A 144,179-nucleotide genomic window follows, 5' to 3' on the forward strand; every position below is an offset into this window, starting at 1 on the left:
CTCGATTACAGGAAGGATGATTTGTTTGTAGACAACAAGCTTATTTTTCAGGGACAGGGTTGACTTCCTGTTGATAAGTGGATACAACGATCTAATCAAGATGTTGAACTTGGTTTTCGTTTTGTCAACGTGCTCCCTGAAAAGAAGCTTGCTGTCTAGTGTTAGCCCGAGGTACACGACCTCTTTGGACCATTCCACCACTGTGCCGTTCAGGCAGATCTTGTTATTCTCCGACGGAACAAGTCTAGGAGATTTAGAGAGTGGAAAGATAATGACCTGGGTCTTTGCCGCGTTGATACGGATCTTCCAGCTGTTGAAATATTCAGACAGGACGTCCAGGTCTCTCTGAAGTTTGGCAGTCAGAGCTCCGATGACCCTACCCTTGTAGACGATGGATGTGTCATCTGCGAACAGAGACAACGATCCACCATCAGGGAGAGCCGGCATATCGGAGGTGAACAGGTTGAATAGGATGGGGCCAAGAATGCTTCCTTGTGGAACCCCGGCACGGATGTTGAAAGCATCCGATGAGATGCCATTCAGAGATACTCGGAACGGAACGATAGATAGTTGTTTATGATCTTCACTAGGAAGATTGGAAGACCGTACTGCTGCAATTTGAACACCAGGCCATCATGCCAGACATTGTCGAATGCTTTTTCAACGTCCAACAACGCCATGGCAGATGTTTTCGAAACAGACTTGTTCCATCTGAGAATGTTTGTTACTCGAGTCAGCTGGTGGACGGTCGAACGACCTTTCCGAAAACCAAACTGTTCCTCGAGTAACAAGTTGTTTTCATCGGCAGATGTTAGAAGCCGGTGGTACAGTGCTCTTTCGAACAGTTTTGATAACCCTGAGAGAAGGCTGATTGGTCGATACCTTGAAGGAGAGGACGGATCCTTCCCAGGTTTCCGGATGGGTATGACTTTAGCTGACTTCCAACACGAGAGGAAGTAGCCAAGTCTGAGGCACTGATTAAAAATCAAAGTGCCAGATGGTTGTAGAATCTGGAGCTCAAGTGTTTGAGTTCCAGATTCAGGATGTTGTCGAAACCTGGGGCCTTCATGTTTTTAGATGATTTGATATAGGCCAACAGTTACCTTGATTATGCGTGGAGTGCGTTATTTTGTACGTACGAGCTAGAAGAGCGTTATCAGTGATTGCGGTGGTTCAAGGAAAATTAAATAAAGCATTTCTGAAAACATGACGCTGCAAAGTCTCTAGGCCAATCGGGTGAGATCTTTCCATTTTATCTATTTATATTTTATTTTTTGTCACTGATTTATCAAATGCTCTATATTGACGAATAGAGTTGCCAAATCATTCACCCTCCCACTAACACAACTCTTTCCTTCCTGTGACACCTATGAAGGTAGTATGGGTTCCCTGCACCTTCTTAAGTAGATGTTGGATTAGCTTTCCCTCCCTTCCCCTGCGATTGTAAGGATGTGGCCAGGTGTATAATGCGATGCTTGTATTGTAGATTTTATTTTCGTGTGGGGAAAATCACTAATCCCAAGTGATATTTTCTGCGTCAACACTCGATATTTTCTGCAAAACGTATTAGTTGACCATTATATAGCCACCCACGATTTGTACAATCGCATATGCTATGCTATGCTATGCTATGCTATGCTATTTGATATAGGCCAACAGTTCGTCAGCCGTAATCTCGGATTCCTCTGGAAAAATGTTAGGAATCTGTAGAAGATTGGTTGCCTTTTCAGCAACCTCAGATTAATGAGGGCTGATGATGTTTTGTCCGAGATTATGGGAGCTGACGAAATGGTGACCTTTCGCGGCAGCCTTCTCTTCAGGAGTTATCAGATGAACCACTGGGTCGCCGGGACGATCCAGTGGGGTCAGTGGGGGAATGGGCCTAGGCTTGTTTTTAAGAATTTTTGTAAGTTTCCAGAAGGGCTTAGCACAATCTGGGAGTGAGCGGATCTTACTAGCAAAATCGTTATTTCTTAGATCCACCAACCTGGCCTGAATGATCTTTGTTAATCGATTACAATTGGTCTTCAAGTTAGGCAGGCCAATACGCTGGTACTGCCTACGAATGGTGTTACGGAGTCTAATGAGATCTTTGGTAGGGCTGTCAAGGTTCAGAGTGTTACTCACCTGTCTGGATACTGGCACGTGTTGTTCCCTGGCCCGGGAAATCGCCTCCTCGATGGTTTGTAGACACCGGTCAACATCTTCCAACGTCCCCGGTTGGACATCGTAGTCGATGATTGTGTCGACGCAGTGTTGATATTGCGCCCAGTTGACTCGATGGTAGTTGCGCCGGGAAGCTTCGAATCGGTTTACCGAGGATCCAACTTCGGCCACCACCGGGTAGTGGTCCGAGCTCAGCTCCTGGAATGCCACAGGTTGCGAGACGTTGTGTCCCATGTTGCTTACGAAGATGTCGATGGTCTCATGGACCCCAGACCGACTCAACCGGGTGGGAGAGTCCGGGGCCAAGATGGTATAGTCGCCCTCTTGCAGGTCTTCATTGAGGATGATGCCGTTTCTATTGCTCCGACCGTTGCCCCAAGCTTGGTGTTTTGCGTTCAGATCGCCAGCGATAATGAAGTTCCCGCTCCTCCGGGTGAGTTTGATGATGTCTTTCCGGAGGGCCACTGACGACCCGTCCCTGATGCTGGTTTGCTTGGGGCAGTAGACCGCGATGATGGTGATTGGGCCAAGTGATGTGCTCACCTCCACTCCGATGGCTTCAATTGTTTTCAGCTGGAAGTTTGGTAGCAGCCGCCAACTGATGTTCCGTCTTGCAGCGATGGCCACTCCTCCACCTCCAGAGCAGGTGCGATCAAGTCTGACGAGCCGGAAGTCGGGAAGGAATACGTTCAGTTTGGGCTTCAGATGCGTCTCGGTGATGATAGCAATGTCGACCTCCTTGGTGTTGAGGAAATCGAGTAGCTCTCTATGCTTGTTCGTCAGTGAGCAAGCGTTCCAATTTGCAATTTTTATAGCTTCACGGTCCATACTTGGTGACGAGTGACAAGGCAGCATGAAGCTGTTCAGATCGAGTCTTGCAGGTACGCATGATGATGATGACCTCGGCCACGAGCGTCACAAGTTCCTCCGAGGTGAACGGAGAATCGTCGACAGATTCACCTGAGACAGCACCAGCGTATGATAAACCAGGGGTGGTGGATGAACCTGGAATTGGCTGGGCCGCAGCAACAGCGAGACGATGCTGAACTGTCCGACTGTTGGTAACCATTTGGATACTCGCAGGATTGGCTTGTTGGTTGTTGAGCGGAAGCGGGGCTAGGTTCGGAACATGTCGACGGGGCTGGAGAGCTGGGTACTGGACTTCCGTTAGTACAGGAGGCGAACGATGATTACGAAGGCGACCGACGGATATTAATGAACTCCACTCGCTTGGGACATCCGCGATTGGAGGCTTGGTGGTTTCCACCGCAGTTGACACACGTTGGCTCGATGTCATCGACTTGCTCACAGGACGCAGTTGAGTGAGTTCCAGCACACTTGCCGCAGTTTGTCTTCATGTGGCAGTTTTTGGTGCCATGGCCATATGAGAGGCAGTTCATACACTGCGTTACATCACGATGTTGGGGTTTGTAATGCTCCCAACTGATGATGACCTGAAACAGGTCCCGGATTTTGGATCTCAGAGCCGCAAGGCTGGTGGATCCCTTCGTGAAATGCACCAGGAACAACTGATCACGGAAGCTGGTGTTTTGGTTGGGACGCCGGTTCATCTGGAACACGGCCTCAGGTTGAAGCCCAAGCCGCTCCAGCTCGGACTTCACCGCAGCAGCCTCGAACGACGGTAATCCACGCAAAACCACCTTCAGTGGCTTGCTCGATGGCAGATCATGCGTGAAGAAGTCCACGTTGTTGTTCTTCAGGAAACTTCCTATTTGTCTCTACTCCTCCAGGCTGGAGCACATGATTTTGGTACCGATGCTGCAAAGCTTGAAACGAGGCAGCAGCTTGTGTTTTACCAGTTCGGCACCCAGCTTGGCAACATCCTGTTGTATACCTGCACATTTCACGAGATACGAAACGTCAATTGACGAAACTATGATTATAAACCTTAAACTGGCAGCACGGCCAGCTGCATAAAAACACATTGAATACATAGAGCTGAGCTCAGTTTACTCTGGAAGTACAAAAAAAACGGTGACCTTTTATTTCGGTTCCGCAGTCCGCCTAACTTGCCCTTCACTTCGTTTGGACGTACATAAAACATCCTTCACCGGCGTGAAAAGCGGGGGAATCCGCTCTCGTCTTGCAATGGGAACGGCGTCACCATCACCATTTTCTTCCGGGAGTACTGCATACTGGTTGGCTTGCAGTACTTGTTTTCCGGCGTCATCCTGCGACGCGCAGGGCTTTCGAATAGCACCTTCTTTGAAGGTCCCGCTGCTGGCTCATTGGCAGGTTTACGCACCATTTGTTTCGTGTTCGCAAGTTCAACTAAACTTGCCAGAACGCGAGAAGGTGGCGACACTTCCACGGCGCAACGCGACAGCACAAAACGAAACAAAATCGAATCTAGAACTCGAGCGAAAATACGGACTGAACAGCTCGACAGTCGAGCAAAGAATGCCGCTTTCTCCTCTATTTTAAAACATACTTTTGTAATGTTCAACCAGTCATAAACGATGCAAGAACAAAAATGCAACAACTTGCAAGAAGAATTTAGCCTTCGAGTAGGTATAAAAGAGGTATTCATGGGCAAAATAAGCATCATCATTAACAAAAGATCTCTCTGCTTGATCGTCAAGCAGTTCAGTTCGGTGTTAGCTCGGTCTCTCGAGTTGTTTGAAAAGTTCGTGGCGATAGTGTTCGCGCTCTCTCTTTCGCGGTTTGTCGTGCGTGTGTGTGTGCCCCGAAATGGGGAAGCATCGGTCGCGAACCCGGCGAAGGTCCAGAACCCCGGTGAAGGAAGCTCCGGTGTGCCTACCTCGAACAGGTTTGCTGTTCTCCCCATGGATGGGAATATCCAGCCAGCTGTGTTGGAAAAACGCAGCAAGAAGAGGAAGAAGAATCGAGGCCAGTCCGATGTCACTGCGACGAACGCCAGCGACATCGGTGATTTCGGCGACGCCATCGGCAACGAAAATTCTGCCGGCCCGAGTGCGGCAAAAGTGAAGCTACCTCCATTGGTAGTGAAAAATGCCCATCTTAATGAGCTCATCGCAGATCTAACGACGCTGGGCGTTAAAGCCGAATACAAGTTGGGCAGCGTCGGCACCAAGATGGTGCTCCGTACCAAAGCGGAGTATGACTTGGTCGTCACCCAAGGTGGAATTCTTCACCCACGACATTCCCGGTGAGAAGCCATTCGTCATCCAAGGTGGAATTCTTCACCCACGACATTCCCGGTGAGAAGCCATTCAAGGTCGTCATTAGGGGCCTACCAAAATTCGACCCGAAGTTTATCGAAGCTGAAATCAGAGACCGGTACAAGCTGGCCCCAAGTGCCGTCTATCGGATGACAAGGAAGGACGAAAATGTGAAGGCGTATCCGGATTGCCTTTTCCTGGTACATTTCCAGAAGGGGACGGTGACGCTCAATGCGCTGAAAGCCATCCGCTCCATCAATTCCATCATCGTCCGCTGGGAGCCATACCGTGGTGGCCATCGTGATGTGACTCAGTGCCAACGGTGTCTGAACTTCGGTCACGGCACCCGCAACTGCAACATTAAACCACGCTGTGGCAATTGCGCTCAAGACTTCTAACGCATCCAAAAACAGGCGGCAACTAACAACCAACCAGGACGCAAGAAGGACAAAGTCCCGGCATTTCGGACGGAGGATTTCCCGCCTCTTCGTGCTCCTCAGCAAAGGCAAGTGAATTCGCGGGTGCATTCCGCTCAAGCAACTTCTGGTGATTCTGCTGGCCAAAGCTCTCCATCCCCTCTGGATTCTGGAGACAACCACCAGCGCAAAACAACAACCACGATCTGTTTTCAGCGGATGAATTGATGGAAATTTTCGTCAACATGACCGGTGCTCTACGTAAGTGCCGCAATAAGCTCGAACAGATCCAAGTGCTCGGTAAGTTCATCATCCAGTATGGTGTCTAAATCGCTAACCATCGCTACCTGAACGCTTGATCTGTAAGAGCAAAACAGATTGAGCTTGCCGACTTCCTCCGCAAGCATAGCATCGACGTGGTTCTTCTAACCGAGACCCACCTGTAGTAGATAGAGTTAGTGTTGAATAAATAATGAGTAGAATCAAGTGAGCGTGAAGCGTGATAGTTCATATGTAAACAGAATCTCATTGGTTAGAGAATTTTGATAGGTTAGCAGGTATAAATATGAAGTACCTAAGCACCACCACCTTAATGGACGCGATTAAGGCGAACGGCCTCAAGCCGGTCGAAGTCCACAAGATGACCCGCAGCAAGGCCATCAAGTATCGTGACCAGCTCTACCTGGTCCATCTGGAGAAGAACTCCACAACCGTGAAGGATCTCCAGACGACACGCACACTGTTCCACATCGTAGTGAAGTGGGAGCGGTATAAGCCGACCCACCGTGGCGTCACTCAGTGCTCGAACTGCCTATTGTTCGGGCACGGCACCAGGAATTGCCGCATGGCCAGCCGCTGCATCAAATGCGGCAAAAACCACAAGATCGACAACTGCAACAGCATCGAGGAAGCCACTCCCACATGCGCCAACTGCGGTGCCGCCCACAAGGCCACGAGTAAGGCCTGTCCGAAGCGGGCCGAATACGCCGAGATCCGGAAGAAGGCCTCGTCCAACAGCCAGCCCGGTCGCAAGAAGGTTCCAGAAAACAACGCGCAGAACTTTCCTCCGTTATCACCGGTCCAATCACGGCCAATTCCAGTGTTGCCGCCGCTCCCGCTCAACCAACAGTTGGCTGCTGCCCAGTTGGCTGCCGCTGCAGTACCCGGTCAAGCCTCCGGGCCATCGACGGATCCCCCTGCTCCGGGATTGGCCGGTACAACCGGTGAAGCTACAGATGATTCTCCGCTGTCAACGGATGAGATCGTCACACTGTTGGCCCAGGCCATCATCATCAAGCGCACCTGCGCAACAAGAACACAACAGCTCCAAGCTATCATCTCCTTCGTCGCTAATTATGGACCGTGAACCCATAAAGATCGCCAACTGGAACGCTCGCTCCGTAGGGGCGAAAAACATTGAGCTTGCAGACTTCCTCCGCAAGCACGACATCGCCGTGGGCCTTCTCACCGAGACCCACCTCAAGACCGGTGACAGCTTCTGGCTGCCCGACCACAGCATTGTCCGGTTTGATCGCACCAGCTCCAGGGGGGGCGGTGTCGCGGTCATCATCAAGAAAGGCATCAAGTACTGCACCCTACCCCACTACCGCACTTCCATCATCGAGGCCGTCGGCGTTGAGGTGGAAACATCGACCGGAAACGTCCGGTTCATCGTTGTCTACTGCCCCCGGCAATGTACCGTTAGCAATGGTACAGCACAGCAGTTCAAGAACGACCTTGCCATCATAACCCACACCAATGCCCGCTTTGTAATCGGAGGGGACCTGAACGCCCGGCACGAGGCCTGGCGAAACTACCAGCAGAACCAGAACGGCCGCCTGCTATTCGACCATTCCCAGCATGGTCTCTATTCCGTCTGGTTTCCGGACGAACCAACCTTCACATCACCGACGGGCAACCCATCGACGCTGGACCTGTTCTTGGCAAACACCAGATTAGCCAAGCCGGTTGCCGTCAACGACCTGAGTTCGGACCACCAACCGGTGCTGACCGAGCTGGGCTACAACGTGGCCCCTGCACCGTGCCAGCGGAAGGACTACCATCGAGTCAACTGGGTCCAGTTTCGACGCGTGGTCGACCGCCACATCGACGACAACCCACCGCTCGACACAGTGGATGACATCGACCGGGCCCTGGAGGGTCTCCATCAAGCCATATCCGTGGCTGACGAAGAGTGCGTTCGACGAGTTCCTGTGAGGGGTAAGTTTCAAGCAATTGATTCCCACACCAAACTCTTGATTCGGCTCAGAAATGTTCGTAGACGCCAGTTTCAGCGGACTGGGGATCTGCAGCGTAAATACGAAATGGTCGATCTGAATCGGCAGATCGCTTCCAGAATGGTCTCAATCCGGAACGAGAGTTTCGGGCGGCTCGTTCAGAACCTGGACGACCGTTCCAGACCATTCTGGAAGGTTGCCAAGGTGCTGAAGTCTCACCCCAAGCCCATTCCACCACTTAGAGTCAATGACGAACGGCTTATCACCAACGAAGAGAAGGCCAATGCAATTGGGGAGCACATTGCCCAGTCGCATTTGCTTGGCTCTACAATCCCAAGTCCACTCGAAAACCAGGTTGTGCAGTGCGTCCAGACGTTAGATGCCTCCCCTTGTGCCGTCCCTCCAGAAGAACGGATTACAGAGGAACAAATTTGCTCAGCGCTGAAACACAGTACGAACATGAAGGCTCCCGGGTTTGACGGAATATTCAACCTAGAGTTGAAAAATCTCAGCGCGAGGGTGCACTCGCTGCTGGCTGCCATCCTCAACAGATGCTTGGAGCTGCACTACTTTCCAAGCACCTGGAAGGTGGCAAAAATCATCCCGATCCGCAAACCTGGGAAAGACCCTTCACTACCGTCAAGCTACAGACCGATTAGCCTGCTCTCAGCGCTGAGCAAGCTGTTCGAAAAATTGATCCTCAGCCGACTAAACAAGTTTGTGGAGGAACATGACATTCTTCTTCCGGAACAGTTCGGGTTCCGTAAGGGGCATTCCACCAATCATCAGCTAGTGCGGGTGATGAATAACATCCGGAGTAACAAAGCTGTATCCAAGTCCACAGCCATGGCCTTGTTAGACGTCGAAAAGGCGTTTGACAATGTCTGGCACGACGGACTTATATACAAGCTTTGTAACTCCAACTTTCCACCATACCTTGTGAAAATCACCCGTAACTATCTCCAGCAAAGGTCGTTCAGGGTGTCGTTGAATAGTTCCCTTTCGGGACAATTTCCGATCCCAGCAGGTGTTCCGCAAGGGAGTCTGCTGGGACCACTGCTTTACAGCATCTACACGTCGGACATCCCTCCCCTAGGAGACGGTTGCGTGTTCTTTCTGTTTGCAGATGACACCGCGATAGCCGTCAAGGGTAGGATGCCTCGTGAAATTACGAACAAGCTCCAACGATGCCTTGACACCTTTACTGATTATGCCACCACGTGGAAAATCAAAATCAACGCCTCGAAAACCCAAGCGATCATGTTCCTTCACAGACAATCATTAAAACTTAAACCGTCTCCCTCCTGTACCGTAATAATGGATGGTACAAGGGTCGAGTGGTCCACTGATGTTACTTATCTCGGGATGTTGTTCGATGAGAAGCTCCTGTTCCGCTCGCACATAGAGAAAACCCTAGTTAAGTGCTCCGCCTTGGTTAGGTGTTTGTATCCGCTCATTTGCCGCAGATCCCGCCTCTCAAGGCAAAACAAACTGGCTGTTTACAAACAGATCATAGCCCCCGCGATCTTCTATGCCGCCCCGGTGTGGGAATTGTGCGCTCAGACCCACAGGAACAAAATCCAGGCTGCACAGAATAGAGTGTTGAGGATGATCCTAGATCGTCCATTCGACACAAGAATAGCAGACCTCCATCAAGAGGCAGAAATTCCCAAAGTAGATTCCAAAATTGATGATATGACAACTAAATTTATTCAAAAATGCAATCTTTCTGAACATGCTTTAATAAGCAATTTGTACATAGTAGGTTAAGTGTATATAGTAGAGTAGGTTAGTTTTAAGCTGTAAATAGTAGTATTAAGTAGTTTCTCTTCAAATTCTAAAAACAAAACAAACCAATCCCACCAAGGTGGTCGACCGTGTACTAAGTCTAGGACTAATTCTGTAAAACAAATTTTGAATTTTGCCCATACCTAAAGATGAAGAAAGCAATTAAATCACTTAGTAAAAATTTATATGGTAATCGTCCAAGTTAAACTAAAATAAAGATCATTTAAACTAAACTCGTTAAAGTCATTCTTGTAACGAATTTTGGAGGTGACGGACCACCAGCAGCAGCAGAAACAGCAGCAACAGAAACCTCAGCAGCAGAAACAGCAGCAGCAGAAACAGCAGCAGCAGAAACAGCAGCAGAAACAGCAGCAGCAGCAGCAATAGAAGCAGTCGCACCCGTGGGAGCTGCATCGCTAATTCGTGTAGCCGTGGCCGAGGCTGGAAACCTCGGTCAGGTCACGACACCACCTAAAGTCCGGTGACAGCTTCTGGTTGCCTGACCACAACATTATCCGGCTTGATCGCACCACCTCCAGGGGGGGGGTGGTGTAGCGGTCATCGTCAGAAAGGGAATCAAGTTTTGCACTATGCCCCACATCCGCACTTCTATCATTGAGGCCATTAGTGTGGAGGTGGAATCACCAACTGGAAACGTCCGGTTCATCGCTGTTTACTGCCCACGCCAGTGTACCGCAAGCAACGGATTAGGAATCCAATTCAAAAAGGACCTGACCGCCATCACCCGTACTAACTCCCGATTCATCGTTGGGGGCGACCTGAACGCCCGCCATGAAGCTTGGAGGAACTACCAGAGGAACCGGAACGGATGTCTATTGTTCGACCACGCATAACATGGTCTGTACACTGTGCAAATTCCGGACGAACCAACTTTCATCTCTCCGGCGGGAAATCCCTCCACGCTGGACTTTTTCCTGTCAAACATCGGACTATCCAAGCCGGAGGCGCACAACGATCTCAGCTCCGACCGGTTCCTGCTAGAAGCTGCCTGCGTAAAGACTACCACCATGTCAACTGGGTGCAGTACGGACGAATGGTGGACAGCAACATCAATGAAAATCCACTGCTCAACACCGTAGATGACATCGACCGGACGTTGGAAGGACTCCAACAGGCCATATCCATGGCTGACGAGGCATACGTTCGACAAGTTCCTGTGAGGGGTAAGTTTGTTGCTATTGATTCCCACACCCAATTACTGATTCGGTTAAGAAATGTTCGTAGACGCCAGTTTCAGAGGACTGGAGATCTGGGCAAAAAACGTGAAATTGGCCGATCTGAATAGGCAGATTGCTTCCAGAATGGACTCACTCCGAAATGAAAGTTTCGGGCGTGTTGTCCAAAATCTGGACGACCGCTCCAGACCATTCTGGAAGGTAGCCAAGGTCCTGAAAACTCATCCCAAACCCGTTCCACCTCTCAGAGTCGAAAATGATGACGATCGGCTTTTAATTACCCCACAGGAGAAAGCAAATGCGATCGGCAAGCATGTCGCTTCATCGCATTTGCTTGGCTCGAATATCCAAAGTCCGCTCGAAGATCAGGTTGCGCAATGCGTTCAAAACCTAGATGCCTCCCCTTGTGTCGTGCCTCCGGCGGATATGATTACAGTACAACAGATTTGCTCAGCGCTGAAATGCACCAAGAACATGAAGACCCCCGGGTTTGACGGTATATTCAACTTGATCTTGAAGAGACTCAGCATGAAGAGGGAGTCTCTCCTAACCTCTATCTTCAACAGATGTTTGGAACTGCACTACTTTCCAAGCATCTGGAAAGTAGCAAAAATCATACCAATCCGTAAACCCGGTAAGGATCCAACATTGTCTTCAAGCCACAGACCAATCAGTCTCCTTTCAGCGCTGAGCAAATTCTTCGAGAAACTCATTCTCAATCGTTTGCTCAAGTTTGTCGACGAAAATAACATTTTCCTTCCGGAACAATTTGGATTCAGAAAGGGGCATTCCACCAATCACCAGTTAGTACGGGTGATGAATAACATCCGAAGTAACAAACCTGTATCCAAGTCCACAGCCATGGCCTTGTTAGACGTTGAAAAGGCGTTTGACAATGTCTGGCACAATGGGCTTGTATTCAAGCTTTGTAACTTCAACTTTCCATTACATCTGGTTAAAATCACCCGTAACTACCTCCAGCAAAGGTCGTTTAAGGTATCGTTGAATGGTTGTCTTTCCGACACGTTTTCCATAACAGCAGGAGTCCCGCAAGGCAGTCTGCTGGGCCCCTTGCTTTACAGCATGTACACTTCCGACATTCCTCCCCTTGGAGACGGTTGCGTGTTTTTCCTGTTCGCAGATGATACCGCAATAGCCGTCAAAGGAAGGATGCCTCGCGAAATAACGAACAAACTTCAACGATGCCTTAACGCCTTTGCTGATTATACCACCACGTGGAAAATCAAAATCAATGCCTCCAAAACACAAGCGATCATGTTCCTCCATCGGCAATCGCCCAAAATGAAACCGGCTCCATCTTGTACTGTAATCATGGATGGCACAAGGGTTGAGTGGTCCGCCGAAGTAACCTATCTCGGGATGTTGTTCGATGAAAAGCTCCTCTTCCGTTCGCATGTAGAGAAAACTGTAGTCAAGTGTTCTGCCTTGGTTAGGTGTCTGTATCCGCTGATTTGCCGCAGATCCCGCCTCTCAAAGGGGAACAAACTGGCCGTCTACAATCAAATCATAGCACCTGCGATCCTCTACGCAGCTCCGGTGTGGGAATCATGTGCACAGACTCACAGGAACAAAATCCAGGTCGCTCAGAATAGAGTGCTGAGGATGGTTCTTGATCGCCCTTTCGACACTAGAATAACAAATTTACACGAAGAGGCAGGCATTGCCAAAATAGATTCCAAAATTAACGAAATTAGCACTAAATTTACACAAAAATGTATTTTATCAGAACATGCTTTGATAAGCAATTTGTATATAGTAGATTAGGTGTATATAGTAGTTGTAGTTGTAAATAGTAGTTATAAGTAGTCTCCTTTTTCAAATTTAAAGCAAACCAATCCCACCAAGGTGGTCATTCTTAAAACAGGCCTGATAGGACTAGGAACTGTAATTAATTATAATTGAAATATCAGAAGAACTAAAGTTGAAAAGACGCATCTGTCACTTGATATGTAATACATGTAAACCATACAAATACAAGAAATAAAGATCATTTAAAGTTTAACACTAGCAGTTCAGTTTTCTGCGGCGAGAATTCGATCCCTAGGTTTCTAGCCCAAAACGACAAAGTTATCTAAGGAACTATGCAATGGTCCTTACAAGTCTACGGCATGTGGACCTCTTACGGAAACTACACCGTCATCTGTAAGTTGTCTTAGCGTGCATTGTTCTGCCAAACAGTTGTCGATATATATTTGACATAAAAGTTATAAAGAAGAGGGCTGAGGCATGAGCCTTGGGACAGGCCCATGTAAGCCTTCACGTCGTTACAATATGTGACTGGTTTCATCAAGACTCTTGGAGAAGACCCCTTACTGGTCTGCTCAAATTCGAATGGAAGATGTAATGTAACAGAAAAGAAAAAGTTAACTCCTTGAGCTTCTGGTTCATATCTTTTATCATCTGGGGAAGATAAGAGGGGACTGTGACATCCTGATGAGGATGTTTACTCATTACTGGAGCAGTTGTGACGATCGTGTACGAGAGGAGACAAAAAGAGAATAAATGGTGGGTGTTGTTCCACTAAAGTTTCTAATAATCAATTGTGCCTATAAATTCCTCGGAGGGGTTCGTAAAACACTTTGCCATTTATATACAGAATTGCTGCGACCTGAGCCCCGACAGGGAGAACACAAAATATGATGAATATATAAAAGTTCATTAAATGGTTTATTGCAGTATTCGCATAAAACTTAAGCTATAGAATCGCTATTCTCGGTATCCACCAGTCTTATCATCTATCTATTGATGCTAATCGTACTCCAACTGAAAACTGAACGGCAACACTCAAGGGGACATTCAATAATTACGTCAGCATTTAGGGAGGGAGGGGGAGTGCTAGAAATTTACTACCTGTATGGACAACTCAAAAATGTAGAACATATAAATATCGAAATAAGATCATATCAAGCGGAGGAGGGGTATTTCGTATTATATTACTTCGCCTTGCAATGGGAGAGAGGTGTTGAAAATCCCAAAAACTGGATACGTAATTATTCGATGTTCCTACTTATTCAAGGATACCGATCATGCTTCATCTTGATCCCGGAAGGCCCAGTCGATGGAGCAAGAGTGAACACCTCGTAGTCCGCAATCGAGAAATTATATTCCCCGAACAGATTTCCAACCACGGCATTCGGGCCGTCGTATGAGTGGGGAAAGTTCGAATACGATTCCAGGTTCACGTTGCAATTGTTCGAAATGAGCAAATCGGCTCCCGCTCCGAAAATGGGACCACAGCTGCAATAAAAAATTAGCGGTGAATTTGATATACCTAATAGAAGTAAAAGTCTCCAAATGAACTTACTCTGGATGGTAGCATATCGCGTACGGTTTCTTGATGATGTCGAACTTCATTGGTGGCTCGTTGCTGTAGTTCAAGGCAAACAGGAATGCCTTCTCCGAGTGGATGTAGCCGCCTTTGCGGTTGGTTTTAGCGAATGCAACGTCTGTGAAGCCTCCACTGATGGCACCTTGAGTTCCCTACAAAACACCAAATTCAAATCGTTAGAATCTTAGCTTTGTTCAATATCAAGATTCAAAACCCACCAACGCGATTATGAACAACGGTGCAATTCCATCGCAATGTCGGTGGAACGCTGCAGCTGAGAAACCGTTCGTTGAGGCACGATAGACCATGCGCCACGTTTGCTTCGGCACTCCGTAGAAGCCGTTCAGCGTTCCTTGCATGTGAATTTTGTCATTCTTCAGAATCGTCGATCCATGGTACAGGTTGAGCATCAAACGAGGTTGTAGACGCTTGTCGTTTTCCGATAGTGGTCCAGCCGGAACTGGCACCGCTGACGCGGGTAGTTTGTTGGAATGCAATGCAGCACGCCGGTAGCGTTCCAGGGAAAGTTCTATCGGAACGGCTCCAGTGGGTTCAACTTCCTCGGCAAACACCTGACTGTCGATGAGGAACAAACGAACGTGCGAAATGACCGGAGCTAGCTGTTGACATACACGTTGGCGTTCCTCCTCCGTCCAGTGCGCGGTTGGCTGTGTCACTCCGGCTTGATTTTTGGCCCACGATAGCACACACCGCCAGACGTCCTCTTCTTCCAGGCCGAGCTAAAATGTTAAAATTTGAAGATAAGGAAGGTTTGGTAACAAATTCATTCAAAAAAATACTAACATTATCGTAGGATATGACCTGGATGAGACCCTCCTTCGTTAGATTCAGGAATGCGTTTGTCTTGACACATTCCGACGCATTCTCGGCAATGTAGGTGATGCATTTCTCCAAAAATGAAGCCGCAAATTTCGCACCTGTAAGAACGACAGTTAGATGAGCCACTGCTTAAAATATTTGTCGGTTTCCGCTTAAAAATAGCACTGAAACACTTGGTCAACATCCGTTTAGTTCTCTTTTATTCATATTTTACAGCAGTGGCTCACAGCTTACACTAAGAGTTCATCATTTATCGTACTCTGAAAAATGGACTTTTCCAAAGAAAAAAATCCAATTAATGTTGATTGAAATATGAAATTAAATTAATCTTAAGAATCAAGTGTTGGGAGTTTTCGCGCATCTCGCCTCCTCTCAGTTCGTCTGCACATTCTGGATCAGTGTGATGTTGTCCCCCTTCAGCATGATTCGGCCCAGCTGGCGCCGGTTCTGCTTCTTGATGTTGTACTCTTCAGCCTCGTCCAGCACCAGGTTCATGTACTCGTCGAATCCGACTGGAATGGCAGGAAATCCATCGATAATCATTTCTTTACCCAATAATATTATTTACTCCAGCAGCATAAACTCAACTATTGAGGTTATGCGCCAAATGCCGCAAACAGCCAGCTACTTACCGATGTGACCTTCTATCCGGAGATGAGTGTTCTCGTAGAGCCACACCTGAACGCGGGATCGATTCTGGAGGTAGCGGAAAATAAGGTTGATGGGTTGAACCATCACCTTTTGCACTTTCGAGCCTTTGAACGACATTTTCGAGTCAGATTTTTAACACCTTTCGCAAAGTAAATCTTTTACAGCAAACGTTCCCCGAACGAAAGACGCGAAGAATGAAAACAAGCCGATCTTGTTACGTTTCGTTTGACAAGAGGTGTGCGGCCATAGTATTTTTCGCTTATTATGGCAAAAGAGATTATAGATTATGGGAACTTCTTCCACTCATAAATAATACAACACATTATTAAATTAATCTTGAAATTCGACAGTGAGCATGCATAAGGGCCTATACGTGATGATCGATTCTCTTCGTCGTGGAAAATAGAAGAACTATGAGAGTGATGATGGTTTCAAAATTTTACACGGTGAGGTATACGAGTGCAATCTTAAAATGCTTTTATTTTGAAAATGGAGAATTTTATTTAAATCTGGTTAATGCATTTTAAGATTGCACTCATATACCTCCCCGTGGAAAATTTTGAAACCATCATCACTCTCATAGTTCTTCTATTCTCCATGAGTGCCAACTTTGATTTGGCAATAAAGAGATTTTCACGACCAGTTCTATTGGTACGATATCGATATCGATTCATAAATCAGCTGAATTAACCACCAGGCTTGCTTCCACTCACTTGCTATAAAAACATGATTTTCTGAACTTTGAAATCATTAGATGTTATAATCATATTTTGTACTTGTTAGATACAAGAAGAGGTTGAAAGGCAAGTGTTTGACACATGAAAGCTGTCAAATTCGCTTTCATATAGTCACAATTAGCGATTTTACGACTCGCGAGCGCTCACTCTGAGTGAACGCTCACGAATCATAAAATCGCTTATTGTAACACTCTGGTAGCGAAATTGACAGGTTGAATATAGCGAATTTGTTTATACCCAGATTGGAACCAGTTCTAACCCGAACTTTTTGTCAGTGCAAACCTCGACCCGTGCCAGGTTATAAAAACAAACGATCAAACTGGCGTTTGTCAGAAAACAAGCAGACCCTATCTTGATTCAGGTTGGAACTGGATAATAAACAAATTCGCTATTAATATGTGTACACATTAAATCCATGTGTGATTACACATACTATTCATTTGACACAAAAATTTCATGTGTACTTCTGGGTGGATTATGCTCGGGATTATGTTTATGTGAGGGCACATGAAAATCATGTGCAATTGCACATGGAAATTCATCAATAAAAATATGTGATTTTTTTTAGTGTACCAAGACTATATGCCCGATTGGCGTTGACGGCGACTCCGTAGCTCTTTACTCCTATGAGAAAATTCATAAGCAAACGTCAGACTGTGCGTGAAACATGGCGGACTTTGTACTATCATTTCACTCCACTGAAAATTCCCATAAGAAACTGTCTATATGTGCTGAAAGAGCAATTTTTTCGACGGTGCTGTCAACGCCAATACTGATTCTCATTCAGATGAAAATCAGAGCAAATGGAAGCAAATCAGAGTAACTCTGAAAAACTCTGTGTAAAAGAGGCACTCAAATGAAAGCTGACTTATTATTATTATTATTATTATTATTATTATTTATTCAATACTAATCTGTAACATAAGACATTCGTCTTTTTATAATTGTTACATATGTTTTTCCACGTAGAATTGGCGTCACGATTACTAATTCAAATTAATATTAATCCATACTGATTTTGTTAAATTATTGACTCATTCATTAATTGACCAAACATTTTTGTTTAGTTAAAGTACTCAATACATCTCCTCCTAAATGCTAAGAATGATTTTTCTAATGTTAAATCGTTGGGAAGTAAATTCCATTGAATCACGCCTCTAACGAAAAAGGATTTTCCATACCTTGATGTGTTGAAGCGCGGCCGTTTGTACTTCCTCGAACGATTGCTTCTGAAAGACTCCAATTTATTGAACAAATAGCCGGGTTGTTTTGTGGCAGCAAGACTGAACAGAAACAAGCAGCTTCTCATGTGACCGAATTTATCAAAGGGACAACCAATGAGTTGATGTTGTAGGTGTGAAACACTTGAGAATCTATTTAAGTTAAAAACATAGCGTACGCAAGAATTAAGTGCAACTCGTAGTCTAGACAGAGCGAAAGACGAAACTTCGAACAAAAGAAAATCGCATGCAATGAAGTGAGGAAAAAGCAAGCTTTTAAACAATTTAATCTTGGTGTCCACACTAAGGAATGAGCAGGCTAGGTTTAGTGTTTTCAAACCAGCAAATATTTTGCCACACTGTTTTAAGATAAATTTGTCAAGTGAGAAATTTTCTTGAATTGTCAGTCCAAGGCTAGTAGCATGCTCTTTAAATTCAATATTTTGGTTGTTAAATACCAAAGTGGGTTTCAAAACATAATTTCCTCTACTGTTACTGATAAAAATAGCATGTGTTTTCTTAATATTAATAGACAACATGTTGTTAGAAGACCATTCGTGAACTCTGGCTAGATCTGCATTGATTTTTTCCGAGATATCAGAAGCAGAGGTTCCTGAACAATCAAAGTACAATTGGACATCATCGGCAAAAAGATGAATTTTGCAATACTTTAGTACATCGGGCAAGTCATTTATGTATAAGGAAAACAAAATTGGGCCAAGAATAGAACCCTGAGGTACTCCCGAAGAAATAGGAATGAAGGCTGAAAGTATTCCATTATTGCAAACGGCTTGCATTCGACCCTTCAAATAAGACTGAATTAAAGTTGTCGCATGATTAGAGAAATTGAAATTTTGACGAAGTTTTCTGCACATTATTTTATGGGAAATAGTATCAAATGCTTTTGAATAATCCAGGAGTATCAAAACTACCGGCTTGTTATTATCCAAGACAATACCAATATCGTCAAAAACTTTTAACATCGCAGTTTTCGCATTGTGTTTTGGACGATATCCTGATTGATGGGTATTGAGAAGATTATTGTGATCGACGTATTGACAAATTTGCAGCTTCAACAAACGTTCAAAAACTTTGGATAAAGCGCTTAGAATACTAATCGGACGTAGGTTGTCTATGGCATCACAGGAAGATTTCTTTTTTATGGGAATAATTTTTGACTTTTTCCATCCATCGGGAAATCGGCTGGATAAGATGATGGAATTAAATATGTGAGTAATTGGTTTTATAACTAAAGGGCAAATAGTTTTCAAAAATTTCAATGGAAGCAAATCTAGTCCAACTGCGTTTGATTTTACATGATACATTGCATTAATTACATCGACCTCACTGACGATATCAAAGTAGAATTCATTCTCAGGAATGTGTTCTTCATTTTGACTTTGGAAATTATATTCATTCGAATTACTAGAACAGCTAAAGTTCTTGGCGAAACTTACATTAATTTCATCGGAATTTAATCAGTTGATCGGACAAGAGTTGGTTTTACCAACACTCATTGATTTTAATCTTTTCCATAATTCTTGGGCGGGTAATTTGGGATCTAGATGCACTGTAAAATAGTTTTTTTTTCGCATTATGAATGAGCTGGTTGACTTTATTGCGTAGTCGTTTGAATAAATTGTGATCATCAATGAACTTTGAATTTTTCCACGCTTTGTACGCCAAGTCACGATCAACCATAGCTTTACTTATTGAACTGTTAAACCAGGAGTTTTCTTTTTTATCTGAATTGAGAACACGAGTAGGAACGAAATCATCGTACAGATTTGTCATAGCAGTGTTGAAAAACTCTAAAAGAGTGTGTGAATCGGCAGTTTGATAGAAACTCAACCACTTCCCCCTCGTACGAAAAAATACAAAACACACCTTTTCAAGTCGGCTAGATGAATTGAAAATACTCAAGTTGACAGCCCCTCGTACGATATATGAGAGCGTGTTAGTGAATATCCGAGGGAAATACACAACAAATCGCTGTCAATCCATTTTGACAGATCTAATTTCATACATTTTTTAAGTTAGCCAGAGGAAAATTATGAACAACTTTACACAGCAATCTACGCGCTAGTATGCGGGCGTTAAACGTCACTAATCTATATAGAGAGGTGCCGTCAAATAAAAAAAAAACAAGAATTTGTTTTTATGTTGTTACAATGCATAAAGCAAAATATGTTTGGCAACAAACGTTAAAATTACCTAACACAATAATTCAGGGGAACCATGTCAAAAGGATCTAACTCGAAACGTAAACAATTACTTGGATCGTTGGGTTCTTACGAATGACAACACACCCACACAAACTAACTAATGTCGTTTTGATTTTTGCGGTGTAGCTACACCGGTGCTACACCGCTGAACTCCGAAAGAGTGTAGCTATCGGTTGCACCTTTGTTTACAAACGAATGATGATGAGCTGTCAATGACTCACGCTTACTGCTGCTTACACTACACCGCTGTAGTGTAGCAAAAACGAAAACGACATAAATCATCTGACAGAGAAATGTTTGTTCTATGAGCTGGTTTTGTCAGATTCCGTGGGTGTGTGGTCATTCAAGAGAAATCGACGTTCAAATTCATTGTTAACGTTTCGACACAGACAAACAGACGTAACTCTTCATTGTGTATCTTCGTTCATGCATTTAACGGTTGATTTGAATATTATCAGTTCCGCGAACTACTCGCCGCAGCGCTGGCATCGGATCACTTTGACGTTTCTATATATTCTATAGAACTTTTATGCAATATTGTTTACGAGTTAGCGAGCAAGCTTGTTTTCCGCGAGAAGCCAGAGAGATGTCGTTACTGAGGTTATATGTTTTGAGATACTATGTTTTCAAGAACAAGTTTTTCTAAGAGTTACGTCTGTTTGTCTGTGGTTTCGAGTTATACTTTTCTGACATGTTTCCCCTGAATTGATCAGATAATTATTCCAGTGTACCCATATTCTGAGTTTGTGCGGTTTACTTCCAATCTGGCTAAAGTAAACCTATATCTAGACTAACATTTGAAAAGGGCGTAATTTCAAAATGACCATATCGAGAAAATCGCTTCTGAATTTTGTTGACCTAAAACTTAATCATATTTCACGACTTTCCATTTTCTGGTTGATTTTATAAGCTTGACATATAGTTAATAGTGTAATCTATCATCGTGCATCACTAAAAACTCAAAAAAAGGTTTCTTTGTCGTGAAATTGAGAAGAAAACATCATACGCCCTGATAATTTCATACATGTTGTTACCCCCCAGATCTTCCACCCTTTGAACTGCCAACACTGGTGATACGCCGTGGAAGTACACCCTCGGGATTTTTTGTTTGTTGTTCCGCCTTGGTTCTTCGTTCGCATATTTTGTGAGAGTGGAATTACGCCCGGAGATTTTTTGGTCTTCTTTTTGTTCGTTGTTTACACGTGAACTATCAATCGGATGCATTTCAAATGAATCGGGCGTGACTAGATACTACAGAATCAAAACATTTGGCATATTAAAACGATATAATTCGTAGTTCTGGTGCAAGGCGTAACAACCAGATTCATCATAGAGTTGAAAGTTGGAAATACGTCATGTAAGAAGAAACGTTTTTGATGATTTGAAGTGATATTTTCTTCTACTTTTTCGTGTTTATCGAGTAGTTTGTGAGCTATTCTCTCTATATGTGGCAAAATATGGTTTGTTTTCATTTTGGCTCTTCCGCCCCTTTCAAATGTTAGTCTAGATATTTGAGTTATTTGTTCTTAGCACGGACGCATTTAGTATAGTAATAAGTAAAAGTCACTCACATTCTGAGTTTGATTCATTTTCAGTGTATGTGGACTTCTTGTATTTTTTTTATAGCATGAGTATACCTACTCTCCGCCAGGTGGCTACACAGAAATTCAAAACAACCCAAAATTAAGTTCTTTTCACTCATCTCCCATGTTCCGTACGATAAGCCAAATTTGGGTAAACCGGCTCAAAGTAGTTTGCATTTAAGGACGGCAAAAAAAATTACCCATCGCTAAGTTATTTTTAATTTTTTCTACCCAAAATTAAGTTCAATTAACTCAAATTTGCGTATATCGCATATTACTCAATTTTGGCTTCTCGTACGGAACTAGACGGTTGAGTCGAATCTTTCGTTCTATTTTTGACAACAATAACGAGAGGAAATGAAACGGGCAGAGGTCAAATAACTCAAATTTGAGTTTAAAAAACCCAAGCGGTGGGTAGTTTTGTTTTTCTGTGATACATGCTCAAGTTATTTCAAAACATTCAAATTTGGGTAGAACCCACCCAAATCGGTTACACTAAAGTCGTGTAGGGCCCATTCAAATATTACGCAACGCAAGAGGGATGGATGTAGACTGGAAATGTGTTAACCACCATGTATTAGGTATAGGAAAAGTGCGAGACAAGAGGGTGGGGGGTATTCAAACATCCACTGTTTTGCGTTACATCATATTTGACGGGTTTGAGTGTTCACTCGGCTGTCGACAGAAGCTGACCACTCTCAATGTGTGTCACGCGATCGTCTGTTTACTCGGCAGCAACCATTGTGTGGTCCTCCTCATTGTTCTTCATCAGCAGTCAGGGATGGAAAATCATTTACATTCATTTCGTGCATTCAATTACATTCGTTTGCCTCTAAATTTTGTCATCAACAGAATTCCGTAAAATAGTGTTTGATGCTTTTGTAGGCTTTGATATTAGCTACATCTTTTGTAAACAATTCAAATCTGTATCTCTTATGCATGATGAAGTTGTATTCACTGAAAAACAATAACATGTTCTGCCAGCTATATTTCGTCATGCATTAGAGATTCAGATTTTAGTTATTAACAAAAGTTGTTGTTAATATTAAAAGCTACAAATGCTTAATAAATCATCTTACGGTATTCTGTTGATCAAAAAAGTAAGAGGCAAATGAATGTAAATGAATGGACTAAATGAATGTAAATGATTTTCCATCCCTGTCAGCAGTTCTTTCAGTCGATGCATCGTCGACTGTGGAAAGCAACCGTTTCGTGATGACCACGTTTTGCGTCCATTGCTGCAATGGAAGCGCTCTGACCCTCGTTGGCGAATCTGCCATACAATGAAACCCCTGGAACCGGCTCCCGTTCTGGTGGAGGAGGCTTATTGGATAGCGGAAGATAAAATGTTTATTGTTTTGTACCTTTTGACTATAGTTTTAGATGTATTTTATAGTAAACAAGAATCCTCGGCTCTGTAAAGTTAATTCGGTTGAGCCTTATTGAATAAATTAATAAACAACGATATTCAAACCTTCAAAATCCACTGTTTTGCATGATTGGCAAATCAAAGTTGGCACTCGTGGAGAATAGAAGAACTATGAGAGTGATGATGGTCTCAAAATTTTACACGGTGAGGTATACGCCTAAACGATCGATTCAAACTCTGGTGATGCATAGAAAAACGTCAAAAAGAGTGTTGTGAGCAGAAATTTCTACCGTGAGACAGGAAACGGAACACTTTTTTACTTTTCCTGATAAATTGATTTATCAGAGTTGCTCCAAAACTTGATCTACAGTTGAAAAATTTAATTCTGTGACGTTTTTGCAAAGATCCTGCTGGTGTTCAGGAATATTTTTGTTGAGAAAAATGGAAAATTAGAAAAGTGCCTTAGTGGTTATGATCTTTCGGATTTCTTGTGTGTGAATGGTTAAGGTACGAATCAATTCAGATCTGTGGAAAATCGTACAATAAGACAATTACCGATGGAAATTGGCAAGATATTGAATTAAAATTGCTTTAATTTGCGTTGTGAAAAATAGTTATTCTGATGTAAACAAACGGTTTGGTTAAAGTTTTTTCTCGAACTCGCGTGGCGCACTCTACGTTGGTGGCAGTGATGGAATTCTCACCAAAATATCATTTTCGCTTGCGATACGTTTTCTCTTGGGAACTTTCCCTCACTAGTTTCACACTCCAATATTTCCTGAGCGAACTTTCTGGGATGAGAGAATGAGATATCGCGAACTTTTTTAACTCGAATCACCAACGTGAGGATACGAAAAATATCAGATCATTTTTTCTCTCTATCTCTTTACACCACATTCGTTCTTGAAAATTGCACTGCACATTTCACAAGGGAAAGATTATAGACAGAAAGCTATCCCGAGTAAATCAATACAATCTCTAAAGACTGATAAGTCTGGTACCTGGCTGTCTACTGGCGCCTGTTGTTTAAAGTAGCCGTTATCAGGATGATGTGAACAGTTTTGTGCAACTGATTGATTGGTGCATTGGTTTCTGGCAAAAAAAATGAATGAATCAGCACAAGTGTCACCGCGACATTAACGAGGAACGGGGAGGGTAGTGTAAGATTTTGTGACTAGCAATTTTTATATTAAAACCGTTCCTCAGGATAGGGGGTTGCGGAAGGAGGAGGGCCTAATGTATCCTCATTTTCACGAAATACAGTTAATGCATGGTTCCTCTCATCACTAGTGTTCGTAATATCGTTCCTGTAAGCTCTTATGCAATAACTATATGCAGGGGGATGGTTGGGAATATAGGTGGTGGTGAACTTTTTCACTGTGCTATTACCAGTGCTGTAAATTCTCAAAATCATTTGAACATTTTTGATGAAAATTAGAAAAGTAGCTATTCGCTATCAAAGGGGACCTCCTCCGAATGGGTGATATCAGTTGCTTAGTCATTTGACGAAGGCATGGATCATTCTCATTTGAGAAACGCTATATATCATTCGATTGAGTGTAACCTACACACAAACGGAGCTCTGGTCGACATTCCGGCGAAAAAGCTAAGCCAACCCGACACCAACCTGACTTCTATCAAACCCCAACCCGATGTTGACCCGACATTGACCCGACATAAACCCAAAATTGACCCGACATTAACACGACATTGGGTCGACATCGACCTTAAATTAGCCTTACATTGATCCGACATCGGGTCGACTTGTCTGTTCGGGACCATTTTCCTGGATTTCTTCCATACTCCACTGTCGTATATCAAATGATACTGAGTGACTCAATTGACAGTGACAATGAGCTTCGAATGAGAAAGGGGCTCTTCAAATTATGGTCATGTGAGAATTCGTTTACACAATTCTGTGAATGGTTGTAGTGGTTCATCTTCAATCGAATGATATGAAAATTTACAGCACTGGTTACAAGTATCTATTATTAGCTGGTTGCGTTGAGAACTAAAACTATAAATAAATCCGGAAAACTTTGAGATTAGGGCGTAATTTCTTTTGTAAACACACACTTAATTCGCCGATTTCTCGTGAATTAAAGTTCAATCTAAAAAACTAACAACACAGACAGGTAGAGGAATGATTCATTTGGTATAGTATAGTTCGCTAGATTGTGCTTTGATTCGTGAGAAATCGCTGAATGACGTGTTTGTTTACAAAAGCAATTACGCCCAAATCTCAAAGTTCTCTGGAAATGGTATTTAATGTGAAGGATGCGAAAAATATCGGAGAACGAGAAAAAAACAAACAGACACTCTCGCGTGATCATCGCCCACCTTTACTCGCTGGAAAAAAAGAACAAAGCTGAGGGGATATTTGGTTGGTTCGAATCACGAGTACGTGTGAAATGATGTGAGATGGAGAGACGAAAGATCTTTCGCGATACGAAATGAAAATTTCTCTCGCTCTACGCTTTCATGAACTTTTTATCATCTCTCGTTCACGAACTTTTTGTGAGAAGTTCCTTTGGGATTTATCTCTGCAATGAGCTGTGATAGAACTTTTTTTGAAAATGATTTTTCCAACACTGGTTGGTGGTGCATTAAAAAGGCCTATACGAGTGCAATCTTAAAATGCTTTTATTTAAAAGAACAGGAAAAGTTTAGAATTGGGTTCTTTAATTTTGAAAAATTTATCGGTTTTTATATATCATCTGAAAGAGCTTCGTTTTCTGAGCACAGCGATATTTTTTTTCGAACCCACACACTTTCATCAACCGGTCCGCACTCGTGTTTATTTCAGTTACCATGGGGACGTAATTTGTGATAAGCCCCGGTCCCTTTCAAATTGTATCATTATTTATGTACGACCTTAAATTTGAAATGACGTTTGACATTCATCTAGTGATGGCCGATTTTCATTCGAATAATCGATTAATCGATTAACGAACAGAAAATTAAAATATTTGTAATCGGTTATATCATGCTGATATAAGCATTAACCTCAGCAGAGGATAATCACCCATCGTTTCAAACATATGCTGCACTCTCATTGGTGGAAAAATGACAGCACAGCGAACAAAAAATAATCGATTAGACGTTAATCGAATAATTTAAAAAAAAAATGGGACATCTCTGATTTTGGTGTGACTGTTTTTGATAAAAAAGAGCGCAAAATTTCATCTCTACCGAGGGGGCAGGAAAACCACAAAATTACCTTGCATACGGGGGGTATTCATTGGATGAAAGGGACCGTGAAGGAGGACACTAAAATGCAAAGTTTTTCTTCCGACTGTTTCATCTTAGTATTCATCTTTGCTTTCATCTCGATTTTTAAATCAAGATTTAAAGCAAAATAATACGTCTTTTTAATGCACCACCAACGTAGAGTGCGCCACGCAAGTTCGAGAAGAAACGTCAACCAAGCCGTTTGTTTACATCAGAATAAGTATTTCCCACAACGCAAATAACAGTATTTTTCATTCAAAATCTTGCCAATTTCCATCGGTAATTGTCTTATTGTACAATTTTCCACAAATCTGAACTGATTTGCATCTTAACTATTCACACACAAGAAATCCTGAAGATCATAACCACTAAGGCACTTTTCAAATTTTCCATTTTTCTCAACAAAAATATTGCTGAACACCAGCAGGATCTTTGCAAAAACGTTACAGAATTAAATTCTTCAGCTGTAGATTAAGTTTTGCAGCATCTCAGATGAATCAATTTATTAGGAAAAGTAAAAAAGTGTTCCGCTTCCTATGTCTCAAGGCAAAAATTTATGCTCTCCTATTCGCCACCAGAGGTTGAATCGATCATTTAGTTTCTATTAAAAAGGCCTATAACTTCACTGTTTGACACTAAACTGACAAACCGAAAGCTCGCTCCCATACAAAGTAACACCAAGGGGCGCTAATAGGGTGATTTTTTGCAAATGTAATTGTACATATTTAAAATAGTTCCAGTGTACCAAAATTGATGAAATTTTGGGTTTAGGATCCATTTTTAATGCAGATTACGAGTATACATTTACCTCAATACCCTTGAAGAACTCAACTGTGAACTTGAAGAAATATTCAAGATTCAAAGTGAAATATTCGCGAAATGGACTTGGAATTTTTAATATATCAGAATTTAAGACAGAAGTTTGGTCAATATACCCCGTTAATTTGACCGACACTTAATACATATTAAGGTGATTCCCTGTAGCGTCCTTTTTCGTGTTACACTTCGCAATTTTACATGTAAAAATAAGGTTTCTGTGAATGTACGTAGCTGAAACTACTACTTGTAGTTTGCTGCGGTGAAGCAAGGAATGTCTGAAATTTTCAGATGTATACACCTCGTAGATCTTGAAATAGCGAGGTGTGATGGAAAACGAACTCTACGAGGAATCACCTTGCTTCACCGCAGCAAACTACAAGTAGTAGTTTCAGCTACGTACATACACAGAGACCTTATTATTTTTACATGTGAAATTGCGAAGTGTAACACGAAAAAGGACTCTACAGGGTTTGTTTTGATTCTGCGTTTCATTTCACAATGCTCCATTTTGCTTTAGTTCATTCCATGAGCAAAACGACGTTTGAGCCATTTTTAGTTTGAACGGTATGCAGATTAGCGGGGTTCAAATTAAAAAGTGTTCAGATTAATAACGGTCAGATTACCGGGGGTTCCAGTATTCAAAAATATTTTTGGTGGGCTGCTCTCCACTAAATTTTTTATAGACAAATAATACATTTCCTGACAACAAATGTTGTCCACGCAGGGGAAGAAGGGGGTCTAAATCCTCTCAAAACCTGTCCACGTGGTGTATGGACAGTATAGGATCAGGGGTTCTGACCCTAACATCTCTGAGATTACATCAAGACATGAAAACAAGATAAACGGAAAACGAATCACTTACCAGACGCTTTCTCCTGAATTTCCATTACCGCTGCGAGGAACGTGCACGCATTAGCTACCGACATGGTGGTTTTCACGTGTTCCTCGCAGGCAATCTTGAGTTCATCAACGCCCAGGTCCTGGGCCAAGGTCATCATTTCGAACACCTTCGAATCGTGTAGCATGATCTAAATGGAACAAAAACAAAGTTGTTCGCACCTCGTAAAAGTAGTCCAGTTCCAGTTTCGACTCACCTTTGCCGTATAAACGTACAGAATAAACTGACGGAAGATGTCCGGTTCGATGTGTGGCAGCCGAATCGGTGTAGGCGTTCCGGAGGCGGTTGGCAAAACCGAACATCCCGGTATTCGGCAGATCTCTCCGCGCTTCTGTGTTTGGAAGGATTTGCATCTGAAAAAAAGCAAACGTAGAAGATAATTTTATTATTAGCTTGTAGGACACCCTTTCCAAATATATTTTTATTACACTGATATAATTGATACTAATTCCGAGAGAACCAACTGTGTTGACATTCTTTAGGGGACACATGGTAAGCACATAAAAAAGCCTAATCGGCTGGAAAATAACCCAGACAAAGCAGTGAATGGACAGCACCACCCACTGCTCTCTTCTGGGAATTTGTGTGCCAGAAGTTTTCGTTCTTCCATGATAATGATCCCTACATTTCCATGAAGTTCTTAGAACTTCTCTAATGCATATATTATGTCATGCTCTAAGGGGGGAGGGGGGTCTAAGATTTTGTGACAAGCAATGCATTAGGTATAGGAAAAACGTCACGATAGGGGGGAGAGAATAATGTTTTGCTCGATTCAGCGTGACATAATTAATGCATGGGCCCTAAGCTTTACTCAACCTCTATTACAAGGAAATCTGGCGAACTTAGTTAGCTACTTATGGCTGTTGGGACGGTTGTGACAAGCTCTTATAGACCTTTTTGACGTTTAATCGTCTTTCTCTATCTAGCACACATGTATAAATTAACGGTTTGTTTTTCCACTAATCTGTTTCCCTCTTGCTCGCACTTGTTCGATTTAAATGGTGCAGTAGTGTGCGCCGATTAAACGTCAAAAAGCTCTATTGCATTTCCAGTTACGCTTCTATACAGCTGTTATTCTGCTGTTTAGTTGTGTGCATACTTGAAAGGTGCTTATCCAACCTTTTACCGATTTTCCAATAATCAATACACAGTTTTATCTTGAAGCCGGGTTAAATATTGTTTTCGTTTTTTGATGGAGGAATATATAGATTTTATTTAGCTGCGAATCAAATTACTCGAAATTAGTTATAAGCACACCACCTTATTATTGCTTTGCACCGGAACCTGGACTCGAATTCAAGGTGTCCGTATTGGCAAACATTTACACTACCAACTTCGCTAAGCCAACACTTTGAACTGATGTAAACAAATCTAAATGACCTTCTACAACAAGATCGCTGAGTAGAGACTTTATAGTAGTGCACATGAAACACTTTTCTCGACTAGTTAGTTCAGATTTGTAAAGGAGCGGAGTAAATGCTGTAAAACTTCAGAAGTCTAAAAATAAACCTAGGTGACTTTAAAAATACTTCCAGTTTATTAGCTGAGTACAGGTTTTTTAATTGTTGAAAAAACACTTTTGATGTTTATATTTATTCAGCAAGAGGTTGGATGTATAGAAACCATCAAATGAGTAATATACAGTGTCTTCCCGTTTTTGGCAACACATGATTTTTGTCTTCTTCACATACAACACTTAATTTCATTTCTGATATCACTAGACCCCTCTTTGGGGATCCTATCTACTTGAAATGTCATGAATCAATTCCCAGAAAGTGCTAGCCCAAAATTGAAGAAAGAATTAGTTGATGAGGTTGTGTTGCCAAAAACGGGAAGGCACTTTATTAGCTTTGTGTTACAACTGCAAGTTTAAAGTTTATTAATATTTGCATAGAAGCGAAGGCAATATATCAAGAAGACTGGCAACTCTTCCATTTTCTCAAACGACCGGCATGAGACAGGCACAATCGCGTCATCTGCCGGTTAAAGGTAAATGCTCCGACGATTTGGATAGCAAAGGATCCATCCTCAGAAGAAAGGTTTGTGCATTTGCTCATTTTTCTATGCGTTTCTTCCACCTTCGCTCGAGCGCAGCGCTATTGTATCTGTCGCTCGGGTTCAGGCAAAGTTGCCAGTCTTTTCGATATGTTGTCTTCGATAGAAGTGACATTATTGTTTATTGGTTGCTGTTATTCAGTACGACTGACAAATTGAATAATGGTTGTGAAAAAGTTGAATAAACGATCTCCAAAAGTTATTTGCTAGCTTCTGCTTGTATCTGCATCTGCAGCTTTTTTCAGCTACTTTACAGCACAATGCTGGAAAAGATGGCTTATAAAGCTGAAAATATTAGTTGCGATCTCTGAAGTTCTCTGGACTGCCCTGAAGATTTCAGAACTTTGTTGAAGTTTTCAAAAATTCTCTGAGATTCTATTTAGTTAATTTAACTTTACTGAGGTTCTCTAATCATCTCTGATGCTCTCGAAGCTACATGAAAGTTCACGCAATTCTCATGAAGCTCTTCCTTGAAAACTTCTGGACACCTGTAAGATTCCCAAAATATGTTTGTTGTTTTCTTAATTTCTCGAGAGTTCTCTGGATTTCGTTGAAATGCTCAGACCCCTTGAAGATTCTCGAAATTTTCTTGGAATTCATGAAGCTGTCCTGAAGTAATTGGGACTGCCCTTAAGACCGTTGTGCTTTACTGAAGATTTCTAGACCTAGCTTGTCTGAGGTTTTTGGAGTTTCTATAAAGTATCCATTGTTTTCGAGGAGCTCTTTGTTTTCGAGCAGCGCTCTGAAAGTTCTCTTGACTTTCCTTAAGTTCTTTGGACTTCTAAAAAGTTTCTGCAGCTTTCTTGAAGCTGATGGAACTGCCTTGACATTCTGGAAACTTTATTGAAATGGCCAACATTTTATTGAAGTTCTCTGATCTTACTTTATTCTCCCGCAGTCTGTTCATGAAACTTCTCCGTAGTCCTTGGTATTTCCTTTTTTTTTATAAAGGGAGCAGATAAGTTTGCTGGTCGAAAGATCATATATGATTACCTTTGTATGGGTCACCTCACATTGCTCAATCCCAGGCAATGAGAATGCAGACCCTCTCGTACAGGTGGGCGAGATTTATGGTAGAAGAATTTCACATGAGTATTTTTTCCCATTAATGCGTCATAGTTCTCTTCTAACTTGGCAAAACGGTTGGACAAGCAATTCTCTTGGGCGGTGGTTACATTCCATTACTCCAAATGCTTCTCCGAGAGAGTGGTTCAAAGGTCTGGACGTAAGTCACGGATTCATTCGCGTGATGTCAAGACTTATATCCAACCACTACTCGCTAGACGCACATCTCTACAGAATAAACCTCGTTGACAGTAATAAATGTAGGTGCAGAACAGGGTATGATGACATCAATCACGCAGTTTGGCATTACCCGGGTAATTACGCCTCCAGAGCACGATACCCTAGTGGCCCGAGGTAGACAACCCTTCCGTGAAGTAAGAGATGTATTGGGAATTCGTGATCTTCCCTACATGCAGGTGATCTACGAATTCCTTTGTTTGTCTGATGTGACCCTCCCCTCCTTTCCAAACAATTTCCAGACATTGTGTCCCAGTCTTATTATCCTCCTGTTTCTGTGCTACTTGTGCCCAGCCAGGATTTGGTCAACCATCGGAGAGTAGTATCAGAAGGAGGCTTCAGAAACCAGTTTCCTACCTAGCTCCTCCCAATCGAAGAACTACTGCTGTTTAAACTGTAAATTCAAACATTACTGATTTATGGCTCCGCAAAGTATCACAAACAACTGAGCCTAGTATATAAACGAATTAGGGTTGGAACAATTTTTGTCCTTAAGTTTAAAGTAAAAATTTTCATTGGTAAAATGTTTGCATTTTTTTAAAGATAATAAAATGTTTGCAAAGTTTGAAAATAATGATTTTCTGTGATAAAAAAAATGTCTACATTTAGGCGCAACTACATTCAAAAACTACAAGAAACAGCCCTATGGGGTTGTATGCAATGGAGACGTAGGACTACGTGGTCTTATATAATAAATGTTATCTGTTAACTGAAGCAGGAGCTTGTGTTTTGTATAGGAAATGGAATTTAAGCGGGGCTCTCTCTATGATTGCCCTGAAATGAACCTTTTGATATGAATTTTAGTTGCGACATGTTCAGAAATTAAACTCTTTTGGAAAGTCTTGGTGACCCTGAAAAGGACCGATGGTAGCCTTTAGAAGATGATGATGACGTGTAGGCAGCTGGATCTGCAAATTCAAACCGGACAATCCCATATTCTTCGGTTCAATGATTGGGCACTCGCAAGCGGCTCGGCCCGTCTGCTGCTGGACGGGATTACGCGCTCGAATAATTGAAAATTCGATAAATATTTAATCGAATAGCTGGAAAAATCTTAACGATTAATCGTTAATCGAATAATTGGCCTTTTAGGCATCCCTAGAAAAAAGTGTAATTTCATGTTTTTGATGGTCCTTCGAAAATGTCGAAGAGCAGGATTGCAACCAGCAAGTGTAACCCAAGAACCAAAAGCGGTGCGATGCTAATTTTCATTGGCATAACGACGACTGAATTAAGGGGCTTAGAAACAGATGGGTGAACATAAATTAGCTTCATAGATTTCCTCTTTTGATGACCTTGGCTACACTAACCTATTTCGCACAATTTCTGCTATGCACTTATATAATCCAGAACAACAAACGTATCAATTAATTTGTTTGCCGTCGAGTTATTAACGAAACAGAAAGTCGATGAAGAGAATCGATCAAAATCACTTGCACCCCTGCTTCCAAGTTTGGTTACAAGATTACAACTCTGGAGAGCATTTTGTGTGGTCGTTGGGGGCGTGTGGTTCTAAATATGGCTATAAGTGTGCAAAATTTTACGCAATTGCATCCTCCCTATTCGTACACGCCCGAAAATCGGAGGCGAATGCCACTTCTCTGATGACAGTGTTAGAGAAGCAGCAAATGCTTGACATTTACCACTTTTTCGATAGTTTCGTGTCGAAAAATAACAATCGGAGCCGCTATCGATGCGTAGAAATATTTCTGATCGATTGGTACAAGGATGGTGGGGCATAATGAGCATCCCGCACTTCAGCCCCAAACCTCTTATTGTTCGAAACAAATTAATTTGTAGTAGGTTCAATATCACCATTTTAATGATTAATGACCAATTATTTTGTTTGTTTAAGAAATCCAAAGAGCTCACTACCCAACAAACTGATTAAGAGCTGAAGAAGCCAATTTTTAGTAGAAGAAGCATATTTGTGCATGAATAAGCTCCTATTCAGCTTTCAATGTTTGTTGAGTATGCCCCTCCTTCCCCTATCTATATTTTTCAATTTGAGATTTCAAAAATATCCAAAAACTAAACTTAAGTAATGATGCGGAACGATAGCATCATCATAGCCTATTGATTTTAATGCCATAAGTTTGTCAATTTTCTTTAATATATGACCTAATTTCCATATTTAAGTTTTATGTGATCAATTTGCTCCCGAATTACAGTATTTAATTTAGATTTGTGATTATTCTCTTTGTTTCAATGCTAAGAAAAATACAGATCAGTAAAAATAAACATCCATGAATAATGTCTTGATGTCTACATTGAGCTTCAATGTAGACGTCAAAGCTTCAAAATGAATTTTCTTAATATCATTATTTTCGATGTTCAGCAAACGGCCATTCATCAGCTATAGATGTCTTCAATGACTTTAATTAGCAGTTATTCAAAACAAATATGCTGAAAGATCTTTTACCTCAACTTAATAATTGGTGCCCAATAAGCTAAGATATATTGGCAGACCAACGTTTAACATTTAATCAAAAGTAACTAAACTTTATGATTCAACGTATAGTCCGGAACGCCCAAAAATTGGTCAACTTAAAATTGGTGTATTTCTGAAACCTGAATTGCTGCATTTGGAAGTTGAGTGTATATACAATGGTTGCTATGATGAGTTTTCACCGTTTACTCTCCAGTTTTCAAAATGACGTCCAAGCAAGAAGAGCAGCGTGTCAAAATTTTGCTCGCGCATCTAGAGGATCCGACGTGCTCACACGCCAAGTTGGCAAAATTGCTGGATGTGGCCAAATCGACCGTGACAAACGTTTTAAAAGTGTTCGGGGGCGTCTGTTGACCGCCAGGAAGCCTGGAAGCGGCGGCAATCGTAATCCGGACGTGGCAGCGACGACGAAGAAGGTGGCGGTGAAATATAAGTGGAATCCTAAACTTCTCATCCGGGACGTCGCTGGCAAGCTCAATGTCTCCCATACTACTGTGCAGCGAGCCAAGAAACGAGCCGGGTTGTCGACGTTTAAGAAGGTGAAGGTGGCGAACCGAGATTACAAACAAAACACGTCGGCAAAGCAGCGGTATACGAATCTGCTGTATACGAATCTGCTCACAAAGTTCGACTGTGTCGTCATGGACGACGGAACTTATGTGATGGCAGATTTCAAGCAGCTTCCGGGACAGGAGTTTTATGCCGCATCAGGAAAAGAGAAGGAAGCTGAAAATCCATCAAACTATCGAAGTTCCCGAAAAAATATCTCGTCTGGCAGGCCATATGCGCGTGTGGTCTTAAAAGCGGCATTTTCATTACTACGGGAACCATCAATCAAGAGATCTACGTCCAGGAGTGTCTGGAAAACGGGCTGCTACCATTCCTAAAGCAACATAATAGACCTGTGCTGTTCTGGCCGGACTTGGCGAGCTGCCACTATGGAAAAAAGGCAATCGAGTGGTACGATGCGAACAACGTTGTTGTGGAACCCAAAGACCACAACCCTCCCAACAGCCTAGAACTCCACCCTATCGAACGGTTTTGGGCCTTGGTCAAACGGAATCTAAAAAAAAAACTAATAAATCCATGGAAAACGAGCAGAAGTTTAAATCTAACTGGCGTTCGGTGGCGAATTACGTCGATGAGACCACTGTGCAAAATTTAAGCGGTTAAGCGGAAGGCACGGCAGTTCGTATTTGGCAAACCAAATGAATAAACGAACATTTTTTCCTTTAAATGTATACATCGAACTACCAAAAGAAAAAAAAAAGATTTTTGTGAAATGAATTTTGACTAAAAGAAACGATTTTTTTTTGTTGGACAATTTTCGCGCGTTCCAGTCTTTAAAATTAAAATTATTGCTTTAACAAGAATATAACGATAAATCAAAATATACAACAAATATTAGCTCAGCCTGCATGGCCAATCATTCAATTTCCTAGCAATATTCCATGGATTTTTTTTTTTAAATTTTCAATCTTTGCTAAAAATCTTAATCAAACAACCAGTGGCGCAGCCAGGATTTCTGCCTGGAGTGGGGTAAAAAAGACGTAATTAAAATAAAAAGCTAATTTTTAATTTTGCAACAAACATCCTGGAAATCAATTTCCACTAATTTCACCAAATTCTTTGAAAGCTATTTTGGTTTAAAGAGGAAACTTTTAAAAAACATGGTTAATATACATTCTTTTATTAATATAAGATTCTCGGGAAATTAACTCTGTAAAAAACTATCAATAAATTAAAAGAAATTTCAAATGGATGCTAATGGAAACTTTTTGGAGAGGTTGGAAAGAACTTCCAGAGCAGTCAGAAAAAATCCGAAGAAAGTTTGAATAAACGTTTAGAAAAAGTTTCAAGAAACTTCAAAACGAATATTTCTCGGTCATGTCAGCAGGACCTCTGGGGGAACTCGGAAGGAGCTTGGCTTTAGAATTAGCCAACGTTATTTATTTATTTATTTGTCGTCAATCAGTGTAGACCGTTTTACAATAGTGCTTTTGCCTTACATGCTATTTTAAAACATACGTTTTATTTGAAATTGTCAGCAAATGTAGACTGCATATACAAATATCTAAAAAATAAAAATTGTTTTAAACTTAACGAGATGAAATCCTAGCAGTTAGTGTTCTCCTTACTGTATCTTTAGACATCGTTAGATCTATATGCTCACAATAATTATTATACACTCTCATCATTCTATTAATTGGTCCATTTTTACCATAATTCGTTCTGTGAGGTGACAGTTGAAATACATTTCGAGTTCTTAACATGCGTGATGGTACGTAAAAATTTAATCTTGCTAATATTTTTTCTGAATTTACGCGTTGTGAGATAATATCATTGACAAAGGAAATCATGGAAATTTCTCTTCGTTTCTTAAGTGTTTCAATGTTTATCAACATGCAACGGGACTCATAAGAAGGAAGGGGAAAAGAGGTCCAGCCTAGTTTCCTAAGAGCAAATAACAAAAACTGTTTTTGAACTGATTCCATACGATTTATATAAGTTTCATGGTATGGAGCCCAAACCACACTGCAGTATTCGAGAATTGATCTCACGTAAGCTATATAAAGTGTTTTGATGGTATATGGGTCTTTAAAATGATAACTAAATCTTTTTATGAATCCCAACATATTATTTGCTTTGTGAATTGTGGTATTCACATGATCTACAAATGTCAACATCGAGTCAAGAATTACTCCTAAGTCCCTAATTTTATCGCACCTTACAACCAGCTGGTTTCCTAGAGTACATGTTAAATCTAGAGTAGTGTTTTTTCTGGAATATGATATAATATTGCATTTTTTAACATTAATATCCAGCAGACTTTTAACGCACCAGTTGTAGAAAACATCAATTTCATTTTTAAAATGTAGCAAATCAGAATTGTCAAAGATTTCCATGTACAGTTTCATATCGTCAGCATATATGAGCACATTTAAACGATTTAACACAAACTTCACGTCATCCACAAATAAAATAAATAATAAAGGACCTAAATGAGATCCCTGTGGAACTCCCGAGGTAACATTAACTGGCGAAGATATTTTTCCTTTAAAGCGGACCATCTGTGTTCTTTCTGTCAAGTATGATCCAATCCATTTTAAAAGTGTACTTGTCATACCTAAACGTTTTAATTTAAAAAGAAGTAAGGGAATGTCTACTCTGTCAAAGGCCTTACTAAAGTCAGTGTATAAGGTTTCAACGGTATTACCTCTATCCATTGCTTCAATAGAAAAGTTTACAAATTCCAACAGATTAGTAGACGTTGACCGACCTTTAAAAAAACCATGTTGATTATTTGAAATGCGATGCTTAACCTGGTTAAATATTTTCTGGTTAACAATTGCTTCAAACATTTTAGGAATGCATGACATAATTGCAATACCTCTATAGTTTTTAATATCTGACCGTTTGCCAGATTTAAATATTGGAACTAAAAATGATTTCTTCCAAATTTTTGGAAAATCACCTGTTTTGAGAGATAAATTGTAAAGCCAAAACAATGGTTTAACAAAACTTGTTGCTATTTTTTTCAATAAAAATGGAGGTATTTCATCAGGACCAGGTCCTTTGCCAGCATCGAGACTTTCAAAAGTCATAAAAATTTCTTTAACAGTGATATTTAAAGAAAGCGTTAGTCTAAAGAAACTTCCAAATCAAGTCTAGGAAAAAGCGGAATTAACTTCCAGGAGAAGATGCAGTACTCTTCCGGTGGAAGTCGTAAAATCATCCTAATAAAACTGGAATAACCTTACGTGGAAGAAAGTTGAGTAAAACATTCAAAGAACCTCTAAAACCCTCTCCCCGCACTGCGCCAGTGAAACCGTCAATTAATTGTATTTTGTTCGAATCAAAGTCGGAGTCGGAGTTAATTATTTTGGGGAGAGGAGTTGGAGTCAGAGTCGCAGTCGATTGATTTAGATCCGACTCCACAGCTCTGGAAAATTCTAAAAACCTCGCGTCACTTTTCAAATAGACCAATATCCGCCATTTTGAGAAAATCGAAGTTGAAATTCGACAGATTATTATTTAAACTGTTTAGAAACAATACATGTTGCAAAACAATTTTTACTGTAGTCTGTGAATAATAACGTTGAAAATTCAGTAGAAACGGTAACATCCCAATTTTACTTTGAAATTCATGCTACCATATAGAAAAAAAACCACATAGGACGTTTTGACTAGTCAAGTTGTACATCGGGTATGTTACATTCAGGGTGGCCAGATTATTTTTTTTCATTATCGGTAGGTCGTCTTAAGAAGGCTTCCCGAAACTTAAAACCTTTGTGAGCGGGGAAGGATGAATACAAATCACGCTCAATTTTTGACTTTCGAACCGAGCCATCAGTCCTTCAACTTCACACATTGGATAGTCTAATCTAGAGTCGGTGTATAATGAGTCACGCCAAGAGTAAAGCCAAGTCTACCTATTGAACTGTCAAACCGGCTACCTATCGTGCTATAACTTCGAAAAATATTCCGATTTTTGTACATCATCTGATAGAGCTTCGTTTTTCGTACTTATTTAAAATAGTTTCAGTGTACCAAAAAAGTGTACCCCTAAACAACCCAATTGAGGCATTTTTCAAGATTACTTAAAATCTGTGATTCTCGGTAGGAAAAGTGTAAAATCGGTAGTTTTGAACCTTTCGTCTGTGAATCGGTAGGCATCCCAAATATCGGTAGGACTACTGATAAATCGGTAGGTATGGCCACCCGGGTTACATTGGATGATTTTTCTCAATGACATAATCAATGATTAAAACATTGGACGTTTTGTTCTACATGATACTAGATTCCCTTTCACAGATTTCAGAATATTTACAATACCTAACCTTAGATTGGTTTTCCTTGCCCCGCCTTTAGAAAATGAGCACCAATCATGTTAGGCAGTCCAAATGTCCGAAGTAACAAACACGTACCCATCATTTCAAACTATGCATTGGACATTTTTTTACCGATGAATATCTTAAATAAATGAAAGTAAATTAGGACCCTATGAAAAGTTACGCGAGAAATATTCTTCTTTTATTCACTTATGTCAAGCACTCACCTCGCCATCAAAATAATCCGATGAGCGTAAATACGTTCCTCACTGGTGCCCAGTATGAACACCACATCCGCCGTATCCTGATCCTCGGAGAGTTTCTGCAGATCGTCCAGCAGTTGTGGCAGTCCGGCAAGTACCTTGTCACAGATCACAGACTGTGCACGGCTTCCCATCGTCTCAGAGTCACTGTGGTAGCTGATTTCGTATTTCATTCAACCGGGCTTTCTTGTCGATGGGTCTCAAAACAAAAGTTATCCTTAGTCGGCAGTAGGGCAACAATGGCTTCCCCTTAGGTCATTCACTAGATCGCTACTCGATCGATTTGTAAACAAAACAAGTAAACAGCCGGGCACGTTCTGGTACGCTGGGAAAACGGTCACGTTTTTTATGTTTTGATCAGCGTCTCTCTTACGCAACACGCAGACAGCTAAGCAAGACCGAGAGCATAAACAAAACACGTGAGGTAGAACAAACACCACCAGTAAAAGAGCGATCAACGATCCTGAGCTTATGTTGGTACTGCCACCAACAGGTAACCGAACTCTTTTTCTCTTCACTCACACCAACCGGGGCATAAGCTAACAAAAATAATGATCCTCAAATCATGGAAACCGAAAATTGTGATCGCATAAAGTCACTTGAAACCTTAAATCTTGCACAATTTGAGACACGAGTGTATGATTGCGGCGATATGGGTAACCGAAGGATGGATTGCATGCCAATTACAATTGATATCGAAATTGAATTCCTTTGCTGTGAGCTGGAAAAGCGACGAACCTGGACCACTTCTAAACTAGCTGACTGACTGACTGGCTGAGTGGAATCCAAACCGGCAGCAGCACAATCTTATACCTACTTCGTGTTCTCTTTGGGATTCCAGACGATCATACGCATCGAAGGTATGCTAAGAGATTTCGCTTGTAGCCGTTCGGTTTGGTGAGGCTCTTTTCTGTTTTATGTTTTGATCTGCGATGGTTTAATGCGGTCCGGTGCCGAGATTCTCGTGGCGTTGAGGGATCGAATTGTACCGGATTGTAGAAAAGCAAGTTGCATACTCTATTAAGATCCGTTTATTTCGAATGATCGCGAAGCGGTATGCGTGGATGGATCGGTTCATAGATATGAACAGATTGAAAACTCGAGTGTAATGAAGATCAAGGAATTTTGGAGTTTAAACAGACTATTGGCCTTCTAGTCTACGGTTGAAAATCTCTGCAATAATGATAAACCAACCAACCAAGTTCTATGTTCAGACTAGGGAGTTATAGAATTTTAAATGCAATTTTGATAGTATTTTACTTAATGATAATTAATATAACATGCAGCAAAGACTCTATTGCGAATAAGGAATAAATATCAGAAAAGATTACAAAAGTTTCGCTATTTTGACCAGTGTCAAAAAATCATTCTCAAATTCATTCATGGGCTGTTTACACTTATGCTATTTTACTAGCGCAACCAGCTCAACCAACTAGCACGAATTAAGTTGTTCCTGCAATCTCATCTACCGGCTGTGCTATATACATTTAAATTATACATAGAATCAAAAGAAATTGAGTCGAAATCATCTCATTTTAAAAAACCAGACAAATTTGTCTATATTTTAACTACTTTGAACATTCGCATTAAACTCTTCAATGGATTTATTTGGAATGTTTTCATGATTTTTTATTTCCCTTTACAGAGTTCTTTTCAGAATTCCTCTAAAAAAGATTTGAAAATCTCTCTGGGATCCCCTTGAAGTTTTGTTCATAACATTATATGCAGAACAATCCTGACAAAAATCATTGAATTAATCCTTAGATTTACTATGATTGTTTAATGATTATTCCAAGAATCCACTAAAGCTTCCTTTCATAATTCTATTTAAAACTCGCATGAATTTTCCATTGAATTTCCATACAATTCTTCTTCTCAGAATTATCTATATTCATCTCGAAATGCCAAAGGAATTAGTCTGGGAATTCCCTTAAAAATCTTCTCATAATTCCCTTAGAACTCCCTTCAGAATTCACTTGAACATATTTTTAGAGTTACCTTGGAAATTGCCCTAGAATTATTTTGGAACTATCCTCAGAATTCAATACCCACGGAATCCCTACCCGAGGAAATCCTTCTTGGATATCGATTTGGAAAATTCCTCTTCGATCCTTTAGATTCTTATAGTAATCTGCTAGGAAGTCGATTTGGATAAAAATTTACTGCCGCCATGGCGTCAAGCGCAAAAGAAACGGGAAAACTCTTGATCCCCCTTCTGATGAAATTAATTTGAGTAATCAATTTGATTTGCTCACGAATGATGAGAATGATCCATCATCCAAGAAAAATTCTAGTAAACTTTCCCGGCTTAATGCTAAGAAGAAAAAGATTCCCCCTATAGTGATAACCACTTCCGATTTCCAAGCTCTTCGCTTGAAACTTTTGAATTTCGTGAAAGTTAAGATTTCACTACAAATTGGACGTCGGGGTGAATGCCGTGTATTGGCTGAAACCTTGGACGGATTTAAATGTCTTCTCAAGTATCTTACTGAGAAGAAGCATATTTTTTTTACTTACGACACCAAAACTGAACGTGTGTTCGAGGTTGTCATGAAAGGACTGCCCAGTGGGGAATCCCTGGATCAGATCAGAGATGAACTGGCAAAATTACTTGGAGTTGTGCCACTCCAAGTAATCAAAATGAAAATGAAATCCCGTCCTGGCGATTCGCGCAACGGGATTTCTAATGATTTTTATTTAGTTCACTTCAAGTCTAGTGAACTAAACAACCTTGAGGCCTTGGAAAAAGCAAGCATTATGCTCCATGTCCGAGTGAAGTGGGAACACTTCAGGAAGACTGGAGGAAAATTCCAAAACCTCACCCAGTTTCGTAAGTGCCAGGGATGGGGTCATGGAACTAAAAATTGCTACATGCCAGCTAAATGCATGTATTGTGGACACATTGATGGTGGAGAACAAAGAAGCACGCAACGTCAACATTGTTTCTCGCAACCAGAATAATCCTGCCTCAAAAAAGAACCAAAAAGTGCCGAAAACGCCATGTTGGAAGTGTGGCGACCAGCACTATGTTCGTGAGTGTCCGTTCGCTTCGCACACCTGTTCCAGCTGCAAGCAACAAGGACACAAGGAAGGTTATTGCAACAGCAACAAGAATGCGCCGTCGAAACCGTTCAAACAGGTCAAATCCAAAGAGAACGTGAAGACAAAAAGCATCTACACGGTTTGCAACATCGGAAGCAAGCGGAAGTTCATCCCGGTCGAGCTCAATGGTGTAACAGTCAAACTTCAACACGACTCGGCGTCCGACATCACCATAATCTCAGAAGAAACATGGATCAGCATCGGACAGCCATCCACTCAACCGACGGAAGAATCTGCAGTTACAGCTTCTGGTGGCAGTCTCAACCTACTCGCTGAGTTCCAGACCAAGATCACCATCAAGAATGTTACCAAGACTGGTCGCATTTTCATCTCAAGCAGCGCTGAACTCAACGTTCTAGGAATCGAGACTATGGATCTGTTCGATTTGTGGTCTGTGCCGATAAGCAGCTTGGTCAACGTCGTACACCAACGTTCTGATCAGTTCACCAATCAACTCAAGCAACAGTTTCCGGAAGTTTTTCGAAGCACGCTGGGTAGATGCACAAAAGCGCAAGTGAAGTTGTACCTCAAGCCTGACGCACGTCCTGCATATTGCCCGAAACGACCAGTAGCGTACGCTGCACTCGCCAAGGTGGACGCAGAACTTGAGAGGCTCCAGCAAAACGGTATAATTTCTCCAGTTCAATTCTCGGACTGGGCAGCACCAACAGTCGTCGTACGCAAGTCGGACAATGTATCAGTCCATGTATGTGGCGATTATTCGACGGGGCTGAACAACGCGCTAGAATGTGACCATCATCCACTGCCTCATCCTGACGACCTCTTTGCGGAACTACATAGCTGGAGCACGTTACTTCTCTCATCTCGATTTGTCTGACGCTTACCTACAGGTCGAGGTCGAGGAGGAATCGCAAAAGCTACTCACGGTCAACACGCATCGTGGACTGTTCCAGTATAACCGACTACCTCCCGGAGTCAAGTCGGCACCCGGCGCTTTCCAGCGCATCATCGACAGCATGGTGGCCGGCATCCCGGGAGTCAACCCGTATTTGGACGACATCCTCATCGCTGGTCGCACCAAGCAGGAACACGATCGCAGTCTCTACGCTGTTCTCGAGCAGATCCGTGAGTATGGCTTTCACCTACGCCTCGAAAAATGTCGTTTCGCACTCTCCCAGATCAAGTTTCTCGGACACATCGTGGATAAGGACGGTATTCGGCCTGACCCTTCAAAAACAGAAGCCATTTCCAAGATGCAGTCACCGAAGGATGTCCAGCTACTCCGTTCCTACCTCGGTGCTGTCAACTACTATGGTAGATTCGTTAAGCAGATGAAGCAACTCAGGGCTCCTCTGGACAGCCTCCTCAAGAAAGATGCACGCTGGAACTGGACCAAGGACTACCAGAAGTCTTTCGAGCAGCTCAAGGCCATTCTACTTTCCGACCTGCTGCTTACACACTACAGCCCGTCCAAGGAAATCGTTGTTGCAGCAGATGCATCGAAGTACGGCCTTGGCGCTGTCATCATGCATCGATTCCCGACCGGTGAAGTGAAGGCAATTGCGCACGCCTCGCACTCACTGACCCCAGCAGAGATGAACTACGGACAAGTGGAGAAGGATGCATTGACCCTGATATTCGCTGTCACCCGTTTCCACAAAATGCTGTATGGACGACACTTCCTCCTGCAAACCGATCATCAACCGCTACTCAAGGTTTTCGGCTCAAAGAAAGGTATTTCTGTTTACACAGCAAACCGTTTGCAGCGCTGGGCCTTGACACTTCTGCTGTACGATTTCGACATCCAACACGTTTCATCGACGAATTTTGGTTATGCAGATTTTCTATCCCGGCTAATGTCATCGCAGCATAGACCAGATGAGGATTACGTCATAGCCGCCGTGTGCGTCGAATCTGAAGCAAAAGCAATTCTCGACGACACCATCAGCAACCTTCCAGTCACGCACCAGATGATTGTAGCTGAGACGCGAAAGGATCCAGTTCTTCAGCAAGCGGTAAATTTCCTTAACGAAGGTTGGCCAGCAAATGCGAAGCAGTTGCTGATCCTGATGTCAAGAAGTTCTTCACCAGACGAGATGGACTTCAAGTTGTCGACAACTGCGTTATGTTCGGCGATCGAATCGTCGTCCCATCAAAGTTTCGAAAGCGGATCGTTCGTCAACTGCATCGTGGACACCCAGGAATGGACCGAATGAAGTCTCTGGCCCAAATTTACATCTACTGGCCTAACGTTGAAGACGATGTGAAGCAATTCGTCCGTCAGTGCACTGCATGTGCTGAAGCAGCGAAGTCCCCGACAAAAGCAACCTTGGAGTCATGGCCTCTCCCGGACAAGCCATGGCAACGTGTCCATATCGATTTTGCTGGTCCGATCCATGGATACTACTATTTCGTCATGGTAGATGCTTTCTCTAAGTGGCCCGAAATTTTTCGCACTCAATCCATTACCACAACTGCAACCCTGAATATGCGTTTTCTCGTTACGGCAAACCAGACACATTGGTCTCAGACAACGGAACGCAATTCACCAGCGAGCAGTTTCAACAGTATTGCCGTGCAAATGGTATCACCCATCTCCGCACTGCTCCCTACCACCCGCAGTCCAACGGTCAAGCGGAGCGATTCATTGATTCACTCAAGCGTGGCCTCAAGAAGCTAGCCAAGGGGGAAGGATCACCCACACTGGAGCACCTGCAGACATTCCTTTCGGTGTATCGTTCAATCCCAAACCGAAACACACCGCAGTCGACGTCTCCAGCAGAAGCATTCCTCGGAAGACCAGTGCGCACCACTTTGGACCTACTGAAGAAACCTGTTCCTGTAAATGAAGCTGTCAAGAACCACAAACAAAACGAACAGTTCAATTGGCGACATGGAGCATTCAAGCGCGAGTTTGAAGAAGATGACCTGGTCTACATTGAACAGCATTGCAGAAACGCCAAGTCTTGGATTCCTGGTCGAGTCATCGAACGGAAAGGTTCCGTCAACTATATCGTTGCACTGGACATGAACGGGTGACCGAAGCTGGTGAGGTCGCATGTAAACCAAATGCGCCCTCGTTACACTTCTGATGATCCAGAGCAAGCGACGCAGCAACTACCATGGGAAATCCTGCTTGATGAAATTCAAGATGAAGCTGTACCGTTGGATCCAGAAGTGCCATTCAATCACGATGTCCCTATTCCTGTTGGTTCCGTATCACTCGAAGCTGATGGTCAAGTGGCAAGTACGTCTGGCGAAAATCCTTTTTCGACAATCGATCATGAACCTGCTGCTCAAGATGGAGAACTGCAGTCCGCACAAAAGCCCGTGTCATCTGAAGCAGTTGGAGACTTTATTCGACGTTCTGTACGAGAATCAAGAATTCCAAGATGGCTCTCTTCCTATGACATTTTCTAAAAGGGGGAGATGTAGTAGGCCTTGCCTGACTGTCATAAGTTAGAGATTGATTCTTTATCCGACCACCAACCAAGATAGACGTAATAAATAGTAGCTCTTAACAACAGCTTGTTTTACTTGTTGGCCTTGGTTATGGATATAACAGATTGCTAAATTGAAGAAGTTTAATTTGCCTCTTTATATTATGAAATTAGTTCAAAATTATTTAACTGAGCTCTGCAGGTAAATTATCAAAATTTCAAATCAAATCGACTACCTGTTAGAGCAGGAGTTCCTCAGGGTAGCATTATTGGGCCTATATTGTATAACATTTTCACTTCCGACCTCCCTGATTTGCCTCAGGGTTGCCACAAATCTTTGTTCGCTGATGACACAGGCATTTCCGCTAAAGGAAGAAATCTTCGTGTTATTTGCAGCAGACTGCAGTAAAATTTTGATATTTTCTCTTCTTATTTACAAAAATGGAGGATTTCTTCCAACGCTTCCAAAACTCAACTTATAATATTTCCACATAAGCCTAGAGCTTCCTGTTTAAAACCTAGTAGTAGTCACATAGTCACTATGAACGGAGTTCCAATTTCCTGGTCAAACCAAGTGAAATATCTTGGATTAATACTTGACCAAAAATTAACTTTTAAATTAAATTAACTTCCTCCTTCCGTTGGATGCTAATGTGGGCTGTAGCTCGCTGCTTGCAGGCAGCCTTTCGTTGTGTACTGGAGAACAATGTTCAACACGACGTGCCGAAAGCACTACTGCTGCTGATGCTGACGACTGGAAACCACCACACACGGTGATTGGAACTGAGTCCAATCAGTGGTTGAGGGCAGCCTTGATTTCGGCCTTAATAGTCAGCTGCTTGAGGGGAGCTTCTTGTTGTATACCGGAGGACACCACCACTTACCACGCGGTGATTGAATAAAAACCGTTTTGTGAGACCGGATGGAATTCAATTTTGAAATCTATGTTAGGGAAATCGCTTTTCGCAGGCAATCGGTGATAATTTTAATTATCATAGCAACAGTTGCACATTCGTGCAACTTTCAATAGTGAAGTTTTGGAAAATGATAGAGTCTTAATTTTAACAGATGCGTAGAAATATTTCTGATCGAATGGTGATAAAATTATTGAAATTGGTCCAGGGGCAGCTGAGTAATTAACGTTAAAAATCTTTCATAATTTTGTTACATTTTCCATTTTCTGTTTTCACAAAGTGTACCCCCATATAGAAATCACAGTCGTAGTCCTACGTGAAAAAAAATATATTGAACAAAGATAAATTTGCAGTACCCAGGACTTGGTAAGCTTATTGAGTGCCGGAGACGAACCAGCTCAGGGCTTAAAGTCTGTTTAATAAAGATATGAAAAAAGTTTATTGAGATCAGAGCCTACAAAAAATATCCTAGATCTAGACAAAGAAGTTTGAAAGACTAAGACTTTTTTAAAGATCCAAATTAAGTCTGTAAACCACTGCCCTAAAAAATTAGATCCTCTTTGGTATTGCCTTCAAATTACTTCAATTTTTAAAAAGAATTCTCTGCAAATGATAATTCGTGGAGTAAGTTTTTTAATTATGTTGAAACTCAAATTAATTCTCACAAAAAAAAAAATAAATGTGCCTCAATAATTTTCAATGAACTGTATAATTCCTAAGAACGGGTTGCTTATAATAATTACCTTTAAGCACTATATGAAAATTATCTTGAAATTCGCTTCAGAGCTGTATTTAAAGTATGCTGTGAACTTCTAGGTTTTATAAGTTTTGTTTCAAATTCCTTTAAATTTCTTTGGAAATGATGCCAGTAATTTCTAGAATGCTACCTCTCATAATTCCTTGAAATAACTCTCAGTATTTTATGTGTTTCTGTTGATACCACTTTGAAATTGTTTTTTTTTTAATGCTCTTCTAGGAGTGCTTCCATTGATTTACTTGAATTGCTATTCAGAAATCCTTCAAAAATTTAATGTCATTCGATTCTCCTGGAATAATTTCTAAAGTTTCTTCAGAATTCTGTTCTGGATTTATTCTTGAGATTGGAAAATATGCTCTGAAATAAAAACTCTAATTGGGAATAATGTTTTGGATTTTCTAAAGTTTGTTTTTCCTTTATTGTGACTTTATTTAACATTGGATTATTATCAGCTGCTTAAGGTAATGAAATTAGTCAAGGAACTGTGTGTATATTCTTATTGCCATACTAATGTGCCACTGCTATAACTGCCAAGGTAAAGGACAGAGGAAAGAAAGTGGTTTTACAACTCTCCTCCTAGTTTTTTTTGTAATTTTTTTCTCAAAATCCTCTAAAACATTCTTTTCAATTATAAGAGCTTTCCAAATATTCCAAAGCTCAGAATCTTCTATTATTTTTATATGTTTCTTCGAGTTTCGGAAATGAACTTTCGAAAAATGTCTTGTCTCTGCAACTCATGCAAATGTCAAGGTTCAGAGATCCTTAAAAAATATATATTTTTTTAGGCCACATGACCACGGAAATATAGAAGACTTCATACATTTAGAATTTAAGAAATGATCTTGCCGTAAAATTTCTGAGATTCTGAGATTTGGAAAAAAAAACATTGCATTAAGATTCTGGAGCTAACAAAAATAGATATTTTTTAAACAGATGTTCATTATTACTCTTCCAAAGATTAACAAGAAGAAGAAGTTTCACTGCAGCTGTAAAATAAAAAAAGGTAGAAAAAATAATTTTAAATAGAATGATGCTTCACATCAATGCGAACTCATTTGTTTTTTGCAGATGAGCAGTTTGAATTTATACTAACAATGAAAGGACAAGCTATGCCAAAAAAATATCTTTAAATATATTGATGTCTTGCTATAACACATATTGCGAAACAATCTATGTTGTAATCAATAAAAATACGCCAAAAAACTTTCTATTTGAGGTTAGCCAGGCAATACCAATTAAGGGATAGATGTTAAGCATTTATTGTAATTGAAAACACATCTGCTGTCTAAAATATCAATTAAAAAGTTTCTGATTGCCAAAGTACTGGTAACCATTTTACTGCAAATCCTCCTCAATAAATTCCAATTGTCACTGGCTTAACTTTAATTGAAATACTGTTTGCTCTCACTCCTCCAGCATTGCATCTAAACAAAATTGGCAATATTGTGTGTAAAAGCATCCAGCTCAACGGCAGCATAGCACTCAACGTGAAATTAGATTTTTGTTGTCAATCTGATTGGTTGGTTGAAGTGTAAATTAAACTCAATTATTCGCACTTTGACTGTGCTGTAACATGGCGTGTATACTTTCGATTTCTTCTCGTCCCTTTTACTTTGCCTGTCTGTCGTGGAAAGAAAATTCATTATTTTTCATAGATAAACTGAAGACCGTTTGGAATATTCGGTGCTTGATTGTGTTTATTTTTCTGATTGGTTTTGCGACGTTGTGAAGACAGTTTTAATTGATTCAAGTAGACTCTTTCCACTGGTCCATGGTGTAAAACTTTTTCCATATGTATAATATTCAGCATTGATCGATTCGCATAACAACCATTCCTTTCGACTACAGATTTCAATTAGCTGAAGCATCCTTCAGCAGCTAGATCCCTTCATCAAACGGAATTGTTTATCGAATCAATCAAGTGGTATCAATAGATGATGAAAACGGAGAAAATAGAATCACGCCACCCAAAATCAAATAACAATCAGTATATTGTGCGTTGAGGTTATAGGAACGATATCTCTGCTCCTGTCATGAAATCATAAAACCTATCTGCCGATTTGACGAGTAAAGGAAGGTACCGTCCGGTCAGAGATCACACTCATTTCGATTCTGAATCAACAATCGACAACAACGACGATGACGACGAAGGGGAGCGTAATTAATTTTGGGGCAGATCTCATTCTTGCCAACCAGATTTCTTCAACCAAATGGTGGCTAGAGTGGCATGCTCTCAATTGGATATACATTTATGAAACCGAATACACACAGTCTGATTGCTACGTCTTTGGGACGAAGACAGCACACCACAATTTATTCACTGCAATCAACAGCAGGAATTGAATTTGATTAGGGATAAAGGAATATTGTTTGAATGTGCCTCATATCAAATGTCGAGTTTGGACGTTGATTGTTTATTTTTTTTCGATCGTCACAGCAAGTGTTGATGGCATATCTCTACGTGTATGGAACTTTTACTGTTCCATCTAGAAATTGGTCGCACAAAATGTGTAATTTCTCCAAGGGTATCATTTTGAAGGTTATTTATTTAGCTTTAAGGGAAAAATACCAGACAACATATTCGATAGCTTTTCGAATGAATTTTTGATCTTACCGCTTAATAATTCCCATCATGCCTTGCACAGTAGTACTGTCAACTTTATCTACCATTTTTCTGCAATTCAGATGGTGTTTTCGATTGTTTGGCCTCATTTCTTCAATAAAAAAAAAATAGATGGGACTGAAAAAAAATCTGGACAAATCGACATTATTCTGCTTAAACCACTCAAAAAAATCCCTGCTGTAATGGCCAAATAGTAACTGGAACAGACTTCATCAATATAAATGGTGGCACTGAGTTCAAACTGCCGGGTTTTGGATAAAATATTGCAAAATGTTACTGTTCGCATCTTGGTCAGATGATAGCATTGATTGGTTGTGGTCTTGGATTCTACATGCAAAAAGCGCTCTTGTGGTTCTCCTCATGAAGAAAGATTGCCTGTGAGGGAAATTTCCTGGTTTTAATGTGGTATTTTTGTTAGTATCTATAATCTACTTAAAAATTTCTTGATTGTCATTCAGAATTGTCCGGAACCTAAGAGGAAGAGGTGACAATTGGCTTCTTCCTCTTTTATTCTATCTCTATCTCTATCTTTATCTATCTCTATCTCTATCAATCGGCTAATCAGGAGCTGGTTCACGTTTGACAGAAAAGTGGTTCATTTTCGCCACCGTATTGTCACCTCTTCTCTTAGTCCGGAATCAGTAAAACCTTCAAAATTATACTAACATCACTTCTGGGGATATCCACCGCACTGTTTCAAAAAACATTCATTACTACTATGGGAAATAATTACATATAATACCTATAGGCACACTACTTGGTAACAGAACCAACCTTCTGAGTAATCTTGACAGCACGATTGTAGTAAATGAACATGAACTTAAGCTGACCGAGTATAGTTATCCAAAAGGAAAACATCGCCTGATCGAGCTTATTCCTTGTAGGTTTCATTGATCATCTGGGTGTGAATTCATCTCTTCGGCTGGCCTATCAGTTCTCATTCATGTTGGTTGTTAACCGTTCCAGACACTGGTCAAGCACATGACCATGGTACACATTCTCCTAGTACTCCTTTGTCAGCTTAGTGACAATCATATAAATTTCATCAAGGAAAAGGGCCCGCCAGCTGATTAGATTTGATGGAATATTTTTCAGAAATGGCTAGTTGAATTATTCAAATAAATGTTTCCGGCAGATGGTAGATTTCACTTAATCTTTTCAGTCAATAGTTGGGCTAGATCTTAGAATATATAAATCCTAGGATATGGATTTAAATGTATCGCAGCTTTTTTTCTATAATTTTATGCTAGATTGTTTTATTCCCAATTATTTTGCCATGTAGTGTGATCGGGGTTTCAAACGCTAAAATAAATATGGTCGTTTTATATTAACCGAATATAGAATAAAAATACAAATGATTGGTGGTTTCTTCATGTAATACCTATAAGGTAGAAACTTATGGGAGCTATGTTTAAACAAAGCTTAAAGTTTATTCTTTACAAAGCCAATTTTACGTTTACTCAGAATAGGACAATGCAATCATGTCTATCTTTTCCAATTCGTCTTACTTATTAAACGACCTTTACTAAGCACGTGAAGTTTATGGAAGTAGAATGTAATCTTTCACCATAAATTTGAAACCGCTCATTTGTTTGGATTTTCGAAACTCTGATGACTAAACTATCACAATAAAATATCACAACACTTCCTCCATTTTATGACTTGGCAGTGCACCATGATGATGTCTCAGAAGATTTGTTATTTATTTTTTATTAAAAACGTAAACAACGGACCGAAAACACGGATGACAATTCAGTTTTTGAGAGATATCTATTTACAACATCTTTGCAACTTGTTCTGCATTGTTTACATCCTAAGCATTGGGTTGTATTTTGGTTTTATCCAAGTTGTGTGAACCAGCCACATATAACCGAATATATGTTATATATTGCCCCTCCTCTTGCGATTTTGTTATAAAAATGTTGTATATAGGGCACAGGAATTCAATTTGAGGTACTGAGTTTGTTATTAATAAGTTATCAAAACTCGTTTATGGCTAATTGTGTTACTCGGGACAGTTGTGCACACCAACTACTCATTTGTTAATAACTTTTCACTCGGTTGCTGAAATTTGTTTTTCTTTAAAGTTATTGATAGATTAGGATCATAGTTTACTATAGATATGAAAAGAGTAGGTAAATCTTAACATTTGAATCAACGCCAATGATTTTTTTACACGTAAAGTACGAGATGTGCAGGGAGCATTTCTCACTTCATTTAACAACGCAAAAACAAATACAGTTTATTACGAGAATTAAAATCTACATGTTTTTACGTATGTATAACAAGCTTAAATACTATTCTATCTACTGCTTCAAAAATAACTATATTACGTCAACTGTGTGCGAAGTTATTATCAAATGAGCAGTTGTTGTGTACAACTGTGTATGCCAAGCATGCCCGTAATATCGATTGGACAAAGTTCAAGACTGTGATAGGCAGAAGGGCTTCCACCGTTGGAGAAATATAGCTTACTATCCAATCTGATCTTGGACAGCGCACTTCAAGCTCAAGCTCGTCCGGTTCCAGGAAGGTGTGTCCGTAGGAAACCCCCTTCCCCTTGGTGGGACGAGCAATGCACTGAGGTTTATCGTAAACATTCCCACGCGTTTAAACTTTTCCGGAAAAATGGAACACCCGTGCATTTCGAAGCGAACTCGGCTCTTGAACGCGAACTCAAAACCAAGAAACGCGGATACTGGCGGCAATTCGTGGACGGATTATCGCGCCAAACATCAATGAATACGAATTTGAAAGCGGCGCGAAGGATGCGTAACCGGTCTTCAAGCAACGAGAGCGAGGAGTACTCGGATCATTGGATTCTCAAGTTCACGCGAAAAGTATGTCCTGATTCCATGCCGGCACAGAAGATTCCTCGCGAAACGACGAATTCGGTAGACGAGATCAGCCAGCCTTTTTCAATGCTGAAGCTCTCACTTACGCCTTTTTTTTATTATAGTCACTTTAACACTCTTAGGTCATTCGTGACTTGTTCGGGGTGAGATTTGAACTCGTGACTTTGGCGTGAGAGGTATGGATACTAACCACTACGCCGGGGTCGCCTCCCACACTCACGCTTCTTTCGTGTGGCAATTCGACTCCGGGGGTTGATAGAATCAAGTTCAATTTGTTGAAGAACCTCTCAGACGTCGCTAAGAGGTGCATGTTGAACTTGTTTGGTTAGTTCCTGGAGCTCAATATTGTCCCGGATGATTGGAGCCGGGTGAAAGTTATAGCCATTAAAAAGCCTGGCAAACCCGCGTCAGATTACAACTCTTACCGAGCCATCGCGATGTTGTCGTGCATTCGAAAATTGTTGGAGAAAATGATCCTTTTTCGCTTGAACAAATGGATTGATATGAACCACCTACTCTCAGATACTCAGTTTGGTTTCCGTAGGGGCAAGGGAATGAACGACTGTCTCGCGTTGCTTTTCATAGAAATTCAATTGGCTTTTGCTAAATAAGCAAATGGCTTCTGTGTTCTTGGATATCAAGGGGTCTTTTGTTTCAGTATCAGTTAACGTCCTTTCAGAAAAACTCCACCCTTTCTCCATAAATTAATATTTTTTGTATAATTTGCTGTCAGAGAAACATATGTACTTTTCTCATGGAAAGTCTACAGCTTTTCGATTAAGCTACATGGATCTCCCCCAAGGCTCATGTTTAAGCCCCCTTTTGTACAACTTTTACGTCAGAGAAATCTGCACGTTTAGACAGTTTGCAGACGATGGCGTAGTGTCTTTCACAGGGCCCAAAAAGGTCGACCTACAAGGACCCTTACAGGATACCTTAGACAATTTGTCTACTTTGGCTTTTCAGTTAGGTATCGAATTCTCCACGGAGAAAACTAAGTTGGTCGTTTTTTCTAGGAAGCATAGCCCAGCACAATCGAAGCTTCAACTTTTGGATACACTACACACTTAGAAATAACTAACTTTACACGTGATGGAATCAATCTTTGACATAAAAGATGAGACGTAAACAAACATGTGATGTAATATTAAGTGCTTCGTGACTGAAAAGTTCGTTGCTAGACAAAAAATACGTTTGATTGAGCTATATTCCGCGTCTGTTATGACTCAAATTTATGTCAAAATTGACGCTCGTATATGTAACTCTCAGAGCACCTAAATTTACATGAATTTTTCTAAGTGTGTATTTTGATTTCTGGTTCCATTCCAAATGCACCTGGAGATCCCACATTAAGTATCTGAAGTGGAAATGCCAATAAATAATCAATTTTCCCCGAACAATTACCAGAACGTGGTGGGGAGCTCATCCGTAGGATCTTCTAACGTTGAACCGGACAACGATTTTTATCAGTTTTAGAGTACACACTTAGAAATTACTATTTTTACACGAGACGTAATTCAGCTTTGACGTAAATCATGGAACGTAAACAAACATGTCATGTAAAATTAAGTGTCCTGAAACTGAAACATATGCAACTCGACGAAAAGTGCGTTTGATTGAATTGATTTTCTCGTCCTTTTCAACTGATTCTTATGTCAAAAGGGCCACTTACATGTGTTGGTCTCAGAGCACTGGAATTTACATTACTTTTTCGTAGTGTGTACGGTAGATTTTGTTTCCAGTCGGCGGCTAAAACTCTCATCATCATCAAACTGGAACGTATCCAGTATCGCTGTCTTCGTACCGCGTTAGGATGCATGCACTCGACTCATACGATGAGTCTCGAAGTGTTAGCGGGTATGTTGCCACTCTCTGATCGGTTTTCGGAATTATTCCTCAGGCTCCTCACCCGTTGTGAAATTATGAATCCACTGGTGATAGCAAACTTTGAGAAGCTTCTTGAGCTAAATCCTCGTTACATGTCATTGTACTACGTGTATATAATACAGAATGTCTGCCCTTCGCAGCATAATCCCTATCGTGTTTCCTTCTATGACTTCGGTAATCCTGTTCATTGTGATTTATCCATGAGATCCCAGAACATCCTCGTTCCATGACTGTTCCGTAAATTTATGCTGCAAAGTTTGGCCAAGTTGATTCCGGAAGATCGTTCTTCACTGATGGATCACTAATGGAGGCGTCCGCTGGTTTTGGTATTTATAACGAATTTTATAGCCCTTCTCGAATGCTTTAAGCTCCTTGTTGCTGAGCTGGCGGCAATACATTATACGCTAGAAACTATCGCCTCACTTCCACCGGATCCCTATTTTATTTTTACGGATAGTCTCAGTTCTGTAGAGGCTATTCGCTCCATGAGGCCGGTAAAGCACTCCTCGTATTTGCTCATGAAAATACGAGAGCTTCCAAAAGGCTTTACCTTTACGTTCTTTTGTCATATCCTTTGCATTGATCCCTTCTCATTGCTCGATTCCGGGCAATGAGAAGGCGGACTCGCTTGCAAAGGTGGGCGCTATGGAAGGCGATATTTACAACCGATAAATTGCCTACAATGAATTTTTCCTCATTTATCGCCAACAATCATTCACAGCAACAACAATAACCTAGGCGAATGGCCCGAAGACTACGACTATGTGAGTTTAGAATCGAAAGAAACCTCGGCCAAATCCAACGCCGAAATTCACGACGCATTGCCGCAGGATTTGAAGAAGAATTTTGAGAACGTGGCTGCAGCCGCCGGTAGCGATAAAACGAAAGCTCTGAACCCGAACGGCAAATCCGTACTGGTTTACTATGCCACGCAAACGGTGACGCACATACCTAACGCAAGCGATCAACGCCTGCCTGCAGACGGTGGAGCATAATCAGCCACCGAAGTTGTTCCTCCCCTGCGGAAAGTTCGTTGCGCTGAGTGCCCACAATCTGCTCAACATCGGGGACATTGTGCATCGGAACGTGTCGCGGGAGAACGTCAAAACGAGGGTACTGCAGTGCACGGATGCCCTGTCCGAAGCGCTCAAAACGTGCGTGGCCAAGACGAAGAAAGCGGCCCAGCACTTTCCCAGTGTGACGGCCTTCCAGAAGATGGTCGTGGTGGAAATTTCGCATCTGGCTAGCGATTTGAAGATCGCCATGCTGGACGCGGTGCAGCAGTAAGCAACCCATTCCTAGAATTCGATTTTCTTAAGCGATATCTAGTGATCTCAAATTTGAGCATTCTTTTGTGCTTTGCTTTCTGATAGGTGGATTGGTTTGCGATCAGGGGAATGGTTATAGCTCGTATATCGCGGGAAATGATTCAGTATTTTCTCATTTAACCTAAAACAAATACAGCATTCCCTCCATATATGCGGTGAGTGGTACCGTGCACCCACCGCTGCACTATGGGCAAAAATGGGTCCAAAATGACCCAAAATTCAATATCTCAACAGCACGCTGAATTCAGGCCATTAAAAACAACTTTTCCGAAGGAAAATCATCCGGGCAATCGATTGCACGTGGTCTCATAGACCGGAGAGCCTTGTAGGTATGTGTTTTGGAACTTTTACCCCATTTTCCCCTACTTTTTGGAGGAAATGTTTTTTTACAGCTCTATTTTTCGTAAATCATAAGCACTTTATGCATGGTTTTAGAATACTATATCTTTAAACAACAGTTCATGAGATTTTAGGGGAATACGGGGTACACTTTATAGGGGAGTAAGGGGTAAAAGTGGGAATTTTTGGTAATTTTGGACCCATTTTTGCCCATAGTGCGCTGTTTCTCGGTTGTCCTTCAGCCGGTTGCGTTGATTTTCTGTATGTGATTAGTGTCAGCCATAAACTAGTTATCTACAGAAAATCAGCTCAATTGGTTGAGGGACAGCCGAGGAGTGGCGGTGGGTGGACGGTACCACCCACCGCGTATGGAGGGAATGCTGTACTTAACCGACTATCGACCGTAAAAGACTTAGGGATCATTTATGAACAACATTGATTTCCTTTTTTTCACAAAATCTACATTTGCCAGCAACACTGACTGGGTGTATGTTATAAGGCTTACCTTTCCTACTAACATAATTCCTAAATTCCCGATACATTTATTAGGGGTCGTAGAGTTCTCTGCATCTCTCTTAAGTAAATGTTGGACTAACATACCTTTCCTATCCATACCAGTTGCAAGGACGTGGCTAGGACAATTCTTAACTGTTGGAGAGGGATATGTCTTAATCTGGGACATAGTAATTATTTCCTACTTACTATCTTTCCAGTAATAGATGTTCATCTTGCTCTTAATAGTTTTGAATTCGTACCACCTACGATATTGTTCAACTTGTTCGATGCTAATGCTAATGCTAATGCTAATTTATCGCCAACAGTCATTCACCAGCTGGCAGAATAAATGGAGTGAAGGGAGTTTGGCTATATTCGATCATCCCTAAAGTGTCGAAGACTTCTTGGTTCAAAGGTTTGGAGGTGGGTCGAGACTTCATTCGTGTGATGTCTCGCCTCATGTCCAATCATTATTCGTTAAACACTCACTTGTTCCGTGTTGGGCTGGGGGACAGCAATATCAGTGAATGTGGACAAGGTTACCAGGACGAAGATCATATTATTTGGTCTTGTGCTGAGCATCGTGGAGTCTGATCTGAACTGAACGATTCCCTTAAGTTCGAAGTAAATAACCAAATGTTCCAGTTTGGGATATTTTGTTGGACGCGATCTGGTGTTTATGAAACTCATATGTTTTCTTGAAGAATATTAACCTAAGATTGTAAATTTAATAAATTGCACAAATGCACACAATGATTTACTTAACATTTCAGCTGATTTCATGGTACTTATTAACCTTTCTAAAGCACCTTTTCCGATGATATATGGTACAATTACACTTCAAAATGGTGCAAATCGGTGCATACTAAGGAGCATTTTCAAATGCTTAATGTACAGTTTTCTCTATTTTAGGGAGCGTACTTAAAATATTTACTGAGCATTTATGATTTTTAACGTATTTTGATCAATCATTTAAGGAGCAACCCGATCTATTTTGAGGTGATTTTTTTTACTTATTAAGGAACATGTCATTGTTTAACGATTCATTTACCTTTTTACCTTGCCAAACTATATGAAAATTCTTAAATATTGGGATAACATTCAAAATACTTCAATTCTAGTGTGTTCAAAAATATAAATACTTTGTCGTAAAACAAAATTTGTAGAACATGTAAGCAATTCCATTTGAGATTTTTGTAATAATTTTGGCATCTTTAGTTGAATTGATAATTCATGAAAACTATGATAAAACAGTTTCAACATGCAAATGATAGGAAAGTGTACGCGTTTCCCAGGCTGAGAACCGTGGGTTAATAATCTTTAACATTCACTAACTAAATTAGGAGGGGTAACATTCTTTAACCTTTAGCATGGCTTCAAAAATATCCATAAATGGAAAAGAGTGTTTAAATACCATTGTATAAAGTCTGTTCCAGCTAGTATTTGGCCGCTTCTTTTGAATAACTGTAGTGCCTCTAGTTGTCGTAGCAAAAAAAAAAACTATTGCCAGAAGGATTGTTTATTTAGTAGTGAAAATTTCATCAGGATTCATATAGGGGAAATGACGGCTTCAGCATGCCAGACTATTTTCGGCAACCCAAATTGAAACACTATTTTCACTGGATTTTCTTACGAAAACACTTCGCTGAATGCATGCTGACGATTCTTCATGCTTTCAGCTTCAATTTGACTATATTTTTACCACTGAGAAAAAGCAATCTAGCAAGGTTTTCTTGAAATGAAACACACGCACTACAAATTGTAGCTGATTTCGAGTTGCCGATAATAGAACAGCAGATTTACATGCAGTTCAAATGGAACGGTTGCCGAAGAAAAACTGGTTGCCGACAATACTCGCTCTCACTAGAGAAGATTGGAGCTTTGTAAAAGCGTTTCAAAACAGCTTTTGACAATTAATTCGACTGAAATTGTTAGAGCAGCTGGCAGCAAAAGATTGTAAACAAACCAATACTGCATATGTGTGCGTTCCATAGAGAAAAAGGCTATAGAAAGAAGGTCGCTGCTTAGGTTGCCGAGAATACGTAAATTCCCCTACTTGTTCAAAAGTTATCGAAGATGGAAAGTGACAAACGTGAAAAAATTCTGCACACTCACGTGCAAAACCCAACGTGGTCAGCTCCAGTATGTTGCCAGTGTACCCTGACAATTTGGTGCTCGTGGTTCTGTCAAACTCATAAATTTCAGAAGTGTTATCTGAATAGGGCGAATTTTGAAATGATGTACAATATATAAAATTATTGTTTAAAATTCATCTTATTGTCGCGTGCCAAACAAACGAACACGCGGCGTCCGACGTAAAAATTAACATTAGTGACATATGAACTCCAGTGATGCCAGCAAGAAATGTCGTTCTGATTCTCAGTAGTATGCACAATACATAATCGGTTTACGAAACTATTTTTTTTATTTGGTGTATGTATTTGAGCAGTACAGAACCAAAAGCTTAAACATATGATTTGTGAAACAAAATTATACGATTGTCATCGAATTTATTGGAATAAATGAGAATTGATCAAGGATACTTTCGGTGTTTTCGATGCTATTGCTATTATCGTCGATGATGAACAAAGAAGAATGATTTTGCAGCGAGTAAGAGCGTACTAATTATACGCAGCTAGTACTGCAAAATGTATAATTTTAGGTACAAGCTTAAAAGAATACAACGGCGTACTTTGGACGTCTGTCGAAGGCTTAAAATGCATTTAAGCTAAATATGTGATATATTGTTCAAATTTCTTGCGACAACGAATCTACGACCATTCGTTAGAACTCAGTTTTTTAGCTGATATTTTAGAAAATTCTGATTAACGAATCTCTTCACTTATATGATCACTAAATTTTCCAGAGTTCGTCATGGTATTTGAGTTGTCATTTTAACTATTCCCATAACTATTTAGCTTAATAATTTAACATCAAATTTATGGACTCATCTGTTTCTTGAGACTTTAAGTTTGGTGAGGAATAACGTTAATGATATGGACGTGTGTAACAAAAGACAATCACTAAAATTCATTCGGTTTAGAAGCTCATTAAGAATATTTTTTGTGAAACCTTTATATCATTTAGATAATATAATTTTATTTATTTATTCAATTGAATTTGCAAAATATTCGTCTTCACCCAGCTACTCACCGCAAAATAAAATCAATTAAATAATTTTATTTCATTTCACCACGTACAGGGTGCGTGACGAATTTTTGCAGTAAATGGCATATTTGAGAAAAAATACACCAGTTAGTTATTCTAGCAATGAATTTTGTGCGATTTATTTTCTTTCGCAACATATGGAAGTTGTAAGTAAATTTATTCAAAAAAATTGCCTTCCCTTTCGACGACTGTAGTTAGACGCTTCCGGAAACTGCAGTATGCACGTTTTAAAATGTTTCGATCCATAGATGTCATCACTGCCTTGATTTTAGCTTTTAGCGACTTAAGTGTGGTGTGAAGGGTTCTATTGGTATCCCGTTGGACGACGCCCTATAAAAATAATCCAACGGATTGATAGCGGGACTGCTTGGGGGCCAAATTTCTTCTTCCTAAATTTACGAAATATTTTCCGTAAGCCATTTCTGTGCTTTATTAGCAGTATGAGCAGGTGCTCCGTCTTATCACTTTCCCAAGCCTTTTTTTAATACTATACACTGTTCTTTCAGACACATTTACCGACCGAATTATTTCTTTCATGCATACTCCGGCGCGCAACAAAGCGACAACGGCTGACAGATTGTTCTCTTGTTTCGACATCTTTACGTTTACTCAACATTGTTTGTTTAAATCTTACACCTAACAGTATAAGCTATCCAGTGCTGCCAAATATATCTAAATCATGATGCACAAGCATGAGAAATTACTATTTGCAATTTACTGCAAAAATTCGTCACGCACCCTGTACATTATAAATTCACTCTTTTCATACAGCATTCTTGCCTGTTGTTTGTCATCCACACAGGGTGAAACAAAAAGTTGGTTTCCCATAGAGAAATACCATTGCAGTGGTGAAGGACAATACCATTGCAGTGGTGAAGGACAATCCCTTTGTTTACGTTGTGTAGTGACATCTACTATTTGCAAGTGGGTACGTGAAACTAAGATTATCTGTCACCTTGCCGGGGACTTGGCTTAAACGTTACCGGTAAACACTAACGTTGGATCGTGCAAAACAAAACAAACGTAGAAGTGGAATATATGACCGAAAACTACGAGCGAAGGTCATAAGGGTAGTCCAAAAGAATCCTGGGATCACCGGTCGTGATTTGGCGAAAAGGTTCAGTGCGGCACACAGTACAGTTCGGCGAATCTGTATGCGAAAAGGTTTCCGGTCGTACCATGCCAGCAAACATCCCAACAGGACGCTGAAACAAAACCTGGTTGCCAAAAACCGTGCAAGGAAGCTGTACGAGCAAGTTCTGACGAAGTATACCGGATGTATTTTGATGGACGATGAAACTTACGTAAAAATGGACTTTAGACAAATCCAGGGTCAAAAATTTTACTTTGCTAAACGTTAGGGGGATACTCTGGATAAATTCAAATTTGTCTTTGCAGATAAATTCACTCGCAAGTTGATGATTTGGCAAGGCATCTGCAGTTGCGGAAAGAAAACAAAGTTTTTCATCACAGGAGCGGCTATGAATGAACAACTTTACAAGGAGGAGTGTCTCCAGAACATAGTTTTGCCGTTAATTTAATCACACGAAGGTCCCGTACGCGAAGGTCCCGTTCTGGCCTGACTTGCCAGCTGCCATTACAGCCACGATGTCATAGAATGGTTTAAGCAGAATAATGTCGATTTTATTGAGAAAAGTTTCAATCCACCAAGTTGTCCAGATTTTCGTCCCATTGAAACATTTTGGGCAATTATGAAGCGCAAATTGAAGAAATGTGGCAAAAAATCGAAACACCATCTGATTTGGAGAAGTGGTGGAAAAGGATGGTAGATGACGTTGACAGTACTACCAACAATCAATACGAAACTAACGATTTTAAATTGGCTCACCACTTTAGTAGCCTATTGGTCCCAAGCAAACGATTAACGTATCCTATTCTAGTCGAAATTCTAGTACTACGCAATGTTTGTTTTGATTCGCTATGAAAGTTTGACAGATAAAATGAGGGGTTATTGGTTTTTCCTATGTTTCGAGGGGTGAATCGATTAGCTTGGGACCGAAGAGAGTACCAGAGCTGAGCCAAAAAGTTGACCACGTTATTTCGGGACCTTCTTGTCTTAGAGTTACCTCTATGTTACTACTGTGCAAGACATGATGAGAGGTATTCCGCGAAAAGTTCGAAAATTCATCCGAAAATCTGACGAATAATTGTTGAATTTTTCCCTTAAAGCTAAATAAAAATCATACAAAATGATACTTTTAGCGTTTTTAATGACCTATTTTGTGCGGCCAAATTCTAAATGGAACAGATTTTAAATGATAAGTAGCCTTTTCTGCAGGGGATTAATGGTTGGCAGTTAGGGGATGACACTCAAACCATCCGCCCCTGCTCATATATGAGTGACATCTGCTCAATTTGAGTAAAAGTTTACTCAGTGAGCTACGTGAATTTGAGTAAACGGAACTCAAATAAAAGCCAGATTCATCGGCCGTGCACAGAATCACAACTAAGAATAGAAAAAAGAAAATACTTTTAATAAAGAAAACTAATATAAAATACACTCGATTGATACAGGAAATTGCGTAATGTGACACACAGAAGACAAGATGTGCACCTGGAGCCAATGCACTTGTTGAGCCAATTTTGGTCTTCCACTTGCCAAACAGTTGATGATAGGGACAGGAAAAATTTCTCTCGAATGAAAACACACCAACACAACATCGCGTACCGCTAATCATTAATTACACATGTATTTGCATCTCACTTCATTGGTCTGTGCATAGCACACAGGCTGGATGACATTACGAAAAAATAAAAATAAGCTTTACTTAATCATATCCCTAGCAGGTAGGTATATCGTCACTACGTCGGCACTGAGCACTGGGTAATATCCGGTTCGGATGCCTAAAAGCTATCACACAATTATCGATAGGAGGTATGGTGGAAAATACATAGGTGTTTTGGAATGTGTACATAAACGTCGACTCTATTTGCATTGGGATTTAGCACCTATTCGTCAAACGCACGCTCGTCAATTGTCATCCACTTGGGTAATTGACAAGCAATGCTCTCAGTGTGGATATTTAGTCGGCTGGCTTATTGTGCGGGGTCATTAACAAATGATTGGCATAATCGGCATTACCCGTGCACGTTTATTTTCGTAACTCTTACTTTCAATGGGATTTGTCACGGTTGAAATGGGAGGTCTTTATGAGTGTTTACTCGACATAATTTCCATGGTGGGTATCAATTATCGTCTCTAAGTGAATGCTGAATGCTCGATGTGAGGTATCTTTTCCTTCTCGTAAAGCTAGGAGCCCTATTTTGTACAACGGAATTGTCATTTTCGTTTCGTATAGATCTATGAAATACTGTAAATCGGCAACAATTTGAATTTGCAGCGTACGTCGTCTATTCAATAAACGATTCAAAAATTAAATCATTTTTGGCTTTGTAGGTCTAGGTTAAGTTGATCGTTTTTCGAAAACGGGTTTCATCGGGGGTGGGTGCTTAATTATAATTACAAGTAGGTTTAAATTTACAATTGTCGTCTTAGTTTAAGCGGTGGTAAGTAAATTTAAGCTGCCGCCCTAAAGTGCATTCCGCCTTTTTACCGCATTAGACCGGTAACCGTATACCGTTCGCTGTAGCCTGAGTTTCGTGATGTTGTACAGATTTAGTTTGATGTAGAAGTTTTTCGGGTTGAAATCGAGCACCATCTCTCGGAAGTAGGTGAGTACCTAAAAATAAAGGAAGCATTATGAATTGCTGTGTATTTACATTCAATGACTGATGATGATTTGATGCACCATCGAAGCTCTAAAACGAATTCGAATTTTGTTTGTTTCATACAACATGTTTAACGCATCATTTATATAACGCCTAGCTAGACTATCAGCATGAAAAGAAAATGAAAAGAAGCACGCTTAGAACGAAAGGCTGATTGTGGATCTTCTCGTCGTTGCTTTGCTCATTGCTTTCAATGAAAGTAACGTCGATTCTAGTTCAACAAAACCTCATTATGGTTTTCAATCACTTTCACCGACACTCTATCACCGCTCTTCTAATTTGTTTAGCGGGGGAAATGTCCTAATGTTGGCCTATGGATCTAAGATTGGGCCCACCGCTAAAAATCTGCTGTTTATCAATTTTATATAGATGAACGCGTCATTGGTCGCTATTGAAAATTTAGTCGATTACTGAATTTATGTACGGGCCAAAATTAGGGGCATTTAGGCCGACATTACATCCATTTCCCCTATGCGTTGTGTCCCGTTTTCGCTACTTTTTTTTAGATAAATATGTGGATGGAAGATACATTAAACAACTAACGTGTAATCGTCATGTGTTTTCACGTGAAAAATGCTTTAAATATGTATTATCATTTACCATCATATACGTCATGAAACTTCTTTTGATGTGTTTCATGAAAGACGAAACTATCAAAGGCGAGCTCTCTTTCACTCGTCCGCATCACCGAAGCTTGAAAGAAAGACCAATAAAGCGACGGGAGAAATTGAAATCTTGTTTGTAGATGCCGGCTGAGGGCGTAGACTGCTGCGAAGCTGTTCGACTTCAACAGAATATGAATGCTAGCATTCCCTTCGTCACATCGATTTTGTCAATTGAAGCTGATATTGTGACGCGTTGTATACCATTGTTGCAAACTAATGTATAGTTACGAATTAAAAGAAAAAAGAAGTCGAACAACTCATTACGAAACAGAAAGCTACCTCATCATAGTCCGTAGCATTAGTTGTAATAATTAATCTTTTCGATTTAACCTTCACATGTCGTCCGCACTCGTCAAAATATTTCATTCCTGATTGATACGCCATCCGCTGCCAGTACCGGAAGGCTTTTAGCGTGGCCCTACCCTCTCATTTGATGTGTGCCTCTTACTTGCTCTAAAAGCCGAAGTGTACCTTAGAAGTTTGTAGCAAGTGGTGCAAAATTATTCAGCAACTTATGAGATTAAAATTAATCATCTTATGGAGCCAGTAGCAGTTGCGATGTTCCTTTCGCAATCACTTAAGCCGTCATCATCATCATCATCATCGTCATCATCTTTACTTGGCGTATTAATTTTAACAACCTATCGTAACATCGTAACAACCTATTTATTGACACACGTTCAACACGGTGCAGAGCTTACCCTCGATGAGTTGAACTGCGTAAAGGTGATACTTTCGCCCTCACCAGCGGTAAACTTTTCCACGACGGTCACGTTCTGCGGTTCGCTAAACGGGCCAACCGATTTGTACATCACTTTGAGGATTTCGTCACCTGCAATAAAATGGATTCATTGAATGTGTAAAAGATAAGAGGATTTTCCGAGATTCGTTGGTATTTAATTAAAACATTTAATTATACTAGACAGAAGAAGAGGTGGTTTATTTTACATTTGTCAAATGAATATTATCATGCTTGCCACTTAATAAATGACTTTAAAAATTGTGCTTAGAATTAGAAATTTCTCAATTAACAATTGTTGAATTGCTCAATGAATATTAGGTTGAAGGCAAACAACATGTACCATTTTCTTCAAGCAGTTTTTTTCTGGTATTTAAAATACATTCAACCTTGGACACGTAGTGATAATTCAAATAAATTATTATCATCTTCCGACTCTCAGGGGCGTTTCTGAGGACACGGGCACGGCACGTACTTTATGCTCATAAACACGTGAAACGACTCAAAAAATTAACAACTTTATGCTTTAACGACTTGCTATTAACTTGTCTTGGGCTAAGTACCGTTGTCTGAATTCCCAGTTAATTATCCCACACTCGAGGTGCTTATGGAAAGAATATGATTGAAGAGGTCTTCTGATTGTCGAATATTAACTGAAATTTAATTTAATTTTGAAAAAAAAAAGTATAGAGGAAATGGATGTAATGTCAGCCTAAATGGCCCTAATTTGGGTCCATACATAAATTCAACATAACTAGATTTTCAATAACGACCAAAAATATCCATGAGTACCGTCCCAATGACGCGATAATCTAGATAAAATTGATAAATAGCATACAGCAAAAAATTAATTTTGATATCACATCAAAGTGGATGCACTTCAATCGTGTCGAAAATATGGTGTAATATTACTTGCCAAAAAGGACAAAATTATTATTAATACAGTGCATGAACTGACATTACGCTGCTTTTACTGCATTTGTTTATTTTTGTGGCCATAGTGCATCTTGTTGGATGCAATATTAAAATTTATTTTTTGCTGTGCAGATTTTTAGCGATGGGCCCAATCTTAGATCCATAGGCCAACATTGGAGCCAGTTCCCGTATATCTTTTGTTTTGGGAATACAAAGCTAAGTTCGCATGGACAAAAAGGCGTTTGGTCTTGACATATTGAGTGGAATAATATCGTATTCGTGAACATGGATTATTCCGAGTGGTTTTTAATTCCGCTCACTCGACTTAAGGGCTGAACACAATGACAGCGGCATAGTGGCATAAAGGGTGGAACGGTCAAAAATTGGTCAATCATGATTAAGTGCACACTGATTTAGTTATTGCATAAATGATCAAACTTTATTTCAGACTAGACTAGACTAGACTAAATGATCAAACTTTATTTCATTTCAGTTCAATGACAACAAGATACAGGAAAATTATTTGATTAGGTTTCCGTTTTTCCAAATGCGAACTGTCGGGATTTACGTTTCACATCTTCCATCAGATTTTGTACCACTGTTGTATTAACCTTATTTGATGCTGAACGTCAATTTGCTTCGAACTGTTTCTCATTTCCAACTGTTTTCTGAGTTTTCTTGAGGATGCGCTTAACGATTGCCCAATATTTTCCAATTGGGTGCAGCTCCGGCGAGTTTGGAGGGTTTTTGTCTTTGGGTACGACTTTCCCGTTGCTGGTGGTATACCGTTCCTGACCCTAATAAACGGATACCATACACTAACGATATCATAGATGGTACGACCATGCCGCTTAAAGTTTGGATGATATCCCGAATTGGTGGTTAGGCGCCTCTTATGGTTATTGTTTATGCGGGAAGCCATTTTCCCGTAGTGAAAGCAAGCGAGGTCTGGCCAAAACAGTACGGAACAACTGTGTTTTTTCAAAAAAGGCAACAATCGTTTTTGTAAACATTTCTTTTCATAAATATCTTGGTTGACAATATCAGTTGTCACAAAAATTTCCCTTTTCAACCGACAGATACAAATCTCCTGTTAATCAAAGTTGATCTTCGGAAACGTTGACAACTTTTTCTGCTTAAACTTATTATGAACCTTTCTTTTTCCGGTAGCCGTGTAAACTCTTGACCTGAGAACTGTTTGAAATCCGCCTTGACGTATATTGCATCCTTCATTATAACACAATTAAATTGCTGACGCAATCAATCTGCGTGGAAATAATTTAGATTTCTCTTATGCGCGAGCTAAATTTTGATACGCTGTTCCTCTTGCTTTGACGCCATTTTGACAATTGAATCGAAAATGGCAAAAAATAGAAGCAACATTCCGTACGTAGACCTAAAAAATGAGGGGTGTTCAAGTTGTTTAAATGCACGATAAAGAATTGCCAAATTTGAGTCGACCAATTTTTTACCGTTCCACCCTTTAGCGGCACACGAAATGTACTAAAATCGCGCTAACCGCTTTACCGCTATCGCTTTGCCGTATCTATTTAGTTTTAATCTTCCGCTGCATTCCGTACGTAAACAAACCACTTAAACGGGATTATTTTGAGTGCAGTTTTGAGTTTGAGTGACTAATTTCCGTATGGCTTTGTTGGTAAGTATTAACAATTATTTAAAATAGAATCAAGACAAACCAACTATCTTGATTATTTCACCCATTCTGTTTCTGTTTAATCTGACGTCGAAACACAGTAACAAGTAGTAGATCAGAATAATGTGTTCAATCAGATCGAGTCCAATTCTGCTGTCCGGTAAGGATCCTCAGTTGGGTATACTTTTGGCGGACAAGCTTGTTGGTGGTGGCAGTGTGTGTACTCCTTTCATCGACGGGAGCTGCAACTATCTGAAGAACGCCATTTGATGTTTAGTTTCAGTTACCTGAATTATTTCTGATCTACCAGAAGAACAAAAAAGTAAGAAGATGTATCCAAGACACGACCGTAGATTTGACGTAGGATTACGAAAGGTAGTTTTGAAGTCGCAGCAAAAGTATAGTAAATATTAAATTGATTTCTTAACTAGTTATCAGTGAAAAAGTTTGATAGGTTGAAATTCGGAAGCAATTTGAGAGTTCTGTTTCTGAGGTACTCTATAGATGTCCATGTAGTACAAGCAGCGTTGCCAGTATTCCAGATTTATCTGGATTTTCCAGATGTTCGGTCATCCGGCCAGATACACAGACAGATCACGTATATTTCCAGATTTTTAAAATATGTTCCAGATTTTCCCAGATTTTTTCAAATATTTTGCTTTAAAAATATCATTGCAATTGATTTACTCAAAAAATAAAAACTTCTTTAATTATTAAAGGCCATCAACGTTGGAAATTATTACAACATCGTACACGGAATTGTTGCAACATGTTTGCATGTTAATGGTTTGCAGAATCATGAAAATTGAGCCATATTCTTAAGATTATTCGCTGAAAAAAATCTTCAAACTTTTAAAAATAGTGGCCCTGAATGTTTGTTTAATTAGAATTTTTATTTATTTTCTATATAAAAAAAAATCCAAATTTCAGTACGGAGGAATTTTCATATTTTTTTTTAATTTAGAGAAATCAAAAACCACAGACAAACAGACATAAACATTGAATATTTCCCACTGTCAAACATCGTCGCTAAAACATTACCGCCATCTGTTGAGTACGCTGTGGTGGGTAGTATGCTGAACAGATGGCGGTAGTGTGTAAACATCAAACGCAAGGGAATTGACTATGCGCGCCACAGGTGGCGGTACTACCAACTACGATACTTTTAAATTGACCGTTAAATGCTTGTTCGATGAAGAATTTGCGAGTGATATGTCTGTTTGTCTGTGCAAAAACTGTTCAGGATTGAAAACAATAAATTCAGCCTTGGAAAATTAGCAAGACTTTTGAATCTAGACAACCACCAGGACTTTGAAGTATGTTTGTGAGATTTTTGAGGATAATTCATAAGGAAAATTTGAAAGGCATCTGATAATTTTTAGCAATTTTTTAAGTACCTGTGAATATTGAGTTACAGCAGTCTGAATTTATTTAGAATTCTGAATTGCCCTAGAATTTCATAATTTTAAGGTAATGTTTAAAATAGTTTACAGTGAAGTGTGAGGTAAATTCTTTGCGAAAACAAAGGAGAATTTAAAGTTATATTCTGAGTAGAGTTCCATCCATCTTTGTAAGCTTCGTGGTCGTGCGGTATCACCCGTCCTTTAGGCGTATTGTGAGTGCCACGAAGTGAGGGTTCGATTCCCGCTCCAGCCAGTAGAACTTTTCGCAACCTGAGAATTGTCCTACTGGTCTACTGGGTGTGGTGTGTTGTCAGTTTTCTAGTGTTAAGTTTTCAGTCTGTGCAATCTCTGGTTGAAGACAGTGTCCGTTGTCTTTTAAAAAGCTCTTATGACAATTGCATGGAGATATTGTGAAGAAAAGAAATAGAATTCGGAAGAGAAATCAAAGAAATTTCTTATGAAGAAACTTAAGGAGTATGCTAATACGAATCGTGAGAATAATTTCAATGGAATTCTGTTCCATGTTTCTATGGAGTTTCATTTTTATAAAATTTTAAGAAATTTAATAGGAATTATGAGAAAAGAACATGTGGCAATTTCTGGGAGACTTTCAATGCCATTTTGGCAAAGTATAAAGAGTACTTTGTAAATACTGAAAAGGATTTCAAAAACAATTCTGACCGTACCTACAAAGCAGCTCAAAGGGAATTATCGGATGAGTCTGAGAATAGTGTGACGGTGATTCTGAAGAGTGTGCCAAAGAAATTATTAAGAATATTCTAATGGTATTTCATAGAGAAAGATGAAAAGAAAATTATGCCAATTATTGGAAATTATTTCTAGTTTGAGGGAGTTGTGGAATCAAAGAGTGATTTATAAGAGATAACAAGAGAACTCTTTATCGAGATTATTTTAGGGGAATCCAGAAAAGAAGTATGATGGAATTCTACGATGATTCAAATGGAACTCTGAAAAAAGGACGAAGTTATCCTGTAAAGAGTTCCATGTAAATCCAGACAAATAAAAAGTTTCATGATCTGGGACCCAAAAAATATATAAATTCCGCTTTCAGACATTCATTTTAGTTATATAATAAAAAAATTCGTAATGGTAATGCAAACAGTTGAGTTACCTGTAGTTTAGGTAAACTGTGTGTGAATACCACGATGTTAGGCTGTGATTTCCACTTCAGCCTGGTGAATTTTACTTTAAAATAAAATTGCCTACTGCCTGCTATGATGTCAATAATTACATTGTAAGTCTGATCAACCTCAGGGTAATATTATAATTATTTAGAAAGTCAAAAAGTAAGGACTACATCGACTATTAGTTTAAAAAATCCAGCCCACCAAAGTTGCTTGATTCTTTGCTTTTCATTCTTTTATAAAAAAAATCAGTTTAAGAAGCAATTATAAAAATATTTTCTGCAGTATTTTACCAACGATTTAACTCAATTTTTGAAATGCTGCGTAATAGATATTCAAACTTTTTGGGCACACTGTGTCAATACATTTCTTAACTTTTTGACGATTTATGCAATGCTAACAAGTGATTTATTTTATATAATTTATTTAAACATGTAATTCATAAACATTCTAGTACTTTGAATAAATTCCAGATGATCATACTGACTGATTTTTATGGGAGATTGGCATATCACTTTGATTTCGATAGCATTATGTTAAAAATAGGATTTTTTGAAGCCTTCCAGATTTTATATTTTAACTGGTACAGATTTTTATGAAAATGACCTGGCAACGCTGAGTACAAGCCAATCCTCTTACTTGAACTCTTTTATCAGTCATTGTATTGTGTAGCCAAATGCTGCGACATGGCCATATCGATAAACTCGCATATAATTTCTCAAATTTCTCAAATCCTTGTGTTTAGTTTGTATTTTGGGTGAGTGTGTGTTTTTTTTTAATGTTTGTTTTGTAATAAAAGAAGAATAACACTGCGGATATCAAGTTGAATAGGAATAAGTTCATGTTTTAGGTATAATGAAATATTTGTATAGTAAATCATATTTCAAACCTCCTTATCCCTCTCCCCATCCATGAAACTGTAAATCCCACTTACCTCGATACGACCGTGAGTACTCGGTTCAATTCCTTTAACTTTAGATTTTAACTTTAGAATTAAGATATTAAAAATGTATAACGCAAAAGATAATTTGGCTCTGTAAAGTTCTTGAGCCTGTACAAATAAAGAAATCTACAAAAAAAAAACGATTTCTCAAATATCACTTACTTCGTACTACAAGTGAAGACATATGAAGAGATTGAACTGCCCATTAATTTGGTGTTCGGAAATGAAATATGTATTATGGAAAACACAACAATCACAGAATCAGAGCATACCAGACGGTACCTAGGTTTATGCTTTTTGATGCAAATTTTATGCCCCTTCCATTAAGAGAATTTTGCACTACGTCTGTGATTTCTATATGGGAATACACTTTATGAAAACCGAAAATGGAACATGTAACAAAATTATGAAAGATTTTGAACGTTAACTCCTCAGCTGCCCCTGGACCAAATTCAATAATTTTATCACCAGTCGATCAGAAATATTCCTACGTATCTGATAAAGTTAAGACACAGACAAACAGACATAACACTCCCAAACACATTCATCGCAAATAATGTTTTACTTGGGAATGTGCTTGCATTTGTCATGGTGGCGCCACTGAAGCATTGAGCAAGCCACCACATTTCGAAATTAACAGTGATGCCAGTTCTTTTTCACGTCTAGTTAGTAGACTTCAGCTCTTGAAAATGATAATTGGTCAAGGCATCCCACTGGTCTCCAGCGTGTGTCTCACATACCACTTCTGACGAATACAGGAAAAAAATTGTTGAATATTACATCAAAACTGCTGCACATTAGTCATTCATTACGTTGTACGATGTACACAGCATTCAAGAACAAATCATGTTGATGACTGTAATATTCTATCAACTTTTTTCAGTTATTGATGTTCAATACTTCACCATGAATATCATTGATTGATACATATTATTTTTTCTTCTGTGTACACATTGAAATGATGAGCGGTGGTAGAAAGGGCACTAATAAGTGATGCATTACTTCGTTTAAAAACTTTCTTCCTGCAAAGAAAAAGCACACTAAGCAAATAAAACAAAAAAAAGTCTTAGCTTCTGAGAATTTTTCCTACGGATCCGTATTTTTGCAGAATTCAATTAATTCTATAGATCTTCTGAAAAATTCATAGAACCGACATCACTGACTTCCATCTGTTTTGTTTTATCCAACGCAGCTGACGCGTTGACAGAACGAGGGAAAAGCAACTAGTGAAAAAATAACATGCACGAGAGATGCTCCGGTTGCAAAACATTACTTGAGAATGTGGATGATAGATGGTGCTAGTGGGCATGCAAAATACGCTTGACGATATTTTTTGAAGAATTTTCTTCTAAGAGTTATGTCTGTTTGTCTGTGGTTAAGACTTTATGATTTTTCAAAGCTTCACTATTGAAAATTGCTGGAATGTACAACTGTTGCTATGATAATTAAAATTGCCTGCGAAAAGCGATTGTCCTAACACAGATTTCAAAGTTGAATTCCATTCGGTCTCACCGAACGGTGTTTATTCAATCACCGTGTGGTGAGTGGTGGTGTTATTTAGTACACAATGAAAGGCTGCAGCCCACATGATCATCCATAGAAGTAGAAAGAAGCCGCACAGCTATTGATCGGAATCAGTAGCTCTTCGTGAGTTGCTGTGGGCAATACTAAAGAGTATAAACAGAGAGAACCCCGCTCAAATTCCTATTCCTACACAAAACACAAGCTCTTGCTGCAGTTAAGAAATAACATTTATTATATAAAACCACATAGTCCTACGTCACCACTGCGTACAACCCCATAGGGCTGTCTCTTGTAGTTTTTTTTTGGTATAATTCTCTTAATAGGAGGGACTTAAAAAAATTGCATCAAAAAGCATAAAAATAGGTACCATCTGGCATGCTCAGTGCTCGGTATTAATATTCGGCGTCTGTGTTAGGGAAACCACTTTTCCCATCACGGAAACGCCTCGTTTTTTGATGACAAAATTACGCATTTCCATGCACAAGACGCAGAGAATTTTTGGCTTATTAAATAAAAATGCGAAAATTAATTGGAGGAATTTCTTGCTAAAATTTGCCCAATCTCGAGATTTTCTCGATCAATCATATATATCCGATTTTTTTGGTTTCTTCTAGCATCCTTGAGAAAACCTTACCTTAATTCGAAGTGTTCACCAGATCATATGGTATTCGGTCATTGCGAGAATTTTTATGAACCACATCAATAGTTGACGCATTTGGCCACAAACGTTCTGTTGCTGGGTACATTATCAAAGAGCTTTTTGGGTGATGTGGCTGGCAGCAAGGCGAGCGAACGTTCAATGAAAATTAACTCTTAAACAACAATAATTTATGGTCTTGAAAAGGACCGTTTTGTTGAGATGGTTGAGTATGCTGAGCTATTAGGGTATTCTACACGGATGAGGCTGGTGAGCTGTATGTTGTTTGGAACGAGAGTGACGCGCTTGGCATAGATGGCCCACAGCGACTCACAAAGAGCAACTGATCTAGCATCTTAAAGCAATGCTTACGGACGTCATTGACTTTTTTGATAAGTCCAAGATCTTCAGAATAATACTTGATCTACTTGAAGGCATCATATTCGAGAATCGTATTTTTCACTTTCAATTAGTTGGAGATCTTCAAACTAGCTAATCGTCATGAAGTCATGCGGTTATTTGAATAACCTCTGATTCAGCTGACATAGTGAAGAAATTTGATTGAATAGTTGATCAGTAGAAGGTTTTATGAATAAGTAATCAATCTGAATCCTGGTAAACATATTCAAGGAACATTGAAATTCTCCGAAGTTCAGTGGTCGTGTACTGTAACAGATTTTCCCAAGATCATGCATCTGCGATCTTGAAGTTTTCTAATAAATAAACCACCCTCTTGAATCCAATGTTTACACACTTCTTGGAAGTTCCCACACACAAAGTGTAGGACACCTTCTCATATTCCTTACAGAGCATGTTCCCACAACCAAATCTGGGTCATGTCAATTCACAGCCAATCGACTATTTCCATACAACACAAGTGTTGCAATGAGCCAATGCACTTGTGTTCCCAGGCATCAAAGTGTCGATGCATAGTTGTTGTTCATGTGCACCAAACGACAGACGGTCTCATGGATTCGAATTTCAGAGAAATTATCCAATGCGCTTTGCTTTCCATTTCTTTCCGACTCGATACTGACCTACACCAACAGCGCTTAGTTTGAAACTACCACTAGTGTACTCGCGTACACATATTGGCATTCGACCGTATGCTTTACCGTCCTCTGATTCGTTGAAATGTAAATGGTTGTTCAAGATCCCCCACCAACTAGAATAAGCTTGAAGAAGTACTAGATTACAAAGGAGTTGGAGGATAAGATTGAAATTTAATAAAGATCAGTATTCGTTCAACTATCAACCGAACTGGTTTTCTTCATGGAGAAAGAAACCATCAAAATCGTCTCTGAATTTGCATTAGCTTCAAAAAATTGAGAGTACTTTGAAGAAGTATCATGATGTACCATGGGGAAATATCGAGAGCTTCGCAGAAGAGTTATAAATATTAAGAAAACTGTGGGAGCTTCAGGAAAATTCCGTGAATTTTAGGGAAGTCCAGAGAACTAGGGGAGGAAGTAAAGATATCTTTAGGGAAGTCCCGCCTATCGGGAAAGTTTAAAGAACTTCTAGAGAATATTCAGATAACCTCGTACATTACAGGAAAATGTTGAAAACTTCATCGAAGATCTAGAATAGTTTATAGGAGAACTTCAGTGTAGTTCTGAGGAGAACATCTGAGTAGTTCTGAGGAAAATTGTAGAGTAGTTCTGAGGAGAACTTCACAATATTTCGGTGGAGGATTTCAGAGTAAGTCTGAGGAGAACTTCAGAGTAGTTCTGAGGAGACTTTCAGAGTAGTTCTGAAGAGAATGAGAACCCCAGAGAAGTTCCATTGGCTTCAGGCAAATTGTCTGTCGGTTATCTCGGAATGCATTGAAGCGAGTGGTGCGGTATCTTAGCGGGACAAAAACCCGAATACCAGAGGAACAGCGAATCAGTACCGCTCATAAGCTATGCCGTAGCCAATTGGGCGGCCGGCCTTCATGACCGAAATGCGTGAGCGTCTTCATTTTCAAGGTCTGTGGATGCACCGTATCCAGGTGTAGAAAGAAACAAACCACCGTATCATTGTCGTCAAGCGAAGCTGAGTACGTTACTCTTAGTGCAGCAGCAGCAGAGGCCGTGTTGGCATTTTGAACGACCTGCAGGTAATTGCCAATCCAGTGACGATCTATGAGGACAACCGAGGATGCATCGGCATGGCCAAAAATCTAGAAAGCAAGAGGACCAAGCACATTGACGTGAAACATCATTTCATACGAGATCTGATGGAGAGTGGAACAGTGCACATCGAGCCGATTGGTACCCGTGATCAACTGGCGGATCTGTTCACAGAACCTTTGGAAGCCACCCGGTTCCAACAACAGACGTCTTATCTAAGAATGTCGGATTGAGAGGGAGTGTGAAACAAAGTAGCCGAAGATACACCGAAGCCAGGTCCGTTTGTTAGAAGGTTACCGTGGCAACGAATAAACAACCTAGGTAAATAACAAAAGGATACCATGGCAGCAAATATATAACCAAGGACTCCATGTTAACCAATAAACAACTAGGAGGGTATGAATAATAAATTTTCACCTTATAGGGGAAGTGGATGTAATTTTGGCCTAAATGCCCCTAATTTGGACCCAAACATACATTCAGAAATCGACTAAATTTTCAATAGCGACCAAATATATCCATTAGTACCGTCCCAATGACGCGTTCATCTAGATGAAATTGATAAATAGTAGATTTTTAGCGGTGGGCCCAATCTTTAGCCAACATTAGAGCCGTCAAGCTGTGTTTACAGTTATAAACTTAACCGTTTGAATCAATCCTGTCTTTCTCTGCTACGATCAATACCTACAAGAAGTTCTGAAGAGACCTTCATAGTAGTTCTGAGTAGAACTTCAGAGTAGTTCTGAAGAGAACGAGAACTCCAGAGAAGTTCCATTGGCTTCAAGGAAATTCCGGGAAATTTATGAAGCTCCCTGAGAGCACCCGGAGCATGTCTGGCCAGCGTGGTCCTGAGTACTTAATATGGCCAAAAATGTTATTATTTTTTGAATTTTCATGTTGTTTGATGTGTCACATGAGGGTAGGTTCAAGTTTCACTTCTCCGGGGGTATCCGGAACGTATCCGGATCTGGCCAACATGGTATTGAGTACACAGCAAAAAATTAATTTTAATCTCGCATCAAAGTGGATGCACTTCAACCGGGTCGAAAATTTGGTGTAATATACCTGCCAAAAAGGACAAAATTATCATTAATACAGTGCATGAACTGACATTACGCTGCTTTTACCGCATTTGCTTATTTTTGTGGCCATAAAAATTACATGAGATTTTGACATGATTGGTGTGTACTTAATATGGTCACCAATGATCTTATGTTTGAATTCTGATGTAGTTTGATGCCTCGCATGAGGGTGTTGGTTCAAGAATAATCTGACCAGTTCCCCCGGGGTTCCCGGAATATATTCGGATCGGGCTAATGTGGTCTTCAGTACTTAATATAACCACCAATGATCATATTTTTGAATTCTCTTGTTATTTGATGTGTCGTATGTTGGTTAAAGAAGAATCTGACCAGTTCCCCAGGGGTACTCGAAACATTTCCGGATCAACGTGGTCCTGAGTTCTTAATATGGCCAACAATGATCATATTTTTAAATTCTGTTTTAGTTCTATGTGTCACATGAGGGTGTTGGTTCAAGAAGAAGGTGGCCATCTTCCCCGGGGGTATCATAAACATGTCCGAATCTGTCCAACGTAAGTTGGCCACTGATGATGTTATTTTTGAATCATGAAATAGTTTTATGTGTCGCATGAGGGTGTTGAGGATAATTTAACCACTTCCCCGGGGGTATCTGGAACATATCCAGATGTGGGTAACATGGTTCTGACTACTTACTACGACCTTGAATGATTATTTGGTTCACGTCTTGAAGGTTCTGGTTAATTCAAAATTACATAAAATACAACTGGATTCTATAATAACTGATTCGGTAAAATAGAATTTTTGAAGATAATATAAATTTTATTTAAATCACTAGTAAGTTCAATCCGTAACGAATTTCAGTTAGGTACGTTGGTCATGACCGATCAGAAAGTGTTTCAGGGATATTTCATGATGAAGTTTTCCAAACATCACCATGCATCTCCATAATTATTTAAAAGCTTTAACGTTTTTGTTGGCAATTAGTATATTTTTAAGGGATGTAATTAAAAAAAAACTCTTTTTGGTCTACACATTTGCTAGAATGCACTTAAGTATAATGTTTTTTATAAAAAAAATCGAGCTTATATTTTGTAAGAAATCCAATTCCGTTTTCAAAATTCATGTATAAAATGGTTTAAAATGTTTAGTATAAGCATTTAGGTGAAAATGAGAGGCAAGCTAAAAATGAATTACATATTTGTAAAGTACGAATTTGGTACATCACATTTCCGAGGAAATCTGGTAAATCCACGCGGCCATTGCCGAAATCGTATGTCTATTCAGCGAGACACGGGTTTTCCAGGAAGCTTTGAGGTACGTTTAAAATCCTTGAAGGTACGCTATGGTACGCTATTGGTACATTCCAAAACACGCATCAACAATTCGTTTAGCTTGTCCCGCTGGATAGATTGACGTGCAGGCAGGCTTGCTGAAACTCCTCAAACTCACTGGAGGTTTTAAAACACTCTTGTCCTGCGAGTTTAGCCAGCCCTCACCTCGATTGAGTGGCGGCAGCAATATGGACGAAGTAAACACAAACTCCTCGAGAGAGAGGGAGAGTGAACTTCAGCGAGAGGATGAATTGCAGTGAGGTGTGCTTTTTGAGGCTCCGGATGACTTTTTTGTTCGACGCAATAAGCTCAGAGTTCACCCAGAGTGAGAGTAAGAGCGTGTGATAGAAATCATGAACATGAATGGCAGCAAACCTCACTCTCATTTTATCCCCCTTCGCTCACAAACTCTGAAGCTCAGTGGAATGATTTGGCAGTATGCATTCTACTCCTCAGAAAAATGCTACGCTCGGCTCATTTCAAACTCGCGAGCGAGGCTCCATCAAGCCTGCGTGCAGGTTGTCGTTACGTGTTGAAAAAAAAAACGCGTTTTAGTTCAATGCCGCAACTCGCTCATTGTGGTTTGTCAAACGGATTTCAGTGTATTGGAAAATTTGCACTTGCCGCTATCATTGCGTTCAGCTTTTTACAATTCGATGAACTCATGTAAATTATAAAAGGGAAAACAGGATAGATACGAGTTGAGCATTATTTTTGAGCAACGCTCGTATGTATGCATCAGTACTTCAATTGTTAATATTTTAATAACCAAACAAGCTACATGTCCAAGGTAAAATTGGCCAGGCTATGGAGGACAATTTACTTCGGGATTCCTTCATTCGAATAGAGAAATGGTACATGAATTCCCAGTTTACACATGTGCTCGTGTGCTGGTGCTAGTGTACTACTTAAAAAGTGGTCAGCACAATGTAAACAGGTTTGAGCAGCAATCAGCATTTCGATTCAGGAGCAACTGAAACTCTCACGTATATAAACCAGGAATGAACGATTTTTTCTATAATCTGCTGATCCTGGCTTTTCAGATCAAATAGTATGTTTATTTTCGGTAAAGCTGTTCACTTAGGTCAGAGCTTTTATTATTTCTATTACAGACAATTACCAGTATATTCAAAACCATTTTAGGACCTTTACAAGAGCCCCGAGAAAACTTTTGATAAGTTTAAAAATCTTTAGGAAAGGTCAGAAACATTTGAGGCAGAACTTTGAATATCAGTGGTCCCTTTACGATGTCAATATCAATTGTGAACTGACATTGAGGCGAAGGATATTGATATTTCAACTGTGTGAACTAATACTGACATCAGGTGGCTAGTGAAATTCATCATTTTGTAGGTATTGATATTGATATTTTGCAGCACTGACTCTAACGGAACTATCAACTCTATACTTTCATCTCCTCATCTATCGTATAAAATTACCACTTTATGCTTCCAACTAAAGTCTGGAACGCGCAAAAATTGGTCAACTTCAAATTGGTGTATTTCTGTTAAAAATGCATAAAAACCTGAAATGCTGCATTGGAAGTTGAGTGAATATACAATGGTTGCTATGATGAGTTTTCACCGTTTGCTCTCCAGTTTTCAAAATGATGTCCAAGCAAGAGGGGCGCGTCAAAATTTTGCCAGCGCAGCAAGAGAATCCGACGTTCTCACACGCCAAGTTGGCAAAATTGCTGGATGTGGTCAAATCAACCGTGACAAACGTTTTAAAAGTGATTGGGGAGCGTCTGTCGACCGTCAGGAAGTCTAGAATCTGCTGGCAATATTAATCCGGACGTGGCAGCGACGACGAAGAAGGTGGTGATGAAATATAAGCGGAAGCCTAACCTCTCCATCCGGGACGTCGCTGGCAAGCTTGTCTCCCATACTACTGTGCAGTGGGCCAAGAAACGAGCTGGGTTATCGACGTTTAAGAAGGTGAAGGCGGCGAATCAAGATTACAAACAAAACATGTTGGCAAAGCAGCGGTCCCGAAAGCTGTATACGAATCTGCTCACAAAGTTCAACTGTGTCGTCATGAACGACGAAACTTCTGTGATGGCAGATTTCAAGCAGCTTCCGGGACAGGTGTCTTATACCGCATCAGGAAAAGGGATGGTGGCTGAAATTTTCAAAACCATCAAACTATCGAAGTTCTCGACAAAAAATCTCGTCTGGCAGGCCATATGCACGTGTGGTCTAAAAAGCGGCATTTTCATTACTACGGGAACCATCAATCAAGAGATCTACGTCCAGGAGTGCCTGGAAAAGCGGCTGCTACCATTCCTAAAGCAACATAATAGACCTGTACTGTTCTGGCTGCCCTTGGCGAGCTGCCACTATGGGAAAAAGGCAATCGAGTGGTACGATGCGAACAACGTGGTTGTGGTTCCCAAAGACCACAACCCTTCCAACAGCCTGGAAATCCACCCTATCGAACGGTATTGGGCTTTGGGAAATCGGAATCTAAAAAAAAGCGAATACTTAAATCCATGGAAAACTAGCAGCAGTTTAAATCTAACTGGCGTTCGGTGGCGAATAAGGTCGACCATTGTGCAAAATTTAATGGATTTGGCAAACCAAAAGAATTAACGAACTTTTTTTCCTTCAAATATATGTATTTGAACTACCGAAAGAAAAATAAGAAGATTTTTGTGATATGAATATTGACTGAAAGAAACGATTTTTTGTCGACCATTTTTTGCGCGTTCCAGTCTTAATGGTATTTGCTATTCAAATAGTGTATGACCTATATTTTCAGGCAGATAGTTGTAAAAGATGTTTTCCGATGGAGTTTTCTAGAAAATCACCCAATTTTTCAATAAAACAATATCAATTCATAAGTGGTCCACCAAAAGAAGGGAAAACTTATGGATTATTCCACCTACAGTAGGACATAACCTTTTCTTCAACTAAATTCAAACGATCCCGATTCCGGAAATTCCTTTTCCTTTATACAGATTCTGGAAATGTGGGAAAAAAACAATAGCACTAGTTCAGGTAAGGTTTTAGACAGTAAATCGTGGGTGGGCAGCAGTTATTCAGGTGTGTCCTACTAGGCATTTAATGTGACGCAGGGCTTCAAACATTTTGAATAGCCAAATAACACATATTATTACATACTAAATACAAACAGGGCATCGTATGCTGACCAGATCGAAGTACACTACTGGTAGGTCGCACTGGAAAGTTGACACGTTTTTTTTTTTTTAATTTTGCTGCTGATTTTCATTTGGTTAATTTAACCATTTGAATCATGTTTTTTTTTCCTTTGTTCGGGACATAACACTACTGCGACCAGTAATTTGATCTATTGTAGTATGAATCATGTTTAAACAAACTTCCGATTGTTCAATTGTTCAACATTTCATGGACGGGATCGAAATATGGTGGATGATAAGTGAAAAATAAAAATAAAAAAAAAGAAGATCCAAGAGCGGTGTTTGTTGGGAACTGTCTTAGCTGATGGGCAACGAAGATCCCAAGATGATCACGATGGTGTGAATCCAGCAGGCTTATAGTGATACCGAGAGATGCTGGACTGTTGCATTTGATACATCTCTTTCCGAGGGCTGGCAACGAGTAGCGGTTTTCCTCAATCAAGATCCAAGAAACTTTTCTGAACTGTATTCGGACTAACTAATTCGGCGACCTCTCGTTGAGTAAGTATTACATCAACATTTCCTTTTCTATCCCTAGTAACGGTAAATTTAGGCGTGGCCGGGAATAGTGACAGCAATGCTTTTGGTATTCTTGTTTGGATTGGAAATAATGTTAACTTTCTAGCATTATTCCTGTACGCAGTCTGACTAAGAATTAAAAAAAAAGCGTGAGTGTAACTAGTATCCGAGTATACCGTAGTAACGCTTGCGCTAACGCTAATGTGTTTATCGGAAATACATATAAAACCCTTTTCAAAAGCAGTTGTTGTCGACGTCGGTAAGATCACCGCTGGGATCGAAATCTAGTGACAGCAAGTTGAACGGGAACTTGATCGTAATTTTTCTGTGATTTAAGGTGCTCGTTGGCCTTGTGGCGACCAATTTTGCTTACTGGGTAGAAAATCATGGGTTCGAAAATTTTAGGCTTAATTTTTTCTGTCATTGATTTTTTCATTGCGTTTTAACCCGAAACAAATCGGGTAAAATGCATTTCAAAGTGTTTTTATCGGCATCCTTTTCGTCAGAACTGTTATTAGGCGATTGGAAAGCTGGCCCGATGATTCTGATTGGATTGGAGGCGGATTGTGCAAGAGTTTCTTTGAAGATCCGATGAAATGGTTTGAAGTGTTGAGTTAGAACTAGGAGATGAAACAGTCTTCCAAGTATTTGCTTCACGTGCAAACTACCGTTCATTTGGTGAGATCGTTCCTGTTTATACATTCACCCGTCTCGGTATCTACAACTTTGTCTTAGATATCATTTCGAAGAGCCGCTTTCGTGCTGCATTATGATGAGAAATCAAATGTCGAGTGCACTATTGTCAAAGGTTGAGAACGAGTGGGTATGGCCAAGTTCCAACATAGATTTGCCAATTGGTTCATTCGGCAAGAGAGTCGACCTAGTGTTTTTTTTCTGGCTTTAGACGTTTGGTGTTTTGTACCTTAAAGTTCCATTTTTGTGATCATGATTTGCCTGAATATTGTTTGAACTAGTTTCGCAATAACCCGGAAAAGTCTTGGAAGTGCCAGTAGTGCAACAGGACAGTAAGAGTACAAAATTAATGAAACTTGCTGAGACCTTCCCTTTATTTTCAATTATATGTTTTTAAATTTATAATATATTTTCGTTCCATTGGTCTCTACTGAAATCTAACTCTCACCTGTTCGTGTTCAGCGTTGGAAAATTTTGCAAGGTTTTATGAAGCACACAAAAGGAAAAGTTCACGAGTGATTGTGAGTTTTAGCGAACTTTTCAAGTAGATTGATTAGAGACCCGTTTTTTTCAGTTTTTACACAAGGAAAGATAGAATTAGGGTTCCTTCCTACTTTTCCTTTTTCCTACTGCCTTTTATTCCATTTTTTCTTTTCAGAAAGCGAGTAATGGCGCTATAACCATAAGCCATATAGGGCTAAGACAAGAGTTAGTGCTCATGTCCCAACCACTCGAGGAAAATGGAGCATCATTTAACTTTTTTAGAGTAGATGCTCCCAACGACCAATCATTTATAACAACGGATCGTACGATACGAGATGTCCACGTTTCATCCATTTATTGGATTCTGAAGCATCGTGTTTTAATCTTCGATTTAAACAGGCCCGATGTTTCTGAATCATCTTGCCCCTTAAATGCTGCACAGTAGGCCTGGCCGTTTTGATATATTTTGCGCTTCTCTGATGTACAAAATTTACCAAATAGACAAGAGAAAGGATGGAGGTATATCTATTATTTTCCAGGATGCTTTCATGAACTGGCTGTGTTGGTGTTAGATTAGATTAGATTAGATTATAAAGTTTATCCGATTTGATAGCGGGATAATGAGGCAGTGTGGGGTTTTTCCACAGTCACTGGTCACTTCCCGAGGACATCCGAAACGTGTCCTGATGTTGATCTTGTAATTATAAGCACTGTCCTCAATAGAACAGACGATGGCTCCATGTACAAAATGCGATCTGTTTTATTTTTAATAAAAAGGAAGCGAATGTTTCTAAAAAGCACATATTCGTGTTTACAGGAAGGCACAATCACCGGTTAGTGAAAAACGTGATACTACACAGAAAGCTTCATGTCTCATAATCCGATTATGTATGATTGAAGAGATCGACATTATCATACCATCAAAGTCAACAAGTTCCGTGTGTACGTTACACACAAATTACAAACTCTTACCATCCTTCCTGCTTCCGAGTCCGTGGCCGATCCAAAATGCTTCCTCGTCGTAATCAGTGTCGTCCACTTCGCTAAACTCTGACCGAACCGCTTCCAGGCAGATAAGGACACAGGCCGCCCCGACCAGAAGAAGCAAATTATCACGCATTTTCACTTATACACTACACGTTGTTTCCTTTACAACTATGTTCCACTTTTGAAGCATCCCTCTACGAGTAGGTTTATGGTCATAAACTTTTCCACGCCTTTTATTACATAAATCGTATGGTCCACTGCCGAAAATACAATCACCCGTTCCGAACCGGTTCGGTAGCAAACACAGACTGCACGGAAACTTAACCAGGCTCGCAAGATTAGGCCAGTCTCTTCACCAAAACCAAAGCACCACTTTCCTGATCAGGTCCCGGATGGGGCTTATCACTTCCCCTGCGTATACAAACGTTCAATACACACTGACTGGTTTGGTTGTTTTCGAACGATCGCGAACTTGTGCGTCTGCAGATTTCACTCGTTGTCGCTCAGTGTTTCAACCAGGAAAGCAGGTTTGTTTTTGTTTGGCCGTTGAAATCGCCAACAGCACTAGGTCTATCTGGTAGTTGGTTTAGGTCAAGCACTTTACAGCATCGCACCGGCACACGATGATTTGCATTAAACTGCTACTAAGTTTCTCTAATCCACCGTTTTCGAACTTGTTCAACGCGCGCTTCAGCAATAACTGACGGGTATAAGATATTTAAATTAGTGTCGGATTTAGAGCTTCGCACTACCCTGATCCACAACCCTCTGTCTGTGCGATCGTACTAACACCGACAGCCTTAGGTGTAGTATGTGATCATCAAACACATTAGCAAAGTGCGTCGTCGTCGTCGTTCGTTGAAGTCGTCGTCGAGTGGCGATGACATTGAGAGAGATAACTCAGCTATATTTGTTATTTAAATCAATACGAAAAATATTATAATTCCGGTGACAAATTCCAACCCCACTCGGTAATCGGATGGATGCTGCCTTTCAAAGGCATCAATCGAAAGTTATCGTTTGAAGAGGAGTGACATTTACCGCGAGATCAATCTCGCTTGGAAACGGAATGGCAGTGCGATAAGTTTGCGCGATACTCAGATATGTCACCTTCGGCAGGCGGCTCCAAACAGGTAGTGAGTGTTAGTTAGCAGCATCAGTGGCAAGGCGTGAGAGTGGCATGTGTTTACCGTTGATGAAGCGTGGGGGTTGCTTCCAAGCCGTCGGTCTAGGGAGGGGATGCTGAGGTTGATGGATTTCTGGGCTGTTGTTTCGTTTGTGAATGTTTGGTTTGGAGAATATTGCTAGCGATATGCAAATTACACAATATTTTCGGAGTTGATGAATAGTCTAATGATAATTTGCAACTGTTCTCGGCGCTCCGAGATCCAAGATGGATGTTTATGGTATACTTTGGTGCATGTTAAAAGTGCATGGGGTTCATAGAACATTGGAAAAGATATTCAAAAAGGGGGCTGAGCAGCGGTTCTCAAACTTTTGTTGACTGTGACCCACTTTTAGAAATTCCATACACTTGCGACCCTTCAATATTTAATACAGATGTACAGATAGACTCTAAAATGGCTTTAAAGTAGAAACAATAAGCTTCGAAGCTACATGATTACCTGAAATCTAAAAACAAAAGCATAGAAGCATCCAAACTAAGATCTTTCACCAAAATGCAAAAATAGCAAAAGTAAAATTCAAACAAGTGAAAACGAGAAAATTGCGCAAAAACACCAAATCAGTCCAAAAATAGCATAAAATTTGCAAAAATGGCCTGAAAACATTCAAACCCAAGTAACATCGCAGGTTTTATCGAGGTTTTCTAGCATTCTACAAGTCTACAGAACCCTCATAAAACCATAATTGTTACTTGGGAAGGGTCATCTAAACTCCTTTCTGTTCTTTTCTATCCCATATCTCCCTACCTAAAAGTCATAGTGGATTGCTGATGTTGCTGTTACTGCTTCTGTTGGATACAGGACGGAACGTGAGAAGCTATGTTTTTTTTTTGGAAAATATTATTTATTTAGGTCTTGCAATAAAAAACATATTGAAGATATTTAAAAAAATATGTCAATCTTCTAGACTCAAAATGAAATCTAGCTCGCTTACATCGATTATATTATTAACATTCACAGTAACAAAGTTGATGTATGTACTTAAAGGACGTTTTTAAAATATAATTTCTTATCGGTCTTGTCATGTTACCCAACATTGGCCGACAAGATCTTCGAAGCTCAGCCTCTGCCAGCCGCCGAACGTCGTCGTCAATTTTCGCTGGATGTGTGTCCAAGCTGCAGCAACTCGAGGCTACTCGCAAAACTTATGTTGCAAAGTCTCGTTTCCTATTGCACAGTGCTGACAGTTTGGGTCGTTTGAACGTCCGATGACGTTCATCAGTCTACGGTGCTCCGACTTCTCGTTCACTAACAGGTGGTGATTTACCACTCATTAATTATTTGCGTAACTTTTATTTTTTTGCGTTAATTCAAAAAACCCTCTTGTTGATATGTTGCAATATGTATGTTTTAGTTTAGTACTCAAATATTTTCTCCTCCTTATTGCTTTCGCGTTCCCTCGTGTCTATGGCTAACAATTCTAACAATCACGGTTCAACGAATGTGTGTCTAGCCGGAGTTGTACTTTTTTTTCCTTGTCGGGTATTTTCATCACTGCGACCATTTTTTTCTGATCTATTGTGATATATTCCCCATTTTTTTTCTTTGGCTATATCAAGATGCCATATCACTATTATTAGGGGTGGTCGCCATAGTTTGACTAATAGCATTAACCCAGCACGGCATTATACTTCGAATAAAGTGCACTGCCGTACTGGAGATGTTTTCCAAATGTCGAAGGGTTCTATCAGCCCCTTGTCCAAGAACTGACGACTTTTATTGAAAATTGCCGGACAGTGGCATAGCAAATGTTCCGAGTCTTCCTTTTCTATGACACATAAGCGACATACATCATTTTGAAGTTTTCCAAACAGCTTCAAGTGATAACGGCTCGGGCAATGACCTATTATAAGACCTCCATATATACTAAGATCTTTCTTAGAAAGTTCCAGGATTTTGTGGGTCACAGAAATGTTTGGATTAATGAATCGCTTCGACTGCCTAGCAATAGAAGTGTTCTTCCAGTTTTCCTCCACTTTTGAAGATTCCCACGCTTTTAGCTCCATTCTAAGAGATGCAGCCGATAAGTCACAAAAGGGCTCTGGCCCGTGCATCAGCTCTTTCATTTCCCTCAATCCCGCAATGACCAGGAACCCAATATAAGTTGACTTGATTATGGAGTTGTACTAAAATAGGCATTGCTTCTAGGGAAGCTTTCAGTGTATTATATTAACAGCCAAAGTATTAGTGCTCGCAAGTTCCGCAAGCTCGATGAGTTACGTCAAATTCTTTCAATCGCAAAAGTCGATGTTGTTTGTATTTCCGAATCCTGGATAAATGAAAAAATAGACAGTAACATTTTATTAATGAACGGTTACCATCCCATTAGATACGGTAGAGTGGGAAGATTAGGAGGAGTAGTTTGGTTTATGTTAAAAAGGAATTAAATTCCATGTCATGAGCAAATCAGAAGATCGCACTAATGAGTCGAATGCTTAACGAAATGAATGAATGAGATTTCATTACAAATCTACCAGAACGTCCAGATTATTGTCCGTTTGTTCATCTTTTAACCTATCTGGTTTAGGGTGTCAACCAATATTTTTTCATAGGAATGGATAAGTTAGATCTAATGCTCTTTAATGATGAGTCCAAACTCTTATAGTTTAATCACATAGATGTCCTGGTGTTTTCAAATCACGATCTTATTTTTGTTTCGTTTGATATTAATATGGACCAGTGCAACAACATTATTTCTTTTTGTGATTATAACGCCATGAATGTGGATGGATTGTTAGATGCCTGTAATTAATTTGATTGGTCGAATTTCTAAAGATCTTTTGTATTTTTATTAACTCTGCCATAACAAATCTACACGATCATTTGGTTCCTGCTCGTACTTTAAATCCATATGAGAAAAACCATTCCTCATTGAATAGCATAATCAGTAATGCTACGGTTGATCGTGACTTAGCGTTTAAAGTGTGGAAAAACTCGAAACTCAGTAATGACCATAATTTATTCAAACGGAAACACAACAAAGTCAACATGTTAGTCCGTGATGTGAAGAAAAATTACTTCTCAGTTCATCTCGATCTCAAACTACCTGCCTAAGAATTATGGAAAAGGGTGAAGTCAATGGGTGTTGGAAAAACAAATTCTTCTTCGATGAACGACTTCGATTCTGATGAAATCAATGTTAGCTTTGCTATGAGCTTTGGCAGTTCGAATGTATCGAATGAATTTAGTACTGAAAGTCATAACGAACACATTCCTGAGAATGAATTCTACTTCAATATCGTCAGTGAGATTGGTGTTATCCATACGATGTATCATGTTAATCCAAATCTGTCTATATATTGAGCTTAATATACTTCTCAATTATATCCAGTCAGGGTATCGACCAACACAGCACAAAAACCACATTGTTAAAAGTTTTCGTCGATATTGGTATTATCTTAGATAATGCCATGCCTGTTATATAGATACTCCTCGAAAGTTTTTCACTCTATTGCTCATAATGTCATAAGAAGGAAAAATCGACTAAATTTCAATTTGTCAAACCATGCTTCAACATTAATCCGACATGCTCATAGACCATTACTTCATCTTCTCGGATAGTCTCAGTTCGACGTCAGAGTTCTCTTCTAAGTTGGCTAAACGATTGGACAAGTAATTCTCTTGGGCGGTGGTTACATTCCATGACTCTAAATTTTTCTTCGAGCGTGGTTCAAAGGTCTGGATGTAAGTCGGGGTGATGTCAAGACTTATATCCAACCACTACTCGCTAGACGCACATCTCTACAGAATAAACCTCGTTGACAGCAATATATGTAGGTGCAGAACCGGTTATGATGACATCGATCACGCAGTTTGGCATTGTCCGGGTAATGACGCCTCGAGAGCACGACTATTAGAAACCCTAGTTGCCCGAGGTAGGCAACCCTTCTGCCCAAGGAACAATTTAACAGCCTTTTGATTTTCTCTCTGATTTATTGTGGTTTTATAACCCCAAGCAGCACACTTCCATCGAAATAAGTTGCTGCAACTTGATTGTGACTGGAACGGGTTGCACACAAGTAACCACAATTGTTCAGTGACAAGTGTGTTGCTAGGGACGGCAATAAGCAATCTTTTGAGTTTAAATACAGCATTTAAAAGTGTAAAACATTCTTGATTAGTAGCTCAGCTTTATGCAGTTGTAAAAACCTTTTAAAGGATGACGAGAAAATCAGAAAATGTCTGGTTTTAAAAATGAATGTAATGCAGCACTCTATCCCTTTATAAAACTGTTCAGTAAATCATTCGGTATTTGTCTTATTTATGTCACGACAAAACACTCCATAAAGGTGATTTATCATTATAAAAGCAACCAAACGGTTGTATACGGGATCAAAAAGCATATACTGATGCGTTTTAGTGTCAATGAAGTGTATCACAAAACGTCCCACTATTACAAATAAAATTAAAAAGATGGATTCGCCCAGTGAAAAACATAATCGAGTGGGGCTTTTAAACACATAATCGCAAGGGAATGCCAAAGGATAATCAAGTAATAATTTTAGCAAAATCGGTCAACAACAACAGAGCAGCCGACTGAGAGGAGCGAAGTGAGTGTGGTTTACGAGGCACTGGAAGCCGTCAAGCTAGGCGCTTAAAATTGATGGGTATACACAGCATATTGTCAATGGCAGCCTTCTCCAGAAATAACGTTGCGATGATGATCCGAATAGTATCAGTGCCAAACTGAGACTGCGGAAAACTGCTGACAGGAATCTTCAATAGCTGTCCGTCAGGTGGAAAGTGACTGTCTTCCGAACTATAGCAACGACTTCATTCGGCGAAAAGGTTAACTGTTCCAATAATTCCAAGCAAGCGCACATAAACTTCATCGCATCTTCCGGAAGAACTATTCGGGAATGATTGAGCTTCCACTTGTTCCAAGTTGCGTATGTAGATACACTTGCTGAGTAACTGCTTCCATTAGATGAATTGCCTTTATCAAGGATATCACGGAGCTTGTTGATCCAACGCTGGAGTAGAACATCGTTGCAATGATCGCACAACAAAACTGTCGAAAGATAAACAAATTTTGACATTTAAATTTTTCCAGGCAACTTTGCCAACAATAATGCCATCATAATACTTCAGATAAAAACAATCCAGTCTGTAAATTATCTTCATAAAAGCCGCATTAAAATGTTGTGCATTTGTTAGCGATTTCATTAAAGCAAAACAGCTTTTTCACAAATGGCTTATGAAAAATTATTGTTTATGCTATCGCCATATTGTTATAATTCCATTGGCTTTTTTACAATCTTCGTTTTTCAAGATGTTTTTCCTAAAAAATAACTTTATTCTCATCAATTCATCAATTTTTTTTTCCTTCGGTTTGTTTTTTCCGTCGATCTTGTTTTCCGTGCTGAGCATCAATGCTACCGACGTGCCAGGAAGGCAGCTCCCACACCAGGACCCTACCTATCGACCCATCAACTCATGAACCGGGGACCAACGGCTTTACTTCCCATCCGAAGGAAGGCGTGATCAGAGATGTTATGTCTCAGAACATCCCGGCGGCGCCGACTGGGATTGAACCCAGGCCTGCTGGGGTGTGAGGTAATCACGCTTACCCAGGCTTCCAAATAGTACAGCCTCCTCACGACCAGTACTGTAAATTTTCATATCATTCGATTGAAGATGAACCAATACAACCATTCAATCAATTCTGTGTAAACGAATTCTCACATGGCCATAATTTGAAGATCCCCTTTCTCATTCGAAGCTCATTATCACTGTCAATTGAGTCACTCACTATCATTTGATATACGACAGTGGAGTATGGAAGAAATCTAGCAAAATGGTCCCGAACAGACAAGTCAACCCGATGTCGGATCAATGTAAAGCTAATTCAAGGTCGATGTCGACCAAATGTCGTGTTGTTGTCGGGTCAATTTTGGGTTTATGTCGGGTCAATGTTGGGTCAACATCGGGTTGGGGTTTGATAGAAGTCAGGTTGGATTAGCTTTTTCGCTGGAATGTCGACCAGAGCTCCGTTGGTGTGTAGGTTACACTCAATTGATTGATATATAGCGTTTCTCAAATGAGAATGATCCATGCCTTCGTCAAATGACTAAGCAACTGATATCACCCATTCGGAGGAGGTCCCCTTTGATAGCGAATAGCTACTTTTCTCATTTTCATCAAAAATGTTCAAATGATTTTGAGAATTTACAGCACTGCTCACGACAGTTTGTTTATACCTGAATTGACTGTTGCTTTGTGTGCTTTACTGCCGCTTGCTACCGTACGTTCAGATCTGAATTCGAAGTGTATTGGCAACAGCGCACGCACGAACGAATGAAAGCTGTATTAGAACAGTCGCATCTATACCCGCTTTGCTAAAATCATCGTGCTTGGAACGTAGTGAACCGAATGGGCTGTATTTATACAATTCTTTATGACCAGGTTCTCAATGTTTCTGTCGTCATAACAGCCTTCACAAATCGACGACATCCCTCAGCTTACCCAAGTGGCTGTCACGAAAAGGCTGTCACGAGACATTATATACAATTGATATACGGCAGTGGAGTATGGAAGAAACCCAGAAGAATGATCCCGAACAGATATGTCGGCCCGATGTCGGATCAATGTAAGGTCAATTTATGGTCGACGTCGGCCAAATGTCGGGTCGATGTCGGGTCAATTTTGCATTTATGTCGGGTCAATGTCGGGCCAACATCGGGTTGGGGTTTGGTAGAAGTCAGGTTGGTGTCGAGTAGGCTTATATTTTTCGCCGGAGACCGCGCGTTTTTAAAAAAATATCGGATGAACATTTTGCAATGGGCAGCACGAACGTGATAGCAACACCGAACGAGCTCCGGCGCCACACTGGTAGTGTAGTAGCAGTCTTACGACACACAAACAAAATTTCAAAGACAGCAGCAACGAATCGGCAGTTCGACGGACTGCTTGTTGTATGTACGAGGAACGTTACGAATGACCATCCGAGGCTGTCATAGCCGAACGAACAAAATACATGACTGAGAACGAGCTGTCGTGTACTGCACAAGACGGCAACGTTGCATGTCGTATAACAGCCTCACTGTGGGCTGTCGCTTATAGCTCAATCTCAAGGCTGTCGTAGGGAAAAGAAAGCGACAGCCGTTGGAATACTGTCATGAGGCGGTACTTTTGGTATGCCTGCGCTTACCACTACACCACCGGCGCCGTTCAATCAATTCATCAATGAACAGTACAAATAGAGATTACGAAAATCATCAAATTGTCTTGGCTAGGAGCAATGATTAACATAACAAATAATCACAGACAAACACACATAACACATTGAATATTTCAAACTGTAAAACATCGTCGCTAAAACATTACCGCCATCTGTTGAGTACACTGTGGTGGGCACCACGCTGAACAGATGCCAGTAGTGTGTAATCGTCAATGGCACAAGTATTGATGCCAAATGGCTTTTATTGTATTTTTAATAAAGATTTAAAATGGTTCTCGATGCATTCGTCATATAACCTTTTTACAGCAAGTCATTCTTGAAATGTCTCGATAATACACTATTTATAACCTTCCTCAGGGTAGGCCAACTAGACAGATTCTAGTCTTAATGAGGTTTTAGTGGATGTAATAAAGGTAAAGCTATCTTGACCAGGGTCTTATGAATGTTGTTTTATAGAAGCCTTGTAGTACTTCATAAAACGTAAAATGTTACTTGGGCGTGAAGTAAGATATGTATTGGGAACCCGCGATCTTCCCAACATGCAGGTGATCTACGAATTCCTTTGTTTGTCTGATGTTAGAGTTTGATGTGACCATCCCCTCTTTTCCAAACAATTTCCAACCATTGTGTCCCAGTCTTATTATCCTCCTGTTTCTGTGCTGCTTGTGGCCAGCCAGGATTTGGTCAACCGTCCGAGAGTAGTATCAGAAGGAGGCTTCATAAACCAGTTTCCTACCTAGCTCATTCCAATCAAAATTGTTACCCATTTACCTCCAGCCCGCCACGAGTAATTGGTACCCAATACTTACCTAGATTACTACTGTTTAAAATGTTAATTGAAAAATTACGGATTGTTGACTCCACACAGTGTCACACACGACTGAGCCTAGTAAATAAACGAACTAGTTAAAACATAATCCAATCGTATTTGAAAAATTGATTACAACAACGATTTGTTTTCTGCCTTCATTCCTATTTCATCGGGAGTACCCCAAGGCTGACCTGCACAGTCGAAAAAGTAATGTAAATTTCTGTTCAGTATGATGCACATAAATGGAGCGTCGCATATCATATAAGTTTACATTAGATATCATGTAAAGTTCTGAGACATTTCATGCAATGTAGCAAATATTGTATACAAAAGCCCATTGCACAGTGGTCCAGAATGCAGATTTAGGTGGAATGATATGTTTTGAGCCTGAAATTGAAACTATAGACTAAAAGTCTCTTCCACAAAGTTGTTCCTTATAGTTAGGCCCTCATTGTTATAACAATGAATTCTAGGGTGGTTCCTATTATCATTGAAATAAAAAATCTAGCTTTTTTTAATAAATTAAGGTTTACATTCTTTGGCAAAGCTAATTCCAAGCAAAATTTGTTCAAAACAACTTTTTTGTGTCTCTTAAATTGGCCGATTTAGAGCTTTTTTCTTGAATTGATGGGTGGCTCTAAAAAACAGTTGTTTTGCTTTAGTTTTCTTTTTTCAAATTTCTCAGCAAAGGGCGTATGTTATGCTCAATAATATGAAAAAATTTGAGGTATGTTATTTTTTAAACTCGTATAAAATCAATTTGAATTTATTCATATATTTTACTATATTTGGGTAGACCTTTTTTATTAGAAAAGATACCGACAGCAAATTTCGCTATAAAACATTTGTCTTAAACAGTTTTAAAAGTCTTTAGAAGATGACTTTCATGAGAAACTTGAAATAACAAAGTTCATTTTCTAGAGACTTTTAAAACTCTTTAAGACGAATGTTTTATAGCGAAATTAGTTGTCTGTATCTTTTCTAATAAGAAAGGTCTACCCAAATATAGTAAAATATATGAATAAATTCAAATTGATTTTATACGAGTTTAAAAAATAACATACCTCAATTTTTTTCATATTATTGAGAATAACATACGCCCTTTGCAGAGAAATTTGAAAAAAGAAAACTAAAGCAAAACAAATGTTTTTTTAGAGCCACCCATCAATTCAAGAAAAAAGCTCTAAATCGGCCAATTTAAGAGACACAAAGATTTGCCAATTTAAGAGACACAAAGATTTACCCAAATATAGTAAAAAATATGAATAAATTCACATTGATTTTATACGAGTTTAAAAACAACATACCTCAATTATTTTTTTTTTTCATTTTATTGAGAATAACATACGCCCTTTCAAATGCCATAAAAAAAACTTTTTTTTTTGTTTGCCCCAACCAGGGATATTAACATTTGAAAAGTGCATATTTTTAGTATAAAAAGGTCAATAGCTCTTGATCGGCGAAAGATATTGACAAGCTTTGTCCAGAAAAAAATTTGGACCTTCTAAAGATCTAAAAGTTATTTCAAGACACCTTTGCTGAGAAATTTGAAAAAAGAAAACTAGAGCAAAACAACTGTTTTTTAGAGCCACCCTAACTCAATTCAAGAAAATAGCTCTAAATCGGCCAATTTAAGAGATACAAAAAAAGTTTTTTGTAACAAAGTTGCTTGAAATTAGCTCAGCTATAACTTTGCCGAAGAATGTATACCTTAATTTATTCAAACAAAAAAGTTAGATTTTTTATTTTAATGATAATAAGAACCATCCTAGAATTCATTGTCATAGCAATGAGGGCCTAACTATAAGGAACAACTTTGTAGAAGAGACTTTTAGTCTAAAGTTTCAATTTCAGACTCAAAACATATCATGCCACCTAAATCTTCATTCTGGACCACTGTGCATTGTTGCAAACAACATTGTTTAAAAGTTACTCGGTTGCGTGAAATGAAATACAAGTTCACGAGAATGAATATTTACATCACTGTTAAAATTCAGAATTTTTATCTGTGTGGGCTACCCCAAGGCTTGGCCCATCCTGGTCCAATTATATTTTCTATGTAGGTATATAAATGACTTGCCCAGCATACTAAAATATTGCAAAGTTCATATCTTCGCTGATAACGTCCAATTATACTTTGATTGTTCAGAAAGTTCCGCATCTGAAATCTCGGACAAAATAAATGCAGATCAAGCAAGAGTTTACGAATGGTCCCCTAAAAACATGTTGTTCCTAAACATAAAGAAAACGCATGCAATTTTTATCAGCAGCGGCAGAGGAAACTTTGTATTGAAACCCACCTTAATGTTTAACAATAAAGAGCAAGCAACTTGCCTTGGAGTGACAATTCAAGATAATGTCTCCTTTGACAAATCTATTTTGCAACACAGTGGCAAAGTATACGCTGGTTTAAGAACACTTATTCTTGCTTGTCCTTTTTTTAGAACCGACACCAAAATTAAATTGTTTAAAAGCTTACTATTTCCTCACTGCATTGCGTGTGACTTTCTATTATCCGACGTTTTGGCATTTGCTCTGTCTAGACTGCGAGTAGCACTTAAATCTTGCGTACGCTATGTTTTCAACTTAAGCCGATTCTCCAGTGTTTCACGCTTGCACCATCGACTCATCGGTTGTCTCTTTGAAAAATTCAGCCAAATGAGAAGCTGTTTGTTTCTATTTAATTTTGTTAGCACTAATCAGCCCGGCTATTAGATCAATAAATTGGAGCCACTTAGAAGCAATAGATCGAGGAAGTTTAAACTCCCGCGTATCAACACATCGAGATATGGAAAGTCCTATTTCAGTAAAGGCAATTGGAATTTACTTTCTAACGAATTAATATTAGAAAAATAATTGTTTGATTTTAGGAGGAGATGTATTGAGTACTTTAACTATACATACATTTTTGAAAAAAATACGTAATTGAATTTAATGTAAAGTAAACTAAGAATGAATTTATAACAACTTGAATCAGAATACGTGACGCATATTCTACGCTGAAAACAGATGTAGCGATTTTTATAAGACGAATGTTTTATGTTACTGAATAGTATTGCAAAAATAAAAATTAATAAATAAACGTATGAGAAGCCATAAAATTACAAACTAGTAAAAACTTAAAATGGATTTAATGCTAAAATTGTTTTTTGAAAACGTTGAAACATCCTGAGTATCCTCAAAAAAAAATTAAAATCATTCAAACTTATACGCCAAAATACGTCAAAAATGGCTTCAAAATCCCAAAATTTGCCTGGAGTTAATGGCTAACTGGCGTTGAAAAATGCCCAAATTAAGTTAAATCCCCTAAACCAGCCTGACAACTCAAATTTTAATTTAAAAACGGCAATTCTCATCATAATCGAGAACGTTCATAATGGTCATTGAGATGCAAAACAAAAAAAACACAATAAAGTCAAAATTAAAATTTCCAAACTAACTTTAATGACATTGATATCCCCAAAATGGCTAGAAAACTCCAAAATAGTCCTGTGTCCTGTTAAATGTTGGCAATAAATGCACACTTTCAACGTTTTATCCACATGTTTAAACATATATGGGAGGGAGTCAATCCTCAACTGTCTTTAGGAGCCATTATAAACGACCAAACAATAACAACAAATTCTCATCATGATTTTTGGAAAAGAAATAAATAATTTAAAAAAACCAGGTCCCCAAGAATATTTTCTGTGCCAAAACAACAAGAAAATGCATGCCATCAATAAGTTAAATTCTTTTGTTGCTTAAGATGTTGGTCTACGATTTTTGACAATTTTTAAATTTCCTTAGTTTACAAGATTTCAAAAATAACCATTTTTTATTAGCTTTTGTTTTTGATGATCAAACATTGAACAAGGACATTTTTTGTTATTAAAATTCACTTTTTCTTATATATATATGCCATTATGCAATAAATAAGGGTGACGCTTTTACCCCTATGATGATAAAAATTTTTCTTGATTTTCTTAATATTTATTACAGACAGATTTTTGAAGTGTATGAACGAAGTTAGCATTATAGCACAGACAAACAGACGTAACTCTTAATAGTGTATCTTCGTTCATGCATTTAACGGTTGATTTGAATATTATCAGTTCCGCGAACTACTCGCCGCAGCGCTGGCATCAGATCACTTTTACGTTTCTATATATTCTATAGAAATTTTATGCAATATTGTTTACGAGTTAGCGAGCAAGCTTGTTTTCCGCAAGAAGCCAGAGAGATGTCGTTACTGAGGTTATATGTTTTGAGATACTATGTTTTCAAGAACAAGTTTTTCAAAGAGTTACATCTGTTTGTCTGTGATTATAGATTTACTTTCATAATATGCTTTTTTCCGGGTCATGAAAGTGGTTACATATTTGATAACAAGATTTATTGGGAAACTGTCAATTTTTGAGTGGACAAAATAAAGTATGGATTACAATAAATTCAGCATTTAGACCATTCAAAACAAAAGACCGAAATTGCTTTTTCGAATGATAGCTGCAACCGGATGACGGTTGTTTTGAAATCAGATGATTTTCCTCTCGAATACTGGATGAAACTTGTAATGAGAAGGGATAGGGCCTTCAGTTGAAATGCGTAATGCTCTCTGCAGAATGACTGTCATACTAAATGGAAATTCATATGGTATTGGATCAGCCCCATAACGCAAATCATTCAAAACGATGATGTAAATAATTCTATCGAACGTCATTTGCTGATCTGAGCTGACAAACAAGGTGGAAGCATATGCATCGCTATCAGAGCTGTTACGAACAAAGGTAAAGGATGAAAACCAATGTTTGGCTAATTCGTGGTGGAGGAGGTTTTCTCCACCACGAATTTTTTTTGTATCCATAATGGAATGGCTTATTATGGCTATTCAGTATTGAATTATACATAATCAAATTATAAATCTAATTAAAAGCACTTGCATGTCACACTATTCTTAAATGTTTGTCCTCTGACTGCCGTATGTTTTATAGCTAATTTTCAAACGAAAATCATCCTGTATTTGGATGACAGTCATATGGATGTTCATCATCTGACGACGAATTCAACCATAAGAAAATCATCGGAAATTCGAATGCATATTGTTAAAGGGCTCGAGCAATGCAATAATCATTCGAAGTATTGCGGATGTTTTGGTTCAGTGTATGACCACCGTTAGCTTCAATGATGTCTCTCTAGTCTTTTTCCTGGTTTTGCCCAAACTAGTGTACTCTGTTTATGCCCAAAGAGCTCAAACTTGCTCTCATTACTCCAGAGAAGCTTCTTCCAAAGCCGGGGGCGAACCAGCCTCACGTTGAAAGCCTCCATAATAAAGAAAACTTAACTTAATTTAACCTTCTTCCAAACCACCAATGACTTGTCGACATATTTTCGGGGAAAATTTAGAATCTTGATCCTCCAAAATCCATAATCATTCTTAAATGAATATTGAAAACGAAGAAACCAAACCTGTTGACTTCTCGAATCAATGGTCGTCGTTGGGCCAAACTACTTTTAAAACTTTTTTTTTAAACCTTAGCTTATGCTGAATTTTTGAACAATTTCTCAATTTGAGAGACCTTTTTGATGGTCTGTAACGATAAGTTGTTGGTTTTGGACGAAAATTTGTTTATTCTACATTTTATCTGCTTGAATCGCGCAAAGGACGTGGGACGGGACTTGACAATCGAGTAGCGATTTCGAGCCAATTTGCTGTCAAATCCGAGCCAGTTTCTGATTGGTCGATTTGACAGTAGCAATCGTAGAATAAAAAGGACAGAGGGAACGCATCAATCTGGCTGTAAGTGATGCCGGAATCAATGTTGACGTCAATGGCGTTGTTCATTTTTTATATTTGCGAGAGGAAAGTTGTAAAGTTGAATGCACTGCGTGTTTTAAACGATGGATATTGTTGTTTGCTTATGGTTGTTTTTATTGTGTTGAGCAAAAATGATGTACAAGCTGCTAAACTGCGGTAGAAACTCCAAATAAAATCAAAATTAAAATATTTACATTCCTGGCATCATTGTCAACGGCTCAACTCCGTCAAACACCACGCACAACTTTCCGAAGGGCATTCTTAAAAAAAAACATACTAAGAAGAGAGGGAAGCTCGATTGTCAAGTCCCGTCCCGGGCTATGACAAATCAATAACAAATTACATGTTTTGACGTTTCCATTCCAATCGGAGGGATAGGATACAATTCAAAAGCAATACACTGAATTAAATAGTCGTGTTATTGTACTTTATGTTCTGCAGATAAAAAGCGATTTCATCAATTATGCAATAATACGAAATAAATATGCATTCAAAGGATGTGATGGTATAAGATCTGTTGATCATACTAAAAATACAACAATTTTCCCACAAATTTCAAAGCAAATACTTAGTATTGAAAAAGATATTGCAAGTTGAACATTATGCAATGGGTGCGTACTTTATTCCACAAACGAAGTGACAGACGGAGCGGCTCGAAAACTTTGGTGACTAACCTGCTATTTCCATTTTTCAGTGTACCACATGGCAACACCACTACTACTGGATTGTACCACATGGCAACTACTACTGGATTGTACTAGCATTTTCACCAAATGTATTAGAATGTTTTGGTTCTATCACCTTCACTCTACTCAAAACTGAAATGCATAAAAAATGACAAAATGATACATTACTCTTTGCACACTGTCAAAGAATCATTGTACACAAAATCAACTATGTTCAAATCAAAACAAAAAAACTAACCCATCTGGTGGATGATGGCACAAGCTTCCAAGAAAATTCTATTCACTGTATTTATTTTAATGGATTTCTTCGCCAGTTAGTCGTCTGTCACTTCGTTTGTGCTTTATTCTGTCCAGTGCTGTATCTTACGTACATACATCAACTGTCACAAAAGAAGTACATTCTAATGAAGGAAAAAAGATACCTACAAACGTCAGAAAACATCATTTGTTCATCAAAAATCCTTGTTGCTTTCAAAATTAGATCCTGAAAAACCTCACCGAACGAGAAGTTTGTTTTGACGTAGAACTACGCCTGTGATTTCTATATGGGGTACACTTTGTGAAAACCGAAAGTGGAACATGTAACAAAATAATGAAAGATTTTGAACATTAATAACTCAGTTGCCGATGGACCAATTTCAATAATTTTTATCACCAATCTATCAAAAATATTTCTACGCACTGATGATTTTCAACAAGAAACTATTGAAAAAGTGTTAATGTCAAGCATTGTCTAATGTACAAATAAAAAGTGATAATTTTATCACTGTTTTCATGAAATAAACTTTCTTCCCAAACCCAGTCGTCATAATCGAGTACCACTTGGTTGCACAAAATTCTGCTTTATTCTGAAAATATTTGAGGTGATACTCTAAGGAAGCCTTAGCGTGAAACTTTAAGGGCACAAATGTCAGCTTCCACAAAACATACAAATTTGAAATTGCTACTCCTTGTTTGCTGTGCTACTACAAACAGAGAGTAGCAATTTCAAATTTGTATGTTTTGTGGAACCTGACATTTGTGCCTTTGAAATTTCACGCTAAAGCTTCCTTAGAGGCTGCTGTCTAGTATCAACAGAAGCAGCAATAGCAGCAGTAGGAAGGTGGTGTCAGGTTAGGTAGTGCACTCTTCTACCTAACAAGCAACAATGACTGTTCGTAGCAAAGGAGGAAAAGGTCTTGGTAAAGAAGGCACCAAGCGTAGAGTCTCTATATTCATAGTCTGGCGCATATAATCTCGGGAACCAATTGAGCTGTCAAATAGTGGAACCAATCTAGCAAATAACGACCAACAACAGAAAGAGCACTTCAGCTATTGCGATAAAAACTTCGGAAACCATTTTCTCGTGACTCAAGGCTCGCCTACGCAAACTAACACCATCTTTGGCTTGGGGAAAGTTTCCCCTATCCGATAATGCTGGTAATTTGCTTTCGATTGGCGAGGAAAGAATAATCAACGTGTTGTTTACAAAATTTGATAGTACCTTTTCAATTGATGGTCTACAATATATTGAATTGATTCCGATTTTTGATAGAGTGAAATTCTATCCGCCAGACTATAAATATAGCGACTTTAGCCAAGCGCCATCGCAAGGTTCTTCGTGATAACCGCAATGCTTCGTTTGGTTTGCCGTGGCGGTGTCCAACGTATCTCCGGTCTGATCAGTGCCTGTTTGTCCATATTCAGAACCACACGCCCCCAACGACCATACAAAATGCTCTCCAGAGTTGTAATCTTGTAATCAAACTTGGAAGCAGGAGTGCAAGTAATTTTGATCGATTCTCTTCATCAACTTTCTCTTTGAAAAAAGTACTACAAATTTGGTACGCCTATAATTCAAAAACGGAAAAAGTTAAGATAATAGATGATCGATCAATTAAAGAACTAAATCCTCCTCACATTTGTTCCGACCACTAGCGGTCCTACGTCAAGCTTCCATTCGTGCCCCTGGACACAGAACCTTCTACTTTTTATTAATTGTTTTGACGTATCATAAGTTCGGGCCCTACAAGGTGTTTCATGTTGTTGCTCTCGAACTGTTGTTATAAATTTTGAAACTTTGTATGGGAAAAGTGGTTGAATTAGCCTGGATTTCCATCTAAATAGGGAGAATATCGAGTAAGGCTGAGATCGAGTATAGGAGAGTTACTGTATTTCATTAATCTCAAAATGAGCCAAAGAGTGGTTCAAAGGAACCGTTTCACATTAGTGAGCTGAATGGGTCAGATTTGCTTAGGAAAGTTGAGCCGTTTTACGCATCCTACTGTGGACCAGATTATTTGGTGCTCGACTCGAGGTTGAAGAGTCGCTGGAACTCGTCGCCTGGAATATTACCAGTGCACAATGATCCCAAGACTGTATTTAGAATGACAAACATGTTTGTACCCAAACAATTAGTAAATGGTTTCTTCATGAATGTCATACGTATTTCGTTAGTGAGATCTAAATATAAAATTTTTTACTATTATATTACAAAGTTGTAGGAAACATTATTCGATGCATCTAGCCTAGGAAAACAGTTTTATATCTCTAATGGCTTAAGTGTAATACTTGTTTTTAATAAGAAAGTAAGAGTGGTCATGTCTCCACATAGTTTTGAGTTACTAATTGTTACTCAATGATTTCCGTTAATCATTTGATCCAAGCACTTTTAGTACTTTTCAAAACCCCGCATTTTTTGCCGATGGAACAAAGTTGTTAAATATTTTGGTAGGATTTTTTTTTTGAAAAATCCGCTTTTTTATCAATACGAAGTTTGGAATTTTTTGAGTAGTCCTCAAAACTGGTCAAGTGACCCTCCAAAGTGCATCAGTGTTTTTATCACATATGGCTGGAGTAAATTGGATCATTCGGGTGAGACGGCTCTTTTTTGTTTGTTTAATTTTATTTTAAACATGATTGGAATTTAAATTTAGGAGCTTGGCTAGCCACTTTTGCTTACTGAGTAGGGTGGGTTTACTCTCAAGTTCCTCGAGAACAAAACAATTACTATGGTAGCATCGCCTACCAAACTATGCAACTCCGTAGCATCTATGGGGGCGTCGGTGAGTCACTGGCCTCCCGTTAAGTAGATCTTACATCAACAATATCCTACCTTTCCACATAACGGAGAAGATGGGCGTGGCCGGCAATGGCAATTGTCATGCTTTTCCTGTTCTGAACTTTAATTGGAGAGCTATAGTTTTCCTTAAGCAATCAGAATAAGAACGTTAAAGATGATACATGAAAGTTGCCAGTATGCAATCTACGAATTACTCCGTTACACACTCAACGCAACGCAACGCAATACGGACTATGTGGATTTTTGTTGTTATTTTCATTTGAAGGTTTTGAAAAAATCATGTTTAAAAAACCAACTTTTCATTAAAAAGTAGCAACGTGAATGATTAGAGATAGAAAATTGAATTCTTGACCAAAGTTGCTTCAAATGAATTGTTCTATTGTATAGCAGTTGTTATAGGAAGTGTTCAACTTCCTGAGCAGGAGACGAACCGATGCTGGATCATCCAGGCTCCTCGCATCGTTTCTGAGTAGATCCGAGCGACGAGGGAACCACCTTTTGACCGTGGTGCCGTTTTTTGTAACGTAGCTGAACTCGCTGACAGTATTGGTTCAGCTCTTTATTGGAAGACTAATATAGAATGAATTGTGTGATGTCGATTGCTTATTTTTTATAATTGCTGCTGTAACCTATCACTAGGGATGGGTCGAAAACATAACAAGACAGCAAAATAAATAGGCTAATACCAATAAAGTCAAGACAAAAGTAATCAGTCACACAGAAAGGAAATTCTTCTTGTTAGCACAACGTGGGGTGCTCAGAATGCACGAGTGAGTGAGTGAGCTATGTGATTCAGTCAATAAGAGCACTAAACCCATCCGGAATATTACATCAGCCACTGTATAAACCTATTGACGTCTGTGATAAAGCAAAACAAAAAGAAAACAAGCATCAACAAATAACCATGCTGGTAACACACTTTGCTACAGAGAATCATCATATCCAAACCAAACCAAAAATCCACTTCAAAGAAAAACGATACACGTGCCGTCCCCTAATCTAACTTAATTTCTTCATTCAAAGTACCGTCCCGCTGATGGGAACCGACAATATTGTAGCCAATTATGTAAATGCTGCTGAAGCACTTGATGCAACACTGACACTATTGCACTATTCTCACAAGGGGTTCGTTTCTTATTTGCCTATCCGAAGTTTATCTTCACCACCGTCACCGTTATGTCAGTGCCATTGGGTCACTTCTGGTCTCCACATAAACCTTTCGAGGAAAACATCACCACCTAACGCATGTGCTCATACCGAAACCCAGAAGCAGCACCACAATTGTCAAACGACCCGCGAATATCTAATCGATCTGCGAAAACGCACTTCCTTCTGCTGGAAGTTACCAGCCGACACTGATCGCTGATTAACATTTTTCACATCTTCGACCACTCTCTGGTGCCCCGTACGCGTGCTGCCCTGGACGGATGGAGGAGCCTTGGGAAGGCCGCACCATGCCAGCGCTTCATACCATCCGTGGCCAACTACGGAGGCCGACACACCTATAAGTCAGCATCCGCGAGTCGTCCACGCGCTCATGTGGGGGTAAACAAGTTTCGCCGTCTTCGTCGCAAGTCACCGTTTGTGTTTTTATCACTCAATTTAACTTCCAGCGCAGTGCCGTGCGAGTTGTCGAGTTGAGCAGATTTTTTTTTCTTCTTGTGTTTTGATTATAACACACTCGCGGGTTCCAACTGCCAGCAACAATATCTAGAGATGGGCGCGCGTAACTATCCACGAGGTGAAATCTCTCTCCCATGGGTATAAAGTCTGCTTTGTTCAGTGATTGTTTTCTTTTATTTGGACAATACTGGACCGATGCACAATGTACGAATCGTGGATGAAATTATAAAAAGATTCATGTTTCTTATGCTGTAATTTTGACACATTTCAATCGATCGTTGTCCACTGTGCATCGACACCGTCTTCATCGTCCTACTACAGGCCGTTCAACGATGACGACAACGACGTCTTAAGCTTCACTTTCGTTTTCATTATGGGTAGACTTTTTTTTTCGACAGAGTTACGCGACCGCGCCAAAAGCGACTACCACAACACTATGGTCACGTGGCGGCGCCGCAGCAGCAGCAGCAGCGTCGTTGGCCGGTTGCATTAGCTTCGCTACTAGCTAGGGCTGGTTGGGAAATCACGCTGCCTCGTTTTAGTGCGCGCAAATTCGAATCTCTTGAACCCATAGGCGAAGAAAACGCGTACCACGCCGCACTGCCGAAGGAATTACGGTTGAAAGCTAATATGCATATATTAAAAGTTTATTTTCGTTTGATTTGTGTACCGTTGACCGTTTCCGCACTCACGTAAACACCGCGGAATTGTAGTTAATTGCCACGACAGTCGTTCAATATTGGCACAACACACCACCGCCGGATTGAGGGTCGATTGGAGCACGCTGCGGCCGATTCCAGAATCCGGGCGAACTTGGAACGAGTATTGATGCTTGGTACTAGGCTCTGTCAGAAGCGATCTCGCAATGCTTACTGTGCGATCGAGCTGAATGCGTTCCGTTGGCTATCCGATGGTTGACTGGCAGGAGCTTTGCGTTGTGCAGCTGGCTGAAGCCGATGACAAGGCGACGCGCCGCGTGCCGTCGAGGCCTATCTATGTGGTACACCAATGTGATCGTCATTCCCCAAGTGGATTTGATACAATTTGTTTTGATTATGTGCGAGTTGCGCAGCCTGATGTGGACCTCGTGAGAGTAACACCAATGGGGAGGAATGTGTGATCGATATTTGAAGGGGACAGAGACAGAGCGGAGTAAGTCCATTTTTTGCGCAGAAAAAATCCAAATCCTCGATGAAACTGCCGTTGAGTGATCAGTTTAATTCTTGCTTGCATTGATTGTAAAAGGAATTTAATTTTTCATTGGCTATTAGTTAGGAATTCAAAATGCACTTATTTGCCTTTCATTTGTCTGATACTTGGTTCCTGCAGCATAGAGATAATATTTGTATTGGTTGTGCCAGGGGTAGTATTGCGTTCCTTACCTCATAATCATAAGGCGCTAACCATTTTTAACAGTTACGCTCTTCAGAGTAATGGAGATATATGTCAAATTCAGTTCTGTTTTAACAGAACTAGCACTAGTAACTCAGTTCTGTTTTAACAGAACTAGCATAATTGAGTATCAGTTACTTGGTTTTTTTCGTTCGATTTGTTTTCCGTTAATCTTGTTTTTCGTGCTGATCACCAATGCTACCGACGCCAGGGAAGCAGCTTCCACACACCTGGACCCTACCTATCGATCCATCAATATTAGTGCCCCATACATAGACAAATCATCTTTAATTTGTCCTAATTACCTGAGTACATTGCATCCTTTACCACTTGAAGTTCATCATCTTGTAGTGTAACTTTTTCCAGATCCTTGATCGACAATGCTGCTGGTCTGACTTCTCCTGATAGAAAGGCAACCACATCTGGTTCAATAATAGCACAATTTTTCCTTTGTGATAACCTGGACAATGCATCTACCACATTTTGGTTACCTGGCATATATCTTACGATAAAGGAAAGTTTGAACATACTGAGAGGTAAGCACATATCATCGGTAAGAGACGTGTGTGTGAGAAAATTTGCCAAAAAATCTAAGGGCACCGGTGGGATTCGAACCCACAATTCCCATTCAGTACACGGGTGCATTGCCAATTATACAACGGTGGACCTATGGTCTACGGATGTATTCAGCTAATGACATTTGAGTTTCGAATCCGTTCCCCACCCTAGTCTCTTTACGCAAGCGTTCTCTGATACACAACAATCGTCTATTATCGACGATATGTGCTTGTACCGCAACCACTCAGTATCAGTCGATGTGAACAAACACAGCTCATTTTTGTTGTACATCTTACATGCTGAAATATGTCCAGTAAGGGAGAACAGCCCATAATGCACCCCTGGGGTAAAATGCCCACTTATAGAAAAACAGCGATAACTTTTCCTCAGATGCATTTTCCGGGTAACGGTTTGTGATTTTTTTCAACTGGAGGTTTAACAAATAATTCTTGATCATAAAATCATGTATTGACCTACTGATTCCTTAAAAAATTGCATTATGTGCAAAACAGGACACAGTTGTTCAAATCATCGACTGTAAATTAAGCTTTTATCATCATGTATCACAAAAAAAAATAAAAAATTTACGTTTCGTATATTTTTTAGATATTTTACTTGATGAATCACAGTTTAACATTCTATTGAGATTTTGAGACCTTATTTCTGATGTAACACAAAGAAATAATCATTTGAAATACCGCATCCCTTTGCATTATCTACTTGCAGGGGTTATGGTTTGTTTACCATAGGGTGCATTTTACCCCAATGTTGTGGTGCGTTTTAGCCATTGTTGTCGTGCGTCTTGTCCCAATGTTGTGGTGCATATTGCATCATGAATCAGGCGTTTTGCCCCGCTATCATTTTGGAAGCAATTTAAAAAATACCTTGAAAGTCATGGAAAATCATCCTTTTGTAGTTCTAAATCACTCGATCTTTGTAGAAAACATGGTAATGAACCAAACGCCATTACTTTCTTCTTGATTTTAGCTTCCATTCGCCAGCCATTGACGATTTTGCTTAAAGGGTGCGTTTTGCACCATCCTACCTACAGTATGACTATAACATTTTGAGCTGCCGGCGATAAAGTCAAAACTTTGAAGACGTAATATCCATCGTTCAATTCTCGCAGATGGCTTTGATTGAACCCTGTTGAAAAGGTTCTCAAGTAGTTTGCAATCTGTTACAAGAGTAAATTTTATCCCGTACAAATAAATAAATAGCTACTCCATCGCCCACACAATGGCATAACACTCATTTTCTGTCTGACAGAATTTCTTATCATTATCCGTCCGAATGAGCTACGTCACAAGTCTGGTTTCACCCTTTGAATCAAAGAATCCTAAAGAATCGGTTCTAATCAACGTTTGTTTGATCTTCGCCAGTTCATTAGTGGTCTTTGGTCTGATTCCTTCCATTTTTGGCCCTTCATACAATGGTAAATGGAATACAACCAGGTATCGTACTTGATCAAGTCATACGAGGTGTAGTCCACTGTCTAATGGCTGTGCCCTTCACTGGTATCCTTTACGTACATACATACATATGTACAGAACTGGCTCAGCAAACTCGATTAAGCTCAGAGTTGTTGAAACATGTATCATAAAGTATGTATAAGGAACAACTTTGTTGAAGACAGCTTCATGTGAGGATTAATCACGAACACAAACGAGTTGCGAAACGGTGCTTTCTTCAGTATCGACGTGGATTGCAGAGAAAGCTTAAGTCACGTCCCAAGCAGTTTTGGAAGTTTCTTAACGAACAACGTCATGAAGCTGGACGTGGCCTCATCTACGCAAAATATCTGTCAGCTGCTCTCTGAAAAATTTGCTAGTGTCTTCACGGACGAGAGACTGAGTGACGACTATGCCCGGCTCGCTGCCAGTTACGTATCACACTCGGGCCAAACCATGAGCAGAATTGATATCAATTCCGAGATGTTTTCCAGTACTTCCTCGAAACTCAAGTCGTCGTACAATCCGGGTCTTGACAGAATTCCATCGGCATTCCTCAAAACGCATTTGGACAATTTGTTGTCTCCACTGCTGCACGTTTATCAACGGTCCGTGGACGTCGGCGTTTTCCCAACCTGTTGAAAGCTATGTATCAATCAGGCTAAGGCCTTGTTGTCCTCTGCTGTCCGAAGAAGTCGTCTCCACTCTACTCGATCCATGGCCACAGTTCGTCAGCCTCGTAGTCTGCGAAGGGTCTGCAGGTCACCTTTTACTTGGTCGATCCACCTTTCCCGCTGCGCGCCTCTTCTTCTTGTTCCTGTTGGGTCGCTTTCTATAACCATTTTCACTGAGTCGTCGTGCGGCATTCTTGCGACGTGCCCAGCCCACCGTAGTCGCCCAATTTTTGCAATGTGGACGATGGATGGTTCTCCCAGCAGCTGGTGCAATTCGTGGTTCATTCGTCTCCTCCTCGTTCCGTCATCCATCTGCACTCCACCGTAGATGGTACGCAACACCTTCCGTTCCTCCGCGAGCATAGTCCAGGTCTCGTGGCCGTGGATGACCACCGGTCTAATCAGCGTCTTGTAGACAGTCAACTTCGTGCGGAGGCCAATTTTATTCGACCGAAGCGTACTCTGGAGTCCAAAGTAGGCACGACTCTCTGCCATAATGCGTCTTTGAATTTCTCTGCTGGTATCATTTTCGGCGGTCACCAGTGAGCCCAAATACACGAACTCATCGACCACCTCGATTTCGTCACCGTCAATCTGAACTCGGGGTGGGAGGCTAACATTGTCTTCCCTAGAACCTCTTCCTTTCATGTATTTTGTCTTTGATGCGTTGATGGCAAGCCCAATCCGCCTAGCTTCAGCCTTCAGTCTGATGTACGTTTCTGCCATCATTTCAAAGTTCCGTGCCATAATGTCAATGTCATCGGCGAAGCCAAGGAGCTGGATGGACTTCCTGAATATTGTGCCACTCGTGTCCACCGTCTAACGCGATGTTGAACAGCAGACACGGTCCATCACCTTGCCGTAGCTCCCTTCGAGATTCAAAGGGACTCGAGAGTGTCTCCGATACTCAAACAACGCACATCACTCGATCCATCGTCGCCTTGACCAATCGCGTCAGTTTGTCCGGAAATCCGTACTTGTGCATAATCTGCCATAGCTGATCTCGATCGATTGTGTCGTATGCGGGTTTGAAATCGATGAACAAATGATGTGTGGGCACGTTGTATTCGCGGCATTTCTGCAGAACCTGCCGAATCGCGAAAATTTGGTCCGTGGTAGCGCGGGCACTAATGAATCCCACCTGGTATTGCCCCACGAATTCTCTTGCAAATGGTGACAGGTGGCTGCATAGAGTTTGGGAGAGTACCTTGTAGGCGGCGCTCAGCAGTGTGATCGCGCGGTAGTTGCAGCAACCCAACTTGTCACCTTTTTGTAGATTGGGCATACGACACCTTCCATCCACTCCTCCGGTAATATCTCCTCCTCCCAAATCTTGGCAATTACCCAGTGCAGCGCTCTAGCCAGTACTTCACCACCGTATTTTAATAGCTCACTTGGTAGTTGATCTACACCAAATGCTTTGTTGTTCTTCAGTCGACCGATCTCCTCCTTAACTTCTTGAAGATCAGGGGCCGGTAGCCTGTCGTCTTCTGCGCGTGCTCCAAGGTCTGTTGCCGTGCCACCTTCGTTTTCTGCTGCTTCACCGTTGAGGTGCTCGTCATAGTACTGCTTCCACCTCTCAATCACCTCACACTCGTTCGTGAGAAGGTTACCGTCCAAGTCCTTACACATATTGGCTTGCGGCACGTAGCCTTTGCGCGAACTTTTTAGCTTCTCGTAGAACTTCGGCGTGTCGTTTACGCGGTACAGATTTTCCACCGCCTCGCGATCTTGGTCTTCCTGCTGACGCTTCTTCCTTCGGAAAACCGAGTTTTGTCTGTTCCGCGCTTGTCTGTATCGCTCCACATTCAATCTCGTGCGGTGTTGCAGCATTCTTGCTCGTGCTGCATTCTTCTCCTCTACTAACAGTTTGCATTTGCCGTCAAACCAGTCATTTCTTCGGTCCGGGATTGCAGTACCTAGTGCCGCTGCACTAGTACTACCTATGGCGGAACGGATGTCCCTCCAGCCATCTTCAAGAGAAGCTGCGCCAAGCTGCTCTTCCGTGGGTAGTGCAACTTCCAGCTGCTGCGCGTAGTCCTGGGCAACTCCGGCGTCCTGTAGTTGCTCAATGTTGGGTCGCGGCGTTCGACTTCGACGTGTGTTATGCACCATCGAGAGTTTTGAGCGCATGCATACTGCAACTAGGTAGTGGTCCGAATCTATGTTCGCACTGCGGTACGTGCGGACGTTGATAATGTTGGAGAAGAATTTCCCGTCGAATAGAACGTGATCGGTTTGGTTTTCTGTTTGTGTTGGTCAGGTGATCTCCAGGTGGCTTTGTGGATATCCTTGCTGGGGAAAAAGGTACCTCGGACTACCATACCCATATAGAGGGTGCAAAGTTCACGCATCGTTGGCCGTTGTCGTTCGATGCGGCATGCATGCATTTTAACGTCCCGTTGCAAACAGCCGTCATACATCTGCTCCAGCTGCGCATAGAAAGCTTTTTTCTCGTCGTCGGGTCTCCCTTCGTTTGGGCAGTACACGTTGATGATGCTGTAGCTGAAGAAACGGCCCTTAATCCTCAACTTTCACATCCTCGCGTTGATCGCCTGTCAACCAATCACGCGTTGGCGCATCTTACCCAGCACTACAAAGCCGGTTCCCAGCTCGTTGGTGGTTCCACAGCTCTGGTAGAAAGTAGCCGCTCGATGCTCGCTTTTCCATACCTTTTGTCCCGTCCAGCAAAGTTCCTGCAGTGCTACGACTTCGAAGTTGCGAGGTTGAAGTTCGTCACAGATTAACCTATTGCAGCCCCGTTCCATGTTCCGAGTTTCCAATCGTAATCCTTATTTCGTCGCGTAGGTCTGTGCCGATTGTTCCGATCCGTATTTCGTTCTGCAGTATTTGTAACTTTGTTTTTTTTTCAGGGTGGCTTGTTGGGCCTGCCCCAACCCCCTGTCTCGCCGGGAGACCATCGTGCACAGCTCTGTTTAGAGTCCCACGCTGGCACTTGGACGTTGAGAACTACCTAACATGGAGAACAGACGCCGTTTTGAGGCGCACCTCCATGGTGAATAGACGCTCGGGGCTGGTGAAGCATTTCCTCTATCACCGTACTTTGGATACCGCGCCAGTATTCGCGTCGCACCTCTTCACTTTGCTATGGCCGGACTGGCAATATTTCCCAGGCTACGCCACCAAGCTGTGTCCATGTTTCAGCTGGTAGTCTTTTGTTATCATATGACTCGAGGAGGCGTGAAGTAGGAACTGGTGAGGACCAGGGCTAGGTATTCCGCTTCTTCCAGGTTGTCAACTCATCATTTTGTAGCCCAGCTGTTGGAAGCTAGCACACATGTTTCCAGTACACAAGAAAGGCAACAAACAGGACGTTGGCAACTACCGTGGCATCACTTCGCTGAGCGCTGTTGCTAAATTGATCGAACTCGTTGTTATGGAACCGTTACTCGCTCACTGTAAGCTGTATATTAGTATCGACTAGCATGGTTTCATGGCTGTGCCTTACTTCCTACATCTCTAACAGTATGTCGGATCGTGTTCAGACGGATGCCATTTTTACTGACTTATCTGCAGCCTTCGATAAATTGAATCACCGCATATCTATCGCAAAACTGGACAGGCTTGGTATCCACGGCTGCCTTTTGCTATGGTTTCAGTCGTACCTCACCGCTCGCTATCTTACTGTTGTCATAGGTGATCACCAGTCCCGTATGTTCGCTGCCACGTCCGGCATACCCCAGGGTAGTCACCTGGGACCGCTGATTTTCTTGATTTATTTCAACGACGTGAACCTGGTAATTGACGAACCACGATAATCTTACGCAGATGACCTTAAACTCTTCCTTCGAATTCACTCAATTGAAGACTGTTGCTTCCTTCAACTTCAGCTGAATGGTTTTGGTGATTGGTGTATTCTGAATCGTATATAGGTTAACCGGTCCAAATGCTCGGTTATCTCTTTTTCGCGCAAACAAGAGACTATTATGTTCAAGTATGCTTTGATAGGCGCTGAAATTGAGTGCGTCAGCCAAATTAAAGACCTAGGTGTGATTCTGGATACATAACTCTCTGTCAAGCAGTACATCTCGTATGCCGTCGACAAAGCTTCCTGAATTCTAGGGTTTATCTTCAGGATTGTTAAAGACTTCACGGATTACTACTGCCTTAAATTGTTGTACTGCTCCTTGTCTCCCCCATATTAGAATACTGCTCGGTTGTCTGGACTTTTCACTACAGTAACGGTGTCGAAAGAGTTGAGTCTGTTCAGCGACGGTTCCTGAGATATGCGCTACGTATACTGCCGTGAACGGATCCCTTTCGATTGCCTAGCTACGAAAGTCGGTTGGTTGGTTGTCTTTATAAGGAGATTTTCAGCCAGACGCTGGTTCATCTCCGGGAACCCCTGAAGGGGTTTCCCCAAATTACAGTATTGAAAAATTGAAAAAAAGTGTCCGGAGGGGACACTTTTGAAAGATGGAGGAGGCTCCAGAAGGGAGTCCCTTTAATATGGAATACTTATGTGATACAGAGTGATATCTAAGGTACGGTTATTGTCTGTTGATGCTGACTCATTTTACGTTGGGTGGTGGAGGGTTTCCTGGGATGGCTGGCGGAGAGCAAGTCCTTGTTCTTAGCTGTGGTCGTGGTTGTTGAAAGTGTTCGGGCTGGTCGTGGTGTGGTGTACATGTATTTGTCCTCATGGTCGGAGTTGAGGGTATGGCAGCATGCATCATTGAGGGGTCCGCTTTCGGAGGTAATGTCTCGGTCGGCTGTAGTCATATTCGAGGGAACAGGCCTGCTTCGCGGAGGAAAGCCAGTAGTGCCGCTGAGCGGCAAGGATCTTCACTGAGGGCGTCTCGGATGCTGCCGGCGATATCGAACAGGTTTCTAGCTCCTTGGTATTGCGGGCAGTGGCATATAAAGTGTTCCACCGAATGGTGGATCTGGCACAGTGGACAGGAGCGGTGGTCAGGTAGGTCATCCCAGCGGCGTGTCTCATCTTTAATGTTACGTATGAACAGATTTCGTGAGTCCAGCCAGTCCTGCCTCCAAGACTCCCATGTAATTTTGGAAAGCCAGGTTTTCAGATCCGGGCCTGGAACGTTTCTTGTTAATTTGCTCATTTGTCGACCTGAAGATGCGAGGTGGTCAGTTTCGACGTTACCCTGGATCCCACAGTGACCGGATATCCAGGAGACGGTGGTGTTGGGTGGAGTAGACCGGATGATGGCTTGGATCCACGGGTGTGTGTGGTGCTCGGCGTCAAGGTGCGGCTACGACGCTGGCGGAATCCGTGAACAGGACGATGGGTTTGCTAGACGGTGTGGTGATGGCGACGTAGGCGGCGGCTGGCTCGGCGGAGAAAATGTTACATTGGTCAGGGAGACGGTGGCACACACTTACATCAGGGTCGGATACCCCAATTCCAGCTCTCCCTTGTGCAATCGAGCGGTCGGAATAGCAGATCGTATGGTTGTTGCAGCGACGGTATATTAGGTCCTTGTGTACTTGGGTACGGTGAGAGGGTTAGAGCCTGCCTTAAAGGTATGCTTGGTAGTTGGGTCTATGGAGATTTTGGGCAGGTTCCAACCCCTGGCTCTAATCCAGTGCACCGTGGACACTGGGGGAGTGCCTGGTTAGCAATCCTAGCGAGGAGCTGGTTTGTTTCCTCTAGGAGGAACACTCCGTCGCTCGATCCAGTAGTTTTTTTTTTCTAGGAAGCAGACGGCTCGGAGGCAGATGGTGAGGGCGATGAGGCGGTCGAAAGGAAGGACTCCTCCCTCAACGCATGCTGCCAAACCCGGAGTTGACGGGAGTAGACCGGAGGTAGTTCGGATGGCCCTTTGATACACAGGAGTGAGCTTCTCGATGAGAGCTGTTCTGGCCATGCAGATTAACTCGATCCCGTAGGTGAGCCGCGTGTTGATGATCGCTTTGGCAATTCGGGTCCGGAGGTGCTGATTGCCATCTGGGTGGCGTCTGGCGATCGAGCGAATATGGTTCAACCTTGATCGGTAGTTAGATTCCATCTCATTGAAGTGGGGGTACGAACAAAAGGCTGCGGTCAATTCGATCTCCCAAAATCTTGACGGTTTTATGCTGCGGGGTGGCCTGAGATCCGATGGTGACCAGTGACGTCAGAGATCGGTGGCTATGGGTATAGATGTGCGCGAAAGCGCTCTTTTCAGCCGACAGCTGAAATCCGGCATTGATGGTCCAGCGGTAATTGTGGTTGACGGCTTGGGACAGTTTAATGCGGAGGATTTTTATTGTATTTTTAAAGACCATAAGCACTATGTCGTCGGTGTAAACGAAGATTAGGATCCCCGCTGGCAGGTTGCTGAAGACTCCGTTAATTCTAACCAGGAACAGGGTGACCGCAAGGACGGACCCCTGGGGCACACCCGTCTCCTCGCGGAATGTGTTCGAACGGTGGTTGCCGATGATGACTTGGAAGGTTCGGTGGTGCAGAAAGTTTCTGATGAATTGGAGAATGTGACCTTTTAGCCCCCAGTTGGCTACTTGTTGGATAACCTCCGGCATCCAGGCCCGGTTGTACGCCTTTGAAATGTCCAACGTTGCTAACTCCACGTGCTGGTTATCTTTCATTGCGTCGTGGAGGGCCTGACCGAGCGTCCTGAAGTACGGATTAGTACCGTGCCCTGGACGGAACGCGTGTTGACGGTGGTCGATAAGATTGTGTTCGTGCAGGAAGTCCATGAGTCAACGGTTAATCATCCGCTCCATGATTTTGGATCTGCAGCAAGTGAGTGAGATTGGGCGGAAGTCCCCCGGCAATCTGCCGGATTTGCCAATTTTCTTGATGGGAACAACCAGGCTGTGACTCCACTGCTCCGGGAGGGAGTTTTCTAGCCACTCCTTGTTGAGGAGTTGCAATAGTTTGATCTTCCCTACTGCGGGTAGGTTTTTTAGGATCGGGTAGCCTACTTCATCCGGACTGGCGGAGCTTCCTTTGGCTGTAGAGAGGGCAAAGGCAAGCTCTGTAAGGTCGAAGGGTTGATTAATGGTGGATTCCGTGTCGTCGGCGGGGATGGTGATGTTGGAGATGGAGTCACTGGTCACGTTGTGTTTACGGCGAAATTCCACAGAATAGCCGTCTATTGCTGACAGGGAGTGGAAGTGCGTGCCAAGCTGGTCGGCGACGATGACGGAATCGGTCGTTGTGGTTCCGTCGATCTCTAGGGCTATCCCTTGCTATCTCTTCTTTCCACTGAGGGAGTTGACCCTCCCCCACAGTTCGGAGGCTGATTGGTTGGAGTTGATACTGTTTAGGAACTCAGTCCAGCTGGTAGCCTTGACGGCATGGACGACGTCTCGGCATTCGTTTCATTTGCGCCGGCCTTGCGTCTGGCCTTGACGGCTGTTTTTGTTTCGGGTGACCACCAGTGGAGAGCTTTTCTGCCTGGGTTAGGGCTGGTCTTGGGAATCGACGTTGTGGCCGATCCTACGATAGCTTCCATGAGCTCATCGATGGATGATGTTCCTGTCTCTTCACACAACGTTTCGATTGCGCCTTGGAAAGCCGTCCAGTCAGCCTGCTTGTAAAGCCATCGTGGTCAGCTACGAAAGTCGTTTGCAACTGATCCATCTGGAGCCCCTGTCAGTCCGAAGAGATACAGCTAGGGCATTGCTAATTGCAGATATTTTGCAAGGACGCACCGATTGCCCTGTTCTCCTTGAGCAAATTGACATCAATGTTTAACCATGTCGCCCATACAGCGAACTAATTATAGCATGTTCGGTGCAATCGGTGGTTTACCGAAACTCTTCAATAGGGACTCCGCACTATTTGACTTTGACCTGACTAGCCAGCTGCTTCGCCGGAGGTTTAGTTCGTTTTTTTTTCTAGATCAGTTTAGTTTGTCTTGTAATGTTCCTTTTTTTTTCGAGAAGGCTATTAACTTATTGATGTTTAGATTTAGTACTTTCCATGTTTAGTTTAGGTTACATCATTGGGGCCAATGACGCCTGTTGATGTTTAGTCATAAATAAATAAATAAATAAATGAGTCAAGTTAGTATTATGAAGATATTCTTTCATGAACTTATATGTGCATTTTGATCGTATATTGCCACAAAATACAGGTAGCTTATGCAACATATAAACTACATTACCTTAAAAAAATAAAAGTTCATATTTCCAACTGATTAACATCCAAACTCGTGTCATTAGGCGAGATAACCGCTCTCTGAATGATTCAACTGTTTTTGACGCGAGACGGGCTGGCGCTTTTGGTTTAATGTTTATATCGGGGATTTGATTGAAAATTTCCACATACATTCAAAAGCGAATATCTCAATAAAACGAATTGGATTCATAAGTTAAGTTAAGTTTTCTTTATTATGCAGGCTTTCAACCTGAGGCTGGTTCGCCTCCGGCGATTGGATTCATAATGCATTCTTAATACTCATTGAAAATCCGATTAAAATAGAGAAGAAGGAAACTTTTTTATGTTCGAAAGAGTGTAAGCAACTAACGATTTTAAATTGGCTCACACTGGACTAGCCTATCGGTCTCAAGTACACTGAACCCCCTCGAGGCCCAAGGAAGACAACCCTATGTTCCTATCAGAGACGTGTTGGCAACCCGTGATCTCTGCTATATGCAGTCCGTTTATGTTTTTCTTCAAATGTCTAGTATAAGAATTTAATTCGTTTGTCTTCTGTATCTCTTTATTAGTTTTTGTTTGTCTTGTCCCCCGTCTCGATGAGCCTCATCGTCGCCCACTGGTCACCATAGCCGGTCGAACTCCAGACGAATCTAGAACCACACTACCGTTCACACTGGCGACAACGCTCTGATGAGGCAACGATACCCTACTCCCAAGCTCCTCCCCTTTTCCTATCCTTCGAAAATGTACCCTTCTAACCTCGAGTAAGCCGCGAGTAATCGGCCCAACTCCTACTAGACATAGAATTAAGTGAATTTTGTTACACACAGTGAACAATTAATTATCGGCTCCGTAAAGCTAACGCGATTGAGCCTTCCAAATAAACGAACTAGATAAAAAAAAGTACACTGAACCAAAACATCCGCAATACTTCGAATGATTATTGCATTGCTCGAGCCTTTTAACAATTTGCATTCGAATTTCGGATGATTTTGTTATGGTTGAATTCTTCGTCAGATGATGAACATCCATATGACTGTCATCCAAATACAGGATGATTTTCGTTTGAAAATTAGCTATAAAACATACGGCACTCAGAAGACAAACATTTAAGAATAGTGTGGCATATAAGTGCTTTTAATTGGATTTATAATTTGATTATCTACAATTCCATACTGAATAGCCATAATAAGCCATTCCATTATGGATACAAAAAATTTTTGTGGTGGAGAAAACCTCATCCACCACGAATTAGTCAAACATTGGTTTTCATCCTTTACCTATGTTCGTAACAGTTCTTATAGCGATGCATATGCTTCCACCTCGTTTGTCAGCTCAGATCAGCAAATGACGTTCGATAGAATTATTTAAATCATTGTTTTGAATGATTTGCGTTATGGTTATTATTATGAGCATTACGCATTTCAACTGAAGGCCCTATCCCTTATCATAACAAGTTTAATCCTGTATTCGAGAGGAAAATCATCTGATTTCAAAACAACCGTCATCCGGTTGCAGCTATCATTCGAAAAAGCTATTTCGTTGTTTTGTTTTGAATGGTCTGAGGTTTCATTCGATCAGAGGATGATGTTTGTGTACAGTGTACATCAATGAACATACCCCATTCTAATACTACACTAAGTTTGTTTTGATTAGCTATGAAAGTTTGACAGATAAAATGAGGGGTTCATAAATTTTCTTATGTTTCGAGGGGTGCATCGATTAGCTTGGGACCGAAGAGAATACCATAGCTGAGCCAAAAAATTGAGCACTTTTCTTCGGGGCCTTCTGGTCATAGAGTTACCTCTATGATGTAAGGGTGCACAGCAAAAAAATAATTTTGATATCACGTCAAAGTGGATGCACTACAATCATGTCGAAAATATGATGTAATATTACTTGCTAAAAAGGACAAAATTATCATTAATACAATGCATGAACTGACATTACGCTGCTTTTACTGCATTTGTTTATTTATGTGGTCATAAAAATTACATGAAATTTTCGACATGATTGTAGTGCATCCACTTTGATGTGATATCAAAATTATTTTTTTGCTGTGTGTAATTTGTTCATGTATTTTATCCAAATTCCCCATACAAAATTCAAACTAAAAGTGCCTAAAATGAGCTGAAACTTTCAGAGAATAGTTTCTCATCCAAACGAACAAATCTAGGAGTTGGCCCGTGGAAAATTATAACTCTTATGTGTACAGTCTAATATGATATCCACTAGTTTATTGATACTTTACAATCCCCCTTCCCTGGTGTCACGCTTTTCCTTTTCAACGTGGTATCACACATTTTCGGACCCATCGTCCTTAATTCAAATAATAATCACGTTCTACAAGATAGTGATAATTATTTTTCTTCTTCTAGGTTATATTAGTGGATTAGGTTATCTCTGATCTAAATTCACTGTGGTTAATGATGCGACCAGTAAAGCAGATTTGGTGATTATTACTGAATGTCCAGAAGTCTATTTTAAAATCTAATAGAAGTCCAATGCTTTTAACATAGTGAGAAAGACGCCTGGCCTGAAATGGAACTCCCGACCTTCTGTTCAGTAAGCAGAAACGATGCACTGCTACCGAGCCGCGTCAGTAGCTGCATGGTTGGTTTTCTGAATTAGGAAGAAACCAGTAGCTGCATGTACTTCAAGTTGAAAAAGTCATGTAAACGCCTCCAACGAAACTTGTCAACTATTTGGGCTTGGTTCCAGCTGTAAACAACTGAGCCAAGACAGAAAAAGAAAACCAACCTTCAAAGCACCATAACCATCCTCTCGTGAACCGTGAGAGAAAACATTCCGGCCTGATTGTATGTTTTGTCCAACTGTTAAGATTTTTTGTTTTATTTATTTTTTTGCGCACCATCAGATAACGTAACCGCTCTGTGCACTCTCATTGGACATGGTCAGTTGACCAAGATTCAACAGTCGTCTTACCCCGCAGGCATAAACGTACGCACCCACCGAAAACTTACCGGACCACATTTTTGTCTCCCTAGTGGGCTTGTTACCGTCATCGTCGTCATCATCAACATCTTATACAGACCGTTGACTAGCTCAGCACCGACAGCGATGAAAAAAAAAACGCATATCTTTCCCTTCCAAGATTTGCAGAGCCATTTGTAGCCTTCTCTGTGAGCTGCTGCTGCTGAGTTCGGTGTCATAAAAATTATGAATGAACTCCCAGCGAGGCGAAAGTGTGCAGCCAATGAAACGTGCAACCAACAACTGACGAAGCCTGAGCATGATCATGATCATGTAGCGAAGATAAGCAAGCTTGGCTAATTTGAGTTCATCGCCACCACGGAGGAACGTCCGTTATTAATCGGAATCGTTGAGTTTAAAGAGGGTATCTTAAATTGAATTTCGTTGTCGTGACGTGGTTCATTGCCGAGCCCCTTCCAACTAATGTCGTAAAATCTTACCAAGTGAGTCTCTAATTTAGTAATAATTGTTCCCTTGTGTTAGTATAGAGCCTCGTCACCGTGCCCAACGTAATCCTATAGCCACTTCTGTCGCTCAATCGAATGACAGAACGCTTTTGTTGATACGCGTTTAACCTCATTCCACGTTTTTTTTTTACTATTATTCAATAGACAAACAATTCGAAATATTTATGCTGCGCACTACTGCCTGGGGGGACGGCTGATGGCGGGAGGAGTATACTTGGAGGATAAAAAGCGGACCGCTGCGTAAACGAGTTTTATGATGAATACGTGAATCGCTGATCAGAATTAATCAAAACATTAACGTTTAGACGACCGTCAGAAGTGTCAGATTTGTAACTTTTCCGCGGTGTGCGGTGGTGACTACCGTAGCAGCAGATGCAGGACACGTTTCCGTGACCGTGAGATTAGGTGATTTTGGCTAATATGCTGTTAAGTGGCTTGGGTGTACTTATGCGTATGGCAACCGGCATGATAAATGTGAATATGAAATTGAAAACAAATAGATTTTCGTAGAAATAATCTTATGAAAGATTGAGCAAAAGGTTTCAATTTGGGTGCTGATTATCCTCCTAAAATTTGAACATATTTAGCTGTAAATATATTCCGCTGGCTAATTTAAAAAAAAATATATATGAAATTAGATCTGTCAAAATGAGTTTGACAGTGATTTATTATGTATTTTTCTCGGATTTTCACTAACACGCTCTCACATATCGCTCAAATAAAACCGGACGTGAAAATCTCTATAGAGTTGATAGTACCGTTAGAGTACGGCAGTATAAAAATTGTATATAGATAGTAGAAAGCGAGCAAGGACAACTTTGAGGAAGGAACGAATCGGGTTGATCATCTCTCTTTACCAAAGGCCCCAGTTGTAGAGGAATGGTGAGGGGTATCCCCCCCCCCCGCAACCACTGGCAAAAAGAGATGATCACCGATTTGTTCATGTACCGACGATGTGTTTGAAACAGTTCTAACGATTGTATCCCACTCAAGTCGTTAGAGAGAGATCAACCCGATCCGTACCTTCCTCAATGTTGTCCTTGCTCATTTTCTACTCTCTATATACAATTTTTATACTACCGCACTCTAACAAAATGGAGTATATATAAGAAAAAGAGAATAAGGAACAAAATGGTATCGAATACAAATGTATTATGTGTTTCTTCATGATTCCCATCGAACTGCTCCAGTAGCTGCTGCCACCAAAGTGCCTATTGTGTCGTGCTGGATAATGCGATGTATTCAGCTTCACACGTTGATAAAGCCACAACTTCCTGCCGCTTGCAGTTCCACGAAATCGCTCATCCCATCTTGCTGAACACATAGCCGGTGGTGGATTTCTGATTGTCCGCATCTCCTCCGCGATCCGCATTCGTATAACCCGTTAATTGTGATTGCCTTCTGAGGAATATTCCAAACGATTCCCAGACGTTTCTTTCAGGTATCGCATTATGCGCTTCACCGCCTGGTATTGCCTAGTTTGAGATCACCAGTTTTTACACATTGAGGGTGATTGCACAAACATCGTCTATTGGTTCTTTGCGTAACTACAGCTGGTCTGGCAACAGCTGGAGTAGCAACCGTGGGCGGTCAATCATGATCATGCTCATGCTCATGCTTATACTTTACTGGAAATTTATAACTTTATGATTTGTTTACTAAATAAACAGCTTGTAACTCATTAATAGGCATAATTTTTATGGTTATAGTAGTTGCTAATGTTGGTTCCTATAATAGAGGAAACCAGGGATGGATACATCTGAGAGCAGAGAAAAAAAATGGAAGGGTTGTATACTAGATACGACCGCAGGGTTGGCGTTGGATAACGTCTGTTATGTGTTGTATTAATTGAGTATATTATATTTTAGGAAAATTCCTTGTTTTTCGTGCTGAGCACCAATGCTACCCACACCCATGCTTGGCATACACAGTTTTGTCATGAACTGCTCATTTGCTAATAACTTTGCACACAGTTGACGGAACATAGTTCTTTTCGAAGCAGTAGATAGAATAGAGTGTAAGCTTGTTATAGATATGTAAAATAAAGTAGATTTTAATGCTAGTAGTAAACTGTCGAGCCTTATGAACTTCTTAAGTCTATTTGCCTCAGTGTGAAGATGACTGTTTGGATGACCATATGGGCAAAGAACTGACTACATTTTGTTCCTCTTTGAGAAACTTTATAGCTTGATTGAATTCGTTGATGCGATGAGTCAAAGGATACATGCATCTTACTTGTTTTTTTATCGCGATGATCTAGCAGACGTTGCTGGACTAACTGGTTGGGTACGTGTCGTTGGATCCCAGAGTCCTTGGTTTGAATCCCAATTGTAACTTTTTTTTATTTGTCTTTTGCTACTTTTCTACTTCATTTGCCACCGGAAGCAAGTTCAATAACTTCTCATTTAAAGAAGAGCACATTGAGGAAACTTTCTCTTATCTAGGCACACCACTCTTTCTCCATTTCGTTTTGTATTTGACTCAATGTGAATGTGTTTAAATAAAGCTGTGCAATCATTTTCCTCATTGTAATAAGCTGTAAAATTTATACTTTGCGCTTATTTCCTATGGATTCTACTTTGCTACAATATTAAAAACACTATCGCAATTATTATATCACTATTATAGGAACCGAAGCAAAGGAGCAAAACCTTAGTAATAATCTAACCGGTTGCGAGCAAATATTAACGTTTTGATTGAATATGTAAATCCGCCATTATTCGAGCCCCAGTAACACCTGAACTAACAACTGAAGTAACACCACTTAATAGAAGCCCAGTCAAATTTCCTTCAAATTTCAAATTCAAAGGTATAAGTTTTAAACGCTTGCTGAAACGATTTGAGATTATGCTGGTATGATGAGCCAATATAGCACATTTTTGAGCAACGTGATAGCTATCCAAAAGCTACAACCAACTTTGGATTAAATAGAAAATGTTAGAAGTAATATAATCCCTGCGCTTCTGTCAGAGAGCGTATAGGGCGTCGTTGTGCCAATTTGGTCGTGGCACATTTCGAGTATGAGAGAGTAATTGCTGTTCTAGTCTAGTCTAGTCTAGTCTACACATACACAGCCAGTACTTGAAAGAATCCTGGAAAATGATACATCTATCATTTTTCTTGTCATTATTAATGCTTGCTGCACATCAAGGATGTGAAACAAACAATAAAGCGGCCAGGCCTACTGTGTAGCGTTAAGTTAATTTTTGTGGAAGTGAATGTTTACCATGTCTACTTAATAAGTATAGACAGTGGTTAACATTTAATCCACAGGTAATCAAAGAGCGGGGACATACCGTACCAACCGCTCCGTATGCAGGATTTGAAAATAGGCTATATAAATCGTTGGGAGTGACAGAGCTAAGAAAGTTAATGTACACTCCTTGATTGTCCGATCTCCTGGGATGGAACACAGGTATTTACCCCTTGTGTTCGAGCGTACAGTCCTCCCTCCGTACAAGCGTGGACGGCACCGCCAACCCACTGCCATCCCTCAATCGATCCAGCCGACCTCAGTCGAAGGACAACAGAGAGCGGTGTGCGGACGTAACCTATACGGAGGGAATGCTGTATTCGCCTAGGTTATAGCGCCCTTGCTCGCTACCATTTTCTTCTAGCGGTTGGGACCTGAGCACTAACTCTTGTCCTAGCCCTATATGGCATATGGTTATAGCGCCATTACTCGCTTTCTGAAAAGAGAAGAAGGGAAGGGAAGGAGAGGAAAAGGACTTGGGAAAAGGAAATGCGGAATTCCTTTCCTCATTAGTATTTGTATCGTCAACTTTTATGAAAACTATATAAATCATTCTTCCTTGGTCAGAGGTATTATTACGACATTTGAATAAGATTGTCTTATCATTTCCCTAATAAAAATAACCATAAAAGAGAGCTTAACGACGTGTTCGGGGTATCATCCAAACCCTATGTGGGATGGTTTACCTATCCGAGATACAGTTCGTTTATGGTATTTGTTTATTAGGGTTGTTATTCAAAATTTAATGTTATAATGATCAACATAGCTTTGGATTATCCAATATAAATCGGTAACACTGTCCTGCAACCGATGTAGGAAGCACCAAAGAATATATATAGACAAATCTCAAAAACACAGTTTTAACTGATAGTACTTTATAAACATCAAACTGTCCAATATTGGATCCTGCCAATTATAAGCACCAGAATAAATTGCAACGGACTCACCAAATTGATCCATGAACGATGTCCTGTTACAGTGATCTCCATACTCAAGGGTTGGTTGACTGGGCTCGAAAATAGGTTTTCCTATTCTTAGTATCGGACAAGCGAACCAAAAATCCTGTATGGCCAATCAGTTGATTAGTCAGATGATGAAAGCACAATTGTGGCTGAATGGATTCAGGCTGCTAAACGGAGAATCTGACCCACTTGTAAGGAACACAAAGAGCCACAAAGAACAACCAATGGTGCTAGGTTCCGAGATGATCAGTGGTTTAAGAACTCTGGGGTGGCAAATAGTTGAAGGAACACTAATTACAACTTCACAAAAGTCTAGAAAAAACGGAGCAAAAATTGACGGCTGAAAATTTTCTCGTATGAGAGAGTAATTGCTGTTAGATCAAAAGTGCCTGAAAAAACGGCAAGTTCTTTCGCCGATTACCCGAAGTTGCGATAGTGAAGGTATGATCAGAGACAAGCAGCCGTTTTTAACGGTCAATTTAAATGTTTCGCAGTTGGTAGTACTGCCACTTGTGGTGCACATAATCAATTCCCTAGCGTTTGACGTTTACGCACTACAACCATTTGTTGAGTGTATTGTCCATCATAGTGTATACGACAGATGGCGGTAGGGTTCACATTGATAAATGTTCAATGTGTTGTGTCTGCTTGTCTGTGAAATAACATTGAGGTAACGTTAGGATACAATCAACACAATGAGAAATATTACGCATCACTTACAGAAATACTTCACTTCGCAACCGATGAACCATTCTGACGGCCATATGAGTACCCAAGTAACCATATAGTCGCAATATAGCTTGTATATTCTTACTTTGCTTGAGTATGGTTAGTTGCGGAATCTGATGAAACTGTTACTTCTTGAAACTGATCCCTTTCGTATTTCTTTCATTCTCCTTTCGCACACGGAGCGCTCGGTGGACCAGTGACTTTGGACGTGAGCCTCGTCCCAGATCACCATGGCAATTCAATAACATATGGTGGACATCAAACCGACCAAAAAAGGCGGAATCATATTAGAACCAACCAACCAAGGACGATCTACGGAAGGAAATTGCCGATGAAGCACGGAATGAAATACGAAGCGTTAGAGAAAAAGTCCAAGGGATTCCAAAGGAAGCAATTAACGGCAGCGGAAGAGCAGAATATGGTGAGAGCTGTCCAAATTTTTGTTTACATAGGAGAAAATTCGGTAAGATCCTTCCATTGCATTATTTTATGATTCTTCAATGTTGTTCAAATATTAACACATTACACACAACTGCACATAGTAACTCGGACCGTTTGGTACGGTTTGTCCACGCATCCTTCCACCCATGTAGATTCAAGAAATGTTTCCATTCATTTCCAAGAATCATCTTTGCGGCAAATACAAAGCAGTAGACCTGGCCGTATTGATGTTTATATCATATCTCAGATATGCTGTAAACATTAATTAGACAAGAAAAATAATTAGACATGAAAAATGATTAAACCTCATTTAACCTAATCATTTTCCAGGATGCTTTCTCGTACTGGCTGCATTTGTATTAGATTGGATTATATTAGATTAGAATAGAAAATGTTTGAAGTAAGTTGAGATAAATTCAACTTCTAGATATAATAAAGTATATCAAGCTCGGGAGCTTCGTGTGTTTGAAATAATGAAGATTTATTTCAAAATAATTAACAATCATCCCATTCGCACTCATTTTTTTTTAAGTTTTGGAGTTTATCATTTTTCTATGTCTGGATTTGTATTTTTCAAACCCGATCGCGGTTTATTATATTTTGAGCATTTTTTTTTAAACCAAGGATATCAAAAAAATCATTGTCTTGAACCTCTGGGATCATGATATTCTTTGAAGTTCAGGATCATGAATAATTGGCAAATCAAGGATATTTAACATCCTTCTTAATTTGCGATATTGAATTTTTTTTAAGTGCCAACATCTTTAAAACTGATGCGAGCTCGTAGTTTGCTATGTCTGATATCTTATTTGGGAATGCTTATGGCATAAAACCTTTATTGAGTTATCGAAATATTTTGGAACATATCAAATAAATACCAACAATTTTTTTTAACAACATACATTACAAAACGAGATCTTTCAGTTTTTAGACAATAACACATAAAAGAGTTATTGTATTGATTTAGAAGACCTTTTAAATAACAAATCATGGTATTTGGCATCAAAAAAAGCGTTTACGGAATACTCAACGCTTTTTTCTATGTTAAAATACCCTAATTTGTATTGCTGTGTTATAATAATAACTAAATTATTTGTTAGTTCGTTATTCCTTGAACCTTTTTGAGCTATTATTATTGATATTTTACCTCTTTGTCAAGCTCGCCAATACCATATTCAGGCTGCCAGTTATAATCTTACCATACCTGAGTTTGGTATTCATAAGTTATTGTTTTCTACTCGGGTTGTCAGACATTCAAGCCACAATAGCGTACTCGAGAATTTTCTAATAGTCATTCCGCCTGATGCACTTTCAACCCTAACCCCCAAAGCCTCCCTTAGCTCGTCGGTAAAGGCGCAGCTACAAAGCAAAACCATGCTGGAGGTGGCTGAGTTCGGTTCCCGGTCCGGTCTAGGAATTTTTCGGATTGGAAAATTTCTCGACTTCCCTGGACATAGAGTTTGATTGCCACATAATTATACTCATGCAAAAATGGTACAGGCATCGAAAGCTCTCAATTAAGAACTGTGGAAGTGCATCTAGAATACTAATTTAAAGCTTTATTGCATACCACAATAAGCTAATATGCGGTATGCAATAAGGCTTGAAATGCTTATGTAACTCCAGTGAGGCCTCTGTAACTTCTGACAAATACAATTATTCATTATATTGGAAGAGGTTACTAAGAGATGAACTAGCCTATGGCTAAAAATCTCTATAATAAAGAAAAAAAAAGGAAGAGGTTACATCTTGTTAGTTCCGTTTTAAAAACGTATCACAAAACCATGAGGTTTTGACTTATATATTTATATATATTTGTCCAAGGCCATTTAAAATATTTTCAGCGGAAAGTTCACCTTTGCTAGATTCAGCAACAACGTTAATTTGTTCGATTAATTTCACGAAAGTTTAATCTACAGTGCCTGTTTTCCAATGATTGTTAGCTATTTATCTTTAAAGGTATTCCAATTTCAACAAACTCCATACTTTGGAGGATCTTAATTATAAATCAACATGAAAATGACTCATGCCCCATGGCCCATACAGTTACCAACAAGAAATTTCATGAACTTACCTAACCTAATCTTGCACTTTAAAACATTAAAGCCTTGGTTTGTTACAGGCATTATTTACGCTGCGTATTCTTTCCTAAATTAAATAAGATAATTGCCCATGGCAGCATTTCTTTCAGAGGATTTCTTTCGATTATCAATTATCAAACACATATGAATATTTATATCGTGTGATATCAAATTATTTAAAATTCATTTCAATAATCAATGTCACTACTTCAAGATAACACATTCATTTGATTCAGATTGGTTAATATGCTTAAAATATATACCAAACTGAGTCCCACCTCTTTCCATGGCGAATTGGAACATTGTCTTGCCTGAAAAAAAAACACGGTGGATCAATCCCCTGCAATATGTATATATATGCATCTTACCATTATTTATAACAAAATATGCCATGAAGATTTTTAATACTATTAAAATAACAATAAATATTAGGGCAATTAGGATTTCCATCACTATGCTTGGATTTTAGAATTGATTTTTTTTTTATTTTGCCGGCACTTTTCCAGAAAACTTGCCACTCGTCTTGACTTCTCGATCCGTACTAAACTATTCCACAGGATGATGAATCGCTCTCTGCACTTATGGTGGTAAGCTCCAACCGGTATTATCCTCGGATTAAATCCCGATCAAGAATGTCCGGCTGGTTTGATGTCGACATCAGAGTTAATCAACATAATTCTGAGCAAACATTTTTCAGATCATACAAACAGGGACGGTATTAAAAGTTAATCCGAGTTGGAGCTTACCGCCATTAGTGTTGGTGTGCCAGACGTTTCTAGAACATTTCAATAGGGTGCACCAGTTTTAACTTTCGCTTTAAGTCATCTTAATGCTTAGAAATAATTATTTAAAACACTCACAAACAGTATATATTTTTTAACTTTATTTTTGCTACTTTAAGCCTATTGGTTATTTTATCTCTTTATAATGAGCCTCAGAAAGAGGGCCCCTAACAGAGTTTTACATATATAGAGTTAATAATTACAGCATACAGTATACAGATATAGGTAATCAAACTTCAAAAACAGTTCAGTGATTGTGCATTTATAGAAATCATTCATACTTTTTGTAATACCAATCAATATATTTTGCCCAAATTTTACCAATCTCCGGTATTTTTTACCAACAACAGGATTCAAGCATAATTTTGGTGCATTTTCCAAAATTTCAAATCCAGTTTTTTAGACGCAATAATTAATACTGGAAAAACCAGTCGTTATTATGCTCCTCGTGATATTTTATATTAGATGATGACATAAGTTAGCTGATATCATTAAAAAATACATTTAACAATTCTTATGTTGTTACAATACCTACTAGTGTAGCAGAGATGGCGATGCATTTAATTGAATTATAATGCACCCTAATATACTCTTAGAATTGCTACATCAACTACTACTTACTAGTGCTTAACAATAAGTAATCACTCATACTACTACCCATATAGCACTGTTACCTTAGATTGCGCCAATTGCATGTGTACGCTCTAGTACTGCACTACTGTAAAGGGTTGCATCATTCCATCATATACATACATATAGAAAAGAGGACTCGTCACAAGTTCAAATCAACGCTTTCACAAAGCAGACCTCCCTTGCAGTTTTGCATTACGTGTGCCGTTGCTGGTCGAGAGGGGAGCGGCTGCAACTCTCAGTTAGTTAGGAGTTTTTGATCGGCGCACGGTTTTGCGGTTTTTCCACGACATGAATAAGTTTTGCTAATTTTTAATTAGGGACCTCAGATAGCCTAGTCGGATAAGGCACGGTGTTACCAATGTCGACTTCCCTGAGCATTGCATAGGGTGTCAATGTTTTTTTTTATGTACCCTATACACAATGTTCATTGCCTCGAAAAAAGCCCCATCTATACAAGGTTCAATAGGACATTTTATTCTTTTGAACTTTATTTGTTCCAAATTTAAAATAAATTACATTTCATTTTAATCTAGATTTCGAGCTTTTGCAGTAATTTACCAACTTTAATTTTTATGAAGTGTGTTTAAATTGTTTCTGATTTGGAAATTCAGCATTTTAAAATGGTTTTCAATACCTACATGTCAGTATAACAATTATCAGTTAAATCTAAAAACTAGAACTTAATTTAGTTGAAGATGCTAATTTCAAATAACAGACTGTAGTGGTAATTTTTATACGATAGATGGAGTAGATGAAAGCATAGAGTTGATAGTTCCGTTAGAGTACGGCAGTGTGAAGATTGTATATAGATATTAGACAAGCGAGCTAGGACAACTTTTAAGGAAGGTACAAATCGGTTTTTTCATCTCTCTTTACCAAACTCCCCCTTTGGAGAGGGATGGTGAGGGGTGTCCCCTCCCCCGCCATCACTGGCAAAAAGAGATGAAGACCGACCCGCTCATGTACCAACTGTGTGTTTGAAACAGTTCTACCGATTTTTTACCGCACTTCAGTTGTTATTTGAAGGAAGGCATCCAGTCGTAGGTTTGGAAATTGCAACTATTGTTTACCCCTACCACGATATGTGCTCCTGTCATCGTCGACTTGACGATCTCGAGGGGACACGAATTTACATGAAATTAGCATCTTCAACTATGTAAATCGTTGACTTCACGTAGAAGTAATACTAAAAACATATAGTCAAAGTACATAACTCTGGATGGGAGCATACCATCAATTACTGTCAATGGTCGAAAGGTACAGTAGCAGCACCTACCCCACCCGTGTCGAGAAAAAATTTACTCTTCTTACTCCTACTCAGCCATCGCTACCTCACAGGATTCACACGCTGATCTACTCCACTTTGACTCGGTCGTTACTTGAACAATGTGACGGCCCTACTCCCCATAAGAATATTTTGAAGAAAACAGTGTTTTCCGTCGGTATTTTAAGTGTTCGCTTCTCAGTGTAGAGTAATTTTTAGAATACTCGTTAATATGTTGAAAAATCATGGCATATAGTTTTCGTATATGTGTGCAGTTTTTCACCGTCAGTAAATCTTCCTGGTAGGCCAGAGTAGAGCAGCCTACCGTAATACGTAGCCATCCACCGAAGTCTACAAAACCCACCACCAGATGGAGTAAAACAGCATGTTAGGCGGTCAGTCCGCATCGTGCTCTCTTGCCGTGCGGATCTATTTGCTTTTTGCTGAAGGAAGTGTTACTACTACCTAAAGCTACAACAAAGTTAAACAGCACTTGTCAGTGCTCAACCTGTAAAATTTCTACCTTGTTCAACTCTTATTCCTCTTCGATCCTTGTTTGGACCCTACCCGAGGTAATCCTTCTTGGATATCGATTTGGAAAATTCCTCTTCGATCCTTCAGATTCTTATAGTAAACTGCTTGGAAGTCGATTTGGATAAAAATTTACTGCCGCCATGGCACCTAAGCGCAAAAGAAAGGGGCAAACTCTTGACCCCCCTTCTGATGAAATTAATTTGAGTAATCAATTTGATTTGCTCACGGATGATGAGAATGATCCATTATCGAAGAAAAATTCTAGTAAACTTTCCCGGTTTAATGCCAAGAAATAAAGATTCCCCCTATTGTGATAACCACTACCGATTTCCATGCTCTTCGCATGGAACTTTTGAACTTTATCGGGGAGAAAAACCAGCTGCTGCAAAATCTTTGACCGATGAAGCACCACACATTATGAAGTAAATTCTGGCATATTATGGAAAAAGAAGCCAGGAAAATGTCTCTTAATTAATTAAAATGACCTACAGTTGATGAATTCCAATTAATTATTAGACTTAGATTCAAAAAAATGTGAAAAATAAATGACATAACCATTGCCAGAAATATGGCAAATTTTATATCTAATATATAACAACGGTTCTTATGAATGTATATTTTTGAATGCGATGGATTATATCTAATTTTGTAATAATTTTGATATAATCATATCAAAGTCTGTTATAATTTTGTTACCACTAGACGAATTTTTGTTATTTTAACAACCAACCAGCCAATGTTTATAACACGTTCTGTTACATTTTTTTGTTAAATAAATAACTCCAGTTGTTATAATTTTGTTATGTCTTTCTGATCGGGACTGCCCCTAAAATGGAATTTTTACAGAAATCATTAATTGACATGATTTCTGATATGCTTAAATCTAACTCCATGTTTGATGCTATCCAAACTGGAGTAAAATATTGTCATGACTTTGAAATTCAGTAATGGATTTTAAAGCATTAAATGTTTTAAATTGGAATGTTCGATCTCTTAAAGATAATGAAGACGAGCTATTTAACTTTTTGAGATTTCATAATGTGCATATTGCCGTTATAACTGAAATGTTCCTTAAACCTGACCATAAGGTTAAGAGGGGCGCATATTATTTCATTTATAGAAATGATCGTCTTGATGGACCCTGTGGTGGCGTTGCCATCATTATTCATAGACGAATCAAGCATAAAATTCTTTCTTCATTTGAAACCAAAGTTTTTTGAAACTTTGGGAGTTTCTGTTGAAACAAAATTTGGACAACTTACGTTTATAGCTGCATATTTGCCATTCCAATGCGTAGGCCAGCAAATGATTTTCTCAAGAGTGATCTTCAGAAACTTACCAGTCATGTGTGTGTGTGTGTGTTCAATCTAACCCCCACTGGCCGGCAGTGGTATTATGGAAGAAATTTGCTTACAACAATCCTTGATGTAGTAATTTAAAGCAAGTTTAGTCCGGGAGTTAGAAGGCGATAGCTCTACTGCAGATTCAGCAACCCATTTCAGAATGCCTGGTAATTCACGTCCATTCCGAGGCTACTTTCACATACAATAAGCCCCGCATGTAAACACTATCGTTATCATATGAATAATGGTACTGCAAACACACTTTCAGATTTCGAAATGTGATGTTTCGAAATCTGGCGCGTATTTAGTAATATATGGAAATATGCATTATGATTGATTATAAATCAGATCGATCTCACCAAATTCTGCCAGCGAAAAAGCACCGGTTTGTTCACTCACGGTAATCGAAAAAATCTACCGCGTTGTTTTTACAACCGAAGACATTTTGAATCATATGCGAAGTTTTTCATTTGCACGGAATTTTTGCCTAACACCTCATTCGCGTGCATCCTCCGGAAGGCAGAACGCCATGACCAAGAAAAGAAAAAAAACCGGTAAAACTCTTCTTGGGAGGGAGGCAAAGTACAAAAAAGTAAGCGAAAAGAAAAACAGATCAACGCGACACCACAGCAACACAGCTACTCTTCAGAAACTTACCCGTCATGGGTCTAAATTCTTCATTATTGGTGATTTTAATGCAAAACACCGTTCATGGAATAATGCTCACAGCAATTCCAATGGTAATATTCTGTTTGATGATTGTTCTGCAGGTTATTACACTATTCAATATCCAAACAGCCCAACATGCTTTTCTTCTGCAAGAAATCCCTCAACTATTGATTTGGAGTTAACTGATTCATGTCAACTTTGTAGCCAATTGGTAACTCGTGCTGACTTCGGTTCTGATCACCTTCCAGTAACTTTTGAAATATCCCAAGAAATAATTTGTAATCCCAACAGCTCTATTTTCAATTACCATAGAGCTGATTGGGAGCAGTATCGAACATTTATGGAATATAACTTCGATCCAAACATTCCTTTGCAAACCAAAGATGAAATTAATTATGCTCTTGAATCTCTGACTACTTCTATAGTTAAAGCAAGAGCTGCCTCAGTACCAAAATGCGAGGTTAAATTTGATTCAATTATAATAGACGACAGCTCTTGATCCGTCTTAAAAATGTTCGTAGGAGACAATATCAAAGAACACGCGATCCTGCCATGAAAGTTATCTGGCGGGATTTGCAAAAACAAATTAAAAAGCGATTCTCAGCCCTGAGGAAAAAAACTTTTGAAAATAATGTTTCTAAATTAGACCCGAGTTCCAAACCCTTTTGGAAACTCACAAAAAATTTGAAAAACCTCAAAAGCCAATTCCAGCGCTTAAAGAAGGTGGTAAAATTTTGATCACAAATTTGGAAAAAGCTCGGAAACTTGCTAAGCAATTCGAGAGTTCCCATAATTTCAGTTTGGGTCTTATTAGTCCTATTGAGAATCAGGTTGCTCGGGATTTTCTGAATATTTTCTCTCGGGAAAATATTTTTGATGATTCCTGGGGGACTGATTTGGACGAAGTAAGGTCTGTAACTAAAAAGTTTCAAAATATGAAAGCTCCAGGTGATGATGGAATTTTCTATATCTTCATCAAAAAACTCCCAGAGAGTACCTTATCTTTCTTGGTAAAATTAATAAACAGATGTTTCCATTTTGCATACTTAGCTGATAAATGGAAAAATGCAAAAGTTGTTCCAATTTTGAAGCCGGATAAAAATCCAGCTGAAGCTTCTAGCTACCGTCCAATAAGTTTGTTTTCTTCAATAAGTAAACTTTTTGAAAAGATAATTTTAATTAGAATGATGCTTCACATCAATACGAACTCAATTTTCGCAGATGAGCAGTTTGGATTTCGCCATGGGCATTCAACTACTCATCAACTCTTAAGAGTTACCAATTTAATTCGTTCAAACAAATCTGAAGACCACTCAACTGGAGTTGCTCTTCTATACATAGAAAAAGCATTCGACAGTGTTTGGCATGAAGGTTTGATTGCTAAATTGAAAAAGTTTAATTTTCCCCTTTACATTATGAAATTAGTTCAAAATTATTTAACGGACAGAACTCTGCAGGTAAATTATCAAAATTCCAAATCTAATAGATTACCTGTTAGAGCAGGAGTTCCTCAGGGTAGCATTCTTGGGCCTATATTGTATAACATTTTCACTTCGGACCTGCCTGATTTGCCTCAGGGTTTCCACAAATCTTTGTTCGCTGATGACACAGACATTTCCGCTAAAGGAAGAAGTCTTCGTGTTATTTGCAGCAGACTGCAGAAAAGTTTAGATATTTTCTCTTCTTATTTACAAAAATGGAAGATTTCTCCCAACGCTTCCAAAACTCAACTTATAATATTTCCACATAAGCCTAGAGCTTCCTTTTTGAAACCTAGTAGTAGTCACATAGTCACTATGAACGGAGTTCCAATTTTCTGGTCAAACCAAGTGAAATATCTTGGATTAATACTTGACCAAAAATTAACTTTTAAAGATCACATTGAGGGCATTCAAGCCAAATGTAACAAAGATATTAAATGTTTGTATCCTCTTATAAACAGGAAATCCAAACTTTGCCTGACGAATAAACTTCTAATATTTAAACAAGTTTTTAGACCGGTCATGCTTTACGCTGTGCCAATATGGTCTAGTTGTTGCACTACCAAGAAAAAAGCACTTCAAAGGATTCAGAACAAAGTTCTGAAGATGATTTTGAAGTTGCTTCCCTGGTACAGTACTAAAGGGTGATACGGTCAAAATTTGGTCAATATCAACTTGACGTATTTCTTTCAATTTTGCATTTAAAAAACCTGAACACCCCTCATTTTGAAGGTGTGTGTGTGTAGAATGTTGCTCCTATTTTGATTTTGGAATTCACTCTTCAGTTGTCAAAATGCCGTCCAAGCAAGAAGAGCAGCGTATCAAAATTTTGCTCGCGCATCGCGAAAATCCGAGCTACTCGCACGCAAAGTTGGCAAAATCGCTAAAAGTTGCCAAATCAACCGTTACAAATGTAATTAAAGTGTTTGGGGAACGTTTGTCGACAGCCTGGAAGTCTGGATCGGGGGGAAATCGAAAACCGGAAGCCGCTGAGACGACAAAGAGAGTTGCCGGTAGTTTCAAGCGAAACCCTAACCTCTCTCTCCGAGATGTCGCAAATAAGCTGGGTGTATCGTCTACAACCGTGCATCGAGCCAAAAAACGAGCCGGACTATCGACTTACAAGAAGGTAGTGACTGCAAATCGCGATGATAAACAAAATACGACGGCCAAAGCGCGATCCCGGAGGCTGTACATGACGATGCTGACGAAGTTTGACTGCGTGGTAATGGACGACGAAACCTACGTCAAAGCCGACTACAAGCAGCTTCCGGGACAGGAGTTTTATACGGCAAAAGGAAGGGGAAAGGTAGCAGATGTTTTCAAGCACATGAAACTGTCAAAGTTCGCAAAGAAATATCTGGTTTGGCAAGCCATCTGTACCTGTGGCTTGAAAAGCAGCATTTTCATAGCTTCCGGGACTGTCAACCAAGAAATTTACGTGAAAGAGTGTTTGAATAAACGTCTGCTGCCTTTCCTGAAGAAACACGGTTGTTCCGTACTGTTTTGGCCGGATTTGGCATCTTGCCATTACGGTGAAAAGGCCATGGAGTGGTACGCCGCCAACAACGTGCAGGTGGTTCCCAAGGACAAGAACCCTCCCAACACGCCAGAGCTCCACCCAATTGAGAAATACTGGGCTATTGTCAAGCGGAACCTAAAGAAGACCAAAAAAACTGCTAAGGGCGAGCAGCAGTTCAAGGCAAACTGGCTTTCTGCGGCGAAGAAGGTGGACAAGGTGGCTGTACAAAATCTGATGGCAGGGGTCAAGTGTAAGGCCCGGCAATTCGGATTTGGAAAAGCAGAAGCCTAACTGAATATTTTTCCTGAATTTTATACTAATTGAACTTGAAAAAGAAATTTAATTTGATTTTTTAAATAAACGATTTCACCGATTTACACGCGTTTTCCCTTGACCAAATTTTGACCGTATCACCCTTTACTGAGGTACATAGAATTTCGAATGTTGAGACTTTAGAACAAATGTCCGACAAAATAATTAATAATTTCAGGCAAAAATCTTTGCAATCCTCAATTACAACGATTAATTTCATTTATACTTAGATAAGATTTAGTTTTAGTTAGTTTTAAGATATCAATTGTTATACTGACATGCAGGTTGAAAAAACCTGTTTAAAATACTGAATTGCCAAAACAGGAACAATGTAAAAACACTTAGATATATATCATAACAATTAAGGCTGGTAAGTTACTGTAGTAACTGGAGCACCTAGGTTAAAATGAAATGTAATTTATTTTGAATTTAGAACAAATAAAGAGTTAAAAAAAAGCATGTTAGGCGCCCATGAGAGGTGGCGATAAAAAGACCATTATGAACAACATAACGGACACGACGACTGGAATAGAAAACATTACTGTGCAGACAGAAGATAGTGAGAGGAAAGTGAAGGAGAGTGAATGACACGAACCGCCAAAGCCGAGTCCGTCAACATACTCGGTGGCCCAGCCAGCATCAGAAGTTTCGAGAGAAGTTCAGTAGCGCGCGAAGGAGCTACCCAACGCCGCTGAAACAGAAAAGGAAAAAGGTGGAACGTGGAGCCGAGCGAAGCAGTCGTCGAAGAAACGTGGTGGTGGAACTGCCAGGGGCCCCGAAGAAGAAGTAAAAGACAACAGAAACAGGTCAGATAGAAATTAAGAAAGTAGGAGTAGTATCTACGCAGGAAGAAAAGAGTCAGTAGATTCCGACAGTATAAGTGGTAGTTTTTAAAAGTGAAGTGCAGTAGGAGCTTTTACTGTATCCAAATCATTCCTTTCCACGTGGAAACCTAGTTCGGTAAGCGTGCCGACTCTGAGGCCATTGTAGCTAGGGAGTCTCCGGATTGCTACTAACTGAGGTGGGAAATTCCGCTTAAGGGGGATGTTAACATAGTAAGCGTTGCATGATAATACATTAATAAAGAGCATTCTTCATGGCAATAACAGTCTTCTAAATTGTTCCAGATTTCAGCTCCCATGATCTACTAGGTCAATTGCACGATGCCTTCAGGGACATATTCAAAGAGATTCATAAAGTCTAAACTCTACATTTGTCTACTGTGTCTACTTTCATGTATACAAGATCTTTTTATTTTCCCTTGATTTGTTTACCGTCGATCTTGTTTTCCGTACTGAGTACCAATGCTACTGACACCAGGAAGACAGTTCCCACACCTGGACCCTACCTATCGACCAATCAACTCATGGACCGGGGATCAACGGCTTTACTTCCCTTCCGAAGGAAGGCGTAATCAGAAATTGTATGCCTAAAAAATCCCAGTTTCCCGGACTGGGATTGAACCCATGCCGTTTTGGGTGCAAGACAATCACGTTCACCACTACACCACCGGTGCTGCTAGATGTATACAAGATGCTTTAGTTTCTCAAAATCGTCCTGGAGTTCAGATCATTCAATCCACTTGATTAACCACATCTGAGACAATGTCCCTAGCAGCAAATATACTAAATTACCAATATAGTTCACTTTTCGAGTTTCCATACATAAGTCAGGAGATAGAAACTTACTGTGCGAAATACTACACACTTAGAAAAATTCATGTAAATTTAGGTGCCCTGAGACTGACATATACGAGCATCAATTTTGACATAAAATTGAGTTATAATAGACGCAAAGTTCAGCTCAACTCAACGTACTTTTCCTCGAGTAATGAACTTTTAAGCCTCGGAGCACTTAATTTTACATGACATGTTTGTTTACGTCTCATCCTTTATGTCAAAGATGAATTCCGTCACGTGTAAAATTAGTTATTTCGGAGTGTGTACCTAATGTCAGAAAAGGCAAACAACATGCATTCGATTGCAGTCGAGAGGTGAGTGAGTTGCATTTAAAACACGTGAAAATTAAATTTAATTACATTAATCACAATCAGACAAAAAGATGTGCACATTACTTAGACCTGTAGATACTCATGGGAACAACAAAGTTTTGTTTTAAACCTTTGTTGTAACGAAACCCGTGTCTCAAAAAAAAAAACCCCCATTTATACTGTAAAAACAGTATATTTGCTAGCAGCGAAACATGTCCATGACATTTTCCAGGCAGATCTCCAAGTCCACATGGTGTTCTTGATGACCTTTCTAACCATATTGGCGTTCTTTTGTCACTTACAAATTACCATTTTTTTTTAATCTCGTTCCGAATCATCCACCAGTCCATAACAATTTACAAATTTGTGTCATTCATGCTGTCATAATAAGTTTACTAAAACTCTCGGCTTCCTTGAAAACTACCGCTAACTCGTTGATCATCAGAAATCGACCGATCGGTCCAAATCTATAGTAGATCCACGTAGGATACCTTACAAACCGTTTTACGACAATAATGACCTCCACTCGCATCACAGTGCAGTGTCTGGCGGTGGTGCGTCGCCGGTCGAACAGGAGAAACCAAACATCATGCACCTCCATCGAAGCAACGGACGAACGTTGGTGGTTGCCTGGCAGCTGTATCGCATAAATCAGACACAGGCTCTGTGTGTGCGCGATAAAATCTGTCCCCCTGTTGGCCCCTGCTAGCTAGAGCTACGAGAGTTCCACTGTGGTAAAGTAATTATTAACCGTAAAACATCTCACCGGTCGATTTGACAAACGTATGGCAATAAATTCAAGGTGGAACCCGCGTGCAATAGATACGAAACGCTGGAATCCGTTTGGATAGGTTGTTAACAGCGGTCACACCTTTGTAGCAGCATGCGCACGTGCGTTCCGTTTTGGCATTGTCAAGTTTTTAACAGTGCGAGCTCAGTAGTGACCTCTGAATTCTTACTAATGTGAACGGGTTTACAGCTGCTGAATTAATTGATGATGGGAAACATTATCGGAAATTTAATCTTTTCTGAGTAGGAAATCATGAGCTAGGCGAAGAAAACACTAAGCAATTGTTTGTGAAACTGAAATCTTGTTAATAAGATTTGAGCACCATAGGATAAGCTTAACTATTATGTCAAATCTGTAAGGATTCGGTTGACCTTAACTTAGAGATTTATGAACACTTTCGCAACTTGGACACAAAGGATGAGACGTAAACAAACATAGCATGTAAAATTAAGTGCTCCGAGACTGAAAAATTCGAAAGCGCGTTTGATTGAGTTGAATTTCACGTCTATTATGACTCAATTTAATCTCAAAATTAACGCTAGTATATGTCAGTCTCAGAGCACCTAAAGTTACATAATTTTTTGAAGTGTGTAGGTAAGAGCTCATCAAAAGTACAAATAGTGTTAAACAATTTGAGAAGTTCCTGGCATCGGTTGAATCGGTTTTCTCTCTCCGATTTGTAATTTTTGCGTGATTATTAATGCAGCCATTTTGGATCAAGTAAAATTTTCAAAATGGCGTCCTTAAAGTTTTCCAAAAAATTGTGGTGACGGCATTTTTGATAGAAATGACATCTGAGACCAATAACAATAATGAAAAACAATGTCTTTGTGGGAAAAATAAATGTATATTTTTTTGTTTATTTTATGTAACATATCAAAAAAATGTCGGAGCCGGTGCTGTATTCATAAGCGCGATTGCCTATCACCCTAAAAGACCTGAGTTCAATCCCAGTCGGCACCGCCGGGATTTTGTGTGAACTTCCACACTCTTGGGTCATTCGTGACTTGTTCGGGGGTGAGATTATAATTCGTGACTTTGCAGACTGGGCAAAAATTTACAAAACCGCGGCTAAATTGAATATCTCGGCTTCCAAACGGTTTCAGTCAACATGTAATATGTATAACATGTATAACTAAAAGAAAAAAAATATGCTGAATCGATTGGTGGTACCCAAGTAACAATTGTGGTTTTATGAGGGTTCCGTAGACCATGATTTAGGCTTGTAGAATGCTATAAAACCTCTATAAAACTTGCATTGTTTCTTGGGTAGTTTCATTGGCCGGAAACTTTTGCGTACTGAGATAGAGGGCCGGGATCAATCCGAGTTCCCGGTAAAGTAGGAAATGCCACTATCTATCAACATGAATTTACACTTTACGTAACTTATATTACTGGAAATAGATAGTGCTAAGTAAATATGGTGAAAAGACACCATATACGCTGGTCCATGAATTTGCTGTTGCTGCTAAAAAATGACGGTCAAACCCCTTTTCCCACATTTCCTGATGTTTTAGCGTTTGAGCGGCTTCGAAGAAGTTTCATGAAATGTTATTCTGCATATTTTCAATAATGCATATACATTTTTATTAAGGTGGTATTACACTTCGATAAACTGATTTTTTGAAATCACAAGGTAATAGGTTTATGTTTTCGACAAATTTGTAGAAATTCAAATGTTGATCGATCAAATATCAACTAAACAATTTCAGACAAAAATAGAAGCAATCCTCAATTGAAACGATTAATTCTTTTTATATTTAGATAAGATTAAGTTCTAGTTTTTAGTTTAAAGTTGATAATTGTTATACTGACATGTAGGTATTGAAAACCATTTTAAAATGCTGAATTTCCAAATCAGAAACAATTGAAGCACACTTAGATATTTTTTTTTTCCTTTGGTTTGTTTTTTTCGTCGACCTTGTTTTCCGTGCTGAGCACCAATGCTACCAACGTGCCAGGAAGGCAGCTCCCACACCTGGACCCTACCTATCGACCCATCAACTCATGAACCGGGGACCAACGGCTTTACTTCCCATCCGAAGGAAGGCGTGATCAGAGATGTTATGCCTCAGAACATCCCGGCGGCGCCGACTGGGGACACTTAGATATATATCATAAAAATTAGAGCTGGTAAGTTACTGCAGTTGGGGCCTCCCTTAGCCCAGTCGGTAAAGGCGCAGCTACAAAGCAAGACCATGCTGAAGGTGGCTGGGTTCGATTCCCGATCCGGTCTAGGACTTTTTCGGGTTGGGAAATTTCTCGACTTCGCTGGGCATAGAAGTATGATTGGACTTGCCACACAATCATATCAATGCAAAAATGGTACAGGCATCGAAAGCTCTCAATTAATAACTGTGGAAGTGCATCTAGAACACTAAGTTGAGAGCACGCAATAAGCTAATATGCGATTGTACAATAAGCTTGAAATGCGAATAAGAAGAAGAAGAAGTTACTGCAGTAGCTGGAGCATCTAGATTAAAATGAAATGTAATTTATTTTAAATTTGGAACAAATAAAGTTCCAAAGAATAAAATGTCCTATTGAACCTTGTATACATGGGGCTTTTTTCGAGGCAATGAACATTGTGTTTAGGGTACATAAAAAAAATTGACACCCTTTGCAATGCTCAGGGAAGTCGACATTGGTAACACCGTGCCTTATCCGACTAGGCTATCTGAGGTCCCCAATTAAAAATTAGCAAAACTTATTCATGTCGTGGAAAACCGCAAAACCGTGCGCCGATCAAAAACTCCTAACCAACTGAGAGTTGCAGCCGCTCCCCTCTCGACCAGCAACGGCACACGTAATGCAAAACTGCAAGGGAGGTCTGCTTTGTGAAAGCGTTGATTTGAACTTGTGACGAGTCCTCTTATCTATAAAGGGTGATACGGTCAAAATTTGGTTAGTATCAACTTGACGTATTTCTTTCAATTTTGTATTTAAAAAACCTGAACACCCCTCATTTTGAAGGTGTGTGTGTGTAGAATGTTGCTCCTATTTTGATTTTGGAATTCACTCTTCAGTTGTCAAAATGCCGTCCAAGCAAGAAGAGCAGCGTATCTAAATTTTGCTCGCGCATCGCGAAAATCCGAGCTACTCGCACGCAAAGTTGGCAAAATCGCTAAAAGTTGCCAAATCAACCGTTACAAATGTAATTAAAGTGTTTGGGGAACGTTTGTCGACAGCCAGGAAGTCTGGATCGGGGGGAAATCGAAAACCGGAAGCCGCTGAGACGACAAAGAGAGTTGCCGGTAGTTTCAAGCGAAACCCTAACCTCTCTCTCCGAGATGCCGCAAATAAGCTGGGTGTATCGTCTACAACCGTGCATCGAGCCAAAAAACGAGCCGGACTATCGACTTACAAGAAGGTAGTGACTCCAAATCGCGATGATAAACAAAATACGACGGCCAAAGCGCGATCCCGGAGGCTGTACACGACGATGCTGACGAAGTTTGACTGCGTGGTAATGGACGACGAAACCTACGTCAAAGCCGAGGGGGACGACTCTATCTACGATGCAGGAAATATTGTGTTTTGATGTGGCTAGCTGCGCGTATGCTGAGTATATAGAAAGAAGATTTATCACGATTTTGAAGATTTCCTGCAAAAAGATGATGCTCGATGCAAGTAGATGCGAGAAATGAAAGAAGATTTTTCGAAGATTTATTCGCTAGTGTGAGATTTTTTGAGCATCAAGAATTGAGATTTAGATGTGTCGCCCCCCTCGGTCAAAGCCGACTACCAGCAGCTTCCGGGACAGGAGTTTTATACGGCAAAAGGAAGGGGAAAGGTAGCAGATGTTTTCAAGCACTTGAAAAGCAGCATTTTCATAGCTTCCGGGACTGTCAACCAAGAAATTTACGTGAAAGAGTGTTTGAATAAACGTCTGCTGCCTTTCCTGAAGAAACACGGTTGTTCCGTACTGTTTTGGCCGGATTTGGCATCTTGCCATTACGGTAAAAAGGCCATGGAGTGGTACGCCGCCAACAACGTGCAGGTGGTTCCCAAGGACAAGAACCCTCCCAACACGCCAGAGCTCCGCCCAATTGAGAAATACTGGGCTATTGTCAAGCGGAACCTAAAGAAGACCAAAAAAACTGCTAAGGGCGAGCAGCAGTTCAAGGCAAACTGGCTTTCTGCGGCGAAGAAGGTGGACAAGGTGGCTGTACAAAATCTGATGGCAGGGGTCAAGCGTAAGGCCCGGCAATTCGGATTTGGAAAAGCGGAAGCCTAACTGAATATTTTTCCTGAATTTTATACTAATTGAACTTGAAAAAGAAATTTAATTTGATTTTTTAAATAAACGATTTCACCGATTTACACGCGTTTTCCCTTGACCAAATTTTGACCGTATCACCCTTTATGTATGTATATGATGGAATGATGCAACCCTTTATAGTAGTGCAGTACTAGAGCGTACACATGCAATTGGCGCAATCTAATGTAACGGTGCTATATGGGTAGTAGTATGAGTGATTACTTATTGTTAAGCACTAGTAAGTAGTAGTTGATGTAGCAATTCTAAGAGTATATTAGGGTGCATTATAATTCAATTAAATGCATTGCCATCTCTGCTACACTAGTAGGTATTGTAACAACATAAGGATTGTTAAATGTATTTTTTAATGATATCAGCTAACTTATGTCATCATCTAATATAAAATATCACGAGGAGCATAATAACGACTGGTTTTTCCAGTATGAATTATTGCGTCTAAAAAACTGGGTTTGAAATTTTGGAAAATGCACCAAAATTATGCTTGAATCCTGTTGTTGGTAAAAAATCCCGGAGATTGATAAAATTTGGGCAAAATATATTGATTGGTATTACAAAAATTATGAATGATTTCAATAAATGCACAATCAATGAACTGTTTTTGAAGTTTGACTACCTATTTCTGTATACTGTATGCTGTAATTATTAACTCTATATATGTAAAACTCTGCTAGGGGCCCTCTTTCTGAGGCTCATTATAAAGAGATAAAATAACCAATAGGCTTAAAGTAGCAATAATAAAGTTAAAAAATATATACTGTTTGTGAGTGTTTTAAATAATTATTTCTAAGCATTAAGATGACTTAAAGCAAAAGTTAAAACTGGTGCACCCTATTGAAATGTTCTAGAAACGTCTGGCACACCAACACTAAGTGCAGAGAGCGATTCATCATCCTGTGGAATAGTTTAGTACGGATCGAGAAGTCAAGACGAGTGGCAAGTTTTCTGGAAAAGTGCAGGCAAAATAAAAAAAAATCAATTCTAAAATCCAAGTATAGTGATGGAAATCCTAATTGCCCTAATATTTATTGTTATTTTAATAGTATTAAAAATCTTCATGGCTTTTTTTGTTATAAATAATGGTAAGATGCATATATATACAAATTGCAGTGGATTGATCCACCGTGTTTTTTTTTCAGGCAAGACAATGTTCCAATTCGCCTTGGAAAGAGGTGGGACTCAGTTTGGTATATATTTTAAGCATATTAACCAATCTGAATCAAATGAATGTGTTATCTTGAAGTAGTGACATTGATTATTGAAATGAATTTTAAATAATTTGATATCACACGATATAAATATTCATATGTGTTTGATAATTGATAATCGAAAGAAATCCTCTGAAAGAAATGCTGCCATGGGCAATTATCTTATTTAATTTAGGAAAGAATACGCAGCGTAAATAATGCCTGTAACAAACCAAGGCTTTAATGTTTTAAAGTGCAAGATTAGGTTAGGTAAGTTCATGAAATTTCTTGTTGGTAACTGTATGGGCCATGGGGCATGAGTCATTTTCATGTTGATTTATAATTAAGATCCTCCAAAGTATGGAGTTTGTTGAAATTGGAATACCTTTAAAGATAAATAGCTAACAACTCATTGGAAAACAGGCACTTTAGATTAAACTTTCGTGAAATTAATCGAACAAATTAAGGTTGTTGCTGAATCTAGCAAAGGTGAACTTTCCGCTGAAAATATTTTAAGAATTTCAGAGCTTTTCCGAAGTGATTCAGTACTTTCGGAAGTGGTTGCAAACTATTTGGAATTTTTAGTACTTTTC

General features: G+C 40.1%; 5 protein-coding genes across 7 annotated transcripts; 2 read left to right on the plus strand and 3 right to left on the minus strand.

The window, feature by feature from the left end:
- Window positions 1-13,976: 13,976 nt before the first annotated feature.
- Window positions 13,977-39,539, minus strand: LOC135702326 (serine-enriched protein). The gene is made up of 7 exons (XM_065223351.1): window positions 38,755-39,539; window positions 28,086-28,242; window positions 27,854-28,019; window positions 15,121-15,254; window positions 14,535-15,056; window positions 14,293-14,468; window positions 13,977-14,225 (listed from the first exon to the last, which is right to left on the minus strand). The coding sequence occupies exons 1-7, from the start codon at window positions 38,961-38,963 to the stop codon at window positions 14,000-14,002; spliced, it is 1,590 nt and encodes a 529-aa protein (XP_065079423.1). The 5' UTR covers window positions 38,964-39,539; the 3' UTR covers window positions 13,977-13,999.
- On the minus strand, window positions 15,348-16,015 carry LOC135702325 (probable small nuclear ribonucleoprotein E). Its single transcript, XM_065223350.1, has 2 exons — window positions 15,789-16,015; window positions 15,348-15,668 (listed from the first exon to the last, which is right to left on the minus strand). Exons 1-2 carry the CDS (start codon window positions 15,922-15,924, stop codon window positions 15,529-15,531), a joined length of 276 nt encoding a protein of 91 aa, XP_065079422.1. The 5' UTR covers window positions 15,925-16,015; the 3' UTR covers window positions 15,348-15,528.
- A 2,156-nt stretch (window positions 39,540-41,695) lies between the features above and the next one.
- On the plus strand, window positions 41,696-44,069 carry LOC135702351 (uncharacterized protein K02A2.6-like). The gene is made up of 2 exons (XM_065223373.1): window positions 41,696-42,598; window positions 42,744-44,069. The coding sequence occupies exons 1-2, from the start codon at window positions 41,696-41,698 to the stop codon at window positions 44,067-44,069; spliced, it is 2,229 nt and encodes a 742-aa protein (XP_065079445.1).
- Window positions 44,066-44,892, plus strand: LOC135702352 (uncharacterized protein K02A2.6-like). Its single transcript, XM_065223374.1, has 2 exons — window positions 44,066-44,128; window positions 44,476-44,892. The coding sequence occupies exons 1-2, from the start codon at window positions 44,066-44,068 to the stop codon at window positions 44,890-44,892; spliced, it is 480 nt and encodes a 159-aa protein (XP_065079446.1).
- A 17,446-nt stretch (window positions 44,893-62,338) lies between these two features.
- LOC135702389 (uncharacterized) lies at window positions 62,339-104,575 on the minus strand. Of its 3 annotated transcripts, none has more exons than XM_065223438.1 (4): window positions 104,374-104,575; window positions 83,350-84,064; window positions 64,776-64,906; window positions 62,339-63,360 (listed from the first exon to the last, which is right to left on the minus strand). In XM_065223438.1, the coding sequence occupies exons 2-4, from the start codon at window positions 83,495-83,497 to the stop codon at window positions 63,211-63,213; spliced, it is 429 nt and encodes a 142-aa protein (XP_065079510.1). In that variant the 5' UTR covers window positions 83,498-84,064; window positions 104,374-104,575; the 3' UTR covers window positions 62,339-63,210. The 3 variants fall into 3 exon arrangements, with proteins under 3 accessions (XP_065079510.1, XP_065079508.1, XP_065079509.1); XM_065223436.1 differs by lacking the exon at window positions 104,374-104,575 and adding an exon at window positions 103,338-103,455; XM_065223437.1 differs by lacking the exon at window positions 104,374-104,575 and adding an exon at window positions 103,319-103,455.
- Between the last annotated feature and the right edge of the window lie 39,604 nt (window positions 104,576-144,179).

This window comes from Ochlerotatus camptorhynchus, unplaced genomic scaffold (genome assembly GCF_037179485.1).
Source record: "Ochlerotatus camptorhynchus isolate MF236.1 unplaced genomic scaffold, CSIRO-AGI_Acam_v1.1 ptg000192l, whole genome shotgun sequence".
NCBI lineage: Eukaryota > Metazoa > Arthropoda > Insecta > Diptera > Culicidae > Ochlerotatus > Ochlerotatus camptorhynchus.

Bases quoted from the DNA above. Each gene is read 5' to 3' on its own strand.
- LOC135702325 (XM_065223350.1), bottom strand. From the start codon at position 15,924: ATGTCGTTCAAAGGCTCGAAAGTGCAAAAGGTGATGGTTCAACCCATC. The intron at 15,669-15,788 runs GTAAGTAGCTGG...CTGCCATTCCAG, and splicing joins CCGGATAGAAGGTCACATCG to TCGGATTCGACGAGTACATG.
- LOC135702326 (XM_065223351.1), bottom strand. From the start codon at position 38,963: ATGAAATACGAAATCAGCTACCACAGTGACTCTGAGACGATGGGAAGC. The intron at 28,243-38,754 runs GTGAGTGCTTGA...GCTTTTTTTCAG, and splicing joins CGGATTATTTTGATGGCGAG to ATGCAAATCCTTCCAAACAC. The intron at 28,020-28,085 runs GTGAGTCGAAAC...TGTTCCATTTAG, and splicing joins TGTACGTTTATACGGCAAAG to ATCATGCTACACGATTCGAA.
- LOC135702351 (XM_065223373.1), top strand. From the start codon at position 41,696: ATGGTGGAGAACAAAGAAGCACGCAACGTCAACATTGTTTCTCGCAAC. The intron at 42,599-42,743 runs GTATGTGGCGAT...GCTTACCTACAG, and splicing joins CGGACAATGTATCAGTCCAT to GTCGAGGTCGAGGAGGAATC.
- LOC135702352 (XM_065223374.1), top strand. From the start codon at position 44,066: ATGAAGTCTCTGGCCCAAATTTACATCTACTGGCCTAACGTTGAAGAC. The intron at 44,129-44,475 runs GTCCGTCAGTGC...TACCACCCGCAG, and splicing joins AAGACGATGTGAAGCAATTC to TCCAACGGTCAAGCGGAGCG.
- LOC135702389 (XM_065223438.1), bottom strand. From the start codon at position 83,497: ATGCGTGATAATTTGCTTCTTCTGGTCGGGGCGGCCTGTGTCCTTATC. The intron at 64,907-83,349 runs GTAAGAGTTTGT...ATTTTATTGCAG, and splicing joins ACTCGGAAGCAGGAAGGATG to GTGACGAAATCCTCAAAGTG. The intron at 63,361-64,775 runs GTAAGCTCTGCA...CTTTATTTTTAG, and splicing joins CGCAGTTCAACTCATCGAGG to GTACTCACCTACTTCCGAGA.